The 144179-nt window shown below is 41.3% G+C and overlaps 4 protein-coding genes and 1 pseudogene across 5 annotated transcripts; all 5 read right to left on the reverse strand.

Moving 5' to 3' along the window:
- Positions 1-4678: 4678 nt before the first annotated feature.
- Positions 4679-28489, reverse strand: KNG1 (kininogen 1). Of its 2 annotated transcripts, XM_064276289.1 has the most exons (11): positions 27926-28489; positions 25699-25809; positions 24615-24696; positions 20531-20703; positions 18916-19023; positions 15724-15808; positions 14734-14906; positions 12055-12162; positions 11845-11931; positions 9646-9729; positions 4679-7711 (listed from the first exon to the last, which is right to left on the reverse strand). In XM_064276289.1, exons 1-11 carry the CDS (start codon positions 28118-28120, stop codon positions 7631-7633), a joined length of 1287 nt encoding a protein of 428 aa, XP_064132359.1. In that variant the 5' UTR covers positions 28121-28489; the 3' UTR covers positions 4679-7630. The 2 variants fall into 2 exon arrangements, with proteins under 2 accessions (XP_064132359.1, XP_003412956.2); XM_003412908.3 differs by having other exon boundaries at positions 7697-9729.
- Positions 28490-34001: 5512 nt separating this feature from the next.
- Positions 34002-45428, reverse strand: HRG (histidine rich glycoprotein). Its single transcript, XM_064295114.1, has 7 exons — positions 45246-45428; positions 43008-43124; positions 42118-42208; positions 40833-41002; positions 39780-39860; positions 36656-36757; positions 34002-34808 (listed from the first exon to the last, which is right to left on the reverse strand). The coding sequence occupies exons 1-7, from the start codon at positions 45426-45428 to the stop codon at positions 34002-34004; spliced, it is 1551 nt and encodes a 516-aa protein (XP_064151184.1).
- Positions 45429-54168: 8740 nt separating this feature from the next.
- LOC100663241 (fetuin-B-like) lies at positions 54169-70161 on the reverse strand (annotated as a pseudogene).
- Positions 70162-79898: 9737 nt separating this feature from the next.
- On the reverse strand, positions 79899-97232 carry LOC100662958 (fetuin-B-like). The gene is made up of 7 exons (XM_023551571.2): positions 97012-97232; positions 96579-96693; positions 95197-95284; positions 94118-94287; positions 93267-93368; positions 81189-81272; positions 79899-80276 (listed from the first exon to the last, which is right to left on the reverse strand). The coding sequence occupies exons 1-7, from the start codon at positions 97230-97232 to the stop codon at positions 79899-79901; spliced, it is 1158 nt and encodes a 385-aa protein (XP_023407339.1).
- A 5779-nt stretch (positions 97233-103011) lies between these two features.
- LOC100662675 (fetuin-B) lies at positions 103012-118524 on the reverse strand. The gene is made up of 7 exons (XM_003412782.3): positions 118300-118524; positions 117871-117981; positions 116493-116580; positions 115416-115585; positions 114565-114666; positions 104675-104758; positions 103012-103773 (listed from the first exon to the last, which is right to left on the reverse strand). Exons 1-7 carry the CDS (start codon positions 118522-118524, stop codon positions 103396-103398), a joined length of 1158 nt encoding a protein of 385 aa, XP_003412830.3. The 3' UTR covers positions 103012-103395.
- Positions 118525-144179: the final 25655 nt, after the last annotated feature.

The raw sequence follows: 144179 nt of genomic DNA on the forward strand, positions 1-144179 counted from the left end.
CATAATATATTCAATATTCTTCACCAACACCGCAATTCAAAGGCATCAATCCTTCTTTGGTCTTTCTTATTCATTATCCAGCGTTCGCAACTGAAAATATCATGGCTTGGGTCAGGCGCACCTTAGTCTTCAAGGTGACATCTTTGCTTTTTAATACTTCAGAAAGGTCCTTTGCAGCAGATTGCCCAATGCAATGCATCTTTTGATTTCGTCACTGCTGCTTCCATGGGTATTGATTGTGGATCCAAGTAAAATGAAATCCTTGACAAATTCAATCTTTTCTTCATTTATCATGATGTGGTTCATTGGTCCAGTTGTGAGGACTTTTGTTTTCTTTTTGTTGAGATGTAATCCATACTAAAGACTGTGGTCTTTGATCTTCATCAGTCAGTGCTTCAAGTCCTCTTCACTTTCAGCAAGCAGGGTTGTGACATCTGCATATGGTAGGTTGTTAGTGAGTCGTCCTCCAATCCTGATGCCCCCATTCTTCTTATAGTCCAGCTTCTTGGCTTATTTTCTCACGATACAGATTGAATAGGTATGGTGAAAGGATACAACCCAGACGTACACCTTTCCTGACTAAACTACGAAGTATCCCCTTGTTCTGTTTGAATCTTGATCCATGTGCAGATTCCTCATGAGCACAATTAAGTCTTCTGAAATTCCCATTCTTTGCAATGTTATCCATAATTTGTTATGATCCACACAGTCGAATGCCTTTGCACAGTTAATGAAACACAGGTAAACATCCTTCTGGTATTCTCTGCTTTCAGCCAGGATCTATCTGACATCAGCAATGATATCCCTGGTTCCATGTCCTCTTCTGAATCCAGCCTGAATTTCTGGCAGTTCCCTGTCCATATACTGCTGCAGCTGCTTTTGAATGACCTTCAGCAAAATTTTGCTTGCATGTGATATTAATGACATTGTTCGATAATTTCTGCATTTGATTGGATCACCTTCCTTGGGAATAGGCATAAATATGGATCTCTTCCAGTTGGTTGGCCAGGTTGCTGTCTTCCAAATTTCTTGGCACAGATGAGTGAGCATTTCCAGTGCTGCATCCGTTTGTTGAAACATCTCACTTGATATTCTGTCAATTCCTGGAGCCTTCTTTTTTGCCAATGCCTTCAGCACAGCTTGGACTCCTTCCTTCAGTACCATCGGTTCCTGATCATTTGCTACCTCTTGAAATGGTTGAACATTGACTCGTTCTTTTTGGTATAATGACTCTGTGTATTCCTTCCATCTTCTTTTGATGCTTACTGTGTCATTTAATATTTTCCCCATAGAATCCTTCACTATTGCAACTTGAGGCTTGAATTTTTTCTTCAGTTCTTTCAGCTTGAGAAGCGCCTAGCATCTTCCCCCCTTTGGTTTTCCTATCTCTGGCTTTTTGCACATGTCATTAAAATACTTGGTCTTCTCGAGCCGCTCTATGAAATCTTCTGTTCAGTTCTTTTACTTCATTTCTTCCTTTTGCTTTAGCTGCCCAATGTTTGAGAGCAAGTTTCAGAGTCTCCTCTGACATCCTTCTTGGTCTTTTCTTTCTTTCCTGTCTTTTCGATGACCTCTTGCTTTCTTCACGTATGATGTCCTTGATGTCATTACACAACTCGTCTGGTCTTTGGTCATTAGTGTTCAATGCGTCAAATCTATTCTTGAGATGGTCTTTTAATTCAGGTGGGATTTACTCAAGGTCGTACTTTGGCTCTTGTGGACTTACTCTGATTTTCTTCAGTTTCAACTTGAACTTCCATATGAGCAATTGATGGCCTGTTCTACAATTGGCCCCTGGCCTTGTTGTGACTGATGATACCGAGCTTTTCCGTAGCCTCTTTCCACAAATGCGATCGATTTGATTCCTGTGTATTCCATCTGGCGAGGCCCACATGTATAGTCACCGTTTATGTTGGTGAAAAAAGGTATTTGCAATGAAGAAGTTGTTGGTCTTGCAAAATTCTGTCATTCAATCTCTGGCATCATTTCTATCACCAAGGCCATATTTGCCAACTACCGATCCTTCTTTTTTGTTCCTAACTTTCGAATTCCAATCAACAGTAATTATCAATGCCTCCTGAGTGCATGTTCAATCAATTCCAGATCACAGAAGTTGGTAAATCTTTAATTTCTTCATCTTTGGCCTTAGTGGTTGGTGCATAAATTTGAATAATAGTCGCATTAACTGGTCTTCCTTGTAGGTGTATGGGTATTATCCTGTCACTGACAGCGTCGTACTTCAGGATAGATCTTGAAATGTTCTTTTGGACGATGAATGCAACACCATTCCACTCCAAGTTGTCATTCCCAGTGTAGTAAACTATATGATTGTCCAATTCAAAATGGCCAACACTAGTCCATTTCAGCTCACTAATGCCTAGGATATCGATGTTTATGTGCTCCATTTCATTCGACTCATAGTGACCCTATTTGATAGAGCAGAACTGCCCCATAGGGTTTCCAAGGCTATAATCTTTACTGAAGCAGACCGCCACATCTTCTCCCGAGGAGAGGCTGGTGAGTTTGAACTGCCACCCTTTCAGATAGCAGCCAATCACTTAACCACGGTACCACCAAGGGGCCTAATAATAACAATTTTGTGGTTGTTAGTTGCCCTCAAGTCAATTAGGACTCATGGTAACCCCATGTATGCAGCAGAGTAGAACTGCTCTATAGGGTTTTCAAGGCTGTGACCTTTCAGAAGCCAATCATCAGGCCTTAATTCCCAGTGCTTCAGGGTAGGATTGAACTGCCAACCTTTCAATTAGTAGTTCAGCCACTTAGCCATTTGCACCACCCAAGTACTCCCCAATGTAGCAATAGCTAACCTTTACTGAGTGCTTACTGTGTGCTAAGCATTATGACAATTATAGGGATTATCTATTTTAACTCTCACACCACACCTACGTAGTGCGTATATTATTAACTTGTATTTTGGATGAATAAATTGGGGCTTTGAGAAATTAAATAAATTGTCAGCTTTTGGACTCAGGCAGTCTAACTATAGAACCCTGGTTCTTAACCATCTCATTATATTTCCTCTAATAGCAATACTTCCAATTCCCGCCACCTAGTTTGTTGTAGTGTGGGGGCTTTTGAGTTGCTGTGATGCTGGAAGCTATGCCACTGGTATTTCAAATACCAGTAGGGACATCCATGGTGAACAGGTTTCAGTGGAGATTCCAGACTAAGACAGACTAGGAAGAAAGGTCTGGTGATCTACTTCTGAAAATTAGCCAATGAATGCTCTATGGATCACAACAGAACGTTGTCCGACTTGCTTGCTTTGGACATGTCACCAGGAGGGATCAATCACTGGAGGAGGACATGATGTTTGATGAAGTAGAGGGCCAGTGAGGGCAAGGGAGACCCTTGGTGAGATGGATTGGCACAGGAGTTGCAATGAGGGACTTAAACATGGTGGTGATTGTGAGAATGATACAGGACCAGACAATTTCATTCTGTTGTACATAAGGTCATCATGAGTTGGAGTCAACTCAACAGCAGCTATCTATCTTTCTATCTCTACATCCAATTACAATTTTGAAAAAGACAGAAAGGTGTCCAAATGGGGATTCTTATAAAGTAAACACTGGAGGTAGAACATTAAATAATTTAACAAAGGTATTTTTACAAGGTGTTGAGATAGTATTTTTCTTTCTGATCATCTAACTTCCTACAGTTGGCCCTCTATCTGTGGGTTCCACATCCGTAGATTCAACCAGCCATGGATTGAAAATATTTGGGGGTCGGGGAGAGTTTCCAAAAGCAAAACTTGAATTTGCCACTCCCGAGCACTAGACTAAATCCTTTTGAATGAAGGAATGTGTAGGCATCCCCTGCTGTAGCCTCCCACCACATCCCCTGCTGTAGCCTTCTGCCATTTCACGGATCCTCAGTTTCTCTCCAACACTCATTCTTTGAGTACTGTTCACCTAGTGTCTTGTCATTATTCCCTAAACAATACAGTGTAACAACTATTTACATGCATTTACATTGTATTAGATATTATAAGGAATCTGATTTAAAGTATATGGGAGGATCTTCATGGGTCATATGCAAATACTATGCCATTTTATATAAGGAACTTGAGCATCTTTGGATTTTGGCATTGGGCAGAACCAATCTCCCTCAGGTGCCAAGGGATAACTGTGTAAGGACAAACACTGGGACTTCTGGAAGAGTGGGTAGTTAACATATTTGGTGAGCCCTCTCAAGTCTTTTTGTAGGAGCCTGGGGAAGGTCTGGCCTCTCGCACAATGTAAGGCCACACAGCACCAGCAAAGCAGGTGCAGCCAGGATGCAGCAGAGACTGGTAGGAGGCCAGCAAGAGTGGGTCCTACTGTGAGCAGAGACTTCTGGAGCCAGGCTTACAAGCAGAAAGTGGAGGGTGGGATAAAAAGCCAGTGAGGGCATCCTCCGTGAGGAGCTAGGCCAAGACAAAGTGAGGAATGTAGGTTGGACTTAAAAAAAAAAAAAGACAATGGGAAATTCCTGCACTAAAAAGCAGTACAAATGAATGAAGCTGTGGGCTGCCAGAGCCAATGGCATAAACACTGGGTGTGCCTTTGGCTCAGGAGCTGTGAGGAGGGTGCAGATATTTAAATAGCCGGAGAAGTAGGTGCTGAGTCACAGGAAGCCCATGACTGTATTATCTGACCAAGGCCTGTGGTGGAAATGCTTCATGCTGTTGACTACAGTGAGAACTGTTGGCTCCATATACCACTTCTCGATGGTTATGCTTCTGTTGTAATGGGACCAACATGGCCGAGTTTCCTGTCACCTCTCACTCTAATCAGCGCTGCCCAGACTCTGCAGAATAATCTGTCTCAAACACTTCTTCTGTGAACATTTATTATCTCGTAGTTTCTGTGGTCAGAAATTCAGGGGTGGCTGAGCAGAGTGGTTCGAGTGCAGGATCTCTTGAGAGGCTGCAGTTATCTGAGGTTTGACTGGGCACACACTTCTTTTATCATGCCTCTGCCTAAGAACTTTAAGTGGCACCCTACTGCCTAAGCTAGCTGCCATCAAGTCGTCTTCAACTCATGGCGACCCTGTGTGTGTGTCAGAGTAGAACTGTGCTCCACAGCGTTTTCAATGACAAAGTTTTCAGAAGTTGATTGCCAGGCCTTTCTTCTGGGTGGATTCAAACTGCCAAACTTTCAGTTAGCAGCTGAGTGTGTTCACTGATTGCACCCCCAGGATGTCTTCCTACTGTTTGCTTCAATCTAAACTCTGAACCTGGCTTCATTCTGCCTTTCTGTGCTGGTCCCTCCACCTCTTCAAAGTCTTCCTGTCCCATTGGCAAGGTCTGCTTACTGCTCCACAAATGTTCATGGCTTGGATTAGGTCTCTATTCCTTATGCTTTTAGTCTTGACTTCTGTCTTAGTCATCTAGTGCTGCTATAACAGAAACACCACAAGTGGATGGCGTTAACAAACAGAAGTTTATTCTCTCACAGCCTAGGAGGCTAGAAGTCCGATTTCAGGGCGCCTGCTCCAGGGGAAGCTCTCTCTCTCTGTTGACTCTGAAGGAAGGCCCTTGTTATCAACCTTCCCCTGGTCTATGAGCTTCTCAGGCACAGGGACCCTGGGTCCAAAGGACTTGCTCTGCTCCTAATACTGCTTCCTTGGTGGTACGAGGTCCTCCTGTCTCTCTGCTCACTTTTTTATATTTCAGAAGAGATTGGCTTATGACATAACCTAATCCTGTAGATTGATTCCTGCCTGATTAAGATAATTGCCTCTAATCCCACCTCATTAACATCGTAGAAATAGAATGTACAACACACAGGGAAATCACGTCCGATGCCAAAATGGTGGACAATCACACAATACTGGGAATCATGGCCTAGGCAAGTTGACAGATATTTTGGGGGACACAATTCAATCCATGACAACTTCTCGAGGTGGTTGTAAACTCTTTAAGGGAAAGGACGTATGTCTTTTTAAATTTATTCCTCTTCTCCTCAGGACTTAGTGCTAAGCATATTAAAGAGTCAAAGCCTGCTGCTCGACTCAGTTATAGTTGACCGAAAACACTAGTCAGAACAGCACCGGCCATAATTAGATACCTTATAAGGGCTATTAGATTGAGATAATGATGAGCTCAGAATCAGAACTTACCTTGGTGTGTTTTTTTCTAACGACAATATAATAAAGGCCTCAAGATGACCTGGTCTAGTGGAGTTGGAAAGGACTGAGTCTGAATGCCAGTTCAGTCACTTATTAACTGTGTGACCCTGGGTAGGGCACCGTGACTCACTATTTCTTCATTGCACAAGAAAGATGATCTCAGCGGCCTCTGAGTGGTGTGAAGATTCAGATACACACCAAAAATTAATTCTCTAGCATAGTAAATGGCTGTTATAGACATTCAAAAAATGTTTTTATTACAGAAATGTTGAAACCTCTATCATTTTTGATACTATTGGTTTTCTATTTTTTTCCTTGTACCCAGATCAGAAATAACCATTTCTAATTTTCTTTAAACTCTTTCAAGTTAGATATTTCCTGTTAATGAGAAGTTGGTAGACATCATATGCACAAAGCAGGTTTTTTTCTTGTTTTTTTTTATAATCTATTTGGATTATAAAAAGCAATCATAAGCCAAATTGCTGATAGCTTTGGGCTGAGAATGATGACAAAAAGGGAAGAAGAGAAGGCATAGATAGACTGCTTAAGTTGCTGGTAGAGATATGGTCCACTAACCCTTGATTTAAAAGAGCCCCGGTGGTACAGTGGTTAGGCACTCAGCTGCTAACTGGAAGGTCAGCCGTTTGAACCCACCAGCGGGAAAAAGATGTGGCAGTCAGCTTCCCTAAGGGGAAGTTCTACTCTGTCCTATAAAGTTGCTATGAGTTGGACCCGACTCAATGCGATAGTTTTTGGTTTTTTTTTAACCCTTGATTTAGAAGGTCCCTGGGCGGCACAGGAGCACTGGGGGCACGGTGGTCAAGAATTTGGCTGCTAACCAAAAGGTCAGCAGTTGGAATCCACCAGGTGCTCCTTGGAAACCCTATGGGGCAGTTCTACTCTGTCTTACAGGGTCGCTATGAATTGGAATTAACTCAATGGCAATGGGTTTGGTTTCGGTTTGGGTGGTACAAGCTGTTTGTTTGATCTTCTGCTAACGGAACGGTTGGTGGTTCGAACCCTCCCAGTGGGGCTGTGGGAGAAAGTCCTGGTGATCTGCTTCTGTAAAGATTACAGCCAAGAAAACCCTATGGAGCAGTTCTACTCTGCAACACATGGGGTCGCCATGAGTCGAAATCAACTCAACGGCAACAGGTAAGTCTTGATTTAATGCCTGTGATGAGATATTGGTGGTAGGAAAGCCCCTCTAAGGGATTCCTGCCTTGGCTGGAGAGGGAAGGACAGAGCCAGGCCACTGGCTCTTTGCATTGCTTGAATTTGCTGCAGGATGGACATGGCTGAAAGGAGGAGACCACTGTGAATTAACCAGGAGTGAGAACATCAAAACGGAACTTTATTTCACCCAGGAACAGAATGATAAGATGGCATTCTTCTCTATTTAAATTCCTTATCCCATCTTCTTGTCCTCCTACTCGGGGATGCTGACAGGGACTGTCAGGGCTGTGGTGCCAGGCGTGACGCTTCTGCCCACGGGTCAAGAGACCTCACTCTCAGGTGTTGACTCTGCCCCTGCCTTGGGGGGTCGGCCCTTGTACTCGCAGGGCCTTAGTTGCCTCTGTAAGTACAGTAAAACTCCGTTAATTCTGATATTGTCGTTCAATAAAGATAGTGAAACAACCAGTTGGCAAGGTGAGACCTTCTCCTGCCATTACTGCTTCTTTATTTAAAAGTACAGATAATATTTGAAATGAAATAAAAACTCAGAGGCTTAAATGCATCAAATAAATCGAAGTAGCAGTGACACACACATCCAAAGGCAAATGCAGCTGTTTAAAGCCATATCTTGTTTCACTAGCACAGGTACAGCAAGGGTTATAAATTGTATGCCTCCCCTGCTCCAGGACACAATGAAAGGCAACCATATTATTCCCTTTCACAAAAGTCAATGGTCTTCAGTGTGGTAGCAAAAAGGCGATTCAATTAAAAAGCGAGGCTACAGAGGAATTTTCTTACAAAATTCCCGAACAAGGTTTGTGTCCCATCCCATGATATTATATTGTCCATTACAAAAAAGGCTTCCTTAGCAAACACACCTCCAATATTACTTCCTCTGCTTTCCATCTTTATCACTGATTTCAGAGTTTCTGATATCTAAGGATTACTCAATCTGGCCTTGGCAGCAAATAAACAAACTGAAAGTTCCTATTTGAAAGCCCTGTTGCAAAGAATAGTTAATGAGTAAACAGAATTTACTGACTTGAGAAACATCCAGAAACACCAGAAAAGGAAATATCAGAATAGCTTTGTCAAATGGGAGCAACGCTTTGAAAACACTAACCCATTTTGGAAACAGAAAGTTAATTTACTTCCCCCCTTTCGTTCCCTTTTCTCTCTTTCTTATTATCCCTCCTTGACCTCTGAAGATTTTTATTATTTTTCCCCCATTAAGAAACTCAGCATTCAGGCTCTTGACTCCCCTTATGTTCACATGTGTTCAGGGACCAGGTGCCACTGTTTATTTGGAATGTAAAGAGCCTTTCTGTGAAAATGGATGATGTCAGTTTGAAGGTACAGATATCATGGGAAAAGCACACAGGAGTAGGCCATAAGGCAAATTATTTATCCCTTTTCTGTGCTAGCTAAGAAAACTGGTGAGGAGGATTCAGAATGGATTTCGAATTGTGCACACCATTTTATGGAGTCTATAGAGATTTTTTAATAGAGATTGACAGCTTGCCAACTGGGAGTCTCACCACTTCTCTCTGGGCTGTTGTGAAGTTTCATGGGCTTTGGTGCATTATATCAGGATATCTGTGTTTGGACAATGGGGAAAAGGGATGATAAAGGGCTAAGGATAAGTTAAGAAAGAGCATCAGAGAGATCAAAATCATGAAATTCTTTCACTTTCACGGTTGGATTCATTCCATTAACTGGCTTCCAGGGGCGTCCGGGACACTTGGGGGAGGTTGTTTCTGGAAAATCAGGTATCACGTTAAACGAAAGGCTATTTGGTTCTATTTGGATGTCAGGGATCCAGTCATCATCATTCTCTGTGGGAGGTGGTACTGTATTAGGTGTCACAGTTGCAATGAGATCTGAGTCCCAAAAGTCAGAAAAGGTAACTACTACATCTGGCTGGGCTAGGGAAGGGATGGGTGTTGGCCTTTCTGTCTTCTCTTGTGCCTGTATAAAAGGTGTAGTACTCCCTTCAGGAGAGCTTACCAAATGCTCTTCTCTCCAACCATTGTGCTTTCCATTGTTTTTGCCTTTATTTTTATGTTTTCCATGGTCATGTCCATGTTTATGTCCATGGGCTAGGCCAAGTCGTTTTTGATGTCCATGACCAAGGCCATGCGGCTGTTGGTGTCCAAGGCCAAGGCCATGTCCCCTTTGATGCCCATGGCCTTGGTCATGCTTATGTTTATGGCCATGGACGCCACGTTTTATTTGCTTTTCAAGGCCCCAACCATGCCCACGAATATGTTGCTCTTTTCCTGGATCCTGCTCTTCATCTTGTACAGGTGCCATGGAAGTGTGGGGTGGACTTACAGTTGTTACTTCTCCTGTTCCCACCGGTTTCCATAGTACTGATCGGAAGGGTGAAAAACCTGGAGGCCTTTTCCTCAATGAGTCCTAACAGGAAATATTAAGATGAATGCATTATAGCGAAAACCACACAATCAATGAAGAGGGAAGGGGCTGAGACCTGGCAATGCTATCTTGGTTTGTAATGGGGCAGGTCCTTGCCAGATTTTAATATTATATTAATATCCCAGAAAGGATGAAAATGAATAATATTCTTTCCTCTTTTGATTAATTTTTAAAAATTTGCAGGCAGATTTGTAAACTTTCACTTTAAGCACAATAAAAATTACTAAAAAAAAATATTTGCAGACATTGATTATTGCTCTTAATAAGACTCTAAAATAACCCAGAAAGTTTTTTTCTTTATCTGGAAAAAACAGGTGGTTGAACCACGAAATCTCTAGGGTACCTTCTAAGTTTTAACGGCCTATGATTTTATAAGTTGGTTGCACACCATTTATTAACTGACACTTTCTATTAACATAATTACTTCTTTTATCCTAAAAGGCTCTAAGAAGCTTCACAAACTGAATATACAGGGAGTCTGTATCCATGATCACTTGATTGGGCTTAAATACAATAGAACATGTTCACAAGCTGGAAATGCAGCCTTTGTGTAATGCTTGTGTTAGACTATATATGTACCTACACATGGCAAAAACCTTAGATGAGAAAAAAGGGAGAAGAGGCAATATGCATTAGAGGATATGGAATTGCGGATTATTTCTACCTATATTTTTACTACCCACAAGAACATGATGCTTTAAGCAGTGGTCATTGGTGGAAAATGCATGGGCTTTGGAGTCAAACAGGAGCCCTGGTGTCACAGTTCTTAAGAGCCTGGTTGCTTACCAAAACGTCAACAGTTTGAATCCACCAGGCGCTCCTTGGAAACCCTATGGGCAGCTCTACTCTGTCCTGTAGGGTCGCTGTGAGTTGAAATCGACTGAACTGCAGTGGGTTTCGTCTGGAGTCAAGCAAGCCAGACTCCACCAGCTGTCAGCATTGTGGTAAAGAAGATGGGCTCGGATTTGACCTAGATTTGCATCAGGTGCCGTTACTTATATTGGCTGCATGACCCTGGGCAACTTACTTGAGCTTCACTTTCGTCATGTGTAAATTATAAATATTAACAAGACTCATCTCAAAAAGTTATAATGAGAACTAATGGAAAATGTGTGTTGAGTCCTTAGTAGAGTGCCTGGTACAGAGAACTAAATCCAAAAACCAAACCAGTTGCCGTCAAGTTGATTCCGACTCATAGCGACCCTACAGAACAGACTAGAACTGCCCCACAGGGTTTCCAAGGAGAGCCCGGGGAATTTGAACTGAAGACCTTTTGGTTAGCAGCTGTAGCACAGGAGGATCTGACAATATTATTGTTCACTCCTGGATCTCGGAGTCCAATTTTTAGCCTCTCATGTTTTCTCAACCTTGACAAAGGGGAGAGGATTACTTACCTCCCAAGGTTCTTTTAAGAATTTAAAAATCATCATGCAAGCTAATGCTTCTCAAACATTAAAGTGCATACAAATCCCCCCGGGGATCTTGTGAAAATGCAGATTCTAATTCATAAATTCTGATTTGGTAGATGTGGTGTAGGATTCCCTGCGTGGTGTAAACTTTTAATGCACTCCTTTGCTAACTGAAAAGCTGGAGGTTCAAGTCCACCCAGGGGTACTTTGGAAGAAAGGCCTGGTGCTCTGCTTCTAAAAAATCAAAAAAAAAAAAAATCAGCCACTGAAAATCCTATGGAGCACCATTCTACTCTGGCACACATGGGGTTGTCATGAGTTAGAGTAGACTCCGCGGCAACTGATCAGTGTGGTGTGGGGTCAGAGATTCTGCATCTCTCACAAGCTCCTGGGATGCGAGCAGAAGGCACGTTAGCAGGGGCCACATGTCACAGAATCGAGAGCCTACGAAAGCCTCGATGGGACATGGTAGTGTGTGATGAAGATTAAGAGGACTGTTGCACTATTTTAGCCATGTAAAAGAGAAGTCAGTGCAGAAATATGAGATTTCCTCCCATTTTAAAAGATAGTTGCCCCCAATTCATTTCACAAAAGGTTCATTTTCAACCCTCGAAATATGGCTTTTCAAGAATGAGCAAAACCACCCCCCTCCCCGGCCCCCCACAGCAGACTGTAATGGAAATCATACCATTGCCAGCGGTTGGCAGTTGACAGTAGGGTAAATTTTTTCCTCCCAAGGTACCACGTGAACGTCAGCATTGCATTCTAGAACTTTCTATCCATGAAAATGGAAGCCGAAAGAGAAAACAGTGTTATTCGTGAGATACTTCAACAAATGACTATTTAAAAATCAGATAATTTTCCCAGGGAATAAGTAGACAGTCTCATGACTACTCACTCCAGCTTCCTTGGTTTCACAACTACTGATCAATTCTTCATTACTTTCCTTGGAACAAGTGGTTTCTCTGGCTATGAAAGTAAAAGAAAATTTCCTTCCAGCCACCACCTGGAAAATTAATTAGCGCAAAGTAGGTGTTTAATACATATGTGTGTAATGAATGCTATATTTTTACTCTAAGAGTTTTTAAGGAGGAATCTTGACATTTTAATTATACAATGACCACATGAAAGTTACATGTGAAAAGCATAAATGTTTGACAACAAAACTTTCAGGTTGTATTCATGTTTAAATTATTCGGCTGTTGTTAGTCCCCATTTTGTTTCCTAAATGTGAAAATATTAAGAAGAAGAAAAGAAAAGCAGGCTATAATTTTAATTTTTTCCTGAGTTTTCTTGTTCAACAGCTGCGAAATTCCCTAGTAATTTAAGGGCTCAAGCTGTAATGGATTCTAAGTCAAGTAGAAAGAAAAACATAATAAGCATTTTCTTTAAGCATCCTTTGTCCTGCCAAATCTTCAGTCAGAGAAATATTGGTTTCATATCATGGTAGAAATTATATGGAGTAAATAATGTGATTAGGAAAATCATTTGGGTTTTCTAGCTTGCTTCTCTTAATTTTTTTTTTTTTATATATTAAGAAACAATTTTAATCTCTAGCAACAGTTGTAATCATGATACATTTTTATTTTTCATTAACCATTATGGCTCAGTTTCTCAACCAAATTATTCAATACTTAGTTCTAGGATTTACATTTGTACGTGTGTGGGGGGGGGTGTCATGCAGCTATTTATTAAAAAGAATGCATGATATCTATATTTATTGGCCTGTAGGGATGGCTATTATTGAAAAACGGAAGTTAGAGGATAATGGTGTTAGCCCATAAAGGAAACCAGACTTCTTCCCTATCTCTGTGTTGTTGAAAAGACAGAAAAATGTGTGTTAGGAAAAAGGAGTCACACACACACACAACAAAACCAAACCTGTTGCTGTCAAGTCGATTCTGACTCGTAGCGACCCTATAGGACAGAGTAGAACTGCCCTGTGGAGTTTCCAAAGAGTGCCTGGTGGGATTTGGGGTCTTCTACTCCAGCCACAAGAAGCCCTGGTGGCACAGTGTTTAAGCACTCTGCAGCTAACCTAAAGGTCAGCAGTTTGAACCCACCAGCCGCTCCATGGGAGAAAGATGTGGCAGTCTCCTTCTGTAAAGAGTACAGCCTTGGAAACCTATGGGACAGTTCAACTCTGTCCTATAGGGTCACTAGGAGTCAGACTTGATGCCAATGGGTTAATGGGACTTTGGCCACTCATTTTGTGGATGGGATCACAAAGGTGAGTGAGCCTGGCTCACTTCCTGGGGTCACCCAGAAGTCAGTGGCTGCTGCAATAGAACTAGGTCCTCTGACTCCCTAACCGGGGCAATACTTAACCCTCTAATGACATGGCACGGGAAGAGAGATGAATCCGTAGAAAGTACTGTGTGGTAAAGAATTAACCTTGCCCAAAGAGAGGTCTGGCCTTTGCCCTTGGGTGCTGGCAGGTAACCTCTTAAGTGCTTGGAATGTACTGACTGATAGCTGCGTCTTTGTTTACCTGGAGGCTTTGAACCACACGAATAGTAATAGTACTGATTTATGGCAGAAGCTTTGGGACACCCAATCACACAGGTGGTCAACCATGTCAATGTGACCAAGCCCTAATAAAAACTCTGGATACTAGGTCTTAGGAGAGCTTCCCTGGTTGGCAATACTCCATGCACATTGCCACACAACATTGCTGGGAGAATTTAGTGCTATCCTCAACTCTACTGGGAGAGGACAACTTGAAGCTCCATGAGCGGAACTCTGCTGGACCTGTGTGCCTGTGAATTTAATCTGTATCCTTTTGCTGTAATAAACTGTAACCGTGAGTATAATAGCTTTCAGTTATTCTGAACTTCTAGCAAATTATTAAGGCTTAGGGTGGTCTTAGGGACCCTGAACTTGCAAGAACATTCATTATTATGATATCACTCTACCTGGGAAGGGGACCCAGGTAGAGGAAATAGTGGAAGAAATGACATGAGAATAAGGTAATGTGGGGAGAGTCTGGGCAATGATAGACTAACTGGTGTGGGTGAGCCCAAGGCGCTAGGTGATATTATAATAAGAGATACATCTAGAAAGGCATAGAATAAGCCTGCTTTTCCTAACCCTGGAAACCCTAGTGGCGTAGTGGTTAAGAGCTAAGGCTGCTAACCAAAAGGTCGGCAGTTCGAATCCACCAGGCATTCCTTGGAAACTGTATGGGGCAGTTCTACTCTGTTCTATAGAGTCGCTATGAGTCAGAATTGACTTGATGGCAATTGGTTTGGTTTGTTCTTTTTCCTAACCCTGGATTTTATTAATTATGTAATAGTCGCATAATAGTATTTACATAGCATTTTAGAGTCTGAACAATTATTTTTTGCATCTTATTTTATTTGATCCTCTACAGATAGAAAATTGAGAGAATGTTTTAAGTGACTTGTCTAAGATCACATGTCAAGCATGCAGTGAGGTAGGGACTTGGAATTCAAATCTACCCAATCCCATTCACCAAGTTTGCTGTCTTCCAATCCAGAGCCAAGATCAGTGGCAACATCAGTCAGTGATTGGTCATAGACTGTGGTATCACTATTGTGTAATGTAATTTACAGACCTGTACTGTTGCGTTTTTCACACTGTCAATCTTGAAATAGAAAGTTTCGTTACTCTCTGCATTAAGCTTTGCGATGGAATGATTTAAAGCCTCCTCCAGCTCTGGGCTGTCAACGGCTATCTCCTTGGGACAGCCAGCACAAATCTTGGTAGGTGGTGGTACAAATTCCGCTTCTGAAAGAATCAGATTTGAAGTCAGTGTGTGCACTGGAAGAATAGCCTAGCCTAGCCTCTCTCTGGCACATACCACCACTTCCATGTTTTTAGAGGGTAAGTGGCAACCAGTAGGACCAGTAGCGAGTGGAACAAGGTTGTCTGTCTGTCCTGCACCTTCCTGCTTCCACTCTCCTCCCCTCCTCAGAGCCCGGTGTATTTAGGGAAACCAGTGACTCAGTCATGCAACACTTCTGAGTTTTTGCATTTTGGGTGGAAACTGTATAAAAAGCCATGTTTAACTTAAAGGACTGACTCTAATGGGAACATAAAAAGTCCTATGGTCCTATGGCCCAGCCAACATCAAGAATGCTTCTCATTTTGCAATGTACACAAAAACTGTCTTTCAAGTCTGAGATAAGTCAACTTTTTTTTTTTTGCTACAAGCCAAATAGGAAATATTGACTTGGCCATAAGCTCACACTATCTTCCTTCCTCCCCATTATCACATGCAGAAAAGACATCTTTAATTGAAAGGATTTTATTCTGAATGGTTCAAAACAAGGTACAGTTCTCTCTAGCTTATACCACCTTGTACACAAGGAGGACCAGCTGGCATTGTACTAGAGGCCAACTTTGCCCAGAGGAAGTACATTTTCCCTCTGTTACCATATTCCCTTCTGGTCACTTGCAGAGCAGCCTCGGTGGACATGTTCTCTGCAAGCTCTGTAGGTTACATAGACTATGGGAGGCAAAACACAGTTCATCTGAAAAAACCCAGCCAGTTGTCTGGGACCAACATGCCACTATTGGAGCACCAGTGTGTGCTACCCCATACCTGGGTGAAGGTCACAGTTCTGTGTGAAAGAAGTGATTCTTAGCTGAGGATCCATGTACGCAATGCCTCTACATTCACCGGAATCCTAGTTTTTGGAAAGTATGGAAGTGCATAATCTTAAAATGCTTTTGAGAAGCTTTAAAGTAAACAGCTAGTAAAATTAAAAATAAAATTAAAATGATTGCCAAATCATTGCATAGAAAATAAAATGAAACAAAACGTAGTCTAACTGCAATAGAGAGAAGGAGAAACCATTAGGTAATAACATTAGTAACAAGAAGAGGAACACACACACTAACACCCCAAAAGAATGAAATGAAATGACAAGAATACCTAGAACAGAAATAATTAATATGTAAGTAAAGGGGTAAAATTGCTTTGTAGAAAGGCAAAGGCTTTCAGAACTAAACTAAAACCACAATGGCCTTATTGCAGCTTCAGGAAACATAACTTCTAATCTTCTAATAAAAATACAAAGAAAGCCTAAAAATAAAAGATCAGCAAAGCTATATCAAGTGTATATGAACAAAAAAAAGAAACTAGAGTGCCACTGATGTTGGATAAAGTAAAATTCAAGGTAACAAAAAAATCACAAAAGTGGTAAAAATTATAACTTTATGTTTTTAAAGTACAGTTGCTAAGGCATGGAATCAAAAGACATAAAAATAAGATCTATGACTAGAAATGGGTGGAAATAATTGTGGTGGGAAAACTTTATACACAACTATAAATCTAAGACAAGCCAAATGGATAAAAAATAAATAAGGCCAGGGGAGACTTTAATAATATAATAAAAAAGATATATTTAAATAGTTTTTTTAATAGCATCAAACCATTGCCTTTGAGTTGATTTCAACCCATAGCAACCCTATAAGACAGAGTAGAACTGCCGCATAGGATTTCCAGGATGACCCTATAGGACAGAGTAGAACTGCCGCAGGAGGTTTCCAAGGCTGTGATCTTTGTGGAAGCAGACTGCCACAGCTCTCTCCCGGACAGTGGCTGGCGGGTTCAAACTGCTGACGTTTCGGTTAGCAGCCAAGTGCTTAACCATCTGTGCCACCAGGACTCCTTGGAAATATAAGCACACCTCCCTAATTAGTTGGGGTCTTCCTTGGGTAAAGGAAAAAATGAAAAACAAAAACAACAAAAATGAGAATTTCACAAAATATCGCCAGAGCAGCATTCAGCGTTACTTCATGGTATGACAGGCTTTCATATTTTAAAAAGAGAGCAAACACAAAACAAACAAAAACACCTCAGTGTTTATCTCAATAAGTTAGAAAGTAAAGAGTAATAAACAGCCTTACAGAAAACAAGAAGGAGGAAACAGTCAAGACAAAAGCTAAACTAAAGATTAGAAAATAGAAAGCACTCGCATTAGGAAATAAATCCAAATGATCATTTTTGGGACAAGGAAAAAAAAATTAAATTCAAGAAAAAGCTAATACAACCGAGGACACAGAGAAGTGTAAAAATATAACAGAATATTTTGAACAAGTGTATGCTAGTTTAAAATCTCAAAGAAATGGATACTTTTCCGGAAAATTATAATTGACCGACACTGACTTAAGAACAACAACAAAAATCTTGGATGGAATGATGACCAAAGAAGAAAAAGAGAATGTTATCATTACTCTCCACTTCCACTCCACTTCTACCTCCAATCAGCCTAAGCAGTTTTATAGGTAAATGATCCGTAAAATTAAAGAAATATACCATTTCCTTGCTATATAAATTGTTTCTGAATATAGAAAGTAGTGACAAGCTACCAACTCATTCTATAAAATTATAATCTGGTACGAAAATCGGAGAAGGTAGCGTCCAGAAAACTGTAGACCACTTTCACTTATAAATGTAGATGTAGAATTTATAAATAAACTAGGAATTGAATCTAAATGCACTTTTAAAGAATAATCAATACTTAACAAATGGGGCTTAATCTTGGGACTCTAAAGATTACAATTAGGAAAGCTGTCAAAACAACATGCTAATCAAATAAACATATGATATTTCAATCTATGTTTTAAAGCATTTGCCAAATTCTGCACCCATTCCTTATTAAAACAAAACAAAATAACCGAACTCCTTAGAACAAGAATGCAAAAATGCTTCCTTAATGTAACAAAGAATGCCTATCTGGAGCCCATAGCAAATATTACATAGAATAAAATTCTAGCAGCTCCCCAACAAAATTAGGAAGAAAACATGAATGCTCGAGACCAGTGTTATTTCAAAAAATATCTATGGAAATTTGAGTCAATTAAATGAGTCATACGATGAAAAAGCAAACCTTGGAAAATAATAGATAAGTGTTTTATTTTCACGAGATATTATTATATACCTAGGAAAATAAAGAGAATCAATAGAAAACCGTAAGAGTTGATCAGTGAGTTCACTATTGTTGCTGGATATAAGGTAAGTATAAAAAAAGTGTGGGAGCCCTGGTGGTGCAGTGGTCAAGCATTCAGCCGCTAACCAAAAGGTTGGCAGTTCAAATCCACCAGCCACTCCTTGGAAACCCTGTGGGCCAGTTCTACTCTGTCCTGTAGGGTCGCTATGAGTTGGAATTGACTCAATGGCAATGGGTTTGTTGTTGTTGTTGTTTTAATAAAAAATGATAGATTTTTATTTAATGGAGCCTTGATGGTACAATGGTTAAGTGTTTGGCTGCTAACCAAAAGGTTGGCAATTCAAATTCACCAGCCACTCCTTGGAAACCCCACGGGGCAGTTCTACTCCGTCTTGTAGGATCACTAAGAGTCACAATTGACTCAATGGTAATGGGTTTCGTTTTTATTTTAATAGTAGTATTAAAAACAATAAAACAAAAAGATTTAATTCCTAATAGCAATAACCAAAACAACAAAACAAAACAAAAAACTAGGAATACCTTTCGCGATAAATGTGCTGGGTATATATAAAGAAAATTATAGACGGTTAGAAATATAAAACATAAAACTCGATTAATAGAAAGGCATAGCAAGTTTTCAACACAGAAGAATAGGGTTTTCTTGGCTGTAATCTTTATGGGAACAGACCATCAGGCCTTTCTTCTGTGGTGCTGCTGAGTGGGTTTGAACTGCCAGCCTTTAGGTCAGGAGTCAGTCGCAAACCGTTTGCACCACTCATGCCTGTAAATGCCATAAGCAAAATGCTAGGAACTTTAAAATTAGATTTTTGCATACTTACACCATTCAAAAGGGACTTGCAGTCAGGAGTTAAGAATAGAAAATTCTCCTTGGAACAATTAGTTTGCACAATTGAGTAGGTAATTCCATAGTTCCATCCAGCCACCACCTGAAACAATTTTTTGGATTGTGTATTTAAAAAGCACTTTAAACATTATAGCACAGTGAGATATAAATGTTATGTTATGAGGAGCTTAGAACACTGACTGCATATAATAAATGCTCAGTAAATACGAACTATTAATATTATTACTAGGCAAAAGTCATTACCAAATACATATTGAGCATTTTGAGAATCTCACAGCCCTCGACACACACCACACATACACATCCCCCTACACATCTGAAAATGAAAAGAAATACATAGATGGAATTACTGTATTTCCTTAAGTGAGACCTAGCAATTTTTCCTAGAGAGAATATGTTCCATTGAGTTTTATGAGATATTAATACTACTCTCCTGGATAGATTAAGAAAACTTGGAGTTGGTGTGTCCTTGGAATTCCAGACTGCCTGGTAGTGAGATTTCTTCTGCTTTATACCAGGCTGGGCGCACCCAGATAGTGATACATGGACATAATTGAGTAGAACAGGCATCTCGAATGAAGGCAAGTTGGAAGGTCTATTAAATGCAGAGAATGTTACTAACCAAAGTGAATCACTCGAAATTAGAGGCTGAAATACAAGGGACCCAGGTAATGTCCATGAGGACTTGGTGAATGGAGCAATGAAAAGACCAGATTTACAGGCATTTACATTTTTGTCTGATGATATTCTCATGGCAACCCCGTGTGTGCAGACTGGAACTGCACTCCATGGGGTTTTCAAGGCTGTGACCTTTCAAAGCAGGTTGCCAGGCCTGCCTTCTGAGGCATCTCTGGATAGGCTGAAACCACTAACCTACTACTCGGCTAGTAGTTGAGCACTTAACCATTTACACCACCCAGAGACTCCTTGTTTGATGATATAGAAACTATAGATTAGAGGATACTGAGAAAGCCTGGCCAAACTTTTTAGACACGATTTAACATTTCAGAGATATTGTTTAACTCATGATAGCTAGGTGAGGATATGGTTTTCTTAAAATCATAAGGCCAGAATGACGTTTCCACTTTATTGTCTGCAGAAAAATATACGTAATGCTTACTGCGCATTCATTCAGAACACAACTCAAAGCAAGTGGTTTGATTAGCCACCTTTTTCCCTTTACATATTTCAGTATCCTAATCACTTGGATTAAAAAGAAAACCCTTTGTCTCCTGTGCCAGCGATATAAAAACATGGAAGAGTTCCTCACTACCCAACAAAACCCATTTCCATTGAGTCAATTCTGACTCATAGCCACCCTATAGGACAGAGTAGAACTGCCCCATAGGGTTTCTGAGGAGCAGCTGGTGGATTCGGACTGGCGACCTTCTGGTTAACAGCCGAGTGCTTAGCCACTGCACCACCAGGGCTCCTCCTCATTACCAGTAGTGTAACAACACGTTTTCCTTTGGCAAATGGTGTATTTTAGTTAATGAGGCCTTAAACATAAAGATTTAGCAAATTCTAACAATACTGTGTACATGAAAGATTAAGGAACAAACCTGTCTATGAAAGATTAAGGAACAAACCTGTCTATGGGCCTTCTTCACTTCCTGAAGAGCAAAGAGGTAGGGGTGCTCAGTGTTGTTGTTAAAGTACTCAATGGCGTGTCTCAGAACAGGCTCCAGGTCAGGGCTGTCTGTCGATATAGGGTGATCACATCCAAGGCAGGTGTACTCTTTCATCACTACAGGGCCCTCGGCTTAACAAAGAGTGGGCCAAAAGGCCGAGTTAAAGGCTAAAACTAAAAAAAAAAAAAAAAAAAACCCAAACTCTCTGCTGTCGAGGGTTTCTGACTCACAGTGACCCTAAAGGACAGAGTAGAACCGCCCCATAGAGTTTCCAAGAAGCGCCTGGTGGATTTGAACTGCCAACCTTTTGGTTAGCAGCTGTAGCTCTTAACCACTACGCCACCAGGGCTTCCTTAAAGGTTAAAGCCAGGCTTTATTTTCCAGCAGTCAGATACATTGCCCTTAACAAATAAGATACTTTAGAAGGCCCTAATAAACAAACTTGCCAATAAACCATAGGGTACAATTAGGAAAAAAGAGAATGTAAGGCTGTTTTTCAGTTAGAGGATTTAAAAAACAAAACAAAACAGGAAACCACTGCCCTCGAGTTGATTTTGGTTTGCGGCGACCCTGTGTGTGCAGAGTAGAACTGTGCTGCACGAGGTTTTCAAGGCTGTGATCTTTTGGAAGCAGATCGCCAGGCCTTTCTTCTCAGGTGCCTCTGGGTGGGTTTGAACTGCTAACCTTTTGGGTAGTAGCTGAGCTCTTCACCATTGACACCACCCAGGGACTCCATCAGAGGGTTTTTAGTCAGAGGGAAAAAAAATCACTCATTCATTTTTGTTAGTTGCCATCAAGTCAACTCCGACTCATGGGGACTGTACGTGTGCAGAGTAGAACTGCTCCATAGGGTTTTCAAGGTTGTGACCTTTTGGGAGCAGATCGCCAGGCCTGTCTTCAGAGATGCCCCTAGGTGGGTTTGAACCACCAACCTTTAGGCTAGTAGTCAAGTGCTTAAACATTTGCACCACCCAGAAACTCCAATTATTCTCTTAGGCATATCTTATACACACAATATATACCTTGTTATTTTAATTTATAAAGTTATTTCAAATTATACAAGTAATACATGAATTTATCCACTCAGGAAAAAAATAAAACATTACAGATATTATTTATTTTTTAGTGTTCAGTAAAGCCCCTTGAAGCCTGGCTTAGGGTTGAGTACATTTTGCATCCGTTTACATCAACAATATGCCAGGTGCTGAGCTAGGCTGCGTGGATACACTAACATGTTAGTGACGGCATGAAGGGGATTCCAGACAAGCAGAGGGGCAGACCTGTAGAGAGGTCACTTCAAGATAACTCGGTAATAGCTGCAAAGGCAGGGGCAGAGAGTGAGATGAGGGAACCTTTTCCTGAGAGGAAGATGGCTGAGCTAAGAAGAATGAACGGGGGTGAACCAGGCAAAAAAAAGTGGGAAGCTGTGGGGAGAAGGAATGGAAGACTCCCCGTGGGATGCGTGTCTACATGTGAGCCACATGTTACCAGCCCAAGAAGTGTGAGGCACAGGGGTGTAATCTGAGGCCTGATTCTACTTTTGAGCCTGAACCTCCCTCTAGGCCAGGGGTTGCTAACTATATTCCAAGTGCCATGGACTCTCTGGCGAATCTGATAAAAGCTATGGGCCCCTCCACAGCCAAATGCATGTTATGAATTGAACCGTGTCCCCCCAAAATATGTATTGTAAATTCTACTATGCCTGTGGTTATAATCACATTTGGGAATGAGTTTTCTTTGTTATGTTAATGGGGCAGTATTAGTGGACCCCGTAAAACCATACCCATTGCCATCGAGTTGATTCCGACTCATAGAGACCCTATATGACAGAGTAGAACTGCCCCACAGGGTTTCCAACGAGTGCCTGGTGGAGTCGAACTGTTTCCTTTTGGTTAGTAGCTGTAGCACTTAACCACTACGCCACTAGGGTTTCTAGTATTAGTGTAGGATGTGTTTTAAATCGATCTCTTTTGAGGTATAAAAGAGCAGATTAAGCAAGCAGCTAAAAAGTGAAGGTGGAGGGAGAGAGATTCCATGCCACATGAAGATCACCAAAGAGCCAAGGAACAAGGGACTTTCCCCAGGGCTGACAGAGAGAGAACTTTCCCTAGACTTGGAGCCCTGAATTTGGACTCATAGCCCCTAAATTGTGAGAAAATAAATTTCCGTTTGTTAAAGCCACCCACTTGTGGTATTTCTGCTACAGCAGCACTAGGTTACTAAGACAATGTATATGCTCAGAACATTTTCCATACAGTTTCAGGGTATTCACAGACCCTCTGAAGTGAATGAAGAATGGTCTGCTCTAAGAACGGGGAGCCAGTGAAGGGTTTTTAATGACAATTAAGCTATGAAGCAGAAGTTTGTACTAAATTACCAAGCGATGTGGATAACGAATAGCCCCCAACATGGCGGCCAATGGAGGCAAATGCTACAATACAGAAAGGGAAAAGTGGCTGAAGCATGAGTGCTATACATGAATCCCCGCCTACGAGTCCTAGGCTTCTACACCCAGCAGGCCCACAGCCATGTGCTGACTGCAAATGTATGTCAAGAAAAAAATTACTGGGTAAATATGTATAGCTTTGTTCCCTTTCCTTTTTGTAGAAAGTCATGTGGAATCAGGGTAACAAGCGATGTTAAAAATCTGGAGGGCAATTGTACTGGAAAGATAATTATTTTTTATCTAGAAGCTTTTATTAGAAGATGAACAGGGGTAAGAGAAGAGACGGAGGCACCTTTGCTGCGTAGAAGGCTTTGAGGGTGAGAGGAGTAGAGAAAGATATTAAATCCCATTTTTTGGGGGGGGATGACAGAATCATTTTCCAATATACAGCAACAATTCTGGAGGTTTTTCTAAAATTCAAATAGAGATTTCAATTCCTTGTGATTTCTTTTCTATTTTGGAGTGTTTTACACTGAATGTGACTTCTTGCAGGAATGGAACCCCAAGGCAAAGGAGATATTCTGGGTTGCTTATGGATGACAAAGACCATAGACCTGCCACGAGGGTGATGTTCAGTTGTGAAGCCTGAAGATGCTATTCTACAGGCCTCATGCACTAAAACACTACCTTTCAGGGGGCCAATTGCAGGAAGGCTTGTTCAATTGATACCCCCAGCTCTGCCCCTTCCTCTGTACCTGGCACTTCTGCCACATGAGGGAGGAGCTAACAGTGGTTGTATTTGTTGATCCATTGCTCCGTAATTATATCCTTAAGGAATTTCGTTTATTGAGAGTCCACTCTTCCAGCTACTTACTAGCTATGGAATCCTGGGCAAATTACTTAACTGCTCTGGGCCTCAGCTTCCTCGCCTGTAAAATGGGCTGATAGTTACACCTACTTCATAGAGTTGTTGTGAGGATTAAGTAAGTTAACACGTGTAAAGTGCTTAAAACTGTGCCTGGAATGTAAGCCCCCAATCCATGTTAGCTAGTCTGGTTTTTATGATTAATACAATATTATGGTTGCTAGGTTTGGGTTTTTTTTGGGTTTAGATATTGCACATGTCTTATAGGGTGGCTATGAGTTGGAATCCACTCAGCCACAATGGGTTTAGGCATTGCACCTTCTGGCGTATCGCCCTGTTTCAGTCTCACAAAAATCCTGTGAAGCGGGAATTACCGTTATCCACCTTCTACAGAGGAGGAAAAGGAAAGCTGAAGGAATTTGAGAGGCCTGACCTCAAAGCCTGTGATTTTCTCGCTGTAGGGTGCTGCCCAGCATTGAGGGCGGGTCTTGTCTTCTTGTCTTTGTGCGAGGTACCTAACACAGCGCCTCACAGGAAGAAGAGCGTCGGAAAATAGTGCTGAGGGGATGACCGGCGTGAGCCTGGCCCCAACCTCAAGACTCTGCGTGCTCCTCCAGCGCCCTCTCCCGGTCCCCCTCACCCAGACGCTGCAGCTGTCTCGCTACTGCCGCCCTCCAGCAGGGGGCGCAGGCCTGGCCTAGGTTGTCCCTGGCACACCAAAAACGTTAAACCAAAAACAGAAATGGTGGATTCTCCCCCGTGGCAGCGCTGCCACCGCAGGTATCAGCTACCTGGAGTAATCTGGCAGGTCTGGGTAGCAACGATGAATTTTGTATCTTTCCTCTTCACTGTCGCTGTGCATTCCCCTGTGGCCTAAAAAGAAAGAAGAGACAGAGTGAGTACTTATCTTAATCTTTTGGGCGGAGAAGTCTACCTAACCTGTTGCCAACGAGTTGATTCCAACTCACAGAGATCCCATAGGACAGGATAGAACTGCCCCATAGGGTTTCCAAGGCTGTAATCTTTCCGGGAGCAGACTGCCACATCCTTCTCCCGCAGAGCTGCTGGTGAATTAGAACCACGACCTACCGGTTAGCGGCCGAGCACTTTAGCCACTGCTCCACCAGAGCACGAAGTCTACCTAACAAAAAAAACTTGTTGCCATCCAGTCGATTCTGACTCATAGCGACTCGATAGGACAGAGCAGAATTGCTCCATACGGTTTCCAAGGAACTGCTGATAGATTCAAACTGCCTACCTTTTGGCTAGCAGCCCAGCTCTTAACCACTGCGCCACCAGGGCTCTAGGATCTGCACTAAGGCCTGTGCAAGTTGGAGCACCCACCCTTTCCCCTTTCCAGCCTTTGAGCTCAGCATAAGTGTCAATCTCTCATCTCTCCGGGGTGGGGTCCATATGTCCTGCTTGGTCATCAGAGCCCGTTTCTCACGGGAGTGGAGTCCCTGGGTGGTGCAAATGGTCAAGCACTCAACTACTAACTGAAAGGTTACAGGTTCAAGTCCACTCAGAGACGCCTTAGAAGACAGGCTTGGTGATCTGCTTCTGAAAGGTCGCAGACTTGAAAACCCTATGGAGCAGTTCTACTCAGAATCAACTGGACAGTAAGTGGTTTGGTTTTTGGTTTTCTCATGGGAGAGCTTCTTTCTCCATGTTTAACTGGTGGCCGGCCTCCCGTCCCTTTCTGTCTATGCGAGAACATAGACATCAAGCATTTGACTTTTCTACAATCTGAGTGTTTATGTGGATTCCCCATAAGCGGGCTTAGAACCATAATTTAATCATCCCCTGCACAAGTACACAAGCCTGGCAAGCTCAGAAAACACTGGAGGTGTGGCAACCATCCCCGAATGAACTTACAGCTTCCGAAGCTTCTTTGTAGTCACAGTCTTGCCAGGTTTTGCCACTTTGAACAGGACAATCACCCTCCTTGATTTCGTACTTGAAGGAATAAAATGTGCCAGAGCTTTCCTGAAAAAAAAACGCAACCAAACATATCTTTGTTCATCCCACCAACCCAACAGCATGTAATCGGAGTGGGATCTGGTGTTGTTATGAATATTTGATCTTGATTTGATTCAGTGATGTCAGGTGAAGGGTACTGAAAGTTATAAATATTTACTTGGGAAAAAATATTCACAATATATTGGCAAATATGTTTTTTAAAGTTTACAAAGCAGTAACCACAGTATTAGCTCACTTTTTTAAAAGCCAATTTATATATTCATAGATAAAAAAAAGCTGTTGCCTTGAAGTTGCTCCCGACTCATAGCGACTCCATGGGACAGAGTAGAACTACCCCATAGGGTTTCCAAGAAGCGCTTGGTGGATTCAAACTGCCAAACTTTTGGTTAGCAGGCCTTCCATATACACATATGTCTACAAAGGTCTGAAAGGGTATGTATGCAGCAAGCTATTAGGAGTTTGTCTCTTAGTGGTAGGATTACAGTAGGCTTTTACTTTCTTCTTTAAATAAACCTTCCTGCATTGTCTGACTGCTTTTTAACAAACATGTTACTTTTTTCCCCTCTTATTTTAACTTTATTTATTATTCAAACATATCTTACTTTTGGAAACCCTGGTGGCGTAGTGGTTAAGTGCTATGGCTGCTAACCAAAAGGTCAGCAGTTCCAATCTACCAGGCACTCCTTGGAAACTCTATGGGGGCAGTTCTACTCTGTCCTGTAGGGATGCTATGAGTGGGAATTGACTTGACGGCAGTGAGTCTATTTTGCAGGGGGGGGGGTTATCTTTTATGATTAGGCAAAAAAAAGAGGTCTTTATTCATTTCTGAAAAAAAAAAAGAAAGTGAACAGTTATCTCTGGATGATGGGGTTAAGGAATTTTAATAAATGCATTTGCTTCCCCCCCCCCGCCCCAGGTCATAAGGTAATAAATGAGAGTTTTCAAGTGCTAAAAAAAAAAAAACTCTTTTTATTTTTTTTATTGTGCTGATTCAGGTGAGCTTTCAGGTATAAGGTCCTAGCATGTCCCAGCAGCAAGGGACCTGAGAGGTGATGTTGTCCAGCCCCTCATTTTGCAGATAAGAGAAGGGAGGGCCCAGATAATGGAGTCAAACAAGAGAATCTTTAGAATTCCTTCCAGGTCTTATAAAGCTTATAAAGTCTTATAAAGTTCATTCGTGTCTTATAAAGCAGTAAGTGGTATGGTATAGGCTGTGCCCACAGGGGGAAGTAAGAATAAAGAAGTGGTTTTATGGATGTTTGAGAACAAAAAACCACATTTGCCACAAATTATCAGCAAATGGAGACAAAACCAACAAACTGTCATGTGAGCATCCCGGGAAGGCTAGAGGGTCATTTTAGTCGTATCTAGAGCTTCGGAACTTGGCACTCCCCATGTGAGTATGTCAGATTGTGAAACACAATGGCACAACTTTACCTTCAGAAAAAAAAAAAAATTAAAAATATCCACTGTGGCTTTTTTCTTTAGCCTCTTTATGTGAAATGGTTGGAATTTTTTTCCCCCACTGAAGTAACCAATGGCTTTACTATTCCAGACACATAACACTTTACAGTGAAATTCATTGAAACAAATCCTGGGAAGCTTTGTGTTTCTTTGTATCATGCATCCTGCTGGGATCATTGCAACGGCATCATTGCAGTGCTAAAAAATATTAAAAACCAACTAAACACTGCTGTTAACTGGATGCATTCAACCATGTTATTCTCACTTACGTCTTCTCTTAGATTCTTAGGAACCCCCTCCCCCCCTGAGGTGTGGAGGACTTTATTTATTTCTTACCCAGGCAGTGGATACTCTTGCTACAGCCCACCTGAGTTCCTGGATCTTCCATTCTGCTTAGTCCTTTTAATTCCGTTTACATTTGTTTCATTTCACCTGAGCAAACTTCCTCTCTGATCATCTGGGTAGCCAGTGTTAGTGGTCCCAGGACTAGTCATACGCTGCCTTCCTAGACCAGAGAGTTTGGCTTTTTCCAAGGTGTAAGCGTCTGCCTTTGCTTATCAGGTCTTGGGGGTAGGCAACTGGGGGAAAGCAAAAGACCTGGACTTGGTGGGACAACACAAATCCCAAATGACCTCAAGGTCAAACACAGCTCACTCACCGTCTTGATGACCTGGGTTATACGGTACAATACAAACTGGTTGCCGCTTTGGTTTTGACCGTTATATTTCTTCAGTGCAGCATCCACAGCCTTGAAAACTTCCTCGTTGTTACAGTCAATGTCCGTTGAGAAGGGTTCCTGGGTCAAACTTGGGAGCAGCCTGGAGCAGAGGAAGAGGATGGCGATTAGTTTCATGATTTAACAGTCTTCCCTCTAGCTGTTGAAGGGTGGTTTCACCAAGAGTGTCTCCGGTCCCTTATTGCCTCTGCCCTCTCCTCTCTGCCTCAGCGCTCTGTGGGCCTGCTTGAATTCCCACTACCATGCACTGTTTTGCCCTATTCCAGAAGGGCAAATAGCACTGCTGGGTTATCCAAACAGGTTTCTAACTGGAACATTTCAACACTGGGGTTGTTGCCCTGCTTGTTTGCATTTTAAAAGCATGGGGGTTGTAGGAGGAGGGTACAGAGCACCTGTCCATGTGATTACACAACATGCTTTATCGAGCAAATCGGAGCAGCACCTAAAAAGGAAGAGGAAAGAACCATCAACTAGCTCAGTTATTTCCTTGTGACTCTCCCAAAGGCATTTAAAAAGGGCCCTGCATATAACAACAATGCACCACTGCAGAAACACCTCTCACAGTAGAATTTCTTTGCAGGCTATTTGCATAGAAACAGGCTACTAACAATCAGATTGCATGCCTGGCGAAGCCCATGCTCAGAGGAATAAAGTGAACACTGAGAGTCCCAAAGCAAGACATTGGCACAACTGAAAATAAATTATGGGCATCCTGGGAGCCCTGGTGGGGCAGTGGTTAAGAGATTGGTTGCTAACCAAAAGGTTGGCAGTTCGAATCTACCTGCCACTCCTTGGAAACTCTATGGGGGCAGTTGTACTCTGTCTTATAGGGTCTCAGTGAGGTGGAATTGACTTGACTACAACAGGTTTGGATCTGGTCTCTGGTTCATTCAGCCTCTTTCCACTTGGCTTGTTAGTCTGTAAAGGAAAGCACTCTCCAGGGTGAACGAGGCAGAGGAGAAGCCTAAGCACAGATAGAGGTCTTGCGTGAAGCCCTGAAGCCCCTATCTTTGCTTCTTGCCTCTGTTTAGGTGAATATGGGTGTCTTTCCCTCACTAGGCCTAAGCAACCTTTTTGATAAAGTTGGACTATCCAGGGAGAGGAAAATCCTGGTGGCATAGTAGTTAAGAGCTACAGCTGCTAACAAAAAAAATGTCAGCAGTTTGAATCCACCAGACACTCCTTGGTAACACTATGGGGCAGTTCTACTCTGTCTTATAGGGTCACTATGAGTCGAAACCAACTTGATGGCAATGGATTCAGGGAGAGGAGGTCTGTGGATAGTTTAAAGAGTTGGGTTATCGCTTAGTAGGGCTTTCTTACTGAAAAAAAAAAAAAAATAGGTGACTTCTTTGTTGTTGTTGGCAGGATTTCTAGCTTGGAGATTCAGTCTCCCTGACAGCCTCTGGAAAACAGAGGTCGGTGTAGGCTGAGTGGTGGCCTTGAAACAGTGGCAGGAACATGAGCTTGGCAGTAAATCCAATCTGGATTCCAATCTAACTCTGCTTCTTAATTGTTATGCAACCCTGATTTTCTAAGCCTTAGTTTCCTCATCTGTAAAATGTGGAAAGTAATACCTATATTACTTTTTTTTTTTTGAGGGGTAGATGAGGTAATATATGTACCAAAGCCAAACCAAACCTGTTGCTATCGCGTGGATTCCAACTCAGAGCGAACCTATAGGACAGAGTAGAACTGCCCCCGTAGGGCTTCCAAGGAGTGCCTGATGGATTCGAACTGCAGCCCTTTTGGTTAGCAGCCTGAGCAATTAACCACTATGTACAGGGATTGGTAATTAGTTTTTACAGATTATACTTACTATTAGAGTAGAAAAGGAGCCTTGGTGGTACAGTGGTTAAAATAGTCACCTGCTAGCCAAAAGGTCAGTGGTTCGAACCCACCAGCCGCTTTGCAGAATATGTGGTGGTTTGCTTCAATAAAGATTATGGTCTGGGAAACCCTATGGGGCGGTTCTATGCTGTCCTTTATGGTCGGTATGAGTCAAAATTGACTCGATGGCAACGGGTTTTATTAGAGCGGGATAGTTAAGAATCTCTGTCTTATTGAAGCAGTTTCAGGCAGGGCTTAGAACCGGTTTGTTCCGGTTCGAACTCCTGCTGAGAATTTACATTTCCATAGATACACTGAATCAGAATCTACATTTCAACAAGATCCCCAGGTGATTCTTACGTCTAATAAATTTTGAGAACCACTGCTCATCTGGGAGTTTGTTAGAAATGCAGATTCTCAGCAGGGGTTCAAACCAGAAGGAACCAGTTCGAAGCCCTGGTTTCAGGTACATGGTGATGGTAGAAGGTGCATTCTAATGGAGAGATGTAGGGAAAAAAAATTAAGGGTGAAAGTAACTTAGGTAAGTTCTTAGGCTGAGAGGAAAGGCGAACCAACAGAGATGGAGAAACTGAAGCTTGGGGAGTGAAGAAATGACTGATGTGGCTTAGTCCAGGAGGAGTTGGAAGTCAAGGCTCCACATGGCGGGTGTTTCAAATAAAGACTAGAAAACAGGACTTGGCAGTATTCACAGGCAGTATAATAAAGAGGGAAGAATGTGGGCCTTGAAGGAGGGTTGATCAGGGTTCTAATCCCAGTACCATAATTTACTAACTATAAGGCCCTCTTTTGGTCTAATCATTCTCTAAAATATGGTGATTGTGGTAGTGGCTGGCTAGGTATTCATCAAACTCATTTTTCTTTCCTCCTTGGCATACAGCTAGACTTCATTTCTCACCCTTCCTTGCGTTAGGCGTGGCCATGTGACTGAGTTTTAGCCAGTGAAATGTGAGCATACCTTTTGTATCCCATTTCCAAGTCTAGCCCATAAAAACCACCCATGTGCTGCTCTACTCTTTCCCTATGTGTGCTAGAAAAAGAGGATCCAGGAGAAAACACTGAGGCCTACCAGAAGGGCAAAGCCACAAGATGAAAGGAGCCTGAGACCCTGAATCACCATGTGGATGGCCATCTGTAAATAACCCACACTGAACAGTTACATGAGAGAGCAATCAAATCCTGTGTTGTTAAGCCACTGTGCTTGTTACAGTAGCTGGCCTACTCATACAATGATATTACCTGTCTAAGTGAGTTGTTGTAAGGATTAAATTACTTAACATATTGTTGTCCAATTAGGGTCCGTGCCCTGGAGCAGTCGAGCCAATGAAACGTACTCCAAGTCAGAAAGCGAGAGAAAATTTATTTAGAAGGTGACACCAAAGGAAAGTTCTGCAGCACGGCAGACTGTCTTTATGGAGTCCCAAAAGGCAATTTCACGTTAGAGCTTGTATATAGCTATTGCAAGGGTTACGAAGTGTCTTTTGGCAGGTAGCCCACAGACGGCCCAGCCCGATGAGTTATTCATTACAAGGTAATTACAAGAGACTTTTTATCGGATAAAGAGATACATGCTGGACATCTCCTTATCCGGCTAAAGATACACATGCCAGACACCTGGGCTCTAATCTTCACGTAGGGGTGTAAGTCATAAGTGGCCAAACAGAACAAAACAAAGTCATTAACAAAAGTATGCGGAAAGGAGAAGGCAGGCAGAAAAAAACTTAAAGGTTCATCATGGTGTTAGTTACGTCAAGCTCTCAGTCGCTCATTTGAAAAGGTGAAAACCTATTGTGGAGTATTAGGGTCACAATATGAAAATCTCCTGACTGACATGCTTGCTATATACACTGACTGAACAGATATTTCTAGAGCACCTAGTATGTTATAGGCACTGTAGTGAACAAAACCAAGTCCCGGCAGTCATAGATTTTACTGGTGATAAAGCAAAGGGAAGAATCAAGAAAGATTTCTTGTCTATCAGTCTCAAAAAATGATAGCACACTGGCGGAAAGGGTGATGTTGGGAAGCAGAAGAAGAAATTTTCTGGAGTAGTTTCTGGAGCCTGAGGCATTTGGGCTTTAGACATTTGAGAAGGTAGTCATACTATCTTGACCCTGTTAACATCGCCTTTGGAAGTTGATGGAATGCATTTTTATAAACAAACATTCATATACTCTTTAGCCGTCATGACACAGAAAATCTAGAAAAGCAGCAGTCCTTGGTGTTATTATCTAAAACCTTTAGCAGTATGTAAGCTCCCCAAAGCTCCCCAAGGGTAAGGACTGTTTCTTACCCCTGCTTTTCCCCTGAAGCAACTGTGTTTGTATATTACAAATGCATTTATTTGAAATGAATTGAGAGTCTTCCACTTTTATGTTTTCTAGGTAATATTTTCATCAACTTAAGCAATGTTTGTTAAAGTACTTTACAAATAATAAGACATTACTCAAATACTTCTGAGGGAGGATAATACTTTGAATTATTAACCTGTGTGTTTTTTTGGCCTCCTTGGACCTTTTTTTTTGGACCTGGATTTTACCTTTCTCTACTCCCCATTCAGTCAGTCAAACCTACATTTATGCCTCCATGGAGGGATGTGTTTCTGCAGGGTCAACATTCAGCTGGTGCCACCAGTATGGCCACACTGTTTGTTCATGGCTGGCGACTGTTCTGATTGGCTGTTAACATCTGGTCTGATCGTTCAGTGCTTGTGTCATATTGATTTTTAAATATTTTGAGTGTCACCACTCTGGCTGGAAGGTAGGGCTGACCTGACATCATATTGGCCTGTTTCTAAATGCTCAAGCTTGGGTTTGGAAAGAAGGGAAAAGAAAGCACCTTAGAGTGTGGATAAAGTGTTCTCCAACCCCAAAGTGAATACAGAAGGACTTAGCTGAGACTAGAGCCCTGGTGGCAGAGTGGTTAAGAGCTTGGCTGCTAACCAAAAGGGCAGCAGTTCGAATCTACCAGTGGCTCCTTGGAAACCCTATGGGGCAGTTCTACTCTGCCCTATAGGGTCACTATGGGTCGGAATCAACTTGATGTCAGTGGGTTCTGTTTGTTTGTTTATCTGAGACTAGAGGGGGTAGTGAGAGAGTACCTAGCTTAGGGAGAAGAGATGAGTAGAGCATAAGGGCCCGGGGGTTCCTGAAGCAGAGGCCTTTCTGAGCGTGCAGTCTGGAAGGTAACCAGATCCCAGAAAGAGAATAGTCGTATGGTATATTGGCAGTCATGCCCATTAGCAGTCCCACAGAGTCTCCTATCTCCCCAGTTTGATACAGACGTGGCAGATAAACTAGACCCAAAGAGTGATGGGAACAGGGTGGTGGGTATCCCTCAGCAGGGAAGACCTGGTGGACAAATGACCAAGAATCAGACATCCTTCCCATGTCCATCACCAAACACCTTGCCAATATGTGAGATTCTGGAACTGTGTTGCAACCTTTTGTGGGGAGTGACAGGGTGGGGGACTCCAAAAATGCCTGGGATTAAGTTTTCCATTAACCCAGCAGGATGGCAAGCTGAAATAGAAATTAATTTGTTCTGAAGAAAAAGCGAAATTTCTTGTGCACCTGAATTTATGGTCATGATTCATGCCTGCATCAGTGTTTGAATGTAGGGTTGGCTGACTGAACGGGAAGTAGAGAAAGGTAAAACCCAGGTCCAGGGAGGCCAAAAATTACATTTCATAATTGGGTTGATAACTTATTTTTTCAAAGGAAGATTAGATGGCAAGAAATAAACAGTGGAAGACAATTTGAGTAACATTTGTAAGAATAATGCTTTAAGTGATACATAACTTCTTGGTATGCCCAACTATAGTCATAAGCAGTAATACAGATAAAAACCCTAGAATTAAGGAGTTAAGTCCAAGAAAGAAAGAAATTCTGAGGACTGGAGATTTGCCTGGAATGATGTAGTAGTCAGTGACAGGATGAACTATTGACTTGTAGTCCTGAGATCTTTCCTCTCGTTCCTACTTCTCTCTCTCTTTTCCTGCCATTTCCTCCCCCACCTACATTTTACTCTATTCTGAGTATGAAAGTAAGGTTTAAATAACTTGTAATTTTTGCATTTATTATGGGTCATACTTTTATTTATAGTTCAAAGTCGGAACATTATTCATTTCTTCCTTCAAGGAAATCAGATTTTATTTTGGAATTGTATTTTCAAAAAACTGCAGAAGTTGTAGAAACTCATTATTGAACTTCCCTGGACATGATTCAGAGGCTGACTGAGGGAAGGGCTGAATCTTTGGCTTCAGGGGACTGTTTTGGCTTGGCAATGACTGCTTGGGAAAATTGGCTTCAGGAGGAGAAAGAACTTCACCTTTGTTTAGTGGGGGGAGCCGGTAAACATATCCAACTTGTCTCCAATGGAACATAAAGGGTCCTTTACCTGGGCCTCTTTCTTTTGGATGCCTAGGTGGCAGGTCATGGCGAGGGTGATCACGGGGACCTTGGTAATAGGGTGGTGGGTCACAGGGTGTGTGGCCATGGAAATTGTCACCATGGGGATGGTGTCCGTGGGGGGGATGTCCGTGGGGGGGGTGTCCGTGGGGGGGGTGTCCGTGGGGAGGGGGTCCGTGGGGAGGGGGTCCGTGGGGCGGGGGTCCGTGGGGCGGGGGTCCGTGGGGTGGGTGTCCGTGGGGTGGGGGTCCGTGAGGCGGGGGTCCGTGGGGCGGGGGTCCGTGAGGCGGGGGTCCGTGGGGAGGGTGTCCGTGGGGCGGGGGTCCGTGGGGGGGGTGTCCGTGAGGCGGGGGTCCGTGGGGAGGGTGTTCGTGGGGCGGGGGTCCGTGGGGGGGGTGTCCGTGGGGGGGGTGACCGTGGGGTGGGTGTCCATGGGGGGGGTGTCCGTGGGGAGGGGGTCCGTGGGGATGATCCTCATGGGGATGATGTCCACCAGAGTGGAATGGATGGCCCAAATAGTGTTGTCCACCACTGAAGTTTCTATGTTCCTGGTAAAAAAAAAAAAAAAACATGGAAAATGAATATCATCATGTAACACAAAAGGTGAAGTCAGATGTTTAGACTAATAGTCCCCAAACTTTTGGACTCTAATCAATTTAAAAAGCAGGATACCAACCAACGGCTGTCAAATTTTTGTCTAACCAAGTTGGCATTTAAAATACAAACATAAACTATCATCTACCACCATCATTACTTCACAAAACGAAAAGCATTTTGACAACAAATGGATTTGAAAGACAATCTCAGAATAAAGAATGGTCCTTTAGATGGAATAAATGTTGTATTATGAAAAACTTTGTCATCCTTACTTTTCTCATTTCAATATAAAGTGGTGAAACTATGTTATGGAATGGCACCTATCTGCTAACCAACATCTGGAAACTAATATTTTCCTTTTTTAAAAAATTGTACTTTAGATGACAATTTACAGAGCAAACTAAAAAAAAAAAAAAAATTAGCTTCTCATTAAACAATTAATATACATATTGTTTTTTGACATTGGTTGCCAACCCCACGATGTATCAACACTCACCCCTTCTCAACCTTAGGACCCCAAATACCAGCTTTCCTGTCCCCTCCTGCCTATTTGTTTTGCCCCTGGGCTGGTGTGCCCCTTTAGTCTTATTTTGTTTTATGGGCCTGTCTAATCTTTGGATGAAGGCTGAACCTCAGGAATGGCTTCATTACTGAGCTAAAAGGGTGGCCAGGGACCATACTCTAAGGTTTTCTCCAGTTTCTATCAGACCAGTAAGTCTGGTCTTATTTATTTATTTATTTTGTGAGTTAGAATTTTGTTCTATGTTTTTCTCTAGCTCTGTTTGGGACCCTCTACTGTGATCCCTATCAGAATAGTCAGTGGTGGTAGCCGGCACCATCTAGTTATGCTGGACCCAGTCTGATGGAGGCTGTGGTAGTTGCAGTCCATTAGTTCCTGGACTAATCTTTCCTTTGTATCTTTGGTTTTCTTCAATTTTCTCTTGCTCTGGATGGGGTGAGACCACGGAACTAATACTTTCTAACTTATATTCTCAACAGATCTCTGGGGCTTTATGCGTAAGCATCCCTTTCCTCTCTTCCTCCCTCCCTTCTTCACTCTCCTCCTTGTTTAGATTTCAATTTTTTAAAAAATATATTGAGCTATGTTCCTGGTAACAGATCTGCCCTTTTTGGGGGAGAGGGGACTTGGCACACAGATGTCTGAATTATTTTTAGTTTTTTTTGCTAATATAAGAAATACCGCAAAGAATGTTTTTTGTGCTCACCCATAAAACAGGACAAAGCTTTCTGGGACAAATGTAAAATATCATTTTGCATCTTACTTAATATACCTTTATTTAATGCATTTGAAGGTAATTCCTCTTAGGTTAGGTTCCATGCCTAATAATAAAAGCTAACAATTATTAAGACTCAGCAGTGGAAGCCTGACTACAAGGACCATATTCAAATTCATTCAAAGTTGAATGAATTGGTCATGGTTTTATTTTTTGGTCAAAATATCACCCCTTAGCAATTCTTGTAAAATGTTTTTGTAGTTTTTGTGCTCTCCCAGCAACGGCATCCCCTTCCCCAGGGACCTGTTCTCCTTACTCTCTTTTCCCCTCCTTCCCCACATTTGCTAGTTGAACTCCTTCTAGTGAAGTGGCGTTAGGCAAAACCCTTCTCTGCAGCATAGAATAGAGCCACATACATGTTCTCCCTTTCTTTCTCTTTCTCTCTCTCTTATATACACACACACACGTACACACACATACCAATCTGTAAGAATCAACTACTCAGTGTGTGAGAAACCTCACTTCGTCTGCTTGTGACGAAGCCCTGTCTGGCAGCAGCCCACCTCAAGACTGAAGACGTCACAATTGGTGACAAGATCTTCTGGGGTTTCCAAGTCAGAGGCTTCTACTTCATATGAAAAATCTGCTCTGCAGAATCCAAAGACCTATAAGGGAGAGAGAAGCCTGTTAGTGAATTTGGGAGTGTGAGTGTGCATGTGTGTGTGTGAGAGAGAGAATGTGAGTGGCGTGAAGGTGTCAGTTCCAGACATTTGTGAAAGGAAGAAGAGCTTTAGAAAAATCAGACTAATAGTATCAAATATTAAAAGACTTAACCACCTGTCCTAGTCAATACGTTGAGAAAAGTGCAGCTTTCAGACTGTTTTATTAGACATTGCTGTGTTCTCCTCCATGAGCAGTTGCCAGCACTAGGCTTCCCCGTGGACAGTGATGGGGAGCACCGCTCCACTGTTGCCTTGCCTTTGGGCCAACTCAACTCAGCTCTGCCCGGGCCTAGAGAGAATGAGGAACTGTGTAGAAGAGGCAGCTGTACAACTTTGACTGGTCCCTTAGAGAAAAGTGTTGGAAAGGAGGCAGCCAGTGTAAAGATGTGTCTGCATGGACCCTGTCAAGGTATGTGTCTGCTGTGCCACCTCAAGCACACAGGTTGCAACTGGCTGTCATTCCTATGCCCCAAAACCAAAAAAGAAAAGCAAACCCATTGCTGTAGAGTCGATTCCAACTCATAGCAACTCTATAGGACAGAGTAGAGCTGCCCCATACGGTTTCCAAGGAGCGCCTGGTGGATTTGAACTGCTGACCTTTTGGTTAGCAGCCATAGCTCTTAACCACTACACCACCAGGGTTCCTCCTATGCCCCAAAACCCATTGCCATCGAGTCAATTCCAAGTCATAGTGACCCTATAGGACAGAGTACAACTGCCCCACAGAGTTTCCAAGGAGTGCCTGGTGGATTCCAATTGCTGACCTTCTGGTTAGCAGCTATAGCATTTAACCACCACGCCACCAGGGTTTCCTTCCTATGCCCCAGAGGCCCCTAAATCCAGCCGCCAAAGTTAGACTAGGACAAGAAGAAGATTTTTTTTATAGAAGAGACTGATAAGCATTGTGGTTCTAAGCACAGTTTTGGGGTCAGACAGGCGTATGTTTAATCTTTACTTCACAATTTAGTAGTTATGTGGGCTTAAGCAAGTTACATAGAGTTTCCGAAACTCAGTTTCTTTGTCTATAAAATGGGAATAATACTATCTAACCCACATGGTAGTAGAAGGGCTTAATTAAATGAGATCGCACTGTAAAACATGTAGCATGGAGCCTCCTCTTCCCCTACCCACGCCCCCTTCTGCATTTGTATTACCCACACTGGCCACTAAGCAGGACCCTAGAACTTCTTCTGTTGAAAATTTGAACAGCCAGCAAAGGAACTAGTGAATGCTTCCTCCCTTCCTGCCTGGGAGAATGTGTTAAACCTCAGAAAAACCCTGGACTTGAAATCAGAAGGTTGCCATTAAAATCCTGTGTCCTAATGCTTTCATTTTACTCGAATCCACCATAAAAACTTTTTTTTTTTTAATTTTACTTGGATCCACTTTTTTTCTTTTTTTTTCGTTTTATTTGGATCCATAATTGACACTCATGGAAGGAGCAGCCAAGAAATCAAAAGGTGTATTACACTGGGCAAATCCGCTGCAGAAGACCTCTTTAAAGTATTGAAAAGCAAAGATGTCGCCTTGAGGACTAACGTGCACCTCACCCAAGCCACGGTGTTTTCAATCACCTCATATGCATGTGAAAGCTGGACAATGAGTAAGGAAGCCCAAAGAAGAATTAACACCTTTGATTTGTGGTGTTGGTGAAGAATATCGAATATACTGTGGACTGCCAAAAGAACGAACAAATTCGTCTTGGAAGAAGTACAACCAGAATGTTCCTTAAAAGCATGGATGGTGAGACTATGTCTCACATACTTTGGACATGTTATCAGGAGGGATCAGTCCCTGGAGAAGGACATGATGCTTGGTAAAGTAGAGGGTCAGTGAAAAAGAGGAAGACCCTCAATGAGATGGATTGACAGTGGCTGCAACAATGAGCTCAAGCATAGCAACAATTGTGAGTTTGGCACAGGATCAGGCAGTGTTTCATTCTGTTGTGTGTAGGGTCGCTATGGGTCAAAGCCGACCCAATGGCACCCAACAACAACAACAGCAACAACAGTGCTTTCTAGCCAAGGGCCCGTGGTTAAGTTGGTTAAACTTCTAGGTCCACAAGTGCCGGGGAAATGGAGGCAGATACTTGTTGTTCCTTCCCAACCGGGTCGTCACGGAACTCCAATAAGGCAATAATATATGTGGAGGAGCTTTATAGACTATAAGTCACCATGCAAATGCCAGGTATTATTAATAAGGGCTTCCTGCAGGTACATGAATATCAGTTTGCAAATGATTTGGGGAAAAATTCCACTGGCTTGGGCTTTAGAACTGGACTGTAATCTCAGCTTCATTGTGAACACTGGGCAAGATCCTCATTTTGCCAAACCTCAGTTACCTCCTCATTTGTCAGACAGGATTACTGTCAGGAGAAGATGAAACAAAGTGAATGAAAGCACTTTGTGTGTAGGTTGTTAATACACGCTGGTTACTAGTTTTAGCTAAGTCTTTAATCCTAATGGAGTCCTGGTGATGCAGTGGTTAAGAGTTCGGCTGCTAACCAAAAGGTCAGCAGTTTGAATCCACCAGCCACTCCTTGGAAACCCTACTGGTGTAGTTCTACCCTGTCCTGTAGGGTCACTGTCGACTCAACAGGATTTTGAGTTTAGGTATATATATATAAACCTTAAATGGGTTCTTATCATATATGTATATGTGTATATGTATATATATATACATATACACATATACATATATACCTAAACAAATCTGTCTTGGAAGAAGTACAACCAGAATGCTCCTTAGAAGCAAAGATGGGAAGACTTTGTCTCACATACTTGGACATGTTGTCAGGAGGGATCAGTCCCTGGAGAAGGACATCATGCTTGGCAAAGTAGAGCGTCAGCGAAAAAGAGGAGGACCCTCAACAAGATGGATTGACGCAGTGGCTACAACAATGAGCTCAAGCATAGTAAGTGCTCTCTGAATGTTACTTATTATTTCAGATGTCCATTGTACTCACATTAGGGTGCCTGTGAGAATGGGGCCCGGAGCAGTTCCTTATGGAGAAGTCCACATAGTAATTGGTTCTTTCCCCTCCTCGCTAGAACAGAGTAGATCAAAAACACTTTCAGAAAAACACACAATTAAAAAGTAGATACCACTAGTCAATACACCATAAAGCACTAAGAGGATTTAAAAATTTAAAATCACCTACATGTGCCATTTTTCTTATGGTTTCCATCTTTTTTTTTTCTTTTTTTAGTACGTAAGTGATAAAATGAATACCATTGTATTGGAAAGAGTCAAGTTACACAGAGATCAACAAGCAAAACATGACCTATCCTGGCACCCCAACCTCCCCTTCCCAGTGGTAAAACTATCATTCACTTAATATGTTTCCCTTTCTAGCCTTTTCCTAGGCATGTGGCACATATACACATGTATCTATTTAATATAACTGGGTTCATATCCTAAGTATTGTTTTATAACCTGCTTTTCCCTTAGTGATATGTCTTAAAAAGCTTTCCAGTATTCATTGGTCCAAAGCATTTTTAATGCAGCGTATTCATTCCATCATTTGTATGCACCACAATTTGTTTAACTTTGCATTTTCAAAATTCCCAACAAACATCAACCAGCTGCTCTACAACTCCAGGAAGAAGGCAAGAGGGTCCCCAGATTGAGAGGTGGGAGAAGTGTCTAGCTCTAACCACACCACGGGTATGTGGTGATGTAGTCTCTCTGAGCCTCAGTTTTCCACCACAATACAAGGAGGTTAGGACCAGATGAGTTTTTTAATAACTCATATAACTCTAATATTGCTCTCCTTTCTTTTCCTCTTTCCTTTTTGGGTTTTCCCTTTCCTCCCTCAGATCATCACCCCCCTTGCTGGAGGGCAGTTGTTTGGTATCTGCTGCCGGCCTATCACAACCCCAAAGACACAACAGGGACCTTGACTTAAAATGCAGCTGGCTGAGTGAGGCAGGTGGAGAGGGTCAGTATCTCTGAGTTCACACTTGCCAAGCTGGACCCCAGGCCTTCAGAATCTTCATGGACATTAGTAGAAACTTACCGCTCTTGCAACTCTTTCCACTTTGTCTACCCTGAAAGAGGTGAAATCATCACCTTTCTCCGTTTTATATTTCTCAAGGGCTTTGTTGGCTTGTTTCCTGTAGGGCTCAGTATCCTCAAAGAAATCCAGAAGCACAGGACTGTCTTTGGTATTGACCAGTGCCGAAGAGACTGGAGAAAAAAGATGGCCGCGTCGCCATTAAAAAAAAAAAATTTTTTTTTACTGGGTTGGAAATGGCAGCATCAATGCTGGGACTTAGTACATATAAACATGGTGGCAAGAATAATAGTTACAATAGCTTCCTTCCAGTTTACAGATGGACAAATCGAGGGTTGGAGAGGTTAAGTCACTTGTTCTAAGTTAATAGCTAATCAGCAGCCAAGCTAAACTCAAATCCAGATCCTTTTGATCGCCAAGTCCCTGATGTATAGTGAAGCATAATTAACATAATGTTTTGTTCATAGAGAGGAGAGGACACAGCTCACCCTTTCTTTAAGCCAATCTCCTAACCGAATTTTTGTATGTTAAATCACATTGAGGTTTACTATTTTAAAAGGAATTATTATTTATTTTAAAAAAATAATTTTTGAAAAATATTAATTCTTGAAAAAATAAATAAGAAGAGCACAGAATTTACAGACAAAATTGCTAGCTTAGATTTATGTGTTCACCACATCTTGGCTTTGTTCCCCAGGCCAAGTCACTGAATTTCTTTGACCTCAGTTATTGTATCTCTAAAACAGAAAGTATCTTTGCTTCTTAGCCTTGTTGTATAATTAAATGAAATAACATATGTATAAGTGCTTTGTAAACTGTAGAATTCTACGTAGGTGTTGAAGTCAATAGTTAGAGTGGTAGCTACTCTGCAAAGTGTACTACATACACCATTTTATTTAATCCTCAAAAGGGCCCTAAGGGATGAAACTGTTATTGTCCCCATTTTACAAATGAGGAAACCAAAGCTTAGAGAGGTTAATTAATTTACCTAAGACCACACAACTAGCAAATGTGAACTCAAGAAAGTCAGGCCTCAGAGCCTATGCTTCTACAATGATCTATACTATCTCTTGTAAATTTCTATTTTTATATGTTGAATTTCTTGAAAAGAAGGTACACCAGTAACAGAGGGAAAGCCTTCTCCCCATTACTCTCAGGAGAATGAGCAAGTATCAAGTCCATGAGGCCAGGGACCATTTCTGACATGTACAATATATGATGAGTGCTACTGTGTGACTGAATTATATATTAATCCAGAATTAATTGGTAATTTAACAGATTACCATACCAGAACTCATGGTGCAGTTAAAGTCATTCACTCTAAGATCCTGAGATTCCTTTGAAAGCATTGTAGCTATCACCTTACATTGCCCGATTACCTGTAGGAAAGAGGAGTTTTGTGTCATTGCATAATGGTCTCCTTGAGTTGGATATGAGGGAATGAAAAGATGATGCAACATATTCCTATTATCCACTTAAAATTTATTTAAGTTTTCGCTCACCAAATCCACTTTCAAAAGATGTATTTTCTAAGTCTGTATCTGTGTGCTGGATGTTATAGACACCCAAAAGCCTTCATGAGAACCTGGGAGAAACTGTTTAAACAGATCACAATCATATCTACAACATTTTAGAGGGAAAAAAATTGATAAGACTTCTAGGTGTGTATTATGGATTGAATTGTGCCACCCAAAAATATGTGTCAACTTGGATAGGCCATGATTTCCAGTATTGTGTGTTTGTCCTCCAATTTGTGATCTGATGTAATTATCCTATGTGTTGTAAATCCTGACCTCTGTGATGTTAATAAGGCAGGATTAGGGGCAATTATATTAATGAGGCAGGACACATCTACAGGATTAGGTTGTATCTTGAGTCAATTTCTTTTGAGATACAAAAGAGAGAAGCAAGCAGAGCAGGACCTCCTAAGACAAGAAAGAAAAACCAGAAGTGGAGCGTGTCTTTTGGACCTGGTGGATTTGAACTGCTGATCTTTTGGTTAGCAGCCTGAGCTCTTAACCACTGTACCACCAGGGCTCCAAGGTCAAAATAGTCTTCATGAATCCTAGGTAGAAGCTGCCTGTGGTGTTTTTCTGTGTTAGCCTGATCATATGGCTTCCCTGAGTAAACAGAGAAACAGAATGACAAGAAAAGGGGAATGGTGTCCTGTTTACTTACCGTATCAGATGGGCGCCTAGAAGCAGCTGGCTCACAGTCATCCCAGTGTTTCCTGGACAGGACTGAACAGTCAGATTCTTTCACATCTAGGACTAAATAATAGACAGCTGCAGATTCCTGAGGATTGGCAAGAAAGCAACGGGTGAGTAGCATGTGAGAGCCCAGAAGTTTCCTTCAATAAAAGCAATTTCTGAAACAGAATTCCTGCTCCTCTCCAAATCTTTGCAGATGGCCCACCTTTATGCCATTTGATCTGTTCGATTGAATAAATAGCTTCAAACAGCCATTTCCAAACGTGCTTTTTAACTGATTATGATGCTGCTTCTACCCATGAGATTTAAAAATCTATCACTAATCAAAAGAAAAAGAAACAACAGCAACGGCAAAAAAAAAAAAAAAAAAAGCCATCATTAAATGGCAGTGTTGGTTTAGGAGGGGCTGCTGGTAGAAAAATAGAGCAAGCCTAGAATTCTGAGAGACATATAGCCACCCCATGGCCTCTGTGCTGGTGGCCCCCATATCTCTATTTGCAGTTGTGTCCCCTCACCCAGCTCTATCCTTCAACTTGGATTTTTTTTTTTTAGTGGTGCTTTAAGTGAAAGTTTACAAATCAAGTCAGTCTCTCATATAAAAACTTAAACCCGCCTTGCTATGTACTCCTAGCTGTTTTCCCTATAACGAGACAGCACACTCCTCCTCTCCATCCTGTATTCCCCATGTCCATTCAACAAGTTTCTGTCCCTCTCTGCCTTCTCATCTCACCTCCAGACAGGAGCTGCCAACACTTGGATTTTATTGATTTCAACTTGTTTTCAAACTCGATTTCAAGGCTAAATCTTACAAACCAGCTCCTTCTCTCAACTTTCTTTTCTTTGTCAGTGGTGCTATTATTGCTGTGATCTCTGGCTTAAAAATGTGCAATCAACTTTGATGTCTTACATTTCCGTGCTTTCACTATCCAATCAGTCACCAGGTCTTGAGTGGTCTTCCTTTGAAATGTTTCTGTGTCTACTGCACATTCTCATGGCCCTGATTCTCACTGCTTTGATCTGGTTCTCTTTTCCTCGTCCCTGAATGCATGAAATAGCTTCCTAGTTCATCTCCCCATTACCTGTGTCTGTGTCCCCAGGTACACCGTGCCCCCTCCCCATCTACTCACCCTCCATGCCACCACTCTGGGGTAGCACAGTGCCTATTCATTCTTGTGTCCCACCATGTGGCAGAGAGCTGGGAATGGCAGTAACAGTCACCGAATTGCTGGCTTAATCCTAAATTCTTACACTCTTCTTCCTTGCAACCTGCAGTGCCTTCCTTTCTAACACTTCATGGTTAGCTGCTGTCAAGTTGGCCCTTGACTTGTGGTGACTCCATGCCCATTGTGATCCATAGGGTTTTCATTGGCTAATTTTTCAAAAGTATTTTCTTCCTAGTCTGTCTTAGTCTGAAAGATCCTGTGCAACATCATAGCAAAATTCAAGCTTCCACTGACTGACGGGGTGGTGACTGTGCTTGTGGTGCCTTGGCCAGGAACTGAACCTGGGTCTTCTCCATGGAAGGCGAGAATTCCACCACTTAATCACCAATGCCCCCTTTAACAAGTGTAAATTCCTCTGCTTGTCTTGTGTGGTGGTGCATGGTCTGGCCTTTCCTAACCTCATTCCTCATAGAGCTTCTGAAGTCCCTCCCACTGCTAGTTTTCAATTATTCCCTAACACCCTTCTTCCTGATTCCCTGCCCACATAGAGGTGGTATGCCTGAAATTCACCTGGAATGCCTTTATCCGGCCCTCTTCCTATTCAAATTCTACCCATTCTTCAGGATCCAACTCAAGCCTTCTTCCATCTAATATTAATAGATCTGTCATTAAATTTCCCCAGCATTTGTACCACACACTTTGTCTCTTCACTAGATCCTATCTTACACAGTTTGCCAGTGTGTGGGGCAGATTATTAATTCCTTGAAGGCAAGGCCCACAATTTATTCTAAATTTTCTCTTACAGTAATTAACATTAGATTGGACTCAGCACAAGTGCTTATAAGTACTTGTAGCTAGATTCATCATTAAGGACACAGTGATCACAAACATTAGTTTGAAGGAAGAAAGATCAAGCAGGAGCTAAACACAAAGCTTTGACCAGAACCTTCCCATTATGCAAACCAGTAGGCTCAGCGGCTACAATCATACTGGCCCCTGGTGTGTGGTCTCCCCACTCAGCTCTCCCACTGGGGATTCCTCACCGCTTCGTCCAAGTGAGCATCAGCGACCCGCAGCAACTGGAAAAGGTAACCATCCCGTCGCCATTTATTGACCAGGTCTAGAACTTTCTCAGCCACCGGCTCAGTCCCATGGCAATCAGTGGGACTCACGGCGTAAGAATACCGCAGCGAGATCAAAAACAGAGCTGCAAGGAACACCTTCATTTTGTCAAAATGTGAAAACCATCCCTTGCTGTGGTCTACCACAGCAGGAAATTTTATACAGACTTTCTAAAGCACACACACACAATTGCTTAAAACAAAGTTTTTATACATTTTGTTGTGTAACTGGGGATGCTCACCTTGACCCTGGTTGAAATTTCCATCAACAGGCTGTAAATGATTAGTGGGTCCTGAGGACAGAGAGTTGAGACATGCTGTTGGTGAGGGGGTGGAACTCTGATCTGCACAAATCTGGATTTTTCTAGCAGGTAGCAGATTCAAAATGTGTGACTGACAAAAAGCATTGGTGTGAGGGGCTGGGGTGTGCTAGAAGAATTTTCCTCCATCTGCCTGCCTGGCTCAGCCTGACAACACTAAAGGTCTTCAGTAGAATGCAGCTGCTTTATCTGCGGGAGGTAACAAGTTAAACCATTAATGCCCTAAAAGGAACTGTGTTCACGTAGAACAGAATGATTATAAGTGGCTGTCTGCTTTGGAGTCAGATCTGAATTTCAACCTTGACTCGGTTACTGTGTTACTGTGCGATGCTGGGCAACATGGAAAACCTCTCAGATTCTCAGTTTCCTCGTTTATAAAATAAGGATTGATATCTCTTGAAAACAGTGTGTGAATTTAAATAAGAAAGCATATGTAAAGCAACCAATGCAAGTCTTGACATAGAGCAGATGCCGAATAATGGTACTAGAGGTTGCTACCAGTGTACCTAGGAAGAAGTTTGGGGCACCTGTGTGTCATCCCAGTTCCCTGTGACCATTGAAGCATGCCAAAGTGAACCTCAGCTGTCCCCTTGGCTCCATGTAGAAGAGGACTGTGGTGGGGGCAGAAGTCAAGCAACTGAGCGCTCATTCCAGGAGAGGGGTTGGGGGGAATACAGTATTGGGCAAGAGGTTCAGCATGGATGGAGCTGGGCAAAGATCATTCTCACCCCCCAAGAAACTAATATACCCTTATCGAACCAACCTCCATAGCAACAGAGGCCAGCAGCCCAGGTTCCCTCCCACTGCCAATAAGTGGCCAGTCACTTAAGCAGCATCTTCTTCCTTGCTCTTTTCTCTATAGTAAGGGAAAGTAAGGACCTGTGAGGTTTATAGCAGTGCTTCTCAGCCTTGGCTTTATATTTAGAATCACCTGAAACCAAACCAAAAACCAAACCAGTTTCTGTGGAGTCCATTCTGACTCATGGAGACCCCATGTGTGTCAGGATAGAACTGTGCTCCAAAGGGTTTTCAATAACTGTGATCTTATGGAAATGGATTACCAGGACTTTGTTTTGAGGTGCCTCTGGGTGGACTCAAACCACCACCCTTTTGGTTGGCAGCTGAGAGGGCTGTTTGCACCACACAGGGACTCCAGAATCAACAAGAAGCTTAAAAAAAAAAAAAAAATTCTAACACCCAGGCTTCCCCCAGAGCAATTTAATCAGAATCTCAGGCATTGGTATGTTTAAAAGCTCCCCACAGGTGATTTCAGTGTGCAGTCAAGATTGAGAGCTACTGGACTCTAGACAGAATCTGAAGGGAGAGAGGGAGCTTGAAGAAAGAAGGGAAGGGGTGGGGGGATGCGTATGAAGAGTTGACTTCCCCTTCCCATGTCACAAACTAGTTTAAAGAGTGCTAGAAGTGGAACCCTGGTGGTGCGGTGGTTAAGAGCTCCGGTGCTAACCTTAGCACCGGAGCTCTTAACCACCGCACCACCAGGGTTCCACTTCTAGTTCAAATCTACCAGCTGCTCCTTGGAAACCCCATGGGGTAGTTCTGCTCTGTCCTCTAGGGTCACTATGAGTCGGAATCGACTTGAGAGCAATGGGTTAGAAGTGGAAGAGACAAGTTTTAAATTATGTTTGAGATTAATTTTTTAACAATAACAACACGAGCCTTTACATACCAAAATGGGTCTGTTGCAGCATGACTCAGACTGGCAGGAATAGTGTGGAATATGGCCGAAGTGTTGTTAGAGACTCCAACCCAGTGGGGCAGGAGGAAGGCAATTGGATTAAAACAATAATTTAAGGAGCTCAACTCACTGAAACACAAAACAGTTTTTGTTTTAATGACTAGCTTTCCCCTGCCCCACTGGGTTGCAGCCTCTTTAAAACACCGCTAACTTGTTTCCCATGGCGACGACTTTTTTTTTTTTCAATTTCTTATTATATATAGAAACCCTGGTGACACACTGGTTAAAGCACCTGGCAGCTAATCAAAAGGTTGGTGGTTTGAACCAGGCCTCTGAAGGATTCGAAGGGTTTAGTACTTGCCCACGAAAACGAGGCCAATGCACGCATTACTTAGCAACCAAATCTGTTGCCCATGGGATTTTGACCTGAGTGGGAAACAAATAGCAGTGCCCTGGTCAAAGATGGCGGCTGCTGTGCAGCGTTAAATGTGTGTTGCTTTCTGCAGCCCTGTCAATGATCCAGTCTCCTGTATGGATCCTCAAAGTCTGGGCACCGCTGTTTGTTTCCTAACCAAAGTAATAATAAGAATAACTAAACTCATTGCTGGGGAGTTGATTCCGAGACATAGTGACCCTATAGGACAGAGTAGAACTGCCTCATACTGTTTCCAAGGAGCAGCTGATGGATTCAAACTGCCCACTTTTTGGTGAGCCTCAGAGCTCTTAACCACTTTGCCATCAGAACTCCATTTTGCCTGAAAATCTCATGGGCAACAGATTTGGTTGTTATGCAACACTTACCCTATCCTCGTTTACTTTGGCAATTAGTGAACTTTTCCAAACCCATTCAAAGCCTTAGTTTGAACCCACCGGCCTCTCTGTGGGAGGAAGATGTAGCAATCTTCTTCTGTAAAGATTAAAAAACAAAAAAAAAAACCAATCCCTTTGGCATCGAGTCAATTCTGACTCACAGCGACCCTATAGGACAGAGTAGAGCTGCCCCATTTGGGCTTCCAAGGTGCACCTGGTGGATTTGAACTGCTGACTTTTTGGTTAGTAGCTGTAGGTTCTTAAACCACTAAGCCACCAGGGTTTTCCCGTAGAGATTACAGCCTTGAAAACTCTATGGGGCTGTTCTACTCTGTCCTATAGGGTCTCTATGAGTGGAAATTGACTTGAGGGCAATAGGTTGTTATGTATGATTTAAATCATGCGTTTTCCGTAAGGACTTTCCCTTCAGAATGATTATTTTAAAAGATCACATGACACTGCATGTTATACATATATGTAATTAACTTTACCTTGTATTTGACCATGTGTGTTGTTTCCAGGAGCCCTGGTAGTACGGTGGTTAAAAGCTTGCCTGCTAACCAAAAAGTCAGCAGTTCAAAGCCACCAGCCACTCCTTGGAAACCCTATGGAGCGGTTCTACTCTGTCCTATAGGGTCCTTATGAGTTGGAATCAGCTCGAGGGCAACAGGTTTGGTATTGTTTCCAATTATTTGTTCTTATAGGAAATAGTAAAATGAGTGTTCATGTGACCGATTATTTCTTTCAGAATACTGAATCAGTGATTTTTATAACTGATAAAATCAGATAATTTTGTAATGTTCTTTTTTTTTTTTTAATAATAGAACTCATTTTTAAAGCTTTTAATACCACATAACAAGAAATGCCCACATCCTGAAGTTTCAGGAAAGAAGATTAATGTTAAAGTGGTTTTCCAGCCACAGATTATTTGGACACAAGGGCCTCAGATGATTAATGATTGCAGTCTTTTGAGACTATTCGATTAGCTTGTCCCCATGGAGTTTGCAGAGTAGGAACAAAAGGTCAAGGACGGAGAGCTAAGTAAACTACATCCAAGAGGTGAGTGGAAGAAAGGAACCCCAGGAAAGGGGCCTGAGGAGAGGGACTAGGAATGTTGGAGGAAAACCTGGACGCTGTGGTACAAAGTCTACCTGAGAAAGCTTCAGGAAACTGGGAGGGTCAGCATTGCCAGATGTTTCAGAGATGGTAAGCAAATTCAAACGCAAATGCTTCCTTTGAATTTAGTGATAAGGAGCCATGGTGGCGCAACAGTTAACCACTCTGCTGCTAACCCGCCCAGCCATTCTGTGGGAGAAAGATGTGGCAGTCTGCTTCCATAAAGATTACAGGCTTGAAAACCCTATGGGCAATGTCATCACCCAGTGCAGTAATTCAAGGTTTCGCACCCACCATGGACCTCCTGCTGTACCAGACCCTACGGAATCCTTAGTAATTCTTCTAAATTTTTTTGTGTTTTAGGTGGAAGTTTACACCACAAATTAGTTTTTTATTCAAAAATTCTATGCACAAATTGTTTTGTGACATTAGTTGCAATTCCCTAAGTGTGCTTAGTAATGTTTTTTGTACTAACGTTACTCATAAATCATAAATCCCATATATAACTCCTTTTCCTTTAATTACTACTTCATTCTCAAAAGTTATTGATATACCTTCACAAATACTAATTACCACATTATTGTAGCTAAAATACCAGAAAAAAATTTAAAAAAAATTTTTTTTTATTGTGCTTTAACTGAAAGTTCACAGTTCAAGTTAGTTTCTCATACAAAAATTTATACACGCAGTGTTAGGTGACCCTAGTTGCTCTCCCTATCGTGTGACAGCACATCCCTCCTTTCCACCCTGTATTTCCCTTGTCCATTCAACCAGCTCCTGTCCCTTTCTGCCTTCTCACCTTGCTTCCAGACAGGAGCTGCCCATTTAGTTTCATGTATCTACTTGAACTAAGAAGCACACTCTTCACAAGTATTTCATGTCTTATAGTCCAGTCTAATCTTTGTCTGAAGAGTTGGCTTTGGGAATGGTTTCAGTTTTGCGCTAACAGAGAGTCCAGGGGCTATGTCTTCTGACATCCCTCCAGTCTCAGTCAGACCATTAAGTCTGGTCTTTTTACTAGCATTTGAGTTCTGCACCCCACTTTTCTCCTGCTCCATCAGGGACTCTCTGTTGTGTTCCCTGTCAGGGCAGTCATGGGTGGTAGCCAGGCACCATCTAGTTCTTCCAGTCTCAGGCTGATGGAGCCTCTGGTTTATGTGGCCCTGTCTGTCTCTTGGGCTCATTTTTTCCTTGTGTCTTTGGTGTTCCTCATTCTCCTTTGCTCCAGGTGTGTTGGGACAATTGATGCATCTTAGATGTCCACTTGCTAGCTTTTAAGAGCCCAGATGCCACTCACCAGTGGGATGCAGAACATTTTCTTAATAAACTTTGTTATGCCAATTAACCTAGATGTCCCCTGAAACCATTGTCCCCAGACCCTGCCCCTGCTACTCTGTCCCTCAAAGTGTTTGGTTGTATTCAGGAGGTTTCCTTGCTTTTGGTTTCGTCCAGTTGTGCTGACTTGCCCTGTAGTGTTGTGTTGTCCTTCCCTTCACCTAAGATAATTCTTGTCTACTACCTAGTTAATGAATACCCCTCTCCCTTCCTCCCCACCCTAGTAACCATCAAAGAATGTTTTCTTGTGTTTAAACCTTTTCTTGAGTTCTTATAATAAAAAAAAAATAGTGGTCTAATATTTGTCCTTTTGCGACTAATTTCACTCAGCGTAATTCCCACAGATTCATCCATGTTATGAGATGTTTCACGGATTCGTTGTTCTTTATTGTTTCGTAGTATTCCATTGTGTGAATATACCATAATTTGTTTATCCATTCATCCGTTGATGGGCACCTAGGTTGTAAAACACCAGAAAATTTTACAAAATTGGTGACTATAACAACACTGGGAGCAACGAAAAAACAGCTTGGGCTTGTAGTGCATGCAGACCAAATCAGGTGATTTGAAGCGTCATTGTGATTGCGTAATAATGACAGCTCTGACCAGAGGGCATTAGAAGGTTCAAAAAGTAAATTAGCATAGAGTTTTAGTCTTGCACGTATATTGATACATGTGAAATGGGCTTATGAAAAGTGTTTTTGTTGTTATAACTAACTACAGGGCTGTTTTTATAAAAAATAATAAATATCTGTGGAAACTCTGCACAAAAATTTTATAGACAGCTATTTTGGTGTCAACCCCTCTGACAGTGTCACCCAGTGAGATCCACACCCTGTACTCCCCTATCAATGCCACTGCTTATGGGGCAGCTCTACTCCATCCTATAGGCTCACTATGAGTTGGAACCCACTCCATGGCAATGGGTTTGGGTTTTTGTTTTGTTTTGTTAGGTGCCATGAGTTGATTTTCTACTCATAACAACCCCATGTGACAGAGTAGAACTGCCCCACAGGGTTTTCAAGGTGTAATATTTATGGAAGCAGATTGCCAGGCCTTTCTCCCACAGAACCACTGAGTGGGTTTGAACCACCAAACCTTCAGTTAGCAGCTGAGCACTTAACCACTGCCCCACCCAAACCAAAATCAAACCCATAGCTGTAAGTCAATTCTGACTCATAGCAACTCTATAGGACAGAGTAGGACCGCCCCATAGGGCTTCCAAGGCTGTAATCTTTTTTTTTTTTTAATAATGTTTATTGTGCTTTAAGTGAAAGTTTACAAATCAAGTCAGTTTCTCACATAAAAACTTATATACACCTTGCTACATACTCCCAATTACTCTCCCCATAATGAGAAGGCTGTAATCTTTATGGAAGCAGACTGCTACATCTTTCTTCCAAGGAGTGGCTGGTGGGTTCAAATGGCTGACCTTTTGGTTAATCGCCTAACTCTTAACCACTGTACCACCAGGGCTCCTTAAAACCAAAACCAGTTGCTGTGGAGTTGATTCCAACTCACAGTGACTGTCATGGATTGAATTGTGTCCCCCAAAAATATGTGTCAACTTGGTTAGACCATGATTCCCAGTATTGTGTGGTTGTCCTCCATTTTGTGATTGTAATTTTATGTTAAAGAGGATTAGGGTGGTATTACAATACCACCCTTACCCAGGTCACACTGTAAAGGGAGTTTCCCTGGGGTATGGCCTGCACCACCTTTTATCTCTCAGGAGATAAAAAGAAAAGGGAAGGGAGCAGACAAGGGGTCATCATACCACCAAGAAAGCCAGGAGCACAGCATGTCCTTTGGACCTAGGGTTCCTGCACCTGAGAAGCTCCTCTACCAGGGGAAGATTGAGGGCAAGGACCGTCCTCCAGAGCCAACAGAGAAAGAAAGCCTTCTTCTGGAGCTGACACCCTGAACTTGGACTTTTAGCCTACTTTACTGTGAAGAAATAAATTTCTCTTTGTTAAAGCCATCCATTTGTGGTATTTCTGTTACAGCAGCACTAAATAACCAAAATAGTGACCCTATAGGACAGACAAGAACTGTCCCATAGGATTTTCTAGGTGCAATTTTTTTTAATAAACTTTTAATTTTATAATTGTTTGGATTTACAGAAAATTGCAAAGACAATATAGGGAGTTCCTGTGTGCTCCTCACCCAGTTTTCCCTTATGTTAGTATCTGTGTGTGTGTGTGTGTGTGTGCGTGCGTGCATGCGTGTGCGCTTTAGGTAGTTTACAAAGTAAATTAGTTTCCCATTTGATGGTTTGTACATACAGTGTGTCATGACCTTGATTTCATTTCCCATAATACATCAGCAATCTCCCCATTTCTGCCCTGGGTTCCCCATTTTCTTTTGTCCTAGTTTTCTACCTCTTCCTGCCTTCCATCTTTGTTTTTGGGCAGATAATGCCCTTTTGATCTTGTAGAATTGATTGTTCTAAGGAATACATTCCTCTCAGGCGTTGTTGCTTATCTTATGTGCTTGCCTGTTGTTTGGCTGGGAGGTGGTTTCTGGGAATAGCTTCCTTCCCAGGTCAGGAGGGTGTCTTAGGGCCACAGTCTCAGGGGTTCCTCCACTCTCTGTCAGACCAGCAAGCCTGGTCATATTTGTGAATTTGGTTTTTGTTTCACAGTTTTCTCCAGCTCTGTCCAGGACCCTCTGTTGTGATCCCAGTCAGAGCAGTTGGTAGTGGTGGCCGGGCACCATTTAGTTCTTCTGGCCTTGGGGTCATGTATGCTGTGGTTCATTTGGTTCATTAGTCCTTTGGATAATTGCTCCCTGAGTCTTTGATCTCCTTCTAGGTATAATCTTTACAGAAGAAGATCGCCAGAACTTTATCCTGAATAGCCCTGAGAGGATTTGAACAGTCAACCTTTTGGTTAGCAGCCAAGCACTTTACCACTGCACCACCAGGGATCCTCAGGCCATCGTTAGGGAATGCCAATTTGGTTATGAAGACAGAAAATTCACCAACTGCAACAGTTGCTGTCTAGTGTCCCTACTGTGCTCAGCCCAGTATAGGCAAACTTCTCTCCATGTGCCCCCCACTCCAAGTCAGTGCCCCAGTTCTGAGACCCAGAGACTCTGGGCAAATGAAAAGAGAGAGAGGGCTGAAACAGCTCAGGCAGTGCCCACATAAGACCTGATGATATAGTTAGAGTGGATGAACAGTGTAGAGGCTAAACCTCTCTACTTGGTCTTGTTTTTTTTTTTATATCACGGCATTAGCGACAGTATCTTTAATCACAGCTTTAATACAGAGATTTGTATATATCTTTAGGGTGAAAGGATAAAATCTTTTATAAGTAAGAGGTTGAAGACACAAAGAGGCATCTCTCCATGGCACAAGGCCTTGGGCAGGTGAGGGGGATGCAGCCAGGAATATAGGAGACAGTCCCATTATCTCCACTCCAAGCCAACATGATCGAGACCAAGGCAGGTCAAAAAACAAACTTTATTAGCCACTGTCAGCATTTGAATTCTCTCTCTTTCCCTTCCCCACAACTCGTATTCTCACGTAGGGCACCCTTACCCTGGAGAATCCTCTAAGTGATCCTCATAGTGGGAGAACAAGAGAGTTGCCCACCTGGGCTGGCCCTGGGCACTCAGGAGAGCGGTGCTGTCTTTTGGAGAAAGGCAGGACAAGCAGCTTCTCCTTCACTGGCCACAGGAAGAGGAAGGAGACATCCAGTTCTTCTCCCAGGGGGTTGGTGGTCAGGTCCAGCTGTACAGGGAAGGCCTCATGAAGGTCCTTTTCCTGGGAACCTTCTGGCTTCCCATCATCCAAGTCAGGGAGGTACTGGATGGGTTGGTGGGAGCAGTGCCTTCCTGCTGGGACTCCTCCACCTTGGGGAAGTTCTTAGGCTCCTGCTTAGCAGCAGAGTTTTCACCTTCTGGAGCAGAAGCCTGAAATAACATTTTCAAATGTAGAGTGTCATAAGGAAAGCCCTGCTATGCTTGGTTTCAAGCTAAGCTGTTCTGTGCCTTTCTGATGTAATAGTTCAAAGGGAGACTGTGAAGGGCCAAGTCTCCTGGTTAAAGACTTGGAAAGTAAAAGAGATAAAAGCCAGAGGTCTTTCAGAGCAGTGGAAACTATTGCAAGTCTCAAACATTGCAGAAATGACCAAAAGCCCAGAGAGTTAAAGGACTTGCTTAAATTCCCAGTGAGCTCATGTCCCTGCTCTCACTGTGGTCCCAACAGACACGTTTTATTAGTTGTTTATTCTGTGCCAGGCCTTGTGCAGCATCCCTCATGCAGGTCCTCTCACCGGTTTCTCACAGGGACCTGAAGGTGTTAAGCTTTCAATTCCATTCTACAGATGAGGCAACTGAGGCCCGGAGTGATAAGTACTGTCCCTGATCACACAGTTCACAGGTGGCAGAGCAGGACTGGAACCCAGCTTGCCTGTCTCAACTACCCTCTCAACTATTTCAGGCTGCCTCATAATAAGTGCTCAATAAATATTTCTGGAAAGGGATTGAATGTTTCTATGGAAACAAGTTCTTCCTACAGTTCTGAGTAAGATTTCTTTGGGACACTGAACTGAATGTCCCAGAGACCTTTTGCCCCAAAGCTAATAGGCTCTTGTGTCTGTAGGGCTCTTCCTTACTGGGAAGGACCACACTGTGGCTGAAACAAAGCGGGACAAGCCTTTGACTAGCTACCCTGTAGACGTGGCCATAGGGTAGCCCTAGTAAAGTGGAAATCATGGGTCTTGGGAAAACAAAAGGAGGGAGTGGGGTAGGAACAGCTGAAATATAGACAACTTTCTCTTTTCTTCACAGAAACACAATCGTTAGATTGAAAAATACCTGTGATTCAAAGAATTCACATTCTGCAGAAACAGACGTTTTCATGTCTGTTTTAATCAGTTGACCTTTACACAGACCAACGGGCTACAAGAAAGAGAAAACACAATGTCATCTGAGTATGAACATGATTGTCATTGTTACATTTTTAATTGCTGTCACGTTGATTTCAACTCAAGGCAACTCCATGTGAAATGATCGTAACTAAAAATCAAGTTGCTTTCTTTTTGGGTAGACAAACAGCCAATCAGCATTTTTAGGCTCCAATAATTTTTTTTTTTTAATGTAATAGGCAGGCACTGAGCCAATTCTCTTTAGTTCACCACGAACAAGTAGTCACCCAAACTGGGCTGAATTGCCTCCAACAGTAGGAAACTCAAGTATTTATTTAGGAACAAAACACTCATTATTAGAAGCTTCTTTGTATTGAGCTGAACGCTGTGAGTATACAACTTGTACCTCTCAGCTTTAGTGATACCCTTGAGTCAGTTAGAAAAAAGTTTTTTTCGTCTTTTATATAGCAACCCTTTATGTATGTTCCATTTCTGTCTTCTCAAAGTCACAGCTCCTTCAACTTCTCTCTAATTTAAAACAAAACAACATTTCTACTGCAAAATGTAAACACAAAAAGAAAATAGAAAAGACCTATAACTGTTTGAAAGGTAGCCGTTATCTGCAATGATTTGGTTTCTTTTCTTCCAATCTTCTCACCTATGCACTTACAGTTTTCCTTCTAAAGAAACTGAATTATGTGAAACATGCCATTTTATCGCCCTGTTTTGTCACTTAGTATACTGTGAAAATATTTTTCTGGCATTGAAGAGTCTTTTGTGATCTTTTTTTCTCTTCTTACAACCTTTTTTAAAAAATTGTTGCAACTATGTAAAGAAAACATTTGTCATTTCAACAAACTTCACATGTACAATTCAGTGACATCAGTTATCAACTACAATCTTCTTTTTAGTAACTCCCTGGTATTAATCGGCATTATTTAACCAATTCTCTTTTGTTAGGCAACGAGATTGAATCCAATTTGTTTTTGCTTTGGTTTTACATTGCAGTTAAATCATTTCACATATCCATAGTCACTGCCTTAGGGTAAATCACTGGAACTGGGATTTTGGGGTCATAGCGTATGCACTTTTTCAATGTAAATAGAAGTGTTATAGAATGTTGCCTCGGTTTCTAAAGAAGAGCACCTATGTATATGCACATAGAGCTTACTTAAAGTATAGCTAAACAGGGTTTCTAAACATCACCCTATCACCCATGTCCAGACTGTATGAAGAGTAGAAATTCATAACAGGGGGATAATCCATTAAATTAGGAAGTCCTTAAAGGATGGTGTTTCAGACTTTCCTTCTCCCTTACATCACCAAGTAAATAGGGGAAGGACTCTGAAGAGATTAGAAGTACCTGCACCAAATAGAATCTACCTACTCCCTCCCTGGCTAGGATTTGATGAGGTGCTGTAATTTGCCTACCTGGTGCCGATACTAGAGCGGAGTACAAAGGGAGAGTTTGTGTATGTGCTTGACATGTGAATCCTAGGGTGTAGGGACATATATGTGGTCATGGAGATTGGTGTCTGGTTCTCTCTCAGAGAATTCTGAAGATGAGATCCTCACTAAAGCAGGCCACGTTGGTAGAGTAAGGAGAGGGGCCAGCAATAACGAAACCTGCTTCTGCTGTTTGGTTTAGGAAGAATGTTTGAGGGTGTCATAGGACAAATAAATATCATAGGTAAGCCTCTTTTAAGGATGCAACCAAGGAGTAACCTTTCACGTAAGGGGTATTTAATAGAAAACATCTGCAGGGACTGAATCTGAGAAGGGTGGTTCCAAGAAGTCATGTAATGAAAACATCACCCTGCTAGGAAAAGACCTCTGGATGAATCCACTCCTGTGCCACTTGAGAGAAACAGCACTGGAGCTGGTCTCATAGTAGGCGGTGTTGGCCAAGAGAAAACTGCTATTGTAGACTGAGTTATGTAAAAACACTTTGTACTGTTTTTTGGAATCCTTGCTCCTTCTTTCCAAAGTTGGATGAACCAGAATTAAGCAAGAGAGAGCAGGAGGGAAAGAAGAAAGAAGAGACCTTGATCCCTTCCTCATAGCAGGGCTTCAGCTACATGGAGGAAGAAGCTTTGAATTGGATATGAGCCAGAACTTTTGATTCAGAGTTGACTGAACAGAACTTTTTCATACCTGGAAGTAAGTCTTAATTACTTATAGTGATGTTGTTCTTATTAGTGAAAATGGCCAGAACAATTTTGGATTGGAATAATATGTTATTGAAAAGTCGGGAAGACAGTATGGTAAATGTGTTTTCCCAATTATTCCCTGTGACCCTAATACTCCACGACATATTTTCTCCTTTTCAAAATGGGCGATGGAGAGCTTGACATAACTAATGCCATGATGAACCTATAAGTTTTTTTCTGCCTGCATTTTCCTTTTCACATACTTTTGTTAATGACTTTTTTTGTTCTGTCAGGCCATCTGTGACTTATAACCCCCCACATGAAGACTAGAGCCCAGATGTCTGGCATGTATATCTTTAGCCTGATAAGGAGATTTCCGGCATGTATTTCTTTAGTCTGATAAAGAGTCTCTTGTAATTACCTTGTAATGAATAACTCATCCGGCCATGCCATCTGCAGACTATGTGCCAAAAAGACACTTGTAACTCTTGTAACAGGCATATATAAGCTCCAATTTAAAATTTCCTTTCGGGACTCCATAAAGACAGCCTACCTTGCTGTTGGACTTTCCACTGGTGTCACCCCCTGTATAAACTTTCTCTCTCTTTCCGACCTGGAGTATGTTTCACTGGCTCCACTGCTCCAGAGCAGGGATCCTAATCGGGCAACATTCCCTAAGAAAATTCAGTTACTGGATACAAAAGGCTTTTGAGAGACATGCTTTAGAGTCAAAGACACAAATAGATTGAAAGTAAATGGGCGGAAAAAACGAAACCATACCAATGGTAACCAAAAGAGAGCTTCAATACCTATGAAAATATCAGAAAAAAATTGACTTTAAGACAAAAATTGTTACTAGAGACAAAGAACATTTTATAATGATAAAAGGGTTAATAAGTCAGGAAACTGTAACAACTATAAACATATATTCATATAAAAACAGAGCCCCATTATACAGGAAGGAAAACATTGACATAATTCAAGAGAGAAATAGACAATTCAATGATAACAGTTTGAAAATTCAATATCACTTTCAATAATGGATAGAATAACTAGGCAGATCAACAAGGAAATAGAAGACGCAAACAACATTATAAACCGACTAGATCTAATAGGCACCTATAGAACACTCTACCAACCGCAACAGAATACACATTCTTCGCAAGTGCACATTGAACATTCTCTAGGACAGATGATATGTTAAGGCATAAACAAGACTTAATAAATTCAAAAGGATGGAAATTATGTGAGATAATCTTCAACCACACGAAATGATATTAGAAATCAATAACATGAGGAAATTTAGGAATAGCACAAATATGCGGAAATTAGGTAACACTTTCCTAAATAACCAATGGGTTAAAGGAAAAATTACAAAGACAATTAGAAAATACTTTGAGATAAGTGGAAATGGAAACACAACATATAAAACTTAGAAGATGCAGCTAAAGCATTGCTTCGAGGAAATTTGTAGTGTAAATGCTTGTTTTCAAAAATAAGAACTATCCCAAATCAATAACATAAACTTTCACCCTAAGAAACTAGAAAAAGAAGAGGAAACTATACTGAAAGGAAGCAGAAGGAAGGAAATAATAAAGAGTAGTGTGGAAATAAATGAAGTGATAATAGAAGAAATCAGTGAAGGAGAAAACTGAGTCTTGGAAAAGATGAATACAATTGACAAACCTTTAGCTAGACTGATCATGAAAAAAAGAAAGACGACTCAAATTACTAAAATTGAGAATAAGAGGATATCAATACTACCTTTTCAGAATTAAAAAGCATTATAAGTGAATACTATGAACAAATATATGCCAACAAATTACATAATCTAGGTGATCTGAATAAAATTCCAAAAAGACACGATCTACTGAAACTGACTCAAGAAGTAGAAAATCTAAATAGACCTATAACAAGTAAAGAGATTGAATTAGTAGTAAAAAAAAAAAATTTGCTACAAAAAAAAGCCGAGATCAAGATAGCTTCACGGGTGAATTCTACCAAATGTTTAAAGAGGAATTAACACCAGCCTTCACAAACTCTTCCAAAAAAATGAAGAGGAGGGAACATTTTCCAACTTATTTTATGAGGCCAATATTACTCTTATATGAAAATCAGACAGCCATCACAAAAAAAGAAAAGTATAGATCAATATCCCTTACAAATATAGATGTAAAAATCTCCCACCCCCAAATACTAATAAACTGAATCCAGCATCATATAAAAAGGACTACACCCTATGAATAAGTAGGATTTATCCAAAAAGTGCAAAGTTGGTTTAACATACAAAAAACAATCAATGTAATACACCGTACTAATTGATTAAAGGAAACCCTGGTGGTGTAGTGGTTAAGTGCCATGGCTGCTAACCAAAGGGTCGGCAGTTCGAATCCGCCAGGCGCTCCTTGGAAACTCTATGGGGCAGTTCTACTCTGTCCTATAGGGTCGCTGCTATGAGTCGGAATCGACTCAACGGCACTGGGTCTGGGTTTTAATTGATTAAAGGACAAAAACCACATGACTGTCTCATAAACACAGAAAAAGCATTTGACAGACTCTAACACCCTTTCTTGATAACACTCAAAAATAGAAGGGAATGCTCTCAGCCCGATGAAGGGCAACAGTGAAAAGCCCACAGCTAACTGATTAGTATAAGACTAAATTGCTTTCTCCCTAAAATCAGGAATAAGGCAAAGATGTTTCTCTTGCCACTTCCATTCAACATTGTACTGAAGGTTCTAGCCAGAGCAATTAGGCAAGAAAAAGAAATAAATGGCATTCAGATTGGAAAGGAAGAAGTAAAACATTCTCTATTTGCAGATGATATGATCTTGTGTATAGAAATCTTAAGGAATACACTAGAAAACTCTTAGAGCTAAAAAATGAGTTCAGGAAGGTTACAGGATACAAAGTCAGTACTCAAAAATCAGTTGTTTTTCTACATACTTGCAATGAAAAATCTGTAAGTGAAATTAAGAAAACAATTCCATGTACATTAGCATCAAAGAGAATAAAATACACAGAAATCAATTTACCAAGAGACGTACAAGACATGTACAATGAAAACTACAATCATCATTGAAAGAAATCTTCAATAAATGGAAAGACATTCCATATTCATGTATTGGAAAACAATATTTTAAGGTGACAATGCTTGCCAAATTTATTTTCAGATTCAATGCAATCCCTATCAAAATTTGAACTGACTTCTTTGCAGTAATTGACAAGCCTATCCTAAAATTCATGTGGATATGCAAGGGATCCAGAAAACCTAAAACAATCTTGAATACGAAGAACTAAATTGGACGAATTAGGCTTCCTAATTTCAAAACTGACTACAAAGCTACACTAATCAAGACAATGTAGCACTGGCATAAGGACAGAAGTAGAAATCAATGGAACAAAACTGAGATTTCAGAAATAAACCCATACATTTGTGCTCAATTGATTTTCAAGAAGTGTGCCAAAACAATGGGGGCTAGAAGAGCTTTTTCAACACATGGTATTGGAACAGCTGGATATTCACATGCAAAAGGATAAAGTTGGACCCCTACCTAATAATGTATACAAAAACTAGCTAAAAATGAATCACAGACTTTATGGGTTGAATTGTGTCCCCCCAAAATGCACATCAACTGGGTAGGCCATGATTCCCAGTATTGTGTGATTGTCCACCATTTTGTCATCTGATATGATTATCCTACATGTTATAAATCCTACCTCTATGATGTTATTGAGGTAGGATTCAATCTACAAGTCTAGGTTGTGTCTTAAGCCAATCCCTTTTGAGATATAAAAGAGAGAAGCAAGCTGGGAGACAGGAGAACCTCATGCCGCCAAGAAAGTAGAGCTAGGAGGGCATGTCCTTTGGATCCGTGGTCCCTGTGCTGAGAAGCGCCTAGAGCAGGAGAAGATTGATTACAAGGACCTTCCTCCAGAGCTGATAGAGAAAGACTGTCCCTGAAGCCCATGCTCTGAATTCAGACTTCTAGCCTACTAGACTGCGAGAGAACAAACTTCTGATTGTTAAAGCCATCCACCTGTGGTATTCCTGTTATAGCAGCACTAGGTAACTAAGTTCTAAATGCAAGAGCCAAAACTATAAAACTCTTAGAATGAAACATAGAAGTAAATGTTTGTAACCTTGGATTAGGCAATGTCTTCTTTAGACATGATAGCAAAGGACATGCAACAAAAGAAAATACAGGTAAATTGTACTTTGTCAAAAGTAAAACCTCTTATACTCCATAGAAAACCATTAAGCAAATGAATAAACAACCCGGAGAGTGGGAGAAAATATTTGAAAATCATATGTCTGATAAGGGAGTTTGTATCCAGAATATATAGAGAACTCATAATTCTAAAATAAAAAAAGATAAAAGAAAAAACAGTTAAAACATGGGCAAAGGATTTAAGTAGATATTTCTCCAGAGAAGACATACAAACAGCCAACAAGCATGTGAAAAGATGTTTGACATCATTAGCCATCAAGGAAATGCAAATCAAAACCATAATGAAATATCAGCTCACACCTAGTAAACAAATAAACAAAAAAAACCCGTTGCCATCCAGTCAATTCCGACTCATAGCAACCCCACAGGACAGAGTAGAACTGCCCTATAGAGTTGCCAAAGAGCACCTGGTAGATTTGAACCGCTGACTGAGATAAGGAAGAAACTACGACTGAACCCCTAGACAAGAGCCCTGCAACACCTGCAACTTGCAACTTACTTACAATACTGTGTGTTTGGCTAATGACATAAAACCCCCATCCTGAAATGTGCGATAAGGAAAGAACAATGTACTCCCTTGTGAGATGTTTTTCAGAAGGACCCGCTCGACCTGGTCCCTGGAACATGGGCAGACACCTGCAAGGTGACCAAGATAACCACAGATGACTTCTGCCTGATGCAAGTACCCGAGACAGGAATTGAACCCGCACCACAGGAGGGACTGCACAGGTGCAACACTCTATAATAAGTGTTGCCAGCCTTCCCAGAAGCCTTTGTCGTGGACACCATCTTACCGGCATTGCGCAGATCAGGAACTAAAGAGCCACGTCAGACTGCTTATACCAAAAAAGGAATTATCTGTGAAATCCTACCACTGATTCACTATTACCTCACTTCCATATCTTAGCAAGCAATAAAAGCTGGAGACAAAGATTTGTGCCCCGGCGTAGCCTGCTAGAGTGCTCTGCGCGGGGCTGGTGTTTGGCTGTGCAGTGCTTTCAGTTCCTAGTACAGGCTTTCCTTTTAAAAGCCAGCCAAGTCTCCCTGAGTAATTCTTTTCTTGTGGGCAAGACAAGGACTTAAATTTTGGGGGTCCATGAGTCCCAGACTGTTAACACTGACCTTTTAGTTAGCAGCCATTGGGCTTAACCACCATGCCACTAGGGTATCCCATGCCTAGTAGGGTAGCTATAACCATAAAGACAGACAATAACAAGTGTTGCCAAGGATGTGCAAAAACTGGAAAACTCAGATTGCAGATGGGATTGTGAAATGGTTCAGCGACTTTGGAAAGGAGTCTGACAGTTCCTCAAAAGGTTAAAGATAGAGTTGCCACATGACCCAGCAATTCCACTCCTAGGTATATACTCAAGAAAAATGAAAACACAAACTTTGTCCATGAATGTTCATAGAAGCATTATTTATAATACCCGAAACGTTTAAATAACCCAAGTATCAATCATCTGATCAATGGATAAAGAAAATGCAGCCTATCAGCGATAAAGAGGAAAAAAGTAGTCATACATGCTACAATATGGATGAACCTTAGAAAACATTATGCCGAGTAAAAGAAGCCAAATACGAAAGACCATTGTATGAATCCCCTTATATGAAATATTCAGGATAGGCGAAGCCATAGAAACAAAACTTAGATTAGCAATTGTCAGGGCCTGGGGGAGAGGGAAGTTGGGGAATGGCTGCTGTCGTGAATGGAGTTTATTTTGGGATGATGACAACATTCTAAAATTTGAAAGCGGTGATGGTGACCCAAATTTGTGAATATACTAAAAAACCACTAAATTTTACAACTTAAAAGGGTAAATTTTATGGTTTGCAAATTATATCTTAAAAAACCTTGGTACATAAGTAAATAAGGGGAAGAAAGGCTTTCAACACCTTTTCACCCAATTGTGGTCAAACACACCATGTCAATTACATTTCCACTGGGTGTGTTTCAGATAGTTTCAAGCCCCCTCCCCATCTTGGATGCATCCCTTTGAATGAAGGCCTGTTTGACTTTGTCCTTCTTAAAGGGTAATCCTTGGAACAGGGCACCGTGCTATATTCCAAATGTTAACAGGATTTGTTCAGACCAAAGAAGGACCATCAGCAACTACTGCAGAGATTCTGTCCATGTTTTTACTGTCCCCCATGATCACTTTCTGCAGCTACATCACATGGTTGAATAAAACCCCTGATTTGTATCTGAGCCTGCCTTATCTCTAACTGGTCGGTGAGCTCCTTAATGGGACATAAGACACCTGAAGCTTTACAATACCTTGTACATAATTGATGCTCAGCCAATACGTATAGATGATCTGTGAACACAACTCTTAAATTATGAAGACACTCAAGAACACTCACCTTAGAGTCTAAGAGTTGAAGCGAGCAGCTGCTGGCCTGGGATTTGGTACGTGGTGACTCTTTAATGAAATACTCCACAAAGTAAGCAGGGCCAACCATCCACTGTTATGAAGAGTTTGAGAAAAAAAAATAATCAAGCCTTTCCACACAGGGACACAACTCAGGTTTGGAGGCCCCTGTTTATAAAAACCAAACATCCCCAGAGTGAGGGTCAACACATCAACCTGTTGTCCCCTGCAAGTTTCCACACTTATTCAACTATGTTTTATGATTTGTTAATTAGAAACTATCATCACCATATCTTTATTCCCTTTTTAAGAATTTGAATGTGTCCTAAATTTTTTCCCTTGGTGAGTTTTTCTATCCTCCAACAGAATTCCCTTTTAGATAAGTTTTTCTCTATTGGATAGAGAAATCAACACAACCCAAGTAGTAATGAGCCTCTATTTCCTCAAACTCATAAAACTAAGCTTCCACTGCAGGCCTTAATATGGAGTAGAAGTTGGCTTGCTAACTGGTCCATGGTCAGTTAGATATGAGAATGTAGTACCAGGTGTCATGGATTGAATTGTGTCCCCCCAAAATATCTGACAGCTTGCCTAGGTCATGATTCCCAGTACTGTATGATTGTCTGCCATTTTGTCATCTGATGTGATTTCCCTGTGTGTTGTAAATCCTATCACTATGATATAATGAGATGGATTAGTGGCAATTGTATTGATGAGATCTAAAGATTAGATCATGTCTTAAGCCAATCTCTTTTGAGATATCAAAGGGAGGAGCGAGCAGAGAGACTTGCGGACCTCGTGTCACCAAGAAAGCAGTGCCGGGAGCAGAGTGCGTGCTTTAGACCTGAGGTTCCTGAGCTGAGATGCTCCCAGACCAAGAGAAGACTGATGACAAGGACTTTCCTCCAGAGCTGACAGCCTGAATTTGGACTTGTAGCCTACTAGACAGTGAGAGAATAAATTTCCCTTTCTTAAAGCCATCCACTTGTGGTATTTTTGTTATAGCAGCACTAGATGACTAAGACACCAGGAAATAACGAACCTGAATAGAATCCCCAAGGAGACAATGAGTCCATTTCCTTTCTTGCCCTAAAGCCAATGAAGATAAAGCTGAGTCACATGACTCTTATCGAAGTGCCACGGAATAACTCAGAAACCATAGCATGATACAATGTTCTTCAGGTCTACCAAAGTAGGAACTATAGAGAAAGAACGTCTTCAGTTATTACCAAAAAGAAAGCCTTGGTATTCTACACCTAGCTTAAGAATCTATAGCAACAGTGTGAGACACATCTTATGTGTAACTGGCTTGGGCATTTTAGCTTTACTTGGCTGGAAGCCCTGGTGACTTTGATGAGAGACTACTGCTTGGAGGTGCTTTCACTGTTGTATTTTACAAGTGACTTGGTAGCAGCTTCCAAAACACTGGGATCTGACAAGTCAGTGTGGCTGGGTCTGGGACAGTCAGGACACCTACTGCCAATCATTGGAAAAACTGTTGAAGTGAAAGAGACCAATTTAAAAATAATGCTCCTGGTTGTAACCAACATCGCGGAACAATATATGTATAAATTTTTGAGTGAGAAATTAACTTGAGCTATAAACTTTCACCTAAAGCACAATAAAAAAAGGAATTGAAGATTGTCATAGCCATTTGGAAATAAAAGTAATTATTCCAATCCCTACTTTTAAAATAGTTTATTAAGCACCTAGTTGTATAAATTACTAGTATATAGTATTTGTACATTTGATCACAGCCCCGATTGCTCCTAATTTCCTTCCCTATACTGTACTTTATATCATACACAAAAAATACTTGTTCTTCATAATATTTTTTATCATCTTCACTGTCAACACTCAAGGTCAGTAGTTGTCAAACGTTAAAGTGCATCAGATTGCTTTTCCCCACCCCTGGAATTTCTGATTCAATAGGACTGGGACTGGAACCAAGAATTTGCATTTCCAGTAAATTCCTAAGTGATGCTGAAGCTACTGATCAGGATATCACATTGTGAGAACCAGTGTACTAAAAAAACATAAATCACAAACTATTATAAAAACATAAGAAGAAACAAGAACTCAATTGGTTATATGTATTTCGTAAATCTCTACAGGATACATATTAAATTAACAGTAATTTATTCTTTTTAAAGGGAGGGGAGGTGACTGGATTTGATTATAGAAGAAAAGGAAAGATATTTTTCAAATTTGTTCAAAAGAGAATAGATTCATATGCTACTTATATGATTAAGTATAAGTTATGGTTTTTTTATGGTTTAGTTAATGGACTTTTAAATTGTCTTCCTATAAAATCATCCATTGTTTAGTTTATTCATTTATTTGCATATAGTTCTGCAAAAAAAAATTTCTGTAATTATCTAATTTTCTCTGTATGTTTTATTTGTTCAATTCTTATCGACACAAATGATAGGATTTTAGCTACATTGTTCTTTTGACTACAGAATTCTACTTCTTTTACATTAGGGTTAGGAATATAGTTTATGCTGCTTCTATTTTGGAGTAAATTATTGGAGATTTCTTTGTGTTCCCGGGTATGGCAAAACTTTACAGCTATTCCATGACTACATGCAAAGACACATTTTCTTCATATACGAATTTAGAGTTCTGCACATACGTACTTGGAGTTTCGCATTATAGCGTTAAAATCCCCTATATCGTTACCATTTTATTAATCTAAAGTGATGATCTGTAAGTAACGAGGTATACTAAAATCTTCTGACAAAAAGAAACCGATGAATTATGCTTTTCTTTGAAGAAAAATAAATAAAGCTCTTCATTGAATTTCAATGCTATAAATCATATGACCACAATGAAGGCAAAGACCGACAAAGAGCTCATACTCAGTGTTGGCAAGGATGGGGTGAGAAAGGCAATTTTCTGGAAAGCAAGTTAGTTTCCTGCAATGAGCGTGTACTACTTTCATAATTAAAATAAAATCAAAGCAAAATGCATTTGACCTCATACACGTTTATTTATCCTAGGAATTTTGTTTAATAACATAACATGTAGTATATTGATATCAGACCTCTATCCCCCAATGAGGTCCGTAACTTCCATCCTCGTCACGTCTGTAAAGCAGACTGAGTGCTTTACAAGGTTGGGGTTTCACTACTGTCATGTCTTATTCACCTCTTAGGTCCTAACACCTCACATCATGTCTAACCCATGGGTATGAGTTCCAAACGCAGACACCATTTGGCAAAGGCATGTTCAGAGGAGGTAGAGGCATAACCAAGATGCAAAGATTTTAGGGTGCAATGTGTGTTCAGAAAAGAATGGAGCATCCAATTGAGTGGCGTGTAGAGTCAGTGTAGACAGGGAAATAATGGCAGACAGAGCTAGAAAGGGAGTCTGGGGACCAGTTGTAGACATTATGCCATTGGCGGATGGCTAAAAATGCCGGATTTGATGCAGGACAGAACAAAGATTTTGAAAGTTATTTGGGAAGACTGGAAACCCTAACAGCATAGTGGTTAATGCTATGGCTGCTAACCAAAGGACTGGCAGTTCAAATCCACCAGACGCTCCTTGGAAACTCTATGGGGCAGTCCTACTCTGTCTTATAGAGTTGCCATGAGTCAGAATTGACTTGACGGCAACGGAATTGTGTTTTTTTTTTTTTTTTTTGGGTTTTGGGGAAGATTATTTGTGAGAAGTATAGTATAGGCTGATTTTCACATGAAAGGCTAGTACTGGGAACATTAGGAACTTGACCTTGGAATAAATAGGAAGGTAAGATTGGGAGAAAACCTGTATACTCTTGCCATAGTCCCGCTCAATGCTCCTTCTCCATTATTTATTAAAATGAACCATATAAGAGTGATCTCTTACCTGGGCGAAGAGTACAGTTATAGGCAGGTAAATACACAACTCTTCTTGGCTTGTTAACATAAAACATTGCTTTGCATTGACCATAAACCTGGATCCAAAAGATCACATTTTGTGACAATGGAGGGATAAACCATGAATTTCTAGGATACCAAACAAATGGAATTTGGAGATTAAAAAATATATATATGAAACTTAAGTTTCAGTTTTGGTTGTTTTGGGTGGGAGAAAATGGTAGCTGGTCATCAAGCTTGTTTCACCTTCTATTTCTGGCATGCCGGTTGACTATACCTCCAGCCTCCCCCACAGTCAGGTGTGACTTTGTGTAACTGAGTTCTAAGCCCAGGATGGTGAGCTGACGTGATGTGGACCACCTCCAGTTCTGGCCTATAAAGGTTGCCCATGTGCTATCTGTTCTCTCTGCTCCTTTTCTTTCTTAGCTTAATACTGACAAGTATGCCCCCAGGGAGACCATAGCTGAGGATGGCAGAGCCTAGAGCCACCACATGCAAGGAAACTGCCTCTCCAAATCAGCCCTTGAAGGAAAGTTCCCACCTGGTCTGAAACTCATATTTTGAATTTTACATGAGTGAGAAATAACCATCTACCATGATGGACTCATGATGCAAGTTTCAGTTTGTTACAGCAGCTAGCATCACCTTAACAATATCGTTCACAAGAGGGTAAGTAGACTATTTGCTTTTCAAAATCAGAAATGTGCAGTTTGACAAATTTGGTTAAATGACTAGGGAAAGATATGTTGGTTAAAGAGTAATTGCATTTATATCACTCACGTTTATATCAGTGTCTGGGATTCATCTTCTATAAAGTTTCATTCCGATCAATGGAAATAAACCCAAGATAATTGAATAGCAAAGACAAACTGATATTATTTTTAGGCATCTTCTTTGGTCATGTACGAGATAATCATTTTTGAGGCCCTTTCTGTTGTGTGATTCCAGGCAAGTATTTCTCTTTCCATGACACAGGCGGAGCTGTTATACTGTAACCTCTTACCTCAGCTTCATTGAAACAAAACAAACAAAACAACAAGATCTTCCTTCCCTGCTTCTAGAAGAGCCTACCTTAAATCCGCATCCACATTCTTCACCTTCGATCCGTTTTCACAGGTTAAATACTGGTCAGAAGCCAGTAGAAGTCTCCCGGAGGTAGAAGAGTTGGAGTCACCAAACAATTTTTGGGTAACTTAGCAATTCTCGTCTCCATGACCCCAGGGAGACTTCTGGAATGCCCTCTGATTTGTGACACTTTGTCATGTCTATGGCGTTGGAAGAACGACATGGGCACCCTAACAAGGAGATTACGAACTGTAACATTGAAATTATGATAGACTTTGAGCAATCTTCACCCTGTAGGAAGAGGGCAATCTAGCTTCTCTCCCTAGAGCCACTGAGAAGGAGCACTCACCGACTGATGCAACATCTTCACCCCACAGCCCTTCCACAACTTCTTGCTGAGCACATGGCAGTCTGTCTCCAACACATCCAGTGTGAGATAGAACAGGGATCCCGGAGACCATCCTGTGGGACAGGGTGAAGAAATGCACCACAAGCTACATGAAGCAGAAAATCCAAAAGACCTGTTCAATGGCAGTGCCAAAGGACACGATGCTTTGAAGAATCTATAAGGACTGTTGAATACTAGACAGGTGTTAGAGTAGGTTCCTTGGTAGCCCTTGTTCCTAATGACCATAGGAGCATTGTAGTACATGCGGTAGGGGACAGCAGAGCTTTCTCAGCTGGATTTAGAATCTGGCAAGCACCTGCCACTCTGTGTCTCTGGTCCCACCTCCTACCGGCCTCCACAGAACACATGCTCCAGAGGGGACCATCACTTGCCTGTCTGTGTTCCTGGACATCACTGACTCGGTTGAGGCTCAGCACATAGCCGTCCTTTCGGTCCTTGTTGATGTCCTGCAGAGCAAAGCCCGCAACACCCAGCACATCTGAGTCTTTGCAGCCCCGGGAGAGGAGATGCCAGGCCTTGGGGGCCACCAGGGCCACAAACATAGCCCTGCAGCAAGTGGCCAGGGCACAGAGTACCAGCAGCAGGAGCAGATCCATCCTGTGGGGAAGAAGGCCCTGGATGGTCAGGCTATGGAGCTGCCACCTTGGGCTGTGGGCCATTTTAAGGCAGTCTTGAACAGGTTTGTAATCATAATCTGATCTGGTGACCAAATATTGGAACAGGATATTCCTTTGTATCACCTTGAATTCTAAAGGTGGATTTCCTGTGTCAATACTTCAGAATTGGATTTGCCAATGTTTGTAACCTTTGAGCAAGCTCTTATTCATCTGTGTAAACAAATTGAAGTTTCCCAACTCTTCCCTAAGAAATCCTAATAAACATGCTGTCAAGGCTCCTAGAGGTCATGTTGGATCCTGGTTCATGTCTAGTCTTCACCTGAATGAGAATATGCAGGACTGTGGCCATCTCCCCTTCTCTCCTAGCACTTTCCCTCCACAGACCTTCTCAGTCACACTAATATTGTCTCAGGCACGGAGCATGGGGCCACAGTGGTGCTCAGTGAGTTCAGTGTTCCTGGCTGAACCCACGGTCACCATTTCTTATTCTATCAGGAAAGTATCCCAAAACCCTTAGCTACATAGGAGAGGCACAGGTTGTTTCTAAAGCACTTCTAGCATCTGGCTATAAAATGTTCTGTTGATCCTCCTTTAGGTTATTACATCTGATCCTGGAAAGATTACAGCCTAGGAAACCCTATGGGGCAGTTCTACTCTGTCCTATAGGGTGGCTATGAGTCAGTATTGACTTGGCAGCATATAACAACAACAACAGGTTATTTAAGTAGGTCCTAGGTGGCGCAGCTGGTTTGTACTGCCAACCTAAAGGTATTGGTTCCAACCCACCCAGTAGCTCTACTAAAGAAAGGCCTGGTGATCTGCTTCCATAAAGATTATGGTTTTCCTTGAGTTGGTTCTGAATCATGGTGGCTGCATATGTTACAGAGTACTAAGGTTTTCTTGGCTATAACCTTAATGGAAGCAAATCACCAAACCTCTTCTTCCACAATACCACTGGGTGGAATACAACCACCACCATTTAGATTAGCAATTGAGGACAAACCAGTTGTGCCACCTAGGTTACAGCTCAGAAAACCCTATGCAGCAGTTCCACTCTGTACCATTTCGGATCACCATGAATTGAAATCAACTCAAAGGCAACAGATTTGGTTTTCCCCCTCCTCTAGGTTATTTTAAAACTACATTTTTTTTTTAAAGATTTTCTTGTCATATCCAGCTTCTAGAATCATACTCCAAGTCTATGCTGTCTTGAAGGCGGGACCAAGATGGCAAAATAGCCAGATGCTTCCGGTGATCCCTCTTACAACAAAGACACGAAAAATCAAGTGAAACAATTATATTTATAACAAACTAGGAGCCCTGAACATCAAAGGCAAAGTTAGAAAGTGGACTGAGCAGCGGGGGCAAGAGAGGTGGTTCAGGAGTGGAGAGGAGTTACTGGACCTGAATCGTGGAGAGCCCTCAGGCACCATTCCCAGAGTGGCAGTGGCAGTGGGCTGGTACTAGTGTTCGGCTGCAGTTTCCTCAGGGAGAAACAGCCAGCCACACAGCCTACTCACACCTCCAGAACCAGAGAATAACGGCGCCCTCAGCAAAAGCTAAGTACTTGCGTATGTTTTACTGCACCCCCCACCCCCAAGCCAGCTTCAGGGCTGAAATCCCTGGGCCTGAGATAGGCCCTGTTGAGCACCTAGAGCCATCCTCCCAGCCTTGGAGAAGGAAAAAACTTGCAACTGGGGGAAAAGATAATTTGCCAGCTCCACAAACCAGGGGAGCTCAGGACAGAAGCATCTCCTATTCAGGCATAAGCATTCCATGGACTTCGAGTAACTTTCCCCCCTGCATGGACCTGTGTGGGCCTACTTCAGGAGAATAGGCCCTTGCTGACAGACTGCAACTGCTTAAGCTGTGTGGTGGAGAGGTGGATGTTTGATGTTTGACACCGCTTTGCCTATTAAACAGGGTCCACACCTACCCACATCAGGAGCCTAAGGACTCGTGGCTCCATTCAGGTCACCCAACCACCTGCAACAGGTATCCAAGGATAACTGGTACCTCCCAGCCCTTACAACCAAAAGCATTGGGTGCCCATGGTCCGTCTGCAGAGCCCGCCCACCTGTATGCTCTAGGGAACAGGGACATGTTTTCCTTAGAGACACTCAGAGGAAAGTTTTCAGCCCCTGCCTTTGTTCAGAGTGTGACCCCCTGCTGCAACCAGATACTGGCACCTACGCCAAACACCCCGGCTCTTCTAAGGCTACACAACAGAGACTGTACCACATGCTTGATGACCAGCTACCTGGACACCTGAGTTGAATCCACACAAGAAAAATGAATGGACTGATAAGCTCATATACCTGATAATAGCTCTAGCCATCTGGTGGCAGGACGTCAGAGCTCCAAAGGCAAAAATAATCAAGCTAGCTCACTGAAATCTATGCTGTCTTCCAGGGAACTATATAAAAACTAACTCAGTAAAAGATTAAATCCTAAAACTCTGTTTTGTTAAGAGAATGATAATGATCGCACTGAGGGCTGTATTACTAGGGGAAAACTGGGTAGGACTCTTGCTTTTTCAGCTTCTGTTAAGAGTTCAGGAAGGTTCTACTGACTGGGATTGTAACAAAGACAAACACCTTAAAAAGCAAACAAACAAAAAATAAAACCTTGGGTAGTTGGAAATATAGTTACCAAGTCTTGGCCTGAGACGGTGAAGGCGTGGACTGATGAAAACCACGTGACAGCCACAGCTCAGCAATATCAGGCTGGTGCTGCCCTCATAAAAGATGGACTCTGCAGGTGGTTGGTCTGTGTGCTTCTCTCTCTTTTCCCTTTCCTCCTATATCTTGCCTTCCACAAACACTGAATGAATACCGACTCCAGAGAATGCCAAGGCCCAGCACTATTAATAACAAGTAACATTGCTAACTTTGCCTTGTGCACCCGCCTTGTGCTGAACACTGTATGTTCCTTCTCATTTAAGGCCTCCAACCAGCCCAGGCACAGGTGGCACTATTATTCCTCTGTACAGATGAACAAATTGAGGAACAGAGAGCTTAAGTAGCATGCCCCACTTCAACCCTGTCATGGGTTGAATAGTGTCCCCCCAAAATATCTGTCAATTTGGCTAGGTCATGATTCCCTTGTGTGATTGTATGATTGTCTAGATAATGGGGAGCTCCTTTCATTAAGCACTTATGCTCATCAACAGACTTCACCAAAAGAGTAAAAACAGAACCTATAGACTGGGAAAAAAATTTTGGCTACGACATATCCAACAAACGCTGAATGTCTAAAGTCTGTAGAATACTTCAACACCTCAACAAGAAAGAGACAAATAATCCAATTTAAAAATGGGCAAAGTACTGGTACTGATACAACAACAGATACAGAGACCAATGGAACAGAATTGAGAATCCAGACATAAATCCATCCACCTATGAGCTCCTGATATTTGACAAAGGCCCAAAGTCAGTTAAACGGGGGAAAAGACAGTCTCCTTAACAAATGGTGCTGGCATAACTGGACATCCATCTGTAAAAAAATGAAACAAGACCCATACCTCACACCATGCACAAAAACGAACTCAAAATGGATCAAAGACCTAAATATAAAATCTAAAACGATAAAGATCATGGAAGAAAAACTAGGGACAACACTAGGAGCCCTAATACATGGCAAAAACAGTGTACAAAACATTACTAATGATGCACAAACACCAGAAGAGCAACTGGATAATGGCAAGCTTCTAAAAATCAAACACTTATGCTCATCCAAAGACTTCACCAAAAGAGTAAGAAAATGACCTACAGATTGGGAAAAAGTGTTTGGCTACGACAATTGCGATCAACGTCTGATCTCCAAAGTGTACATGATACTGCAAAAACTCAACTACAAAAAGATAAATAACCCAATTAAAAATGGGCAAAGGATATGAACAGGTACTTCACCAAAGAAGGCATTCAGGTGGCTAACAGATACATGAGGAAATGCTCATGACCATTAGCTATTAGAGAAATGCAAATCAAAACTACTGTGCGATACTGTCTCGCCCTAACAAGGCTGGCATTAATCCAAAACACACAAAATAATAAATGTTGGAGAGGTTGTGGAGGGATTGGAACACTTATACACTGCTGGCGGAATGTAAAATGGTACAGCCACTTTGGAAATCGATTTGGCACTTCCTTAAAAAGCTAGAAATAGAATGACCACACTATCCAGCAATCCCACTCCTTGCAATATATCCTAGAGAAATAAGAGCCTTTACAGGAATAGATACATGCACACCCACGTTCATTGCAGCACTGTTTACAATAGCAAAAAGATGGAAGCAACCAAGGTGCCCATCAACAGATGAATGGATAAATAAATTATGGTATATTCACACAATGAAATACTATGTAACGATTAAGAACAACGATGAATCTGTGAAACATCTCATAACATGGAAGAATCTGGAAGGCATTATACTGAGTGCAATTGTTGTTGTTAGGTGCCGTCGAGTCGGTTCCGACTCATAACCACCCTATGCACAACAGAACGAAACACTGCCCGGTCCTGTGCCATCCTTACAATCATTGTTATGCTTGAGCTCATTGTTGCAGCCACTGTGTCAATCCACCTTGTTGAGGGTCTTCCTCTTTTCCGCTAACCCTGTGCTCTGCCAAGCGTGATGTCCTTCCCCAGGAATTGATCCCTCCTGACAACATGTCCGAAGTATGTAAAACACAGTCTCGCCATCCTTGCTTCTAAGGAGCATTCTGGTTGTACTTCTTCTAAGACAGATTTGTTTGTTCTTTTGGCAGTCCATGGTATATTCAATATTCTTCGCCAACACCACAATTCAAAGGAGTCAATTCTTCTTCAGTCTTCCTTATTCATTGTCCAGCTTCCACATGCATATGATGCGATTGAAAATACCCTGGCTTGGGTCAGGCGCACCTTAGTCTTCAGGGTGACATCTTTGCTCTTCAACACTTTGAAGAGGTCCTTTGCAGCAGATTTGCCCAATGGAATGTGTCTTTTGATTTCTTGACTGCTGCTTCCATGGCTGTTGATTGTGGATCCAAGTAAAATGAAATCCTACAACGCAGGAGTGAGTGAAATAGTCAGTTGTAAAAGGACAAATATTGTATGAGACCACTATTATAAGAACACAAGGAAAAGCTAAATCCAGAAGAAAATATTCTTTGATGGTTATGAGGGTGGGAAGGAAGGGAGAGGCGTTTTCACTAATTAGACAGTAGACATGAACTATTTTAGGTGAAGGGAAAAGCAACACACGATACAGGAGAGGTCAGCACAACGGGACTAAACCAAAAACAAAGAAGTTTCCTGAATACAATTGAAAGATTCAAAGGCCAGAGTAGCAGGGATGGGGGAGGGGTGTGTGATGGGGTCTGGAAACCATGGTTTCAGGGTATACGTAGGTCAATTGGCATAAGAACATGTATTAAGAAAGCGTTCTGCATCCCACTTTGGAGAATGGTGTCTGGGACCTTCAACACTAGCAAGCAGCCATCGAAGATGCATCAACGGGTCTCAACTTACCTGGAGCAAAGGAGAATGAAGAACATCAAAGACATAAGGTAGAAATAAGCCCAAGGGACAGAAAGGGCCCCATAAACCAGAGACTACATCAGACTGAGACCAGAAGAGCTAGATGGTGCCTGGCTACCACCGATGACTGCCCTGAAAGGGAAACCAACAGAGGATCCATGATGGAGCAGGAGAACTGTGAGATGCACATCTCAAATTCTCATAAAAAGACCAGACTTAATGGTCTGAATGAGACTGGAGGGACCTCAGAGGTCTTGGTCCCCCGACCCTCTGTTAGCCCAACACTGGAACCATTCCTGAAGCCAACTCCTCAGACAGGGATTGGACTGGACTATAAGACAGAAAATGATGCTGGTGAGGTGTGAGCCTCTTGGCTCAAGCAGACACATGAGACTATGTGGGCAGCTCCTGTCTGGAGGTGAGCTGTGAAAGCAGAGGGGGACAGGAGCTGATCGAATGGACACAGGGAATACAGGGTGGAGAGGAAGAGTGTGCTGTCTTAGTAGGGGGAGAGCAGCTAGGAGAACATAGCCAGGCATCTATAAGTTTTTGTAAGAGAGACTGACTTGATTTGTAAACTTTCACTTAAAGCACAATTTAAAAAAATGAGCAAAGGGCATGAATAGACACTTCACCAAAGAAGATCCCACACCCAGGGTATACAAAGGTCCCACATCCAGGGCTTTCATCCAGCTTATATGGCTTCAGAGAGAAAGGTACAGTTCTTGCCCTCAAAAAGTAGATACTACGAAAGCCACAGGTGAAGACACGAGCTCTGTTGAGGAAGTCAAGAAAGGTTTCCCAGTGCAGGGGTGACATTCAGTCTGGGTCTTGGTGGATGAATAGGAGTCTGCCTGATGGCCAAAGAAAGGAGAGTGTCCAAAGGAGGAGGGGCAGGAGCAGTAAAAGTGAAAAAAAAAAAGTGAAATATAATTTACCTTCCATGTCCTTCCAACCTTTGCAGCTTCCCCCTCTATAAATGGAACGGTATTTGTTGCTCCCAACCACCCACTGGTCTCAAGGCTAACTTTTGGCACTCTGACTCCAAGTCCTTCCTGAAGTACCCTAAGTTTGGAACTTTCCTCTCTCCCTTACTTGTATCATTTGTATTAGTCAGTGTATGACAATTGACTAATTTTCATAATGTATGAAAACAACAGTGCATGCTTGTAGCATGCACAGATGAAATCATGAGATTCAAAGCATCATTGTAGTTGTGTAATAATGACAACTCTGACCAGAGGGCATTAGAAGGTTCAAAGAAGTAAATTAGCATAGAATTTTATCCTTACAGGTATATTGATACATGTGAGCTAGGCTTACGAAAAATGTTTCTGTTGTTATTATCAACTACACAGATACTTTTACAAAAAAATAATAAATTTCTGCTGAAACTGCACAAAAATTTTGTAGACAGTCGTTTTGGTGTCACCCCTCTCTGACAGTGTCACCTGGTGAGGTCTGCACCTCCTAAATCCCCCTATTGACACCACTGCCTATGGGGCATTTATACTCTGTCCTGTAGGGTCACTATTAAGACAGGGAGCAGAGGGGCCCCCAAGTCTGCAATTCACATGAACAAATTAAAGTAACAGAGTAACAGGAATTGGGCCAGGGCACAGAAACAAAGCCATTCCCCAGAACAATGGGGCAGGGTATCTGAAAACTTCCTTAAAGTTGTCTTTCAGAAGCAGCTGGATGAAACCAGCCCCAGAGACATGTGCAGAACCTCCACATGTGACCGCTGTGTGACCTTCCACCAGGGGCAGGACGGGGCTGCAGCCGCAGCTGGGGAATCGAACTCTGGGAGTGAGAGACTGCGCAGGTGTGACACCCCATAATAAGTCCTGCTATGAATCCCAGAAGCCTCTAGGACAGGAGCCATCTTAAAGGCATTTTAGAAATCTGCTGCTCACGCACTGTAGTTAACATATCTCCATCCAGAGAGGTCACCTTCTGGAAAACCCTGAATAAATATAAATCTTTTCCAGCCCCAAAACCTTAAAAAAAAACATGCAAATCCTTTGTTCTGGGAGATGGGGGTAAGTGTTGCATAGGCCCTCATCATCTCCGCTTGCAAGCTTCTTTCACAAAGCTTTGCTCGTGTGGAAAATTCTCCGTGCCTTACCTGTTCATTCTTGACCAGCGAGAGGCAAGAACCTTATTTAATTAAAGGCGTAGAGGCACCGGCAATCTACTCCATGGCAACAGGATTGGTTTTATTGTCGTTAGGTGCCATGAGTTGATTCTCTACTCATAACAATCTCATGTGACAGAGTAGAACTACCCTTAGGGTTTTCGAGGTATAATCTTTATGGAAGCAGATTGCCAGGTCTTTCCTCTACAGAACCACTGAGTGGATTTGAACTGCCAACCTTTTGGTTAGGTGCTGAGAACTTAACCACAGCCCCACCCAAGCCAAACTCAAACCCATTATCGTTGAGTAGGACTGCCCCATAGGGTTTCTAAGGCTATAATCTTTATAGAAGCAGACTCCCACATCTTTCTCTCACTGAGTGGCTGGTGGGTTCAAACCGCTGACCTTTTGGTTAGCAGCTGAGCTCTTAGCCACTGTGCCACCAGGGCTCGTTAAAACCAAAATCAGTTGCTGTGAAGTTGCTTCCAACTCACAATGACCCTATAAGACACAGTAGAACTGCCCCATAGGGTTTTCTAGGTTTAATTAAAACAAACAAACAAACAAAAAATCTAGTTTTATGATTGTTTAGATTTACAGAAAAGTTGCTAAGACAATACAGGGAGTCCTGTGTGCTCCTCACCCAGCTTTCCCTAATGTGAATATCTTCGTGTGTGTGTGTGTGCGCGCGTGCATGCTTTAGGTAGAAGTTTACAAAGCAAATTAGTTTCCCATTTGGTGCTTTTTTTTTTTTACATACAGTGTTTCATGACCTTGGTTTCATTCCCCACAATATGTCAGCAATCTCCCCATTTCTGCCCTGGGTTCCCCATTGTCTTTTGTCATGATTTTCTACTGCTTTCTGCCTTCTCATCTTTGCTTTTGGGCAGATAATACACTTTTGATCTTGGATAACCGGTTGTCCTAAGGAGTACATTCCTCGAGGGTGTTGTTCTTTATCTTATGTGCTTGCCTATTGTTTGGCTGGAGGGTGGTCTCTGGGAATAGCTTCCTTCCAAGGTCAGGAGGGTGTCTTAGGGCCACAGCCTTGGGGGTTCCTCCAGTCTTTGTCAAACCAGCAAGCGCAGTCATATTTGTGAATTTGGTTTTTCTTCTACAGTTTTCTCCAGCTCTGTGCAGGACTCTCTGTTGTGATCCCAGTCAGAGCAGTTGGTAGTGGTGGCCAGGTACCATCTAGTTCTTCTGGTCTTGGGGTCATGTATGCTGTGGTTCATGTGGTCCATTAGTCCTTTGGATAATTGCTTCCTTGAGTTTTTAGTCTCCTTTAGGTGAAATCTCTATGGAAGAAGATCACCAGATCTTTCTAGCAAAGAGAAACTGAGTAGATTTGAACTACCAACCTTTTGGTTAGCAGCAGAGAACCTAACCGCTGCACCACCAGGGCTCCTCAGGCCATTGTTAGGGAATACCAATTCAGTTATGAAGAAAGAAAATTCATGAAGTGGAACCATTGCTGTCTGGTGTCCCCATGGTGCTCAGCCTAGTATAGGCAAATGTCTCTCCATGAGCGCCCCCCCCTGCCCCCGCAAGCCACCGCTCCAGTTCTAAGGCCCAGAGACTTTGAGGAGATGAAAAGAGAGACAGGGCTGGAAACAGCTCAGGCAGTGCCCACATAAGACTTGGTGATGTAGCTAGAGGGGATGAATAGTATAGAAGTTACACCTCTCTACTCCTTCTTGGGTTCTGGTATATCTTGGCATTAGAGACAATATCTTTAATCATTGCTTTAGTACAGAGATTTGTGTATATCCGTAAGCTGAAAGGATAAAATCTTTTATAAGCAAGAGGTTGAAGACACACAGAGGCATCTCTCCATGGCACAAGGCCTTGGGCAGGTGAAGGGGATGCTGCCAGGTATACAGGAGACAGTTAGTCCCATTACCTCCACTCCAAGCAAACATGGTTGAGACAAAGGCACGTCAAAAAACAAACTTTATTAGCCCCTGTCAGCATCTGAATTCTCTCTCTGCCCCTTCCCAACCACCTATATTCTCACACAGGGCACCCCTCAACTGAGGAATCCTCTAAGTGGTCCTCATGGCGGGAGAACAAGAGGGTTGCCCACCTGGGCTGGCCCTGGGCACTCAGAAGAGCGATGATTTCTTTTGGGGAAAGGCAGAACAAGCAGCTTCTCCTTCACTAGCCCCAGGAAGAGGAAGGAGACATCCAGTTCTTCTCCCAGGGGGTTGGTGGTCAGATCCAGCTGTACAGGGAAGGCCTCATGAAGGTTCTTTTCCTGGGAACCTTCTGGCTTCTCATCATCCAAGTCGGGGAAGTATTGGACAGACCCTCTTGGCACAGCCTTTGAGGATGGGTTGGTGGGAGCAGTGCCTTCCTGCTGGGACTCCTCCTCCTTAGGGAGGTTCTTAGGCCCCTGCTTAGCAGCAGAGTTTTCACCTTCTGGAACAGGAGCCTGAAGTAATAACATGTTCAAATGTAGAGTGTCATAGGGAAAGCCCTGCCATGCCTGGTATCAAGCTAAGCTGTTATGTGCCTTTCTGATGGAATAGTTTAAAGGGAGACTTTGAAGGGCGAGGTCTCCTGGTTAAAGACTTAAAAAGCAAAAAAGATAAAGGCCAGAGGTCTTCCAGAGCTGTAGAAACTACTGCAAGTCTCACACATTGCAGAAATGACCAAAAGCCCAGACAGTTAAAGGACTTGTTCAAATTCCCAATGAGTTCATGTCCCTGCTCTCACTGTGGTCCCAAAGACACGTTTTATTAGTTGTTTATCCTGTGCCAGGCCTTGTGCAGCATCCCTCATGCAGGTCCTCTCACCGGTTTCTCACAGGGACCTGAAGGTGTTAAGCTTTCAATTCCATTCTACAGATGAGGCAACTGAGGCCCGGAGTGATAAGTACTGTCCCTGATCACACAGTTCACAGGTGGCAGAGCAGGACTGGAACCCAGCTTGCCTGTCTCAACTACCCTCTCAACTATTTCAGGCTGCCTCATAATAAGTGCTCAATAAATATTTCTGGAAAGGGATTGAATGTTTCTATGGAAACAAGTTCTTCCTACAGTTCTGAGTAAGATTTCTTTGGGACACTGAACTGAATGTCCCAGATGCCTTTTGCCCCAAAGCTAATAGGCTCTTGTGTCTGTAGGGCTCTTTCTTACTGGGAAGGACCACACTGTGGCTGAAACAAAGCGGGACAAGCCTTTGACTAGCTACCCTGTAGACGTGGCCATAGGGTAGCCCTAGTAAAGTGGAAATCATGGGTCTTGGGAAAACAAAAGGAGGGAGTGGGGTAGGAACAGCTAAAATATAGACAACTTTCTCTTTTCTTCACAGAAACACAATTAATTACTAGATTGAAAAATACCTGTGATTCAAAGAATTCACATTCTGCAGAAACAGACGTTTTCATGTCTGTTTTAATCAGTTGACCTTTACACAGACCAACGGGCTACAAGAAAGAGAAAACACAATGTCATCTGAGTATGAACATGATTGTCATTGTTACATTTTAATTGCCATCATGTTAATTTCAACTCAAGGTGACTCCATGTGAAATGATCATAACTAAAAATCAAGTTGCTTTCTTTTTGGGTAGACAAACAGCCAATCAGCACTTTTAGGCTCCAATAATGTAATAGGCAGGCACTGAGCCAATTCTCTTTAGCTCACCACGAACAAGTAGTCACCCAAACTAGGCTGAATTGCCTCCAACCGTAGGAAACTCAAGTATTTATTTAGGAACAAAACACTCATTATTAGAAGCTTCTTTGTATTGAGCTGAACACTGTGAATATACAACTTGTATCTCTCAGCTTTAGTGATACCCTTGAGTCAATTAGAAAAAATTTTTTTTCATCCTTTATATAGCAACCTTTTATGTATGTTCCACTTCTGTTTTCTCAGTCAAAGCCACTCACAGCTCCTTCAACTTCTCTCTAATTTAAAACAAAACAACATTTTTATTGCAAAATGTAAACACAAAAAGAAAATAGAAAAGACCTATAATTGTTTGAAAGGTAGCTGTTATCTGCAATGATTTGGTTTCTTTTCTTCCAATCTCTTCACCTATGCATTTATAGTTCTTCTTCTAAAGAAACTAAGTCATATGAAACGTACTATTTTATCACTCTGTTTTGTCACTTAGTATACTCTGAAAATATTTTTATGGCACCAAAGATCTTCCGTGATTTTTTTTCCCTCTTCTTATAAGTTTTTAAAAAAATTGTCGTAACTATATAAGAAAACATTTGTCATTTCAACAAACTTCACATGTAGAATTCAGTGACATCATTTATTTTCTGCATGTTGTTCAACTACAATCTTCTTTTTAATAGCTCTCTAATATTAATCTATATATTTAACCAATTCTCTTTTGTTAGGCAATGAGATTGAATCTAATTTGGTTTTTTGTTTTTTTGGTTTTCCATTGTAGCTAAATCATTTCATATATCCATAGACACTTCCTTAGGGTAGATTACCGGAATTTTGGGGTCATAGTGTATGCACCTTTTCAATGTAAACAGGATGTTGCCTCAGTTTCTAAAGAAGAGCACCTGAGTATATGCACATAGAACTTACCTAAAATATAGCTAAACATGTTGCCTGAACATCACCCTATCACCCACGTTCAGGCTGTATGAAGACAAGAAATTCATAAAAGCGGGATAATCCATTAATGTACGAAGTCTTAAGGGATGGTGTTTCAGCCTTCCCTTTTCCTTTTCATCACCAAGTAAATTGGGGAGGGGACTCTGAAGAGATTGTAAGTACCTGCACCAAATAGAGTCTACCTACTCCCTCCCTGGCTAGGATTTGATGAGGTGCTGAAATTTGCCCACCTGGTGCCGATACTAGAGCAGAGTACAAAGGAAGAGTTTGTGTATGTGCTTGACATGTGAATCCTAGGATGTAGGAGCGTATGTGGCCATGGGGATTGGTGTCTGGTTCTCTCTCAGAGAATTCTGAAGATGAGATCCTCACTAAAGCAGGCTACATTGGTAGAGTAAGGAGACAGGCCAGCAATAAGGAAGCCTGCTTCCTCTGTTTGGTTTAGGAAGAATGTTTGAGAGTGTCCTAGGACAAGCAAATATCACAGGTAAGTCTCTTTTAAGGATGCAACCAAGGGGTAACCTTTCATGTAAGGGATATCTAATAGGAAACATCTGTAGGGACTGAATCTGAGAAGGGTGGTTCCAAGAAGTCATGTAATGAAAACATCACCCTGCTAGGAAAAGAGCTCTGGATGAACCCACTCCTGTGCCACTTGAGAGAAACAGCACTGGAGCTGGTCTCATAGTAGGTGGTGTTGGCCAAGAGAAAACTGCTATTGTAGATTGAGTTATGTAAAAACACTTTGTACTGTTTTTTGGAATCCTTGCTCCTTCTTTCCAAAGTTGGATGAACAAGAATTAAGCAAGAGAGAGCAGGAGTAAAAGAGGAAGTGAAAGAAGAGACCTTGATCCCTTCCTCATAGCAGGGCTTCAGCTACAGGGAGGAAGAAGTTTTGAATTGGATATGAGATAAAATTTTTGATTCAGAATTGACTGAACAGAACTTCTTCATACCTGGAAGTAAGACAGGGAGCAAAGGCTCTGAGATCAGAGGGTGCCTATTTGAGAAATAGCAAAGAGGCTGGTGTGGTTAGAGGAGAAGCAAGTAAAAGAGAGATAGGCTATACTATCAGGGAGGTAATAGGGGGTTGGGTATGAGACCTAGGGACTTACTAAGAGACCTAGGGACTTATTAAGACAGGGAACAGAGGGGCGCCCAAATCTACAGAGTAATAAGAAATGGGCCAGGGCACAGAAACAAAACCATTTCTGTGCCTTGGCCCATTTCTTGTTACTTTGTAGATTTAGGGACCCCCAGAACAATGGGGCAGGGTATCAGAAAATAGCTCTCAAACATCTTTAAAGTTGTTTTAAAGAAGCAGCTGGAGAAAACCAGCCCCAGAGACATGTGCAAAACATCCACCTGTGACCACTATGTAACTTTCCACCAGGGGCAGTGAGGGACTGCAGTAGCAGCCAGAGAATCGAACCTGGGGTGCTAGAGACTGCACAGGCGTGACACCCCATAATAAGTTTTGCTATGAATCCCAGGGGCCTCCAGGACAGGAGCAATCTTGGAAAGCTGCTGTGCTGGCACCTTAGTTAACGCATCCCCTCCTATGCATATGAATAAACATGAATCTTTTCCCACCCAAGAACTTTTAAAAACCCAAGCCCATCTTTTGTTCTGTGAGACGGAGGCATGCGTTGCTGTAGGCCTTTCTCGTCACCGCTTGCAAGCCTCTTCAATAAGGCTTTGCTCTCATGGAATACTTACTACGTGCCTTGGCTGCCCATCCTTGACCAGTGAGAGGCAAGAACCTTATTCCAGTAAAAGAGGTAAGTCAATTACTTATAGTGATATTGTTCTTATTACTGAAAATGGCTAAAACGATTTTGGATCGGAACAATATATAATTGAAAAATAAGGAAGAGAGGTTTCACAGAGCATGGTAAATGTGTTTTCCCAATTATTCCCTTAGAAAATCCAGTTAACTGGATGCAAATGGTTTTTGAGAGACATGCTTTAGGGTCAAAGACATAAATAGGTTGAAAGTAAATGGATGGAAAAAAATTAAACCACACAAATGGTAACCAAAAGAGAGCTTCAATGGCTATACAAATATCAGAAAAAATTGACTTTAAGACAAAAATTGCTACTAGAGACAAAGAACGTTTTATAATGATAAAAGGGTTAATACATCAGGAAACCATAACAACAATAAACATATATTCATCTAAAAATAGAGCCCCATCATACAGGAAGCAAAACATTCACAGAATTCAAGGAAGAAAGACATAATTCAGTGGTAACAGCTGGTAAATTCAATATCACATTCGATAATGGATAGGATACCTAGACAGATCAAAAAGGAAATAGAAGACATAAACAACATTATAAACCAACTAGATCTAACAGGCACCTATAGGATGCGCCACCTAACCACAACAGAATACACATTCTTCTCAAGTGCACATGGAACATTCTCTAGGACAGGTGATATGTTAAGCCATAAAACAAGAATTAATAATTTCAAAAGGAATGAAATTATATGAAATAATCTCCAATAACATGAAATGAAATTAGAAATCAATAACATGAAGAAATTTAGGAATATCACAAATATGTGAAATTAAGTAACACTTTCCTAAATAATCAGTGGGTCAAAGGAGAAATTACAAAGACAATTAGAAAATACTTTTGGATAAATGGAAATGAAAACAGAACATATAAAACTTATGAGATGCAGCTAAAGCATTGTTTAGAGGAAATTTGTAGTGTAAATGCCTATTTTAAAAAAGAGGACTATCTCAAATCAGTAACCTAAATTTTCACCCCAAGAACCTAGGAAAAGAAGAGGAAACTAAACTGAAAGGAAGCAGAAGGAAAGAAATAATAGAGGGTAGAGTGGAAATAAATGCATAGATGGTAGAAAAATCAGTGAAACAGAAAGTAGAGTCTTTCAAAAGAACAACACAATTGAGAGATCTTTAGCTAGACTGATCACGGAAAAAAGAAAAAAGACTCAAATTATTAAAATTGAGAATGAAAGAGGGATATCACTACGACCTTTCCAGAATTAAAAAAAAACAGTATAAGTGAATACTATAAACAACCGTATGCCACAAAATTGGGTAACCTAGATGATATGAATAAAATTCCAGAAAGACCCAATCTACTGAAATTGACTCAAAAAGAAATAGAAAATCTAAATAGACATATAACAAGCAAAGAGATTGAATTAGTAATTAAAAAAAGCTTGCTACGAAAAAAGCCGAGACCAAGACAGCTTCACTAGTGAATTCTACCAAATGTTTAAAGAAGAATTAACACTGATCCTTCACAAACTCTTCCAAAAAAATGCACAGGAGGGAATAGTTTCCAACGCATTCTATGACGCCAATATTACCCTTATATGAAAATCAGACAGACATCACAAAAACAAGAAAGGTATAGATCAATACCATTACAAATATAGATGTAAAAATCTCCCACCCCCAAACACTAGTAAACTGAATCCAACATCATATAAAAAGGACTACATATCATGATTAAGTGGGATTTATCAAAAAATGCAAAGTTGGTTTAACATACAAAGAGCAATCAATGTAATACACCATACTAATAGATTAAAGGACAAAAAGCACATGATTATCTCATGAACACAGAAAAAGCATTTGACAAACTCTAACACCCTTTCTTGATAAGAACACTCAAAAATAGAATAGAATGTTCTCAGCCTGATGAAGGGCAACAGTGAAAAGCCCACAGCTAACTGATTAATAAAAGAATAAATTGCTTTCTCCCTAAAATCAGGAATAAGGCAAAAATGTTTCTCTTGCCACTTCCATTCAACATTGTACTGAAGGTTCTAGCCAGAGCAAATAGGCAAGAAAGAAAAAATAATAAAAGGTATCCAGATTGGAAAGGAAGAAGTAAAACATTCTCTATTTGTAGATAATATGATCTTGTGTATAGAAATCCTAAGGAATACACTGGAAAACTCTTAGAGCTAAAAAATGAGTTCAGGAAGGATACAAAGTCAGTATTAAAAAATCAGTTCTTTTTCTATATACTTGAAATGAAAGATCTGGAAGTGAAATTAGAACACAATTCCATGTACATTAGCATCAAAGAGAATAAAATACACAGAAATCAATTTACCAAGAGATGTACAAGACATGTACAATGAAAACTACAATCATCATTGAAAGAAATCTTCAATAAATGGAAATACATTCTGTATTCATGTATTGGAAGACAATAATTTAAGGTGACAATGCTTGCCAAATTTATTTTCAGATTCAATGCAATCCCTATCAAAATTTGAACTGACTTCTTTGCAGCAATTGACAAGCCTATCCTAAAATTCATGTGGAAATGCAAAGGATCCAGAAAACACGAAACAATCTTGAATAGAAGAACCAAACTGGATGAATTAGACTTCCTCATTTCAAAACGTACTACAAAGCTACAGTAATCAAGACAATGTGGCACTGGCATAAGGATAGACATAGAAGTCAATGGAACAAAATTCAGATTTCAGAAATAAACCCATACATTTGTGTTTAATTGATTTTCAAGAAGTGTGCCAAAACAATGGGGGCTAGAAGAGCCTTTTCAACAAATGCTATTGGAACAGCTGGATATTCACATGCAAAAGGATAAAGTTGGACATCTGCCTCACACTGCATATAAAAACTAGCTAAATATGACTCACAGACTGTTATGGATTGAATAGTCTCACCCCAAAATGTGTATCAACTAGCCAGGCCATGATTCCCAGTATTGTGTGATTGTCCACCATTTTGTCATCTGATGTGATTATCCTATGTGTTGTAAATCCTACCTCAGATCAGGTTGTGTCTTAAGCCAATCTGTTTTGAGATATAAAAGAGAGAAGCAAGCAGAGAGACAAGAGGACCTCGTACCACTGGAAAAGTAGAGCCAGTAGGGTGTGTCCTTTGGACCTGGGATCCCTGTGCTGAGAAGCTCCTAGGGCAGGGGAAGATTGATGACAAAAACCTTCCTCCAGCTGGACTAAACCAAAAGCAAAGAAGTTCCCTAAATAAACTGAAAGCTTTGAAGGGCAGTGTAGCAGGGACAGGGGTTTTGGGACCATGGTTTCAGGAGACATCTAAGTCAATTGGCATAATAAAATCTGTTAAGAAAACATTCTGCATCCCACATTGGAAAGTGGCTTCTGGGGTCTTAAATGCTAGCAAGCGGCCATCTAAGATGCATCAATGGGTCTCAACCCACCTGGACCAAAGGAAAATGAAGAACACTAAAGACACAAGGTAATTATGAGCCCAAGAGACAGAAAGGAACGCGTAAACCAGAGGCTACATCAGCCTGAGACCAGAAGAACTAGATCATGCCTGGCTACAACCAATGACTTCCCTGACAGGGAACACAACAGAGAACCCCGGTGGGAGCAGGAGAGCAGTGGGATGCAGTCCCCAACTTCTCATATAAAGACCAGACTCAATAGTCTGACTGAAGTTAGAAGGACCCATGGCCCCAGATCTTCTGTTACCCCCAGATAGGAACCATTCCCAAAGTCAACTCTTCAGACAGGGATTGGACTGGACTGTGGGAATGAAAATGATACTGGTAAAGAATGAGCTTCTTGGATCAAGTAGACACATGAGACTATGTTGGCATCTTCTGTCTGGAGGATAGTTGAGAAGGGAGAGGGGGTCAAAAGCTGGCTGAATGGACATAAAACTAGAGAGTGGAGGGAAGGAGTGTGCTGTCTCATTATGGGGAGAGCAATTAGGAGTATATTGCAAGGTGTATATAAATTTTTGTATGAAAGACTGACTTGATTTGTAAACTTTCACTTAAACCACAATTAAAAAAAAAAAAAAAAAAAAGAACCTTCCTCCAGGGCCAACACAGAGAGAAAGACTGCCCCTGAAGCTGACAGCTTGAATTTGGACTTCTGGCTACTGGACTATGAGAGACTAAACTTCTGATCCTTAAGGCCATCCACTTGTGGTATTTCTGTTATAGGAGCACTAGGTAACTAAGTCAGAGACCTAAATGTAAGGGCTAAAATTATAAAACTCTTAGAAAGAGCCAGAGAAGTAAATATTTGTAACCTTGGATTAGGCAACTTTTTTTTTAGACATGATACTAAAGGTCATGCAACAAAAGAAAATACAGGGAAATTGGACTTTATCAGAAGTTAAACCTCTTATACTTCATAGAAAACCATTAAACAAATGAATAAACAGCCCAGAGAATGGGAGAAAATATTTGAAAATCATATATCTGAGAAGGGGGTTTGTATCCAGAATATATAAAGAACTCTTAAATTCTGAAAAAAAAAAGGGGGGGGGGCAAAGGATTTAAGTAGATATTTCTCCAGAGAAAACAGAATCGGCCAATAAGCACGTGAAAAGTTGTTCAACAACATTAGCTATCAAGGAAATGCAAGTCAAAACCATAATGAAATATCAGCTCACACCTAGTAGGATAGCTATAACCAAAAAGACAGATAATAAGTGATGACAAGAATGTGCAGAAATTGGAAAACTCATAGATTGCTGATGGGATTGTAAAACGGTCCAGTGATTTTAGAGGAACAGCCTGACAGTTTCTCAAAAGGTTAAACATAGAGTTGCCATTATTGTTGTTGTTAGGTGCCGTCGAGTCAGTTCCTACTCGTAGTGACCCTATGTACAACAGAACGAAACACTGCCTGGTCCTGAACCATCCTTACAATCATTGTTATGCTTGAGCTCATTTTTGCAGCCACTGTGTCAATCCACCTAGTTGAGGGTCTTCCTCTTTTCTGCTAACCCTGTACTCTGCCAAGCATAATGTCCTTCTCCAAGGACTGATCCCTCCTGACACCATGTCCAAAGTATGTAAGATTCAGTTTCACCATCCTTGCCTCTAAGGAGCATTCTGGCTGTACTTCTTTTAAGACAGTTTTGTTCGTTCTTTTGGCAGTCCATGGTATATTCAATATTCTTCACCAGCACCACAATTCAAAGGCGTCAACTCTTCTTCGGTCTTTATTTATTGTCCAGCTTTCACATGCATATGATGTGATTGAAAACGCCATGGCTTGGGTTAGGCGCACCTTAGTCTTCAAGGTGACATCTTTGCTCTTCAACACTTTCAAGAGGTCATTTGGAGCAGATTTACCTAAGGCAATGCATCTTTTGATTTCTTGACTGCTGCTTCCATGCCTGTTGGTTGTGGATCCAAGTAAAATGAAATCCTTGACAACTTCAATCTTTTCTCCGTTTATCATGATGTTGCTCATTGGTCCAGTTGTGAGGATTTTTGTTTTCTATATGTTGAGGTGTAATCCATACTGAAGGCTGTGGTCTTTGATCTTCATTAGTAAGTGCTTCAAGTCCTCTTCACTTTCAGCAAGCAAGGTTGTGTCATCTGCATAACGCAGGATGTTAACGAGTCTTCCTCCAATCCTAATGCCCCGTTCTTCTTCATATAGTCCAGCTTCTCAATTTATTTGCCCAACATACACATTGAATAGGTATGGTGAAAGAATACAACCCTGACACACACCTTTCCTGACTTTAAACCAATCAGTATCCCCTTGTTCTGTCCGAACAACCACCTCTTGATCTATGGAAAGGTTCCTCATGAGCACAATGAAGTGTTCTGGAATTCCTATTCTTCACAATGTTATTCATAGTTTGTTATGATCCACACAGTAGAGTGCCTTTGCATAGACAATAAAACACAGGCAAACATCCTTCTGGTATTCTCTGCTTTCAACCAGGATCCATCTGACATCAGCGATGATATTCCTGGTTCCATGTCCTCTTCTGAAATCGGTCTGAATTTCTGGCAGTTCCCTGTCGATATACTGCTACAGCCGTTTTTGAATGATCTTCAGCAAAATTTTGCTTGCGTGTGATATTAATGATATTGTTCGATAATTTCCACATTTGGTTGGATCACCTTTCTTGGGAATAGGCACAAATATGGATCTCTTCCAGTCAGTTGGCCAGGAAGATGTCTTCCATATTTCTTGGCATAGATGAGTGAGCACCTCCAGCATTGCATCTGTTTGTTGAAGCATCTCAATTGATATTCCATCAATTCCTGGAGCCTTGTTTTTCGCCAATGCCTTCACAGCAGCTTGGACTTCTTCCTTCAGTACCATCGGTTCCTGATCATATGCCACCTGTTGAAATGGTTGAACACTGACTAATTCTTTTTGGTATAATGACTCTGTGTATTCCTTCCATCTTCTTTTGATGCTTTCTGCATCGTTTGATGTTTTCCCCATGGAATCCTTCACTATTGCATCTCGAGGCTTGAATTTTTTATTCAGTTCTCTCAGCTTGAGAAATGCCGAGCTTGCCCTTCCCTTTTGGTTTTCCATCTCCAGCTCTTTGCACACATCATTATAATACTTCACTTTGTCTTTTCAAGACGCCCTTTGAATCCTGTTTAGTTCTTTTACTTCTTCAATTCTTCCTTTTGCTTTAGCTGCTCGACTTTTGAGAGAAAGTTTCAGAGCCTCCTCGGACATCCATCTTGGTCTTTTCTTTCTTTCCTGTTTTTTCAATGACCTCTTGCTTTCTTCATGTATGATGTCCTTGACGTCATTCCATAACTTGTCTGGTCTTTGGTCACTAGTGCTCAATGCATCAAATCTATTCTTCAGATGGTCTGTAAATTCAGGTGGGATATACTCAAGGTCACATTTTGGCTCTCATGGACTTGCTCTGATTTTCTTCGTTTCAGCTTGAACTTGCTTGTTCCACAGTCGGCCCCTGGCCTCATTCAGACTGATGATATTGAGCTTTTTCATTGTCCCTTTCCACAGATGTAGTCAATTTGATTTCTGTGTGTTCCATCTGGCAAGGTCCATGTGTATAGCCGTCGTATATGTTGGTGAAAGAAGGTATTTGCAATAAAGAAGTCGTTGGTCTTGCAAAATTCTATATTCGATCTCTGGCATTCTTTCTATCACCAAGGCCATATTTTCCAACTACTGATCCTTCTTCTTTGTTTCCAACTTTTGCATTCCAATTGCCAGTAATTATCAATGCATCTTGATTGCATGTTTGATCAATTTCAGACTGCAGCAGCTGAAAAAATCTTCAATTTCTTCATCTTCGGCCCTAGTGGTTGGTGGGTAAATTTGAATAATAGTCTTATTAACTGGTCTTCCTTGTAGGCTTATGGATATTATCCTATCACTAACAGCATTGTACTTCAGGATACATCTTGAAACGTCCTTTTTGAAGATGAATGCAACACCATTCCTTTTCGAGTTGGCATTTCCACGTGTCTGTCAGTGTGTCGTACTGTGGGGCTTGTGTGTTGCTGTGATGCTGGAAGCTATGCCACCAGTATTCAGATTCCAGCAGGGTCACCAATGGAGGACAGGTTTCAGCTGAGCTTCCAGACTAAGTCAGACTAGGAAGAAGGACCCAGCAGTCTACTTCTGAAAAGCTTTAGCCAGTGAAAACCTTATGAATAGCAGCAGAACATTATCTGATATAGTGCTGGAAGATGAGCCCCCCAGGTTGGAAGGCACTCAAAAGATGACTACAGAAGAGCTGCCTCCTCAAAGTAGAGTTGACATTAATGATGTGGACGGAGTAAAGTTTTCAGGACCTTCATTTGCTGACGTGACACGACTCAAAATGAGAAGAAAGAGCTGCAAACATCTGTTAATAATCAAAACCTGGAATGAACGAAGTATGAATCTAGGAAAATTAGAAATCATCAAAAATGAAACGGAATGCATAAACATCAATACCCTAGGCATTAGTGAGCTGAAATGGAGTGGTATTGCCCATTTTGAGTCAGACAATCATGTAGTCTACTATGCTGGGAATGACAACTCGAAGAGTTGCCATATGACATAGCAATTCCACTCCTAGGTAAATGCCCAAGAAAAATAAAAAGAAAAACTTGGTACATGAATGTTCACAGAAGCATTATTTATAATAGCAGAAAAATTTAAATAAACCAAATATCAATCACCTGATGAAAGGATAAAGAAAATACGGTATATCCATTCAATGGCATATTACTCAGTGATAAAGAGGAATGAAGTAGTGATACATGCGACAACATGAATGAACCATAGAAAATATTATGCTGAGTAAAAGAAGCCAGATACAAAAGACCACACATTGTATGAATCCATTTATATGAAATACTCAGAATAGGCAAAGCCACAGAAAAACAAACTAGGTTAGCAATTGCCAGGACCTAGGGGGAGAGGGAAATGAGGATTGACTATAGATGGGAATGGAGTTTCTTTTTGGAATGATGACAACAACATTCTAAAATTTGAGAGTGGTGATAGTGACCGAACTCTGTGAACATACTGAAAAACCACTAAATTTTACACCTTAAAAGCGTGAATTTTATTGTTTATGAATTACATCTTAATAAACCTTAATACATAAGTAAATAAGGGCTTTCAACACCTTTTCACCCAATTTACATTTCCACTGGGTATGTTTCAGATGGTTTCAAGGCCCCCTCCCCATCTTGGATGCATTCCTTTGAATGAAGCCTTGTTTGCCTTCGCCCTTCTTGAAGGGTAATCCCTGGAACTGGACACCACGCTATATTCCAAAGGTTAACAGGATTTGTCCAGGCCAAAGAAGGACCATGAGCAACTACTGCAGAGATTCTGTCCATGTTTCTACTGTCTCCTATGACCACTTTCTGTAGCTACATCACATGGTTGAATAAAACCCTTGATTTGTTGCATCTGAGCCTGCCTTATCTCTAACTAGTCAGTGAGCTCCTTGATGGGACATAAGGCATGTGAAGCTTTACAAAACCTTGTACATAACTGATGCTCAGCAAATATGTGTAGATGATCTGTGAACACAACTCTTAAATCAGGAAGACACTCAGGAACACTCACCTTAGAGTCTGAGAGTTGAAGCGAGCAGCTGCTGGCCCAGGATTTGGTACATGGTGACTCTTTAATCAAATACTTCACAAAGTAAGCAGGGCCAACCACCCACTGTTATGAAGAGTTTGAGAAAAAAAATAATCAAGTTTTTCCACGCAGGGACACAACTCAGGTTTGGAGGCCCCTGCTTTCAGAAACCAAACATCCCCAGAGTCAACACATCTACCCTGGTGTAGCTTGCAAGTTCCCACACTGATCAAACCATGTTTTTATGATTTGTTACTTAGAAAATATAATCACCATATCTCTGTTCTCTTTTGAAGAATTTGAACATGTCCTAAATTCTTTTCCTTGGTGAGTTTTTGTTTCCTCCGAGAGAATTCCCTTTTAGATAAGTTTTTCTCCATTTGATAGAGATATCAACACAATCCAAATACTAAAGAGCTTCTATTTCTCCAAACTCATAAAAGTAATGTCCACTGCAGGGCTTAATATGGAGTAGAAGTGGACTTGCTAAATGGTCCCTGGTCAATCAGATGTGAGAGTGTATGTAGTACCATGAAATAATGAACCTGAACAGAATCCCCAAGGAGACAATGGGTCCATTTCTTTCTTGCCCTAAGGCCAATGAAGGTAAAGCTGGGTCACATGACTCTCATGAAAATGCCATGGAATAACTCAGGAACTAAAGCAGATAGAATGTTCTTCAGGTCTACCAAAGTAGGGACTGTAGAGAAAGAGGGCCTCTTGTTATTTTCAAAAAGAAAGCCTTGGTTAAGGCTCTACCCTTCGCTTAAGACTCTACAGCAACAGTGTGAGACACATCTTATGTGTAACTGGCTTGTGCATTTTTGCCTTACCTGGGTGGAAGCCTTGGTGATTTTGACCAGAGAGTACTGCTTGGAGGTGCTCTCATTATTGTATTTTGCAAGAGACTCAGTGGCAGCTTCCAAAAAACGGGGATTTGACAAGTCAGTGGTGCTGGTAGCGGGGCAGTCAGGACATGTATCATGAATCATTCTTCGAGAAACTGTTGAAGCCAAAGAGACCAATTTAAAATAAAGCTCCTTACTGACTTTCAGTGCTATAAATCATATGATCACAACGAAGGCAACGACCGACAAAAAGCTTATACACAATGTTGGCAAGGATGCATGAGAAAGACAATTTTCTCGAAAGCCAGTTAGTTTTCTGCAGAGTTTTCTGGAATGAACATGTATTACTTTCTTACTTAAAATAGTATCAAAACAAAATGCATTTCACCTCATACACATTTATTTACCTTAAGGAATTTTGTTTAATAACATATCATGTAGTATATTATCATACTTTTATCCCCCAATGAGGTTAATAACTTCCATCCTCATTGCATCTGTAAAGCAGACTGAGGGTCTTACAAAGTTGGGATTTCACTACTGTCATGTCTTATTCACCTCTTAGGTGCTACGACCTCACATCATGTTGAACTCATGCTTATGAGATCCAAAGGCAGATGCCATCTGGGAAAGGCATGTTGAGAGGAGGGAGAGGCATAACCAAGGTGCAAAGATTGGAGAGTGAGATGTGTGTTCAGGAAAGAGTGCAGCATCCAACTGAGTGGCGTGTAGAGTCGGTGTAGACAGGGAAGTAATGGCAGGTAGAGCTAGAAAGGAAGTCCAGGGACCAGTTGTAGACATTATGCAATTGATGGATACCTAAAAATGTAGGGTTTGATACGGGACACAATGAAGGTTTCAATGGTTATTTGGGTAGATCAATTGTGCCAATAAGAGTAGTATAGGCTGGATTTCAGAATGGGAGACAACTACTGGAAACACTACAATCATGACCTTGGAATAAATAAGAAGGTAAGATTTGGAGAAAACTTGTATACTGTTGTCATAGTCCCACTCTTTCTCCATCATTTATTAAAATGAACCAAACCAGAGTGATCACTTACCTGGGCGAAGAGTACAGTTATAGGCATGTAAATAGAGAACTCTTCTTGGCTTGTTAACATAAAATGCCACTTTGCATTGACCATAAACCTGGAACCAGACGAACATATTTGGTGACATTGGGGGGATTAATCATGAAATTTTGGAATACCAAATATTATTTGGAGGTTTTTTTTTAAAAGTAATATGAAACTTAAGGTTCCATTTTGATTGTTTCGGGTGGGAGAAAATGGTAGCTGATCATCAAGCTTGTTTCACCTTTTATTCCTGGGATGCAGGTAAGCTACACCTCTAGCCTCCCCCACACTGAGGTGTGACTTCTTATAACTGAGTTCTAACCCCAGGATGGTGAGCTGATGTGATGTGGACCACCTCCAGTTCTGGCCCACGAAGGTTGCCCATGTGCTATCTATTCTCCTTGCTCCTTTTCTTTCATAGCTTGATGCTGACAAGCATGCCCCCAGGGAGGCCATGGTTGAGGATGGCAGAGCCTAGAGCCACCACATGCAAGGAAGCTGGATCTCCAAATCAGCCCTTGAAGGAAAGTTCCCTCCTGGTCTGGAACTCCTCTTTTGAATTTTACATGAGTGAGAAATAAACATCTACCGTGATAGACTCATGATGCAAGTTTCAGTTTGTTACAACAGCTAGCATCATCTTAACAACATCATTCATGAGAGGGTAAGTAGGCTATTTGCTTTTCAAAATCAGAAATGTGCAGTTTGACAAATTTGGTTAAATGACAGAAAAAGGTATGTTTGTGAAAGAGTCCTTGCAAACATATCAGTGTCTGGGACTCATCTTCTAAAGTTTCATATCAATCAATGAAAATGAGCCCAGGACACTTGAATAGCCAAAAAAAAAAAAAAAAGATATTATTTTCAAGCATCGTCTATGGTCATCTACAAGATAATCATTTTTGAGATCCTTTCATTCTATCATTGCAGGAAAGTATTTCTCTTCCACAAAACACTTAGACCTCTGTACTGTGATCTTACCCCACTTCATTAAAACAAAACAAAATCCATGCTCTAGAGTCTTCCTCAGACCCACATCCATGTTCTTCACCTTAGATCCCTTTTCACATTTTAAACACTAGTCGGAAGCCAATAGAAGGCTCCTGGAGGTAGAAGAGTTGGAGTTACCAAACAATTTTTGGGTAACTTGCAATTCTGATCTCCATGGCCCCGGGGATACTTCTGGAATCCCCTCTGATTTGTGACACTTTCTAGTGTCAGTGGCATTAGAAGAATGACATGGGCACCCTAACAGGGAGATTATGAACAGGGACATTGAAATGATGATAGACATTGAGCAATCTTCACCTTGTAGGAAGAGAGCAATCTAGCTTCTCTCCCTAGAGCCACTGAGGAGAAGCACTCACGCATTCATGCAACACCCTCACCCCACAGTCCTTCCATGACTTCTTGCTGAGCACATGGCAGTCCGTCTCCAACACATCCAGTGTGAGATAAAACAGGGATCCCAGACCATCCTGTGGGACAGGGTGAGGAAATGCACCACAGCCTACATGAAGCAGAAAACCTTAAAGACCTGTTTGATGGCAGAGCCAAAGAACATAATGCTTTGAAGAATCTACAGGGACTGTTGAACCCTGAACAAGTGTTAGAGTAGGATCCTTGGTAATGCTTGTTCCTAATGACCATAGGAGCATTGTAGTACATGTGGTAGGGGACAGCAGAGCTTTCTCAGCTGGTTTTAGAATCTGGCAAGCACCTGCCACCCTGTGTTTCTGGTCCCACCTCCTACTGGCCTCAGCAGAACACATGCTCCAGAGGGGACCATCACTTGTCTGTCTGTGTTCCCGGACATCACTGACTCGGTTGAGGCTCAGCACATAGCCATACTTTCGGTCCTTGTTGATGTCCTGCAGGGCAAAGCCTGTGACACCCAGCACATCTGAGTCGTTGCAGCCCCGGGAGAGGAGATGCCAGGCCTTAGGGACCACCACAGGCATAGACGTAGCCCTGCAGCAAGTGGCCAGGCCACAGAGTGCCAGCAGCTGGAGCAAACCCATCCTGTGGGGAAGAAGGCCCTGGATGGTCAGGTTGTGGAGCTGCCACCTTGGGCTGTGGGCCATTTTAAGGCAGTCTAGAGCAGTTTTGCAATCATGATCTGATCTGGTGATGGAATTTTGAAATAGGATGTTCAATTGCATCACCTTAAATTCTAAAGGTGGATTTCCTGTGTCAATACTTCAGGATTAGATTTGTCAATATGAGTAACCTTTGAGCAAGCTCTTACTCATGTGTGTAAAGAAATTGAAGTTTCCTAACTTGTTCCTAAGAAAGCCTAATAAACATGCTGTCAAGGCTCCTAGAGGTCATGATGGATCCTGGTTCATGTCTAGTCTTCACCTGAATGAGAATATGCAGGACTGTGGCCATCTCCCCTTCTCTCCTATCACCTTGCCTTCACAGATCTCCTCGGTCACACTAATATTGTCTCAGGCATGGAGCATACGGTCACAGTGGTGCTCAGTGAGTTCAGTGTTCCTGGCTGAACTCACGGTCACCATTTCTTATTCAATCAGGAAAGTATCTCAACAACCTTACCCAGGTCACATCCCTGATCCAATGTAAAGGGAGCTTCCCTGGGGTATGGCCTGCACCACCTTTTATCTCTCAAGAAAAAAAAAATTTTTTTTTTTTTGAGAGGCACAGGTTATTCCTAAAGCACTTCCAGCATCCGGCTATAAAATGTTCTGTTGACCCTCCTTTAGGTTATTTACATCTGCTCCCAGAAAGATTACAGCCTAGGAAAACCTATGGGGTAGTTCTACTCTGTCCTATAGGGTGGGTATGACTCGGAATTGACTTGATGGACACAACAACAACAGGTTATTTAAGTAGGTCCCCAGATGGTGCAACCATTTTGTACTTGAATGTAAGTGTTGTGGTTCCAACCCACCCAGCAGCTCTGCTGAAGAAAGGCCTGGTGATCTGCATCCGTAAGGATTATCGTAGTTGTTGGTTGTCGTCGAATTAGTACTAAGATTTTCTTGGCTATAATCTTTTTTTTTTAATTAATTTTTATTGTGCTTTAAGTGAAAGTTTACAATTAAGATCAGTCTCTCATACAAAAATTTACATACACCTCACTCTACACTCCTAATTTCCCTTCCTCTAATGAGATAGCACAGTTCTTCCCTCCACTCTCTCTCCTCGTGTCCATTCGGGTAACTTCTGGCCCCCTCTGCCCTCTCATCTCCCCTTCAGACAGGAGATGCCAACATAATCTCTTGTGTCTACTTGATCTAAGAAGCTCATTCTTCACCAGTATCATTTTCTATCCCAGAGTCCAGTCCAATCCCTGTCTGAAGAGTTGACTTTGGGAATGATCCTATTTGGGCTAACAGGTCTGGGGACCATGACCTCTGGGGTCCTTCTAGTCTCAGTCAGACCATTAAGTCTGGTCTTTTTATGAGAATTTGGGGTCTGCATCCCACTGATCTCCTGCTCCCACCGGGGTTCTCTGTTGTGTTCCCTGTCAGGGCAGTCATTAGTTGTAGCCGGGCACAATCTAGCTCTTCTGGTCTCAGGCTGATGTAGTCTCTGGTTTGTGTGGCCCTTTCTGTCTCTTGGGCTCATAATTACCTTGTGTCTTTGGTGTTCTTCATTCTCCTTTGGTCCAGGTGGGTTGAGACCAATTGATGCATCTTAGATGGCCGCTTGCTAGCATTTAAGACCCCAGACACTGCTCTCAAAAGTGGGATGCAGGTTTTCTTAATGGATTTTATTATGCCAATTGACTTAGATGTCCCCTGAAACCACGGTCCCCAAACCCTCGCTTGGCTATAATCTTAATGGTAGTAAATCACCAGGTCTTTTCTTCCCCGATTCCACTGGCTGGGTTCCAAGCAACACCATTTGGATTAGCAGTTGAGGGCAAACCAGTTGTGCCACCTAGGTTACAGCTCAGGAAACCCTATAGAGCAGTTCTACTCTGTAACATTGCAGATTATCATGAGTCAGAATGCACTCAGGGGGACCGGGTTTGGTTTTCCCCTTCCTCTAGTTTGTTTAAAAATATATATTTTTTTAAAAAAGATTTTTTTGTCATATCGAACTTCTAGAAACATACTCCAAATCTACACTTCCTTCCATGGAACTATATAGAAACTAACTCATTAAAAGATGAAATCCTAAAACTCTCTTTTGTGAAGAAAACCCACTGCAGGCTCGATCACCAGGGAAAAACTGGGAGTTCTCGTATTTTTTCGGCTTCTGTTAAGAGCTCAGGAAGGTTCTACTGATTGAGATTGTTACAAAGACAAATACCTTAAAACACAAACAAACAAAAAACAAAACCTTGGGTAATTGGAAATACAGGTACCAATCTTGGCCTGAGAAGGTGAAAGCAGGGAATAAGGAAAACCGTGCGACAGCCACAGCTCAAAAGTATCAGGCTGGTGCTGCCCTCATGAAAGACGGACTCTGTAGGTGGTTGGTCTGTGTGGTTCTCTCTCTTTTCCCTTTCCTCCTATATCTTTCCTTCCACAAACACTGAATGAATATGAATATGAATGAATACCTACTCCAGAGAATGCCAAGGCCCAGCATTATTAATAATAAGTAATATTGCTGACTTGGCTTGTGTGCCTGCCTTGTGTTGAACCCTGTATATTCCTTCTCAGTTAAGGCCTACAACCAGGCCAGGCACAGGCACCACTATTATTCCTGTTGTACAGATGAGCAAACTCAGGAACAGAGAGTTTAGGTAGCTTGCCCAAGGTCCCACACCCAGGGTTTTCATCCAGCTTATATGGCTTCAGAGAGAAAGGCACTGTTTTTGCCCTCAAAAGGTAGATACTAGGAAAGCCACAGATGGAGAAACTACCTTTGCTGAGGAAGTCAAGAAAGGTTTCCTAGGGCAGGGGCGACATCCAGTCTGGGGCTTGATGGATGTATAGGAGTTTGCCCGTGGCCAAAGAGAGTGTTTGTCATGGATGGAATTGTTTCCTCCCAAAATATGTGTCAACTTAGTTAGGCCATGATTCCCAGTATTGTGTGGTTTTCCTCCATTTTCTGATTGCAATTTTATGTTAAAGAGGATTAGGGTGGGACTGTAGCACCACCCTTACCCAGGTCACATCCCTGATCCAACGTAAAGGGAGTTTCCCTGGGGTGTGGCCTGCACCACCTTTTACCTCTCAAGAGATAAAAAGGAAAGAGAAACCAGCAGAGAGTTAGGGACCTCATACCACCAAGAAAAGAGCACCAGGAGCAGAGCGTGTCCTTTGGACCTGGGCTCCCTGTGCCTGAGAAACTTCTCTACCAAGTGAAGATTGAGGACAAGGACCTTCCCCCAGAGCCAACAGAGAGAGAAAGCCTTCGCATGGAGCTGACGCCCTGAATTTGGACTCGTAACCTATTAGACTGTGAGAAAATAAATTTCTCTTTGTTAAAGCCATCCACTTGTGGTATTTCTGTTATGGCAGCACTAGATGACTAAGACAGTGTCCAAAGGAGGCGGGGCAGGAGCAGTAAACGTAAAATATATATATAAAAAAACAGACCCCTATATATACATGAATTACATAATTTACCTTCCATGTCCTTCCAACTTTTTGGCTGTCTCCTTTATAAATGGAATGGTATTTGTTGCTCCCAACCACCCACTGGTCTCAAGGCTAACTTTTGACACTCTGACTGCAAGTCCTTCCTGAAGCACTCTAAGTTTGGAACCCCCATCTCTCCCTTACTTTCATCAATTGTATTAGTCAATTTATAAAGTTTTCATAACGTGTGAAAACAGCAGTGCGTGCTTGTAGCATGTATAGACGAAACCACGTGATTCGAAGCATCGTTGTAATCAGGTAATAATGACAGCTCTCACTAGAGGGCATTAGAGGGTTCAAAAAGTAAATTAGCATAGAGCTTTAGTATTGCAGGTATATTGATACATGTGAGTTGGGCTTACGAAAAATGTTTTCATTGTTATAATCAACTACAGGGATATTTTTATAAAAAATAATTTCTGCTGAAACTGTACGAAAATTTTATAGACAGTCATTTTGGTGTTACCCCCTCTGACAGTGTCACCCAATGAGGTCTGCATCCCCTGAATCCCCCTATTGACACCACTGCCTGTGGGGCATTTCTATTCTGTCCTGTAGGGTCACTATGAGTGGGAATCCACTCCATAGTAACGGCTTTGGTTTTTTTTGGTTTTGCTGTTGTTAGGTGCCATGAGCTGATTCTCTACTCATAACAAACCCGTGTGACAGAGTAGAACTGCCCCATAGGGTTTTTGAAGTGTAATCTTTATGGAAGCAGATTACCAGGTCCATCTCCCACAGAATCACTGAGCAGGTTTGAACCGCCAAACTTTTGGTTAGCTGCTAAGTACTTAACCACGGCCCCACCCAAACCAAACTCAAACCCAAACCCATTGTCATCGAGTCAATTCTGACTCATACTGACCAAACAGGAAAGAGTAGGACTGCCCCATAGGGTTTCTAAGGCTGTAACCTTTATGGAAGAAGCCTGCCACATCTTTCTCCCACTGAGTGGCTAGTGGGTTCAAACCACTGACCTATTGGTTAGCAGCCAAGTTTTAACCATTGCACCACCAGCGCTCCTTAAAACCAAAACCGGTTGCTGTGGAGTTGCTTCTGACTCACAATGACCCTGTAAGACATAGTAGAACTGCCCCATAGGGTTTTCTAGGTGTAATTTTTTTAAATAAACTCTCAATTTTACAAATGTTTAGATTTACAGAAAAGTTGCCAAGACAATACAGGGAGTTCCCGTGTGCTCCTCACCCAGCTTTCCCTAATGTTAACATCTGTGTGTGCGTGCACACACGCACAGGCCTGCGTGCACTTTAGGTGGAAGTTTACCAAGCACATTAGTTTCCCATCTGATGGTTTGTACATGCAGTGTTTCATGACCGTGGTTTCATTCCCCACAATATGTCAGCAATCTTCCTATTTCTTCCCTGGGTTCCCCATTTTCTTTTGTCATGATTTTCTACCGCTTCCTGCCTTCGCATCTTTGCTTTTGGGCAGATAATACCCTTTTGATCTTGTATAATTGATTGTTCTAAGGAATACATTCCTCTCAGGCGTTGTTGCTTATCTTACGTGCTTGCCTATTGTTTGGCTGGGAGGTGGTCTCCGGGAATATCTTTCTTCCCAGGTCAGGAGGGTGTCTTAGGGCCACAGTCTCAGGGGTTCCTCCAGTCTCTTTCAGACCAGCAAGCCTGGTCATATTTGTGATTTTGGTTTTTCTTCTACAATTTTCTCCAGCTCTGTCCAGGACTCTCTGTTGTGATCCTAGTCAGAGCAGTTAGTAGTGGTGGCCAGGCACTATCTAGTTCTTCTGGTCTTGGGGTCCTGTACATTGTGGTTCATGTGGTCCTTTAGTCCTTTGGATAATTGACTCTTGAGTCTTTGGTCTCTTTCTAGGTGTAATCTTTATGAAAGAAAATCACCAGATCTTTCTCGCAAAGAGAACTGAGTGAATTTGAACGGCCAACCTTTTGGTTAGCAGCCAAGCACTTAACCACTGCACCACCAGGGCTCCTCAGGCTGTCATTAGGGAATACCAATTCAGTTATGAAGAAAGAAAATTCCCCAACTGGAAATGTTGCTGTCTGGTGTCCCCACGGTGCTCAGCCCGGTATAGGTAAACTTCTCCCTTGTGCCCTCTACCCCAAGCCAGCGCCCCAGTTCTGAGACCCAGAAATGTTGGGGCAGATGAAAAGAGAAAGAGGGCTGGAAACACCTCAGGCAGTGCCCAGATAAGACTTAATGATGTACTTAAAGGGGATGTACTTTATACAGGGTTAACCTCTCTACTCGGTCTTGGTTTCTTGTATATCTTGGCATTAGAGACAATATATTTAATCATTGCTTTATTATTATTATTTTGAGTACAGAGATTTGTGTATATCTGCAAGCTGAAAGGATAAAATCTTCTACAAGCAAGAGGTTGAAGACACAGAGAGGCATCTCTCCATGGCACAAGGCCTTGGGCAGGTGAGGGGGTTGCACCCAGGTGTGTAGGAGACAGTCCCATTTTCTCCACTCCAAGCCAACATGATTGAGACCAAGGCACGTCAAAAAACAAACTTTATTAGCCCCTGTCAGCATCTGAATTCTCTCTCTGCCCCTTCCCCACCACCTGTATTCTCACACAGGGCACCTCTCCCCTGAGGAATCCTCTAAGTGGTCCTCATGGCGGGAGAACAAGAGGGTTGCCCATCTGGGCTGGCCCTGGGCACTCAGAAGAGCGGTGATTTCTTTTGGGGAAAGGCAGAACAAGCAGCTTCTCCTTCACTGGCCACAGGAAGAGGAAGGAGACATCCAGTTCTTCTCCCAGGGGGTTGGTGGTCAGCTCCAGCTGTACAGGGAAGGCCTCATGAAGGTCCTTTTCCTGGGAACCTTCTGGCTTCCCATCATCCAAGTCGGGGAGGTATTGGACAGACCCTCTTGGCACAGCCTTTGAGGATGGGTTGGTGGAGGCAGTGCCTTCCTGCTGGGACTCCTTCACCTTGGGGAGGTTCTCAGGCCCCTGCTTAGCAGCAGAGTTTTCACCTTCTGGAGCAGGAACCTGAAATAATATTTTCAAATGTAGAGTGTCATAGAGAAAGCCCTGCCATGCCTGGTATCAGGCTAAGCTGTTATGTGCCTTTCTGATGGAATAGTTTAAAGGGAGACTTTGAAGGGCGAGGTCTCCTGGTTAAAGACTTAAAAAGCAAAAAAGATAAAGGCCAGAGGTCTTCCAGAGCTGTAGAAACTACTGCAAGTCCCACACATTGCAGAAATGACCAAAAGCCCAGACAGTTAAAGGACTTGTTCAAATTCCCAATGAGTTCATGTCCCTGCTCTCACTGTGGTCCCAAAGACACGTTTTATTAGTTGTTTGTCCTGTGCCAGGCCTTGTGCAGCATCCCTCATCCAGGTCCTCTCACCGGTTTCTCACAGGGACCTGAAGGTGTTAAGCTTTCAATTCCATTCTACAGATGAGGCAACTGAGGCCCGGAGTGATAAGTACTGTCCCTGATCACACAGCTCACAGGTGGCAGAGCAGGACTGGAACCCAGCTTGCCTGTCTCAACTACCCTCTCAGCTATTTCAGGCTGCCTCATAATAAGTGCTCAATAAATATTTCTGGAAAGGGATTGAATGTTTCTATGGAAACAAGTTCTTCCTACAGTTCTGAGTAAGATTTCTTTGAGACACTGAACGGAATGTCCCAGATGCTTTTTGCCCCAAAGCTCTTGTGTCTGTAGGGCTCTTCCTTACTGGGAAGGACCACACTGTGGCTGAAACAAAGCGGGACAAGCCTTTGACTAGCTACCTTGTAGACGTGGCCATAGGGCAGCCCTAGTAAAGTGGAAATCATGGATCTTGGGAAAACAAAAGGAGGGAGTGGGGTAGGAACAGCTAAAATATAGACAACTTTCTCTTTTCTTCACAGAAACACAATTAATTATTAGATTGAAAAATACCTGTGATTCAAAGAATTCACATTCTGCAGAAACAGACGTTTTCATGTCTGTTTTAATCAGTTGACCTTTACACAGACCAGCGGGCTACAAGAAAGAGAAAATACAATGTCATCTGAGTATGAACATGATTGTCATTGTTACATTTTAATTGCCATCATGTTCATTTCAACTCAAGGTGACTCCATGTGAAATGATCGTAACTAAAAATCAAGTTGCTTTCTTTTTGGGTAGACAAACAGCCAATCAGCATTTTTAGGCTTCAATAATGTACTAGGCAGCCACCGAGGCAATTCTCTTTAGCTCACCACGAACAAGTAGTCACCCAAACTAGGCTGAATTGCCTCCAACCGTAGGAAACTCAAGTATTTATTTAGGAACAAAACACTCATTGTTAGAAGCTTCTTGGTATTGAGCTGAAAGCCGTGACATACAACTTGTACCTCTTGGCTTTCATGATACCCTAGTGTCAATTAGAGAAAAATTTTTTTCATCTTTTATATAGCAACTCTTTACGTATGTTCCGTTTGTGTTTTCTCAGCCAAAATCACTCACAGCTGTCAATTTCTCTCTAATTTAATACAAAATACATTTTTACTGCAAAATGTAAACAACAAAAAAAGGAAATAGAAAAGACTTGCATGAAAGGTAGCTGTTATCTGCAATGATTTGGTTTCTTTTCTTCCAATCTTTTCACCTATGCATTTATAGGTTTTCTTCTAAAAAACCAGGATTATATGAAACATACTGCTTTATCACTTAGTATACTGTAAAAACACTTTTTTGGCATTGAACAGTCTTCTATGAATTTTTTTCCTCTTATAGCCTTAAAAAAAAAAACTGTCGTAAATATATAAGAAAGAAAACATTTGTCATTTCAACAAACTTCACCTGTACAATTCAGTGACATCAATTATTTTCAGCGTGTTGTTCAACTACAATCTTCTTTTTAATAACTCCCTAATGTTAATCTGTATTACTTAACCAGTTCTCTTTTGTTAGGCAATGAAATTAAATCTAGTTTGTTTTTGCTTTGGTTTTACATTGTAGCTAAATCATTTCACATATCCATAGTCACTTCCTTAGGGTAGATTACAGGAATTTGGGGGTCTTTTTTTAGTGCAGGTACCTTTTCAACGTAAGTAGAATGTCGCCTCAATTTCTCAAGAACAGCACCTAAGTATATGCACATAGAACTTACTTAAAATATAGCTGAACAGGTTGACTGAACATCACCCCATCACCCATGTCCAGACTGTATGAACAAAAGACTAGAAATTCATAAAAGTTGGGTAATCCATTAAAGTAGGAAGTCCTTAAGGGATGGTGCTTCAGCCTTCCCTTCTCCCTTTCATCACGGAGTAACTAGGGGAAGGACTCTGAAGAGATTAGAAGTACCTGCACCAAATAAAGTCTACCCACTCCCACCCTGGCTAGGATTTAATGAGCTGCTGAAATTTACCTACCTGGTGCCGACACACTAGAGTGGAGTACAAAGGGAGAGTTTGTGTATGTGCTTGACATGTGAATCCTAGGGTGTAGGGACATATGTGGCCATGGTGATTGGTATCTGGTTCTCTCTCAGAGAATTCTGAAGATGAAATCCTCACTAAAGCAGACTACATTGGTAGAGTAAGGAGACAGGCCAGCTTCCCCTGCTTGGTTTAGGAAGACTATTTTAGGGTTGCATAAAAAAACAAGCAAATGTCATAGGTAAGGGCTCTTTTAAGGTACACATTAAAGGGGTAAACTTTCAGGTAATGGGCATTTAATAGAAGACATCTGTGGGGGCTGTTATGGATTGAATTGCATCCCCCCCCAAAAAAATGTATGTTAACCTGGCTAGTCCATGGTTCTCAGTATTGTGTGATTGTCCACCATTTTGTCATCTGATGTGATTTTCCTATGTGTTGTAAATCCTATCTCTATGAGGTGGGATTAGTGGGAGTTACATTAATGAGGCAGGACTCAATCAACAAGACTAGATCGTGTCTTAAGTTAATCTCTTTTGAGATATAAAAGAGTGAAGTGAGCAGAGAGACATGGGAACCTCTTACCACCAAGAAATAAGAACAAGGAGAATAGTGTAGTCTTTGGACCTGGGGAATCTTATGCTGAGAAGTTCCTCGACCAGGAAAGATTGATGACATAGACCTTCCCCCAGAGCTGACAAGAGAGAAAGCCTACCCCTGGAGCTGGCGCCCAGAATTCAAACTCTAGCCTCTGAGACTGTGAGAGAATAAATTTCTCTTTGTTAAGCCTGTCCACTTGAGGTATTTATGTTATAGCAGCAATAGATGACTAAGAGAGGGGCTAAGTCTGAGAGGGGTGGTTCCAAAGAGTCATCTAGAGAATACACCATGCTAGGAAAAGACCCCTGGATGAGCCCACTCCTGTGCCACATGAAAGAACCAGCACTGTAGCCGGTTTCATAGTGGGCGGTGTTGGCCAAGAGAAAACTACAACTTTAGGTCCCATTACGTAAAAAGACTTTGTACTCTTTTTTGGAATCCTCACTCCTTCTTCCTAAAGTTGGATGAACCAGAATTAAGCAAGAAAGAGCACGAGGGAAAGAAGTAATGAAAGAACAGACCTTGATCCCTTCCTCATAGCAGGGCTTGAGCTACATGGAGGAAGAAGATTTGAATTGGATATGAGCCAGAACGTTTGATTCAGAATTGACTGAACAGAACCTCTGCATACCCGGAAGTAAGTCTTAATTACTTATAACTATACTGTTCTTGTTACTGAAAATTGCCAGGAGGATTTTGGATCAGACCAATACATTATTGAAAAGCAAGGAAAAAAGTTTTCACAGAGCATGGTAAATGTGTTTTCCCAATTATTCCCTTAGGAAATTCAGTTAACTTATTACAAAAGGTTTTTGAGAGACATGCTTTAGAGTCAAAGACATAAATAGGTTGAAAGTAAATGGATGGAAAAAAATTAAACCACACAAATAGTAACCAAAAGAGAGCTTCAGTGGCTATACAAATATCAGAACAAATTGACTTTAAGATAAAAATTGCTACTAGAGACAAAGAACACTTTATAATGATAAAAGGGTTAATACATCAGGAAACCATAACAACTGTAAACATATATTCACCTAAAAATAGAGCCCCACCATAGAGCAAGCAAAGCATTGACAGAATTCAAGGGAGAAAGAGATAATTCAGTGGTAACAGTTGGAAAATTCATATCACTTTCAATAATGGATAGAATAACTAGACAGATCAACAAGGGAATAGAAGACATAAACAACATTATAAACCAACTAGATCTAACAGGCACCTATAGGATGCGCCACCTAACCACAACAGAATACACATTCTTCTCAAGTGCACATGGAACATTCTCTAGGACAGGTGATACGTTAAGCCATAAAACAAGAATTAATAAATTCAAAAGGAATAAAATCACATGAAATAATCTCCAATAACATGAAATGAAATTAGAAATCAATAACATGAGGAAATTTAGGAATATCACAAATATGTGAAATTAAGTAACACTTTCCTAAATAACCAGTGGGTCAAAGAAGAAATTACAAAGACAATTAGAAAATACTTTTGGATAAATGGAAATGAAAACAGAACATATAAACTTATGAGATGCAGCTAAAGCATTGTTTAGCAGAAATTTGCAGTGTAAATGCTTGTTTTCAAAAAGAAGAAATATTCCTAATCAATAACCTAAACTTTCACCCCAAGAAACTAGAAAAAGAAGATGAAACTAAACTGAAAGGAAACAGAAGGAAAGAAATAATAGAGTAGTGTGGAAATAAATGAATAGATAATAGAAAAAAATCAGTGAAACAGAAAGTTGAGTCTCTGAAAAAATCAACACAGTTGACAAGCCTTTAGCTGTACTGATTAGGGGAAAAACGAGAAGACTTGAATTACTAAAATTGAGAATGAAAGAGGGGATATCACTACTCCTTTTTCAGAATTAAAAAGCATTATAAGTGAACACTAGGAACAGCCGTATATCAAAAAATTAGATAACCTAGATGATACAGATAAAATCCCAGAAAGATGCAATCTACTGAAACTGACTCAAGAAGAAATAGAAAATCTAAATAGATCTATAACAAGTAAAGAAACTGAATTAGCAATAACAAAAATTTCCTACAAAGAAAAGCCGAGACCAAGACAGCTTCACTGGTGAATTCTACCAAAAGTTTAAAGAAGAATTAACACCAAACCTTCACAGACTCTTCCAAAAATATGCAGAGGGAACATTTTCCAACTCATTTTATGAGGCCAATATTACCCTTACATGAAAATCAGACAGACATCACAAAAAAATGTATAGGTCAATATCCGTTACAAATGCAGATGTAAAAATCTCCCACCCCCAAATACTAGTAAACTGAATCCAACATCATATAAAAAGGACTACACATCATGATTAAGTGGGATTTATCCAAAAAATGCAAAATTGGTTTAACATACAAAGAGCAATCAATGTAATACACCCTACTAATAGATTAAAGGACAAAAACCACGTGAATGTCTCATGAACACAGAAAAAGATTTGACAAACTCTAACACCCTTTTTTAATAAAAACACTCAAAAATAGAAGGAAACATTCTCAGCCTGATGAAGGGCACCAGTGAAGCCCACAGCTAACTTACTAATAAGACTAAATTGCTTTCTCCCTAAAATCAGGAATAAGGCAAAGATGTTTCTCTTGCCACTTCCATTCAACATTGTACTGAAGGTTCTAGCCAGAGCAAATAGGCAAGAAAGAAAAAATAATAAAAGGTATCCAGATTGGAAAGGAAGAAGTAAAACATTCTCTATTTGCAGATGATATGATCTTGTGTATAGAAATCCTAAGCAATACACGAGAAAACTATTAGAGCTAAAAAATGAGTTCAGGAAGGTTACACATCTTGTGTATAGAAATCCTAAGAAATACACTAGAAAACTATTAGAGCTAAAAAATGAGTTCAGGAAGGTTACAGGATACAAAGACAGTATTAAAAAAATCAGTTCTTTTTCTATATACTTGAAATGAAAGATCTGGAAGTGAAATTAGAATACGATTCCATGTACATTAGCATCAAAGAGAATAAAATACCTAGAAATCAATTTACCAAGAGACGTACAAGACATGTACAATGAAAACTACAATCATCATTGAAAGAAATCTTGAATAAATGGGAAGACATTCTGTATTCATGTGTTGGAAAACAATATTTTAAGGTGACAATGCTTGCCAAATTTATTTTCAGATTCAATGCAATCCCTATCAAAATTTGAACTGACTTCTTTACAGCAATTGACAAGCCTATCCTAAAATTCATGTGGAAATGCAAAGGATCCAGAAAACCCAAAAAAATCTTGAAAAGGAAGAACTAAGTTGGACAAATTAGGCTTCCTCATTTCAAAACATACTACAAAGCTACAGTAATCAAGACAATGTGGCACTGGCATAAGGATAGACATAGAAATCAATGGAACAAAATTCAGATTTCAGAAATAAACCCATACATTTGTGCTCAACTGATTTTCAAGAAGTGTGCCAAAACAATGGGGGCTGGAAGAGCCTTTTCAACAAATATTAGAACAGCTGGATATTCACATGCAAAAGGGTAAAGTTGGACCCCTACATCATACTATATAAAACAACTGTTTAAAAATGAGTCACAGGCTGGTATAGATTGAATTGTGTCACCCCAAAATGTGTATCAACTGGCTAGGCCATGATTCCCAGTATTGTGTGATTCTCCACCATTTTGTCCTCTGATGTGGTTATCCTTGTTGTTGTTCTTAGGTGCCGTCGAGTTGGTTCCAACTCATAGCGAACCTATGCACAACAGAACGAAACACTGCCCAGTCCTGAGCCATCCTTACAATCGTTATGCTTGAGCTCATTGTTGCAGTCACTGTGTCAATCCACCTAGTTGAGGGTCTTCCTCTTTTCCACTAACGCTGTACTCTGCCAAGCATAATGTCCTTCTCCAGGGACTGATCCCTCCTGACAACATGTCCAAAGTATGTAAGACGCAGTCTCGCCATAGTTGCCTCTAAGGAGCATTCTGGCTGCACTTCCTCCAAGACACATTTGTTAGTTCTTCTGGCAGTCCATGGTATATTCAATATTTTTTTGCCAACACCACAATTCAAAGGCTTCAATTCTTCCTTATTCGTTGTCCAGCTTTCAAATGCATATGATGTAATTGAAAATACCACGGCTTGGGTCAGGCGCACCTTAGTCTTCAGGGTGACATCTTTGCTCTTCAACACTTTCAAGAGATCCTTTGCAGCAGATTTACCCAAGGCAATGCATCTTTTGATTTCTTGACCTCTGCTTCCATGGCTGTTGATTGTGGATACAAGTAAAATGAAATCCTTGACAACTTCAATCTTTTCTCCATTTATCATGATGCTGCTCATTGGTCCAGTTGTGAGGATTTTTGTTTTCTATATGTTGAGGTGTAATGCATACTGAAGACTGTGATCTTGGTCTTCATTAGTAAGTGCTTCAAGTCCTCTTCACTTTCAGCAAGCAAGGTTGTGTCATCTGCATAACGCGAGTTGTTAATGAGTCTTCTTCCAATCCTGATGCCCCGTTCTTCTTCATATAGTCCAGCTTCTCGGATAATTTGCTCAGCATACAGATTGAATAGATATGGTGAACGAATACAGCCCTGACACACACCTTTCCTGACTTTAAACCAATCAGTATCCCCTTGTTCTGTTCAAACAACTGCCTCTTGATCTATGGAAAGGTTCCTCATGAGCACAATGAAGTGTTCTGGAATTCGCATTCTTCACAATGTTATCCATAATTTGTTATGATCTACACAGTCAAATGCCTTTGCATTGTCAATAAAACACAGGTAAACATCCTTCTGGTATTCTCTGCTTTCAACCAGGATCCATCTGACATCAGCAATGATATCTCTGGTTCCACATCCTGTTCTGAAACCGGCCTGAATTTCTGGCATTTCCCTGTCGATATACTGCTGCAGCTGTTTTTGAATGATTTTCAGCAAAATTTTGCTTGACTATCCTACATGTTGTAAATCCTACCTCTATGATGTTAATCAGACAGGACTCGATCTACAAGATTAGGTCATGTCTGAAGTCAATCACTTTTGCGATATAAAAGACAGAAGCAAGCAGAGAGATAAGAGGACCTCCTCATACCACCAAAAAGTAGAGCCAGGAGCGCTAGTCCTTTGGACCTAATGTCCCTGTGCTGAGAAGCTCCTAGAGCAAGGGAAGATTGATGACAGGAATGTTCCTCCAACTGGAATAAACCAAAAGCAAAGAAGTTTTGTGAATAAACTGAAAGCTTTGAAGGCCAGCATAGAAAGGGGAGGGGTTTGGGGACCATGGTTTCAGAGGACATCTAAGTCAATTGGCATAATAAAATCTATTAAGAAAACATTCTGCATCCCACTTTGGAAAGTGGTTTCTGGGTCTTAAACACTAGCAAGCAGCCATCTAAGATACATTAATTAGTCTCAACCCACCTGGAGCAAAGGAGAATGAAGAATACCAAAGACACAAGGTAATTATGAGCCCAAGAGACAGAAAGGACCACATAAACCAGAGACTACATCAGCCAGAGACCAGAAGAACTAGATGGTGCCTGGCTACAACCCGTGGCTGCCCTGACAGGGAACACAACAGAGAACCCCAGTGGGAACAGGAGGGCAGTGGGATGCAGATCCCAAATTCTCCTAAAAAGACCAGGCTTAATGCTCTGACTGAGACTAGAAGAACCCTGGAGGTCATGTTACCCATATCTTCTGTTAACCCAAGACAGGAACCATTCTCAAAGTCAACTTTTCAGACAGGGATTGGACTGGACTGTGGGATAGAAAATGACACTGGTGAAGAATGAGCTTCTTGGATCAAGTAGACACATGAGACTATGTTGGCATCTCCTGTCTGAAGGGGAGATGAGAGGGCAGAGGGGGTCAAAAGCTGGCCAAATGGACACAAACATAGAGAGTGGAGGGAAGGAGTGTGCCGTGTCATTAGGGTGAGAGGAATTAGGAGTATATAGCAAGTTGTATATGAATTTTTGTATGAGAGACTGACTTGATTTGTAAACTTTCACTTAAACCGTGAGAAACATTAAAAAAAAAAAAAAGGACCTTCCTCCAGAGACTACACAGAGAGAAAGACTGCCGTTGAAGCTGACACCTTGAATTTGGACTTCTAGCCTACTAGATTTTGAGAGACTAAACTGATTGCTAAAACTATCCACTTGTGGTATTTCTGTTATAGCAGCACTAGGTAAACTAAGACACAGACCTAAACGTAAGAGCTAAAACTATAAGACTCTTAGAATGAAACATAGAAGTAAATATTTGTAACCTTGGATTATGCAACTTTTTTTTAGATATGATACAAAAGGACATGCAACAAAAGAAAATACAGGGAAATTGGACTTTATCAGAAATAAAACCTCTTATACTTCATAGAAAGCCTTTAAACAAATGAATAAACAGCCCAGAGAATGGGAGAAAATATTTGAAAATCATATATCTAAGAAGGGGGCTTGTATGCAGAATTATAAAGAACTCTTAAATTCTAAAAAAAAGCAAAGGATTTAAGCAGATGTTTCTCCAGAGAAGACATAGAAACAGCCAATAAGCATGTGAAAAAATGTTCAACATCATGACCCATCAGGGAAATACAAGTCAAAAGCATAATTACACATCAGCTCACACCTAGTAGGATAGCTATAACGAAAAAGACATATATTAACAAGTGTTGGCAAGAATGTGCAGAAATTGGAAAACTCATAAACTGCTGATGGGATTGTAAAATGGTCTAGTGAGTTTAGAGGAACAGCCTGACAGTTCCTCAAAAGGTTAAACATAGACTTGCCATATGACCTAGCTATTCCACTCCTAGGTATATATGCAAGAAAAATAAAAAGAAAAACTTGGTACATGAATGCTCACAGAAGCATTATTTATAATAGCAGAAAAATTTAAATAAACCAAATATCAATCACCTGATGAAAGGATAAAGAAAATACGGTATATCCATTCAATGGCATATTACTCAGTGATAAAGAGGAATGAAGTAGTGATACATGCGACAACATGAATGAACCATAGAAAATATTATGCTGAGTAAAAGAAGCCAGATACAAAAGACCACACATTGTATGAATCCATTTATATGAAATACTCAGAATAGGCAAAGCCACAGAAAAACAAACTAGGTTAGCAATTGCCAGGACCTAGGGGGAGAGGGAAATGAGGATTGACTATAGATGGGAATGGAGTTTCTTTTTGGAATGATGACAACAACATTCTAAAATTTGAGAGTGGTGATGGTGACCGAACTCTGTGAACATACTGAAAAATCACTAAATTTTACACCTTAAAAGCGTGAATTTTATTGTTTATGAATTACATCTTAATAAACCTTAATACATAAGTAAATAAGGGCTTTCAACACCTTTTCACCCAATTTACATTTCCACTGGGTATGTTTCAGATGGTTTCAAGGCCCCCTCCCCATCTTGGATGCATTCCTTTGAATGAAGCCTTGTTTGCCTTCGCCCTTCTTGAAGGGTAATCCCTGGAACTGGACACCACGCTATATTCCAAAGGTTAACAGGATTTGTCCAGGCCAAAGAAGGACCATCAGCAACTACTGCAGAGATTCTGTCCATGTTTCTACTGTCTCCTATGACCACTTTCTGTAGCTACATCACATGGTTGAATAAAACCCTTGATTTGTTGCATCTGAGCCTGCCTTATCTCTAACTAGTCAGTGAGCTCCTTGATGGGACATAAGACATCTGAAGCTTTACAATACCTTGTACATAACTGATGCTCAGTAAATATGTATAGATGATCTGTGAACACAACTCTTAAATCAGGAAGACACTCAGGAACACTCACCTTAGAGTCTGAGAGTTGAAGCGAGCAGCTGCTGGCCTGGGACTTGGTACATGGTGACTCTTTAATCAAATACTTCACAAAGTAAGCAGGGCCAACCACCCACTGTTATGAAGAGTTTGAGAAAAAAAATAATCAAGTTTTTCCACGCAGGGACACAACTCAGGTTTGGAGGCCCCTGCTTTCAGAAACCAAACATCCCCAGAGTCAACACATCTACCCTGGTGTAGCTTGCAAGTTCCCACACTGATCAAACCATGTTTTTATGATTTGTTACTTAGAAAATATAATCACCATATCTCTGTTCTCTTTTGAAGAATTTGAACGTGTCCTAAATTCTTTTCCTTGGTGAGTTTTTGTTTCCTCCGAGAGAATTCCCTTTTAGATAAGTTTTTCTCCATTTGATAGAGATATCAACACAATCCAAATACCAAAGAGCTTCTATTTCTCCAAACTCGTAAAAGTAATGTCCACTGCAGGGCTTAATATGGAGTAGAAGTGGACTTGCTAAATGGTCCCTGGTCAATCAGATGTGAGAGTGTATGTAGTACCATGAAATAATGAACCTGAACAGAATCCCCAAGGAGACAATGGGTCCATTTCTTTCTTGCCCTAAGGCCAATGAAGGTAAAGCTGGGTCACATGACTCTCATGAAAATGCCATGGAATAACTCAGGAACTAAAGCAGATAGAATGTTCTTCAGGTCTACCAAAGTAGGGACTGTAGAGAAAGAGGGCCTCTTGTTATTTTCAAAAAGAAAGCCTTGGTTAAGGCTCTACCCTTCGCTTAAGACTCTACAGCAACAGTGTGAGACACATCTTATGTGTAACTGGCTTGTGCATTTTTGCCTTACCTGGGTGGAAGCCTTGGTGATTTTGACCAGAGAGTACTGCTTGGAGGTGCTCTCATTATTGTATTTTGCAAGAGACTCAGTGGCAGCTTCCAAAACACGGGGATTTGACAAGTCAGTGGTGCTGGGAGCGGGGCAGTCAGGACATGTATCATGAATCATTCTTCGAGAAACTGTTGAAGCCAAAGAGACCAATTTAAAAATAAAGCTCCTTATTGACTTTCCGTGCTATAAATCATATGACCACAGTGAAGGCAAAGACTGACAAAAAGCGCATACTCAGTATTGGCAAGGTCAGATGAGAAAAGCAATTTGCTGGAAAGCAAGTCAGTTTTCTATAGAGTTTTCTGGAATGAGCATGTATTACTTTCATAATTAAAATAATACCCAAACAAAATGCATTTGGCCTCATACATGTTTATATACTTTAGGAGACATATCATGTAGTATATTGATATCAGACCTTTATCCCCCAATGAGATCAATAACTTCCATCCTCGTTGCATCTGTAACTCAGACTGAGTGCCTTACAAGGTTGGGGTCTGGCTACTGTCATGTCTTATTCATCTCTTAGGTCCTAACACCTCACATCATGTCTAACTCATGAGTATGAAAACCAAAGACAGATACAGTCTGGGAAAGGCGCGTTCAGAGGAGGGAGAAGCATAACCAAGATGCAAAGATTGGAGAGTGCAATGTGTGTTCAGAAAAGAGTGGAGCATCCAACTGAGTGACATGTACAGTTGGTGTAGACAGGGAAATAATGACAGGTAGAGCTAGAAAGGAAGTCCAGGGACCAGTTGTAGACATCATTGCATTGATGGATGCCTAAAAATGTAGGGTTTGATATGGGACACAATGAAGATTTCGATGGTTACTTGGGTAGATCAATTGTGCCAAGACGAGTAGTATAGGCTGGATTTCAGAATGGGAGGTTGCTACTGGAAACATTACAATCTTGACCTTGGAATAAATATGAAGGTAAGATTGGGAGAAAACCTGTATACTCTTGTCATAGTCCTGCTCAATGCTCTTTCTCCATCATTTATTAAGATGAGCCAAATTATAGTGATCTCCTACCTGGGCGAAGAGTACAGTTATAGGCATGTAAATAGAGAACTCTTCTTGGCTTGTTAACATAAAACGCCACTTTGCATTGACCGTAAACCTGGAACCAAACGAACATATTTGCTGACAATGGGGGGATTAATCATCAGATTTTGGGATACCAAACAAATATAATCTAGAGATTTTTTAAAAAGTAATATGAAACTTAAGGTTCCATTTTGGCTGTTTTGGGTGGGAGAAAATGGTAGCTGATCATCAAGCTTGTTTCACCTTTTATTCCTGGGATGCAGGTAGACTGGACCTCCAGCCTCCCCCACACTGAGGTGTGACTTCTTATAACTGAGTTCTAACCCCAGGATGGTGAGCTGATGTGATGTGGACCACCTCCAGTTCTGGCCCATGAAGGTTGCCCATGTGCTATCTATTCTCCTTGCTCCTTTTCTTTCATAGCTTGATGCTGACAAGCATGCCCCCAGGGAGGCCATGGTTGAGGATGGCAGAGCCTAGAGCCACCACATGCAAGGAAGCTGGATCTCCAAATCAGCCCTTGAAGGAAAGTTCCCTCCTGGTCTGGAACTCCTCTTTTGAACTTTACATGAGTGAGAAATAAACATCTACCATGATGGACTCATGATGCAAGTTTCAGTTTATTACAACAGCTAGCATCATCTTAACAACATCATTCACGAGAGGGTAAGTAGGCTATTTGCTTTTCAAAATCAGAAATGTACAGTTTGACAAATTTGGTTAAATGTCTGAAAAGATGTTCATGAAACAGGCCTTGCAAACAAGTCAATGCCTGGGATTCATCTTCTAAAGTTACATATTAGTCAATGAAAATGAGCCCAGGGCACTTGAACAGCAAAAAAAAAAAGATATTTTCAAGCATCTTCTGTGGTCATCTACAAGGTAATCATTTTTGAGATCCTTTTGATTCTATCATTGCACGAAAGTATTTCTCTTCCATGAAACACTTGGACCTCCTATAATGTGATCTTACCCCACTTCATTAAAAAAAAAAAAAAATCCATTCTCTAGAGTCTACCTCAGACCCACATCCACATTCTTCACCTTGTGAATCCCTTTTCTCATTTTAAACTCTCTTCGGAAGCCAACAGAAGGCTCCTGGAGGTTGAAGAGCTGAAGTCACCAAACAATTTTTGGGTAACTTAGCAATTCTCATCTCCGTGAGGCCAGGGGGACTTCTGGAATGCTCTCTGATTTGTGATACTTTTTTGTGTCTGTGACATTGGAAGAATGACAAGGGCACCCTAACAAGGAGATTATGAACAAGGACATTGAAATGATGATAGACATTGAGCAATCTTCACCTTGTAGGAAGAGGGCAACCTAGCTTCTCTCCCTAGAGCCACTGAGAAGGAGCACTCACCGATTCATGCAACATCCTCACCCCACAGTCCTTCCACAACTTCTTGCTGAGCACATGGCAGTCCGTCTCCAACACATCCAGTGTGAGATAGAACAGGGATCCCAGACCATCCTGTGGGACAGGGTGAAGAAATGCACCACAAGCTACGTGAAGCAGAAAATCCTAAAGACCTGTTCAATGCCAGTGCCAAAGGACATGATACCTTGAAGAATCTACAAGGACTGTTGAATACCAGACATGTATTAGAGTAGGATCCTTGGTAGCCCTTGTTCCTAATGACCATAGGAGCATTGTAGTACACGTGGTAGGGGACAGCAGAGCTTTCTCAGCTGGATTTAGAATCTGGCAAGCACCTGCCACCCTGCATCTCTGGTCCCACCTCCTGCTGGCCTCCACAGAACACATGCTCCAGAGGGGACCATCACTTGCCTGTCTGTGTTCCCAGACGTCACTGACTCGGTTGAGGCTCAGCACATAGCCATCCTCTCGGTCCTTGTTGATGTCCTTCAGGGCGAAGCCCGCAACAGCCAGCACATCTGAGTCATTGCAGCCCCGGGAGAGGAGATGCAAGGCCTCGGGGACCACCAGGGGCACAGACGTAGCCCTGCAGCAAGTGGCCAGGCCACAGAGTGCCAGCAGAAGGCGCAGACCCATCCTGTGGGGAAGAAGGTCCTGGATGGCCAGGCTATGGAGCTGCCACATTGGGCTGTGGTCTTCTTTAAGATAGTCTTGAGCAGTTTTGCAATCATAATCTGATCTGGTGATGGAATTTTGAAATAGGATGTTCAATTGCATCACCTTAAATTCTAAAGGTGGATTTCCTGTGTCAATACTTCAGAATTGGATTTGCCAATGTTTGCAACCATTGAGCAAGCTCTTATTCATCTGTGTAAACAAATTGAAGTTTCCCAACTCTTTCCTAAGAAATCCTAGTAAACATGCTGTCAAGGCTCCTAGAGGTCATGATGGATCCTGGCTCATGTCTAGTCTTCACCTGAATGAGAATATGCAGGACTGTGGCCATCTCCCCTTCTCTCCTATCACCTTCCCTCCACAGGTCTCCTCAGTCATACTGATATTGTCTCAGGCATGGAGCATACGGTCACAGTGGTGTTCAGTGAGTTCAGTGTTCCTGGCTGAACCCATGGTTACCATTTCTAATTTGATCAGGAAAGTATCCCAAAACCCTTAGTTACATAGGACAGGCACAGGTTATTCTGAAAGCACTTGGAGCATCGGCTATAAAACGTTCTTTTGGGCGGAGCCAAAATGGAAGAATAGACAGATGCTTTCGGCTAGCCCTCTTACAACAAGGACCTGAAAAAACAAGCGAAATGAGTATATTTATGAGCGCTGAACATCAAAGGCAACGTTAGAAAATTAACTGAGGGGAAGGAGGAGGAAGAGAGAGTTCAGAAGTGCAGGGGAGTTGCAAGACCTGAATCGCTGGGAGCCCTCAGGCACCATTCCAGGCAGTGGTGGCAGCAGGATGGTACTAGCATTCCACTGCAGTTTCCTCAGGAAGAAGCAGCCAGCCACACAGCCTACGCACACCTCCGGAACCAGAGAAGAATGGCGTTCTCAGCAAAAGCTAAGTACTTGCATATATTTTACCGCGCCCCCTGCCCCCAAGCAGGTTTCAGTGGCTGTTGATTTCCCTGGCCCTGAGATAGGCCCTGTTGAGCCCCTAGAGCCATTTTCCTGGCCTTGGGGAAGGAATAAATTTGCAATTGGGGGAAAAGATAATTTGCTGGCTCCACTAACTGGGGGAGCTCAGGACAGAAGTGGCTCCTGTCCAGGCATAAACGGTCCATAGACTTTGAGTACCTTTCCCCTCTGCATCAACATACGTGGGCCTATTTTGGAAGAATAGGCCCTTGTTGGCAGATTACAACTGTTTCAGCTGTGCGGTGGAGAGGTGGGTGTTTGACACTTGATATTACTTTGCCTATTAAACAGGGTCCTGACCTACCCATATCAGGGTCCTAAGGACTGGTGGCTCCACTCAGGTCACCGAGCCACCCGTGACAGAGGCCCAAGAATAATTGGTACCCCCCAGTCCTTACAAACAAAAACATTGGGTGCCCATGGTCTGTCTGCAGAACCCACCCACCTGTATGCCCTAGGGAACAAGGACACGCTTTCCTCAGAGACACATGGGGAATGATTCTCAGCCTCCTGCCTTGTTCAGAGCATGACCCCCTGCTGCAACCAGATACTGGTACCTATACCAATCAAGGCTGTAGGACAGAGTGTGTACCACACACTTGATGATCAGCTACCTGCACACCTGAGCTGAATTCATACAAGAAAAGTGAATGGGCTCCTAGACTGACATAACTGATAGCAGCTCTAGCCAACTGGGGACAGGACGTCCAAGCTCCAAAGGTGAAAATAATCAAGCTAGCTCACTCAAGCAACCCATTTGGACATATCAAAACAAAACAAAGCAAGAAGCTACAACAGAATAAGCAAACATAAAATAAATTAATACAATAACTTATAGATGGCTCAGAGAAAAGAGTCAATATCAGGTCACATAAAGAAACATACCATGATCGCCTCAACAAGCTCGGAAAACAAAGAATCAAGGGGTCTTCTAGATGAGAGTGCTTTCCTAGAATTACCAGAGGCAGAATACAAAAGATTAATATACAGATACCTTCAAGACATCAGGAAGGAAATAAGGAAATACACAGAACAAGCCAACGAAAATACAGATAAAGCAGTTAAAGAAATTAAAAATATTATTCAGGAACATAATGAAAAATTTAATAAGCTGGAAAAATCCATGGACAGACAGCAATCAGAAATTCAGAAGATTAACAATGAAATGACAGAAGTAGAAAACTCAGAAGAAAGTCAGAGGACCAGAATTGAGCAAGCAGAAGGCAGAATTTCTGAACTTGAAGATAAAGCACTTGGCACCAATATATTTGACGAAAAATCAGATAAAAGAATTAAAAACAATGAAGAAACCTTAAGAATTACGTGGGACTCCATCAAGAGAAATAACCTACGAGTGACTGGAGTACCAGAACAGGGAGGGATAACAGAAAACGCAGAGAGAACTGTTGAAGATTTGTTGGCAGAAAACTTCCCTGATATCGTGAAAGATGAGAAGATATCTATCCAAGATGCTCATTGAACTCCACATAAGGCAGATTTTAAAAGAAAGTCACTAAAACATATTATAAGCAAACTTGCCAAAACCAAAGTTAAAGAGAGAATTTTAAGAGCAGCTAGAGATAAATGAAGAATCACCTACAAAGGACAGTCAATAAGAATAAGCTCGGATTACTCGGCAGAAACCATGCAGGCAAGAAGGCAATGGGATGACTTATATAAAAAATTGAAGGAAAAAAATTTCCAGCCAAGAATCATATACCCAGCAAAATTGTCTCTCAAATATGGAGGTGAAATTAGGACATTTCCAGATAAACAGAAGTTTAGGGAATTCGTAAAAACCCAACCAAAACTACAAGAAATACTAAAGGGAGCTCTTTAGTTAGAAAATCAATAATATCAGGTATCTAACCAAGACTGGAACACCAGGCAGAGCACTCAGAAGTCAAGCCAGACAGGGAAGTCACAAAAATAAATCATGATTAAAAAAATGCTCAAAACAGGGAAACAGTGATTTTATTATGTAAAAGAAGACAACATTAAAACAATAAAGAGGAACTAAGAAATGTAGTCATTGATCTTTCATATGGAGAGGAAGATAAGGCTATACAAAGAAATAAAGGTTAGGTTTAAATTTAGAAAAACAGGGGTAAATAATAAGGTAACCACAAAGGAGCCAAACTATTCTACAATCAAAATAAAATACAAGAAAAAAATAAAGACTCAGCAGAAACAAAATCAACAGCAACGAATATGCGGAAAGGACAGCATAAAATCTACTTGGCACATAAAATTAAGTGGGTAAAAGAAACTGTCAACAACACACAAAAAAAACCACATCAAAATGATAGCACTAAATTCATACCAATCCATAATTACGCTGAATGTAAACGGACTCAATGCACCAATAAAGAGACAGAGAGTGGCAGAATGGATTCAAAAACAAGATCCATCTACATGCTGCCTATAAGAGATACACCTTAGACTTAGAGAAAAAAACAAACTAAAACTCAAAGGATGGGAAAAAAATATACCAAGCAAACAATAATCAAAAAAGAGCAGGAGTGGCAATATTAATTTCTGAAAAAATAGACTTTAAAGTTAAATCCATCAGAAAGGATAATGAAGGACATTGTATAATGATTAAAGAGGGTTTGGTTTTGTTTTTTTTTTATATACCAAGAAGGTACACCCATATTAAATATGTATGCACCCAATGACAGGGCTGCAAGATACATAAAACAAACTATCAGCATTGAAAAGTGAGATAGACAGATGGCTCTACAGTAATAGTAGAAGACGTCGACACACCACTTTCAGTGAAGGATAGGACATCCAGAAAGAAGCTCAATAAAGACACGGAAGATCTAAATGTCACAATCAACCAACTTGACCTCATAGACATATACAGAACACTCCACCCAACAGGAACCAACTATACTTTGTTTTCTAGTACACATGGAACATTCTCTAGAATGGACCACATATTAGGTCATAAAGCAAGCCTTAGCAGAATCCAAAACATTGAAATATTACAAAGCATCTTCTCTGACCATAAGGCCATAAAAGTGGAAATCAATAACAGAAAAAGCAGGGAAAAGAAATCAAGCACTTGGAAACTGAGCAATACTCTGCTCAAAAAAGACTGGATTATAGAAGACATAAAGGATGGAATAAAGAAATTCAGAGAATCAAATGAGAATGAAAACACCTCCTATCAAAACCTTTGGGACACAGCCAAAGCAGTGCTCAGAGGTCAATTTATAACAATAAATGCACACATACAAAAAAAAGGGGGCCAAAATCAAAGAATCATCCCTACAACTTGAACAAATAGAAAGGGAGCAGCAAAAGAAACCCACAGGCACCAGAAGAAAACAAATAATAAAAATTAGAACAGAACTAAATGAAATAGAAAACAAAAACAACTGAAAGAATTAACAAGAGCAAAAGCTGGTTTTTTGAAAAACTCAACAAAATTGATAAACCATTGGCCAAACCGATGAAAGAAAAACAGGAGAGGAAGCAAATAACCTGAATAAGAAATGAGATGGGCGATATTACAACAGACCAACTGAAATTAAAAGAATCATATCAGATTACTACGAAAAATTGTACTCTAACAAATTTGAAAACCTAGAAGAAATGGATGAATTCCTAGAAACACACTACCTAACTAAACTAACACAAACAGAGGTAGAACAACTAAATAGACCCATAAGGAAAGAAGAGATTGAAAAGGTAATCAAAGAACTCCCAACAACAACAACAACAACAACAACAAAAAGCCCTGGCCTGGACAGCTTCACTGCAGAGTTCTACCAAACTTTCAGAGAAGAGTTAACACCACTGCTACTAAAGGTATTTCAGAGCATAGAAAAGGATGGAATACTCCCAAACTCATTCTACAAAGACAGCATATCCCTGATACCAAAATCAGGTAAAGACACAACAAAAAAAAGAAAATTACAGACCTATATCCCTCATGAACACAGATGCAAAAATCCTCAACAAAATTCTAGCCAAAAGAATTCAACAATATATCAAAAAAATAATTCACCATGACCAAGTGGGATTCATACCAGGTATGCAGGGATGGTTCAACATTAGAAAAACAATTAATGTAATCCATCATATAAATAAAACAAAAGACAAGAATCGCATGATTTTATCAATTGATACAGAAAAGGCATTTGACAAAATTCAACACCCATTCATGATAAAAATGCTCAGCAAAATAGGAATAGAAGGAAAAGTCCCCAACATAATAAAGGGCATTTATACAAAGCCAATAGCCAACATCATCCTAAATGGAGAGAGCCCGAAAGCATTCCCCCTGAGATCAGGAACCAGACAAGGATGCCCTTTATCACCACTCTTATTCAACATTGTGCTGGAGGTCCAAGCCAGAGCAATTAGGCTAGATAAAGAAATAAAGGGCATCCAGATTGGCAAGGATGGAGATGACATGATCTTACACACAGAAAACCCTAAGCAATTCTTAAGAAAACACTGAAACTAATAGAAGAGTTCAGCAGAGTATCAAGATATAAGATAAATATACAAAAATCAGTTGGATTCCTCTACACCAACAAAAAAACATTGAAGAGGAAATCAACAAATCAATACCATTTACAGTAGCCCCCAAGAAGATAAAATACTTAGGAACAAATCTTACCAGAGATGTAAAAGACTTAAATAAAACTACAAAACGCTTCTGCAAGAAAGCAAAAGAGACCTATATAAGTGGAAAAACATACCTTGCTCATGGATAGGAAGACTTAACATTATAAAAATGTCTATTCTACCAAAAGCAATCTATACCTTTAATGCAATTCCGATCCAAATTCCAATGACATTTTTCAATGAGATAGAGAACCAAATCACCAACTTCATATGGAAGGGCAATAGGCCTCAGATAAGTAAAGCATTGCTGAAAAAGAACAAAGTGGGAGGCCTCACTCTACCTGACTTTAGAACCTATTACACCGCCACAGTAGTCAAAACAGCCTTGTACAGGTACAACAACAGATACATAGACCAATGGAACAGAATTGAGAATCCAGACATAAATCTATCCACATATGAACAGCTGATATTTGACTAAGGCCCCAAAGCAGTTAAGTGGGGAAAAGACAGTCTTTTTAACAAATGGTGCTGACATATCTGTATATCCATCTGCAAAAAAATGAAACAAGACCCATACCTCACACCATGCACAAAAACAAACTCAAAATGGATCAAAAACCTAAATATAAAACCTACGACGATAAAGATCATGGAAGAAAAAATAGGAACAGCGTCAGGAGCTCTAATACATGGCATAAACAGTACACAAAACATTATTAAGAATGCAGAAGAAAAACTAGATAACTGGGAGCTCCTACAAATCAAACACTTATGCTCATCCAAAGACTTCACCAAAAGAGTAAAAAGACTACCTACAGACTGGGAAAAAGTTTTTAGCTATGACATTTCTGATCAGCGTCTGATCTCTAAAATCTACATAATACTGCAAAAACTCAACTGCAAAAAGATAAATAACCCAATTAAAAAGTGGCCAAAAGATATGAACAGACACTTCACTAAAGAAGACACTCAGGTAGCTTACAGATACATGAGGAAATGCTCACGATCATTAGCCATTAGAGAAATGCAAATCAAAACTACAATGAGATTCCATCTCACTCCAACAAACACAAAACAATAAATGTTGGAGAGGTTGTGGAGAGACTGGAACACTTATACACAGCTGGTGGGAATGTAAAATGGTACAGCCACTTTGGAAATCAATTTGGCGCTTCCTTAAAAAGCTAGAAATAGAATGACCATAGAATCCAGCAACCCCACTCCTTGGAATATATCCTAGAGAAATAAGAGCCTTTACACGAACAGGTATGTGCACACCCATGTTCACTGCAGCACTGCTTACAATAGCAAAAAGATGGAAGCAACCAAGGTGCCCATCAATGGATGAATGGATAAATAAATTATGATATATTCACACAATGGAATACTACGTACCGATAAAGAAAAGTGATGAACCTGTGGAACATTTCCTAACATGGAGGAATCTGGAAGGTGTCGTGCTGAGTGAAATTAGTCAGTTGCAAAAGGACAAATATTGTATGAGACCACTATTATAAGAACTCGAGAAATAGTTTAAACAGAGAAGAAAATATTCTTTGATGGTTACCAGAGGGGGGAGGCAGGGAGAGTGGGGGAGGGGTATTCACTAATTAGATAGTAAATAAGAACTACTTTAGGTGAAGGGAACGACAACTCACAATACAGGAGAGGTCAGCACAACTGGACTAAACCAAAAAGGAAAGAAGTTTCCTGAATAAACTGAATGCTTCAAAGGCCAGTGTAGCAGGGGCCGGGGTTTGGGGACCATGGTTTCAGGGGACATCTAAGTAAACTGGCTGCATCTCACTTTGGAGAGCGGCATCTGAGGTCTTAAACTCTAGCAAGCGGCCATCTAAGATGCATCAATTGTTCTCAACCCACCTGGAGCAAAGGAGAATGAAGAACACCAAGGACACAAGGTAATTATGAGCCCAAGAGACAGAAAGGGCCACACAAACCAGAGACTACACAGCTTGAGACCAGAAGAACTAGATGGTGCCCAGCTACAACTAATGACTGCCCTGACAGGGAACACAACAGAGAACCCCTGAGGGAGCAAGAGAGCAGTGGGATGCAGACCCCAAATTCTCATAAAAAGACCAGACTTAATGGTCTGACTGAGACTAGAAGGACCCCAGTGGTCATGGCCCCCAGACCTTCTGTCAGCCCAGGATACATTCCTAAAGCCAACTCTTCAGACAGGAATTGGACGGACAATGGGATGGACACTTGAGACTATGCTGGCATCTGGAGGGGTGATGAGAGGGTAGAGGGGGTTAGAAGCTGGCGGAATGGACACAAAAAGAGAGAGTGGAGGGAAGGAGTGAGCTGTCTCATTATGGGCAGAGCAATTGGGAGTATGTTGCAAGGTGCATATAAGTTTCTGTGTGAGAGACTGACTTGATTCGAAAACTTGCACTTAAAGAGCAATTAAAAAAAAATGTTCTGTTTATTCTCCTTTAGGTTATTTAAATCTGCTGCCAGAAAGAATACAGACTAGGAAACCCTATTGGGTGGTTCTACTCTGTCCTATAGGGTGGCTATGACTAGGAATTGACTCGATGGACACAACAACAACAGGTTATTTAAGTAGGTCCCCAGATGGTGCAACCATTTTGTATTTGAATGTAAATGTTGTGGTTCCAACCCACTCAGCAGCTCTGCTGAAGAAAGGCCTGATGGTCTGCATCCGTAAGGATTATTGTAGTTGTTGGTTGTCGTCGAGTTGGTTCTGAATCATGGTGACAGCTTTGTGTTACAGAGTAGTAGGGCTTTCTTGGCTATGATCTTAATGGAAGCAAATCATCAGGCCTTTTCTTCCATGTTACCACTGGGTAGGCTCCAACCACCACCATTTAGATTAGCAGTTGAGGGCAAACCAGATGTGCCATCTAGGTTACAGTTCAGAAAACCCTATGGAGCAGTTCTACTCTGTAACATGTGGCATCACCATGAGTCAGAATCGAGGGAAACTTTTTTTCCCCCTGTAGGTTATTTTAAAACATTATATATATTTTTTTCAATATTTTTTGTCATTGCAAACTTCCAGAATCATTGTCCAAATCTACACTTGATTCCATGGCATTGTATAGAAACAAACTCCATTAAAAGACTAAATCTTAAAACTCTGTTTTGTTGGGAGAACGATAATGATTGCACTGGGGGCTGGATCACCAGGAAAAACTGGGTAGGACTCTTGTTTTTTCAGCTTCAGTTAAGAGTTCAGGAAACCCTGGTGGTGTAGTGGTTAAGCACTACGGCTGCTAACCAAAAGGTCGGCAGTTTGAATCTACCAGGTGCTCCTTGGAAACTCTATGGGGCAGTTCTGCTCTGTCCTATAGGGTCGCAATGAGTTGATAATCGACTCGACAGCAGTGAGTTCGGTTCGGTGAAGAGTTCAGGGAGGTTCAACTTTTGGGGACTGTAACAAAGACAAATACCTTAAAACAAAACAAAAACCTTGGGGAGTTGTAAATATAGGTACCAATCTTCGCCTGAGAAGGTGAGGGTGTGGACTAACGAAAGCCATACGGCAGTATAAGGCTGGTGCTGCACTCATTAAAGAGGGACTCTGCAGATGGTTGGTCTTTTTCCCTTATGGGAAGGTGTAATCCATCCTGAAGGCTGTAGTCTTTTATCTTCATCAACAAGTGCTTCAAGTCTTCTTCACTTTCAGCAAGCAAGGTTGTGTCATCTGCATAATGCAGGTTGTTAATGAGTCTTCCTCCAATCCTGATGCTGTGTTCTTCATATAGTCCAGGTTCTTGGATTATTTGCTCAGCATACAGATGGAATAGGTATGGTGAAAGGATACAACCTTGATGCACACCTGTCCTGACTTTAAACCACACAGTATCCCCTTGTTCTGTTGGAAGAACTGCCTCTTGGTCTACATACAGATTCTGCATGAGCACAAATAAGTGTTCTGGAATTCCCATTCTTCGCAATGTTATCCATGATTTGTTAGGATCCACACAGCCGAATGCCTTTGCATAGTCAATAGCACACAGGTAAACATCTTTCTGGTATTCCCTGCTTTCAGTCAGAATCCATCTGACATCAGCAATGATAGCCCTCGTTCCACACACTCTTCAGAACCTGGCTTGAATTTCTGGCAGTTCCCTGTTGATGTACTACTGCAACTGCTTTTGAATTATTTTCTGCAAAATTTTACTTGTGTGTGGTATTAATGATATTGGATAATTTGCACGTTCTGTTGGATCACTTTTCTTCGGAATGGGTGCAAATTCCCATCTCTTCCAGTCAGTTGGTCCGGGAGCTAGCTGTCTTCCAAATTTCTTGGCATAGATGAGTGATCACTTCCAGTGCTGCATCGGTTTGTTGCAACATCTCAGTTGGTATTCTGTCAGTTCCTAGAGCCTTGTTTTTTGCCGATGCCTTCAGTACAGCTTAGACTTCTTCCTTCAGTACCATCGGTTCTTGATCATATGCTACCTCTTGAAATGGATGAACGTCAGCCAATTCTTTTTGGTACAGTGACTCTGTGTATACCTTTCATCTTCTTTTGATGTTTTCTGCGTTATTTAATATTTTCCCCTTAGAATCCTTTAGTATTGCAACTTGAGGCTTGAATTTTCTCTTCAGTTCTTTCAACTTGAGAAATGCAGAGCGCATTCTTCACTTCTGATTATCTAACTCTATATCTTTGCACACTTCATGATAATACTTTGTCTTCTCAAGTTGCTCTTCGAAGTCTTCTGTTCAACTCTTTTACTTTATCATTTCTTCTTTCACTTTAGCCACTTGATGTTCAAGGGCAACTTTCAGAGTCTCTTCTGACAGCCATTTTGGTCTTTTCTTTCTTTCCTGTCTTTTTAATGACCTCTTGTTTTCTTCATGTATAATGCCGTTGATGTCATTCCACAACTCGTTTGGTCTTCAGTCATTAATATTTAATGAGTCAAATCTATTCTTGAGATGGTCTGTAAATTCAGGTGGAGTATACTCAGGGTTGTACTTTGGCTCTCGTGGACTCATTCTAATTTTCTTCATTTTCAGCTTGAACGTGCATATGAGCAATTGATGATGGTCTGTTCCACAGCTAACCCCTGGCCTACTTCTGACTGATAATATTGAGCTTTTCCATTGTCTCTTTCCACATATGTAGTCAGTTTGATTTCTGTGTATTCCATCTGGTGAGGTCCACATATATAGGCACTATTTATGCTGTTGAAAAAAGTTATTTTATCATGTGATCTGTAGCATCATTTCTATCATTGAGCCCATATTTTCCAACTCCTGTTCCTTTTGCTTTACTTCCAACTTTCTCATTCTAATCATCTTGATTGCATGTTTGATCAATTTCAGACTGCAGAAGTTCATAAAAATCTTCAGTTTCCTCAACTTCAGCCTTAATGGTTGGTGCCAAATTTGAATAATAGTTGTATGAACTGGTCTTCCTTGTAGGTGTATGGAAAATGTGCTATCACTGACAGTGTTGTACTTCCGGATAAATCTTGAAATGTTCTTTTTGATGATGAATGTGATGCCATTTCTTTTCGATTTGTCATTCCCAAGGTAGTAACCAAAAAAAAAAAAAAAAAGACCATATGATTGCCCAATTCAAAATGGCCAATATCCGTCCATTTCAGCTCACTAATGCCTAGGATTTTGATGTTTATGCTTTCCATTTCATTTTTGATGACTTCAATTTTCCTAGATTCATACTTCATACATTCCACATTCCTATTATTAATGGAAGTTTGCAGCTGTTTCTTCTCATTTTGAGTCATGTCACATCAGCAAATGAAGGTTCTGAAAGCTTGACTCCATTGACATCATTAAGGTCGACTCTACTTTGAGGATGCAATTCTTCCCCAGTCGTATTTTGAGTGCCTTCCAACCCGAAGGGCTCATCTTCTGGCACTATATTGGACAATGTTCCACTGCTCTTCATAAGGTTTTCATTGGCTAATTTTTTCAAACGTAGACTGCCAGGTCCTTCTTCCTAGTCTGTCTTATATGGAAGCTCAGCTGAAACCTGTATACTGTGGGTGACCTTGCTAGTATTTGTGATACCAGTGGCATAGCTTCCAGCATCACAGGAACATGCAAGCCTCCACAGCACGACAAACTGACAGATGTGTGAGGGAGGAAAGATTAGACCGACCCAAACTGAAGGATGTTCTACAAAATGACTAGCCTGTACTCTTCCAATAATGTCAATTCACTAAAGACAAAGAAAAGCTAAAGAACTGTTCTAGGCTAAAGGAAACCAAAGGCACTTTTGGAGTCCTTGGGTGGTGCATTCTGTTAACACACTTGGCTGCTAACCAAAAGTTGGAGGTCCAAGTTTACCCAGAGGTGCCTTGGAAGAAAAGTCTAGAGATCTACATCTGAAAAATCGGCACCTGAAGACCTTATGGAGCACGCGTGGGGTTACCACGAATTAGAATTGACTTGACAGCAATTGGTAAAGAGACTTTACAACTAAATCCAATTTGTAATTCCAGATTGACCCTGGATAGGATCTTGGGTATAAGAAGCGAAAATTGCTCTGAGGAACACTATTGGGACAACTGACAAAAGTTGCATTTGGAATAAGTATACTGTGGTTACCTAAGAGAATTCTTGTTTTTGTTTTTATTTTTTTTCAAATAGGTCCTGACGTTGTTGCTGTTAGGTGCTGTCAAGTCAGTTCCGACTCATAGTGACCCTATGTACAGCAGAACAAAACACTGCCTGGTCCCGCGCCATCTCATAATCATCATGCTTGAGCCCAACAGAATGAAACACTGCCTGATCCTGTGCCATGCTCACAATTGTTGCTATGCTTGAGTCCATTGTTGCAGCCACCGTGTCAATCCATCTCATTGAGTGTCTTCCTCTTTTTTGCTGACCCTGTACCTTACCAAGCATGATGTCCTTTTTCAGGGACTGATCCCTCCTGATAATACGTCCAAAGTATGTGAGATGTAGTCTCGCCATCCTTGCTTCTAAGGAGCATTCTGGTGTATCCCTGACCTATTCAGGGATAGAAGGAAAAGTGCATGATATTTGCAACTTATTCTCTAAAGTTCAGAAAAGAACTGTAAAGACCATGGAAGAAAAAATAAGATCAAATGTAGGGCCCTAATATATGGCATAAATATGCTATAAACCATAACTAACAATACACAAACTCCAAAAGATCAGCTAAATAACTAGGATCTTTTAAAAATTAAACATTTATGCTCATCAAAAACTTCACCAAAAGAGTAAAAAGAGATCCTACAGACTGGGAAAAAAATTTTGGCTATGACATATCCTACCAAGGTCTAATCCCTAAAATCTATAGGAAAATCCAACACCTCTACAACAAAAAGACAAATAATTCAATTAAAAAATGGGCAAACAAAATGAACAGATACCAAAGAAGACATTCAGGTGGCTAACAAACACATGAGGAAATGCTCGAAATCGCTAGCCATTAGAGAAATGCAAATCAAAACTACAATGAGATACCATCTCACCCTAGGTGTTATCAGAAAAAAAAACCCAGAAAATAACAAATGCTGGAGAGGCCGTGGGGAGATTGGAACTCTTCTGCATTGCTGGTAGGAATGTAAATGATACAACCACTTTGGAAAATGATATGTTGCTTCCTTAAAAAGCTAGAGATAGAAATACCATATGATTCAGCAATCCCATTCCTAGGGATATATCTTAGAGAAATAAGAGCCACCACACCAATAGACATATGCACACCCATGTTCATCACAGCATTATTCACATTAGCATAAAGTGGAAACAACCTAAGTGCCCATCAACAGATGACTAGATAAACAAATTATGGTACGTACACACAATGGAATACTATGCAATGGTAAAGGACAATTATGAATCACATTGAAAGCATAACAAAACAATTTTTCAGAAAAAAATAACGTGTGTGTGTATGTGAGTGTGTGTGTGTACAGAGAGAGAAAGAATGTGATAATATTTAACAACTGGTGAATCTGGACAAAGGGTATATGAGAATTCTTGGTACTATTGCAACTCTTCAGTAATTTTGAAGATATTTCAAAATAGAAATACTATAAAAGATTAAAATTTGATAGTTATATAGTTATTTAAATACCAGGCAAGAAGTTATTAATGACATTATTTACCATAAATGTTTGAATAATAAGAAATGCTAAATAAAAAGTCTACCACACATTTAACAGTTTGTCATACTGTGGTGGCTTTTGTGTTGCTGTGATGCTGGAAGCTATGCCACCTGTATTTCAAATATCAGCAGAGTCACCCATGGTGGACAGGTTTCAGTGGAACTTCCAGACTAAGACAGACTAGGAAGAAGGGCCTGGCCATCTTTCCAGGAAAAAAAAAAAAAAAAAAGCCAGTGAAAACATTATGGGTAGCAGTGGAACATTGATATTGTTCTGGAAGATGAATTCCTGAAGGCAACAATGGGCTCAAACATACCTACTGTTGTGAGGATTGTACAAAGTCAGGCAACATTTTGTTCTGTTCTATGTAGGGTCACCATGAGTCAGAACCGACTTGACAGCACCGAACAACAGCAACAAATATAAAGTGATCTCTCATTTTCCCAATGAGAAGATTTAAGGAGATTTTTCTGGGCAAACCTTGAATGTATAAAAATCTAGGGATGTACTTAAAATATTTATATTCTCACATAACTTTAAAAATCATGTATGGTAAAATATAATTATTAATTTAAAAGTAGTGCTTTTTCCAATATTCACATTTTAGGGCATAAACTTATTCAAGCTTTCAAATGCATCTTTGATAAGAGCCACTTCTTCAGCCTTCTCACAGGTTTCTTTCGCCATAGCAACTTCACTTCCTGTGGTAGATTAGGCACGGCCCCATATTCTTTGTTACTCCTTCTATCAAGAGTTGGAATCTGCATCCTTCCCCTTGAATCTCAGCTGGCCTCAATGACCTCCTTGACCAATGAAATACAGTGGAAGTCACCTTCTGGGACTTCTTGGACACCCTCTCTGGAGGACTGAGCCACCATGGAGGAAGTCCAACTACCCTGAGCCTGCAAATGCTGGAGAAGTCATGTACTCCGGGCAGCAATTCCAGCTGGGCCCAGCTTCCAGTCACCCAGCAAAACAAGTCAGTGACGCCTTCCAGATCAGTCCATTGCCCACTGAATACCACCATTGAGTAACCACCTGTCAATGTCACATGAGCAGAAAAATCACCCAGCCAGCCCCACCTGAATTCCTGAGCTATAAAATTTAGAGATATAATAAATGACTGTTATGGATTGAATTGTGTCCCACAAAAATGTGTATCAACTTAGCTAGGCCATGATTTCCAGTATTGTGTAGTTGTTCATTTATGATCTGATGTGATTATCCTTTGTGTTGTAAATCGTAACCTCTATGATATTAATGAGACCCCTGGTGGCGCAATGGTTAAGAGCTCAGCTGCTAGCCAAAAGGTCTGCAGTTTGAATTCACCAGTCACTCCTTGGAAACCCTAAGGGGCAGTTCTGCTCTGTCCTATAAGGTCACTATGAGTCGAGTCGGAATCCCTGGAAGGCAACAAGTTTGGTTTTTTGGTTTATGATGTTAATGAGGCAGGAAGAGAGGCAGTTATGTTAATGAAGTAAGTCTCAATCTACAGGATTAGGTAGTATTTTGCACCAATCTCTTTTGCTATTGAAAAAAGAGAATGGAGAAGAGCAGCTGGGGACCTCACATCACCAAGAGTGAAGAACCAGGAGAGGAGCGCGACCTTTGGACCCAGGGTTCCTGAGCTGAGAAGCTCCTAGACCAGGAGAAGATTGATGACAAGGACCTTTCCCCAGAGCCGACAGAGAGAGAAAACTTTTCCGTGGAGTTGGCATCCTGAATTCGAACTTCTAACTTCTTAGACTGAGAGAATAAATTTCTGTTTGTTAAAGCAGCACTGGATAACTAAGACACCTGTATCTTAAGCCACTAAGCTTTGGAGTAAGGAGCCTTGGTGGCACAATGGTTAAGCGCTCAGCTGCTAGCCAACAGGCCTGTGGTTCCAGCCTGTTAGTCACTCGATGGGAGAATGATGTGGCAGTCTGCTTCTGAAAAGATTTACAGCCTTGCAGATTCTATGGGGCAGTTCTACTTTGTCCTATAGGGTCTCTGTGAGTCTGAATTGACTCAATGGCAGTGTTTTCTTTCTTTCCTAAGCTTTGGAGTAGTTTGTAACACAGTGATAGATAAGCTCAAACCTTCCCTTTAAGCAGTTTGAGTAGGGCACTTTTGGAACCTATGTATACTGCTGCGGTTGGAAATGTCTCAAGCTATAAGTATTCATTCACGTCAATCACATCAGATCAGGGTTTTTATTTGTTTTGTTTGTTGGTGGTGGTTTATTGATCATATAGTACTGTATTTGTGATCCCCAAAATGTAACCACTAATTGTAGTCTTATTTTTCGTTATCTTTCAAAAGTGTGCTTGTAAAAAATACTCTACACTTAAATTAGGGTGACCAGCCATCCAGGTTTGTCTGGGCCTGAGGGGGTTCCCAGGAGTGGGACTTAAAACCCTCAAACCAAGAAATTCTCTGGCAAACGAGGACAAATCGGTCACCTCCTAATGACTAACTGTGATTACAATTGTAAACTCACACCACTCAGAAATAGTTCCAAAGTCTGTGTCAAGTTTCCCTTCCTCCCATTTGGCTGATTTCATCAGATGTCTCCTGTGAGCAGCAAGACTAGCTCTGATTGAGATCATTCCAACTTCTGTGATTCCCAAACGGCACTTTGTTGTTCAAAATTGAGAGAGCACCCTTCTCCCTCCCACACATTTGTTGTTGTTGTTGTTAGGTGGCGTGGAGTCAGTACATAGTGACCCTAAGTACAACAGAACAAAATACTGCCCAGTCCTGCACCATCCTCACAATCACTGTTATGCTTGAGCCCATTGTTGCAGCTGCTGTGTCAATCCATCTCATTGAGGGTCTTCTTCTTTTTCACTGACCCTCTACCAAGCATGATGTCCTTCTCCAGGGACTAGACCCTCCTGATAGTATGTCCTAAGTATGTGAGATGAAGTTATTCCATCTTTGCCTCTAAGGAGCATTCTGGCTGTAGTTCTTCCAAAACAGATTTGTTCATTCTTCTGGCAGTCCATGGTATATTCAGTATTCTTCACCAACACCATGATTCAAAAGCATCAATTCTGCTTCAGTCTTCCTTATTCATTGTCCAGCTTTCACATGCATATGAGGAGATTGAAAACGCCATGGCTTGGGGCAGGCGCACCTTAGTCTTTAAAGTGACATCTTTGCTTTTTAACATACATCCTATAAGATGAGAGACTTTGCAAGGCTGGAATATAAAAGGAAGCCCTCTCTTCTGAGAAATACTTTTTGAGAATACCTTACCTTGTATTCAGGCCTTCATTGTATGTGTTAGATAACCCAAGCAGTTTTTGATGGAAAACATCAGCCAAAACAGAAGCTCCTTCCTCTCCCTTTGCCTCTGTCTTTGTCTCTGTCTCTCCCCATCTCTCCTTCTATCTCTGTTTCTTTCTCTCAAATTTATCTGAGAATATTACCTTTACTGCCTTGACAGCACTGGCTTTAACAGAATATCAATGAATAATCCTTTTGTGTCCAGCGGAGTGACACCCCAACTGTAGAAAAGGAATTGCTCCTGCTAAAGAAGGAAGGAAATTGTAGAGAGCGCCAGAGCCTGGGCTTGAATCAGAGGAACTGAATTCAGCATTCAGCTCCATCACTGACCAGATGTGTGCCTCGGGCAACACCCTTAACCCACTGTTCCTGGATGAGCCCAAACTGGGAAGTCTTCCTTCTCTAGGCAAAACTGCATTTGGTTCCTTTATATTGCAATGGGATAGAAATTTCAGGACATCAAGAGATAGAGCGAGATCTCAAAGCACTTCCATTTCATCCCTTTATTCCCTACTAGTTTTTTTTTTTTTTAGTGCTGTGCTCTTATTACCCACATGGCTTCAGCCTTCTCTAAGAGCGGAATCTCCAGATGTTCTAACTGTCCCAGCCCCAGAGCAAGCATCCTTCATTTGGCAGTGGGGTGGATGGAAAAACATTTGCTGGCACCCAGACAAACCTTGGCAAATAGCCTGGTGACAGTGCTAGGGTGGAGAGTATTGCGAGAAGCCCACACTGATACACACTCCCAACTCTGTCACTTCTTACTGAGGGCCTTGCTTCTCTTGTTTCATAGAAACAGAAAAAGCAAATAAACATGGGTTCTAAATAAGAAGCTTTCAGCTAGGAATTTGCAGATGTCGTATGTTCCTCTCTGTACTGCAGGTTTGCAGACCCTGTCTGGAAAACCCAAACCAAACCCATTGCCTTTGAGCCGATTCCAACTCATAGATACCCTATAGGGTAGAGCAGAACTGCCCCATAGAGTTTCCAAGGCTGTAATCTTTACTGAAGCAGACTGCCACATCTTCCACCCATGGAGCAACTGATGGGTCCAAACCACTGACCTTTTGGTTAGCAGTTGAGGGCTTTAGCCATTGCATCACTAGGCCTCCTTCCCTGTCTTGAAGGTGCCCAAATCTTGGCAAAAAACAATGTCACAAATCATGAAATTCCTTCTGGGCAGAGGTTTTTGTCGATCTGCCAGAGGAAAAAGATGTGTTAGCTCTTCGACACTCTGTCAGAGAAAGCATTTACTTTGTCCTTCACTGATTTGCTAGAAAATTGGGAATTTATAATTACAGATTCTCTAGGAAAAGAGTAAGGTTGGGTGGAGGGCAGAGTGTGAAGTTCCACAGAGGTCTGCTCAAAAAGTTGAGAAATTGTCCCTGGTGCATTTAGGAGGATCAGTTTCCTCAGCTCTAAAATGAGGAGGAGAAAACCTCTCTCTGAGGGTTGGTGAAACTGGGCATATGAGACACTGAGCAGGACTCAGGAAATGTTTGTTCCTATCCCCTTCTGGCATGTGTGATATATATTTTATCAAAGAAGCATACAGTGTTAGAGACTGAAGGGGCCCTAGAGCCTTAGTCCAACTCCCACTTTCTTTGAATGATGTAACTGAAGTCTTTGGAAGTTAGATGACTTGCCCAAAACCACCCACCCAACCAGGGATTGAATCCAAGACCCCAACCTGAGAGTTTTTCTCAGTGATTACATGTTGTTTGTTGTTCTGACTCATCATAGATCTTGTTGGGTTAATGCTCAGATAAATATATTATTATTCATTAACTAGAAGACCAAACAAATATACAACACATGGCTTTGAGCTATCTTGTGAAGACAAGAGCTCCTGACCCCTGGTGGGCTTACATCAGAGGACAGTGACCTCAGAAACTAATTTGTTTTCACCCATCTCAGTGCTGGCCCTTGCCTCAGAGGTGGGCATTTCCTGGAGGGGCTCCCGGCTGTGAGGTATGGTGGATAGGGCTCAAGCTTAGAGTTGGGTAGACCTGTTGGATGGAATCTGTCACTGGCTGTGTGACTTTAGGCACAAGTGCAATTTATTTTCTCTGGCATTGTTTTCTAATCAATAAAAAACAAGTGCAATATGCATATTTTACAGAACTACCTGAAGTCACTCATATAAAATACTCAGCCAACAGTAAGTCTCAGTAATTAGTCATTTTTTTTCTTTCTTTTTTTTTTTTTTTTTTTTGGTTCAAAAGCACTTATCACCATGAGTGGAGCTGGGTGGAGGGTGCTTGAAGAACTCATTAAAAAGTTACTTAAACTGCCTTTTCATTAAAAGGATGTTACCAAAGTGAATTATACACATTATAGAAAAATAAAGATAGAAAAAAGGATAAGAAATTTTCAATACACTCTTAATAGTCAAAGCATTTCTTCTAGAGTTTCTTCTATGCATATATCACACTCATTTTTATGTAAAATAACATAATATGGCACCTACTTGCTTTTATAATCCAACAATAGATCACAAACATCTTAATGTATAAATAAACCACTTCTACAACTTAACTTTTAATTACTACCTGATAGTCCATTGAGAGTTGATTCAATTATTCAAACGAATACACCTTGACAGACATGTAGTTTTTTTTTCCCCAATTTCCTGCTAATATAAACAATGCTGCAATTAACATTCTTGTGCGTAACTCTTTCCTCACATTCTCCATTATTTTCTTAATACGAATTCCTAGAAATGGAATTACTGGATCAAAGACAATTTCTAATATTAAAACTTTTGATATATTTTGCCACATTGCCCCCAGAAATATTATGCCAAATAGTATTCACATATACACACACACACACACGTACACACACCAACTTGTTTCAGTCAAGTTGATTCCAATTCATGGTGACCCCATGTGTTACAGAGTACAACTGAGCTCCATAGGGTATTCTTGGCTGTAATCTTAATGGAAGCTGATTGCCAGGCCTTTCTCCCCTGGCTCCACTGGATGGGTTCAAACCAACAACCTTTTGATGAGTAGTTGAGCGAAAACCATTTGAGCCACTCAGTATTCACATAAGCAGTGTACAAAACTCTAGGAAATTATCTTTATCTGCCTATCCCAAGCATAGTACACAGAAACCTTTCCCTTGAAAGGACAGAGAGAGGCTGTACTCAGGTTTCTTGGTTTCTTAGTGGACAGATGATTCAGGACTTTGAGGTAAGAAGCAAGTTCCTCCATTCAAGTAGTGCCGTAAGTTCTTCTCCAGTGAGCGAATTAGCTGCTCTGTGACAAGCGCTGTTCTAGACACTGGGGGTAAAGAACTAAAAAGCTGATCCCCTGACTTGAGGAACAGAAAATTACAATATGATGTGATAAACCTAACCATAAAAGTAAGAGCTCCAGTTCTGCAAGATACCCTCCTCACCAAGGTCAAAGACAACGAGAACAGACACAGGCTTCCGTCCCTCCATCCAGGGTTGCAGTTTGAGTTCGTAGGGCTCCAGCCTGCTTTAGATCTCCCCATCTTTGTGTCCATCTTCCCAGCTGCCTACTCTGTGGACTTCGGGCTCCATCACAGTTATAAAGACAACCTTATGGAGTCTGTTTCACCAGCCCCCACAATTACAAAAGCCAACTCGCAGTCATATCTCCTACCTGTTCTGCTTCTCGGGTGGAATCCTGACTGGTCCAGGATTGAATGAGGAGACCTGTTGAAGGCGACACTGCCGCAGAGTTGGAAAGGCTCAAACTGAGAGAATTAGAGTGGGAATGGAGAGCAAAGCATGCATCTGAGATATGCTAAGGATGTAGAAAACCAGGATGTGATGACCCATCAGATAGGCAGTGAGGAGGAGGGTGGGTCAGGGATGACTCCATTACAGGAGTGGTGCAGATTTAGGAGCGCGAGATGATGGAGAAGATGTTTGGAACAGTTAAATTTGAAGGGCCGAATGGGTCTCTAAATGGAGATGTCTTATAGGTTTTGAATATGACCTGAAACCTAAAGGGAATGAGTAGGATAATCATCAGTACCAGGCGAAGTCTACAACCGTAGGAGTGGATAAGCTCCCTGCGGGAGCAGGGAAGGCAATAAGGTGAGAAACAGGAGTGGAACTCTGTGAAAACTAATATTTATGAGGAAGACGAGTTTAAAAAAAAAAAAGAGTTTGAGATTGAAAGACTGCAGAGGAGAAAGCCAGGCTCCATGGACAAGGAAGGATAGAATTTCAAATGAAGGGGGTGGTCAAAGGGTCATTTGCCACTGAGAACCAGGACAAACTAAAAAGGGCTGAAAATGTATCCATTGGATTGAGAACCCGGGAGGATCTTTGTTGACAGCAGTTTCATTGGTGGTGGGGATAGAAGCCAGATTGCAGGAACTTGAGACAAGCAAGTACAGACTTTTGTTCTTAAAAGGTTGGCTGTAAACAGAAAGAAAGCAGCACATGACTTAGTCATCTAGTGCTGCTATAACAGAAATACCACAAGTGGATGGCTTTAACAAAGAGAAGTTTATTCTCTCACAGTCCAGTAGGCTAGAAGCCCAAATTCGGGGCACTGGCTCCAGGGGAAGGCTTTCTCTTTTTGTTGGCTCTGGAGGAAGGTCCTTGTCACCAGTCTTCCCTTTGTCTTGGAGTATCTCAGTGAGGGAACCTCATGTCCAAAGGAAGTGCTCATCTCCCGGCTCTCCTTTCTTGGTGGTATGAGGTCCCTCTGTCTCTCTGCTCACTTCTCTCTTTTATATCTCAAAGGAAATTGGCTTAAGACACTACCTAATCTTGTAGACCTCATCAATAGAACTGCCACTAATCCATCTTATTACATCATAGTGATAGGATTTACAACATATAGGAAAATCATATAAAAAGCTGGACAGTCAAACACTACTGAGCATCATGGCCCAGCTAAGTTGACACATATTTTGGGGGGATACAATTCAACCCATGACAGCACATAAATAAGAGGAACACATGGTTGAGGGAGAGTCTTTAAAAAAAATAAATGGAAGAGAATTGAGCATATTTAGTAATGTAGAAACTGTTTCTGTTATAATGTTAAGTTGTAAAGCAGGATAGACAAAACTACGGTATAATGGTACTGCTTTAGAAAGCACCTGTATGGAGGGGGGGGTGGAGATAGAATGAAGATAACATTATACAGCAAAATGTTAACAGTGTTTGTATCTCAGAACTGAGACTATAGGAGGCATTTATTTTTATTCCTTCAGCTTCTCAGTATCTTCCAAATTTTCTTTAGAATCTATGTAGTATTTAAAAGTAAACTTTAAAAAATGGTGGTAAAGGAAAGGGAAGGGAAAGAAGAGATGGGAAAGTGGCTTTAGAGGGATGCAGGGTAGAGTGGAGAGTGGTTTTTTAGGAGGGGGGTTATCTGAAAGTGTTTGTGGTCAGTGGAAAGGGTGAGGGTGCTGTAATGGTAGAGAAAATGGATGATGAGAAGGGAAAAGTAACCAAAGAAGATGTGGGGATGCAGTGAGGGATCATCTTAGGGAAGAGAAAGACACTTCTTTTGAGCCAGAGAAAAGGAAGTGAGAATGAATGACTTTGGAGATAAACACTGGAGGGAAGTTGAGAGCATTCTTATCTGATAGCATTTATTTGGAACCATGGAGGCTCAAACTATTGAGGGTCAAAATGTGAGAATATATGAAGTACTTGAGAGACAAATGGAAAATGGAGTCAAAAAAGAGATTAAGAGAAAAACAGTGGGTAGTCATGTGGTCCCATCTGATGATGAAGAGCAACATTTGTCAGAGCACAAAGAGTTAAGCTGTGGAAAGCCATTCATCCAGACGCAGCTGGGTAGAACAGGAGAGGAGAGGAAGTCCAGCTGGAGTTGGGGTCTAGCAAGGCTGTGGGCCAGAAGATAGAAGGTCCCACAGAGGGTGCTTGGTGAGTATCACTGAAATGACTGACCATGAGGTTGGGCCCCACAAAGAGGGAGGTGACACCAGGAGAAGTTCAATAGGTTGGAACAATATAGAGAAAGAGAAACTGAAACCCTCAGTGAGGCTGAAAAACAAGTTTAGCCTGATCAAGGGTGAGTGACAGGTGGAAGAAGAGGGACTAAGGGAAGAGTGAATGTGGAGCAACATCTGCCATCCAGGACGAGGACAACTGCTTCTCAGGGCATGACTGTAGGGACAAGGGTGGCCGAAACGGGAGTAGAGACAGAGAAGGCAAGAAGTGGAGTGATTCAGGTGTTAATGGATGAGCCATCAGTAAGGGCATTGAAGTTGGCTGGGGGTGCAGAGGACAGGCATTATAGCCATTGGTGAATGTGGGGGAGTCCCTAGGGGTCAAAGTAATGGGAAGAGGACAGCCCCATGGCAGGGATGGTGGTAAGTAACCTCCTGAAAGCCAAGAAAGGAGTGTGTCCATACCAACTGCTGAAACTTAGAGACAGAGAGTGGAAGAAAACTGCAGCGTCCACTAGGAAGGAAGGTGAGGGAAGATGGGGCGTTTTACCACACCTCATTTCAACACAAGATTTGCTTTGGGGGCCTTTCTAAGTAGAAGGCAACGTTCTATGTAGGCTGAAGACTAAGCAGATGAATTGAACTGGACAAGACAACATGAGACCTGCACATAAAGAACCACAAAACAGGACAGAAAGTCTTCTGTGCCATAAAGGAGGTCCAGAAAAAGGTGGGTTTATTCCTGTTGGGGCTTAAACTAAAAAAAAAACCCATCGATTCCAACTCATAGTGGCCCTATAGGCTTAGGAAGCACTTTCTGAAGAAGAAGGGCCTTCTGAAGAAGGTATTTTAATTAGGCCTTGAAATAGCACTTTAGATGTGTGATGTTGGGGTGGGAAGAAGAGGCAGGGAGCAGGGTGAGTGGGCACGAGAGTAGGATATCCCAAGGTTTTTGTCCAGGTGAGACCAAGCAGCTGTGTTCAGTTAGAGCATATCCAAGAAATAGGGTAGAGAAAGGGGAGGAGCAGGTTTTGTAGAGACTTGAACACCAAGATAAGGAATCCAGACTTTATTCCATTCATTAGCATTCTCCACATACTTTATCATTCTCCTATCAGTAACAAAAATTTGAAATATGTATATATTTAATATATGTACGATTATTAACTTGTGTGTTTATATCAGTGATCAATATGTTAAATAGCAGCAAAGCTTAATTTCTTACTTTGTAGATAAAAAATAAATAGGTTTCTGATATTTTCCCCTACAATCAAGAGTTTATTTTGTGCACTTCCTAGGGTTTACACCCCCTATTTTGGGGACCTCGGATACAGATTACATGGATCCACCCTGGCTGTTGAGCAAAGGATGCCAAGATCCAGGCTTTGTGCATGTCCATTTGACAGCCCTGCATAGGAAAACTGGAAGAAGGAGAGGCTGAAGCTGACAAGATCAGTTAGGAAGTCGTTTCTTCTTTCCTTACTTGTTGAATTCTTCTCCGGGCACTGCACTAAGTAAGAGATGATGAAGAGAATAAGTTTTTAATTTTCGGGAGCTCCCAGTTATCAAATTTATCTTCTGGTGTTTGTGCATTGTTAACTATTGTTCGTACTGCATGTATGCCCTGTATTAGGGCACCTAGCAGTGTCCCTATTTTATCTTCCATAATCTTTATCATTTCAGGTTTTATAGTTTGGTCTTTGATCCATTTTCGGCTGGTTTTTGTGTATGCTGTGAGATATGAATCCAGTTGCATTTTTGGGGGGTGGCATTCTTTTTTTTTTTTTACTCCTTTTTTTCTTTTTATTGATGTTTATCATTTATTTTGTTCATTATAGTTTTTTGTTGTTTCAAGGACTTCATTTAGCTATTACTTTAGGCTAAGTCTGCTGGTGAAAAAGTCCTCTACTTTTTTTTTTTTAAAGAATGTATTTATTGCCCTTTTATTGCTGATGAATATTTTTCCTAGATATAGACTTCTGGTTTGACAATTCTTTTCTTTCAGGTCTTGAAATATTTTGTACCACTTCCTTCTGTATTCAGTAATCTCAGATAAGAAATTTGTATTTTTATTTGTTTTCGCCTGTAGATTAGGTGGTTTCCCTCCTGTTGATTGCAAAACATTTTTTGTCTCTAGTTTTCACAGTTTTGATTATAATGTATCTTAGTGTGTATTTTTTTTTTTTTTTTTTTTTTTTGCATGTGTGTGGTTTATTCTTTTTGGGGGTAAGCTCAGCTTCTTGAGTCTTTTGCTAGGTTTAGAAAAATTTCCCTCATTACTTCTTCAAATGCGTTTTCTCTCCCACACTGTTTCTGCACTTCCTCTGGGACTCCAATCAGATAAATAGTAAACGTCTCTTATAGTCCTATGCATCTCCTAAGTCTCTGTTTATTTTATTTTTTAGTCTTTTTCTCTTTTTTTCAGAGTGCATAATTCTTTTTTTTAATTTTTAAATAATTTTTATTGTGCTTTAAGTGAAAGTTTACAAATCAAGTCCGTCTGTCACATATAAGCTTATATACACCTTACTACATACTTCCATTTACTCTCCTCCTAATAAGTCAGCCCACTCCCTCCTTCCAGTCTCTCCTTTTGTGACCATTTTGCCAGTTTCTAACCCTCTCTACCCTCCCATCTTCCCTCCAGACAGGAGATGCCAACACAGTCTCAAGTGTCCACCTGATACAAGTAGCTCACTCTTCATCAGCATCTCTCTCCAGCCCATTGTCCAGTCCCTTCCATGTCTGATGAGT

The sequence above is a fragment of the Loxodonta africana genome, chromosome 1 (assembly GCF_030014295.1).
Source record: "Loxodonta africana isolate mLoxAfr1 chromosome 1, mLoxAfr1.hap2, whole genome shotgun sequence".
Lineage (NCBI taxonomy): Eukaryota > Metazoa > Chordata > Mammalia > Proboscidea > Elephantidae > Loxodonta > Loxodonta africana.

Bases quoted from the DNA above. Each gene is read 5' to 3' on its own strand.
- LOC100662958 (XM_023551571.2), bottom strand. From the start codon at position 97,232: ATGGGTTTGCTCCAGCTGCTGGCACTCTGTGGCCTGGCCACTTGCTGC. The intron at 96,694-97,011 runs ACAGACAAGTGA...TCACCCTGTCCC, and splicing joins AGTGATGTCCGGGAACACAG to ACAGGATGGTCTGGGATCCC. The intron at 95,285-96,578 runs GTGAGTGCTTCT...GTCTGGTTCCAG, and splicing joins TGAGGGTGTTGCATGAATGC to GTTTATGGTCAATGCAAAGT.
- KNG1 (XM_003412908.3), bottom strand. From the start codon at position 28,120: ATGAAACTAATCGCCATCCTCTTCCTCTGCTCCAGGCTGCTCCCAAGT. The intron at 20,704-24,614 runs GTAGCTGATACC...CTCTTTGTTAAG, and splicing joins GACCTGCCAGATTACTCCAG to CCGAGGGCCCTGTAGTGATG. The intron at 11,932-12,054 runs GTGAGTAGTCAT...TTTCATGGATAG, and splicing joins GTGAAACCAAGGAAGCTGGA to AAAGTTCTAGAATGCAATGC.
- LOC100662675 (XM_003412782.3), bottom strand. From the start codon at position 118,524: ATGGGTCTGCGCCTTCTGCTGGCACTCTGTGGCCTGGCCACTTGCTGC. The intron at 116,581-117,870 runs GTGAGTGCTCCT...GTTTGGTTCCAG, and splicing joins TGAGGATGTTGCATGAATCG to GTTTACGGTCAATGCAAAGT. The intron at 114,667-115,415 runs GTAAGGCAAAAA...TCTTCATAACAG, and splicing joins TCACCAAGGCTTCCACCCAG to TGGGTGGTTGGCCCTGCTTA.
- HRG (XM_064295114.1), bottom strand. From the start codon at position 45,428: ATGAAGGTGTTCCTTGCAGCTCTGTTTTTGATCTCGCTGCGGTATTCT. The intron at 41,003-42,117 runs GTATGGTAATCT...TTTTTTCTCCAG, and splicing joins TAACTGCACCATGAGTTCTG to TCTCTTCGGCACTGGTCAAT. The intron at 36,758-39,779 runs GTGAGTACAATG...TCTCCCTTATAG, and splicing joins ATTCTCACAGGCACCCTAAT to GTCTTTGGATTCTGCAGAGC.